Here is a 144,179-nt window from a genome sequence, read left to right on the forward strand (position 1 = left end):
CTGGACTTCACCACTTTTATGGCCGCCTGCGCCTCGGCCTGGCCATTCGAGGCGGGGTGCAGAAGGCGACTGAATTTGTGCAGGATACAGATCCCCCTGACGAAGGTCTGGAACTCAGCCGAAGTGAAGGCCGCGCCAACATCAGACACCAGGATGACCGGCAGGCCGTAAGAGCTGAAGCTCATTCGCAACCTCTCTATTGCTGTAGCTGATGGTGCTGAAGCGCAGATGTGAACGTTGCACGACTTGGAATATGCATCAACTACAATGAGTAGCTGCCTTCCTTCCACCAGCCAAAGCAATGCACAAGGGCTCTCCGCCATGGTCGCTGAGGGAATACCCATTGCTGCGCGAGTTCTTCTGGCTTCATCCCACAATGGATTTGGCACTGGTGACATGTTCGAACGCAGTCCTCGACCATGGCGTCCAGTCCAGGCAACCAGACGGGTACCGCGCAAGACATTTTATCTGGTTCATACCAGGATGGCCATCGTACAGGGTCGTGATGAGCTGAGCGCGGAGCGGCGGCGAGATCACCACTCGGCAGCCCCACAGAACACAGCCATCCTGCAGGCTCAGCTTCGGCTTTCGGCGGCAGTACAGCACCACTTGTTTTTCTGTCGGAGGCACCTGTGGTCAGCCTCTTTGCAGATGCCTGAGCACCTGGGAGAGGACTGGATCCCGGCTATTGCTGGCATGGATGTGGTCTACATCCACGGCGTGGGACACGTCTTCCAGCATATTTGCGACGCCGCCAGGAACCGGAACACTAGAGGGATAGACTGGCAAAGGCAGACGACTAAGGCAGCCCGCGTTGACGACGCACTGGCCAGCGACGCACTGGAATTGGTACTGATAACCAGCCGGCAACGGTCGCTACCGCAGGGTCCTGAGTGACGCTGCGAGAGGCGTGGCCTCGTCGGCAACCAGCAGACCAAGCAGAGGCTTGTGGTCCCGCCCTGATCAGTAATTGTCTTCCGTACAGGTATTGGTGACATTTTCCAACACCGAACATCACCCCCAGAACCTTTTTATCGGGGTAACCGTAATTCATCATCACTCAGACTTCGGCTGGCGTAGGCGATTGGACGGTCTCCTTTCTCAGCGTCAGGATGGCTGAGGATTGCCCCTAGGCCGTAGGAGCTGACGTCAGCTGTGATAATTAATTGCTTTATTATGGAAACAAAGTAAACACGTAAATCACACACGCACAAACTCTTTCCGCGCTCCGGCTCCCACCGCCTGGTTCGTATTCCCTGCAAACCCTACCGTCGTCGGCGAGCTAGCCGGCGCCAGCCATAGACCGGTATTCAGTGCAGACTCCTGCTGCTGTACACCTGTTTTGGATAATAAGTAAAGCCAGCAGCGTGGAAGCCCAGCCCGTCTCACATGGTGCATCACAAGCACGGGCTCCAATAACAACCATGCTAGCTCAAACGGTTGAAATTCACGACAGATTTCTCTGCCACCAGCTAAGATCCTCGGCCTGACAGGCTCCCATGACGACCGCAAACAGTTCGGGAGCTGGCATCCGTCCAAGAAAAATTGCGCTGCAGCCTGCACCGCCTCGCAGCAGTTACAGCTAACAGCAGTTAGCTGCGCGGTAGCCGCTGGGCCGACTCCTGCCCATTCCCACTACTCCCTACTGCGCTTCTTCAGACTGTTCAGCAGACCGGACAAAAACACGGCACTGGGGTCGGCCGTGGGCGCGGGCGTGGTGGTGATCAGCTGCTGGCGCAGCTCCCGGCGCTGCTCCTCCAGCTGGCCAGCGATGCCGCGCAGCTGCTCGCCGGCGCTCTCCAGCTGTCCACCCAGCGCCCGCTCCGCCGCCGTCGTCAGCTCCTGCGTGCGCTCGGCGCTGGTTTGCAGGTTGGTCAGCGGTAGCGTCAGGCTGCTGACACTCTCCTGACAGGCGGCGCGCGTGCGCTCGTGCTCGTCGGCCCGTCCGGCGGCCATCTGCGTCACGGCCTCCGCCAGGCGGGCCACGTCGGCGCGTAGCGAGCTCAGGTCAGAGTTCACCACGCCCTCCAGCGTCTGCAGGCGCACCTCCAGCGACTCGACGCCGACCTTGGCCGTGTTCAGCTGCTTCACGTGGCCCTCAAGCGTGGTCAGCATGTCGCTCACGGTGAAAAGCTTGTCCGTGAGCACGTCGGATACCGCCCGGCGCGCGCTGGAGCGGACGAACGCCGCCGCCGGTGCGGCCAGGCAGGCGGCCGCGAGCAGCAGCAGCAGCGGGGCTGACATCCTGGAGGCCGGCGGCGACAGGCCCAGCGCGGCGCGGACGACTCGTGCGACTGCGGTGACGGCGCCGGCGCCAGCGCGGCCCCCGGCCAACCGACTGTTTACCGGGCTGCCCCGGGGGTCAGAGCGTGCAGAGTCGCGTCCACGCGCGAGAAGATCCAGACGCCATGGGGAAGGGAAGGCTGAACGAAAACACGGGCGGGGAAGTCCCGCGGAGAGGCGGGAGGTGGGATGTTTGTATAGTCTGCGGCTGGTCACCCACCGGCGCGTCGACGGACCGGGTTTAGTCAGCTCTGGTCCTCAGCCAAATATGCCCCGCCCGCGCAACTGATGAGCGTTCGCTCGGAAATAGCGTATTTTCCACGGACCAGCGTAAGGTGACCAGATGTTATTTCTGACCTCATGTCGTGGTGTCAGCTACTGAGTCAGCCAACGCTTAGGTAATGTCTGGGCTGACCCCAACCGCGAGTCATAGCTGCTAATGTCAAAGCTCAGAATTCCTGCGTCCTGATGTTGTAATCGCGACAAGTTATTCTCAGTAGTCCCGCATCTGCTCAATAAACGGCAACGGACTGCAACAAAACTGAACACATCTGGCAGGAACGGCGTCACTCACCGGACGTTTAGTTCCGTCGAGGTGGGTGTGGTGTGCATTCCGCTGTCCGTTTAAGAATTTGTAGTGCAATCATTTGGTATGAAATCAAGCAGGACAAAGTGCCGCTCGTTCATTCATCACAAGGACATGATGCTTACCATCACTCATTGTCTGAAACGCAGGTTTCCCGTTTGCGACGGTCAATGCATTTGACGCAACGCCCTCCAATCGATCAAAGCAAGCTTGAGCAACAACGAAAACTAACAATAAGCAAATGGACCCAGATCTATCCAAACGCGAACATATATCACACAGCTTTACCGGCGCATCAAAGGTTAAAAGCTTCATGAGGGCACTGGTGTGCTTAAAAGACTGGCATGGAGAGCACGCGTGGCACGTCACCATCACCATCACATCACTGCCAGTCTCCCACTGCAGGTAGATACCAGTCCAGGGCCGATAACCGGGAGAACAGGTGTACTCCAAGAGAGCGCCATAGTCACCACACCGGCAAACAAAGGGCTACACACACATGGTAACAAAAAACAGTTGCCCGACTTCGCGCGATGCTGTGGTCGTCGTCATGACTGTAGAACTCCCACACAACTCGGTAAACAGTCACCTGATACTCCTCTCAGTGGTAAAAGTGGATCAGTGGGTCGTGAATGGTGGACAATGGATCGGTAGAAGTTGCCCTATATGGCTGGGTCCATGATTACATAGCCAGAGCGACTACATTAAGTAAATGTTGCAATCAACTATTCACATCATCTCATATTCAATCCCAAATATCCCAATTCCTTAGGGTGCTGGAACAACTGCACAAGCGCAGCAGCGTAGACACTGTGCAAGTTATAAGCATCGTGGCCAGAAAGGGGCACAGTCAGATTTTCGCCTTCCTCCCGCATGGCCCAGGTTCCCTGACCTTGACTTCAGACCTCCCTGAGCAGTTGTAACTGCGACGCTGCCGAGCGGGGGCTGAGGGGAGCTCAAGCCGCGTCCCACCACAAGCGTCCCCAGCGCCGCGCCACCGCTGGGCGTGTCCACCCCACCGCACCCCTGCAAAGTCCGGTGTTGTCGAGGCCCAGGCCAACGCCCACGTCACCCCGCGTCACGTCTGACCTAGGTCCAGACCCACGTCTACGTCGATCCACGTCACGTCTGGCCGAGGTCCAGACCCACGTCTACGTCGATCCACGTCACGTCTGACCGAGGTCCAGGCCCACGTCCACGTCGCCGCTGTAGCCGTTGTCCGGCAGGGCGGCCAGGAAGCGCAGGTAGGCGTCAGGCAGCGCGTTCTCAGTGGCTCCGAGTAGGATGACCCGCTTGTAGACGGCCGACGGGCGCCCGTCGCCCCCGGGCGGAGCTGCCAGCTGGTAGCTACGGCAGGCGAGGCGCCGACCGTCGGGCGTCTCGGCCATCACCGAGAGCGGCCGGTAGATGCCTTGATGCACGCCCTCCTGACTGCGGCCAGGGGGGGGGGGGAAGTCAGATGGTAGGCCGGCCAGGAGCAGACAGCGCTGGTGGGAAAGGATGGCTGGCATTCAGTCAGTGCATGGAACAGCAGATCAGAAAGGTGTGAAATGTGCCAGGATTTCATGAATGTGGCTAGATGCAAATTTGACATAGAGCTGAAGGCAGTGAACTTATGTCTGGTCCAACATTGCATTTTGAAATCCTTCACTGGCATGCAATGTTTAAAAATAGTGTTACATAATTGCACAAAGATGTCAAAGAATTACAGAAAACCATGGCACTCTATGCACCATGACTCAAAGAATGTGGTGTGAATAAGTCAAGTAAATGTCAAATAGATGGCAACAATGCTGACATCTATATCAATCAGCTTAACCACTTACTTGTCAAGTGTTTCTCTATGCTGCTCATCAAGCTCCCATATCACTCCCCACACATGTTGTTCAGCATCTTCTACAATAGTTGCCACAGCCCCTTGCCAGCGTTTGCTAAAGTGGCTAAAATCCAGCCGAAAGCCCTGTAGGCACATGGTAATATAAGTCTTAACCACCTAAATATACACAAGTATGGTTATACTATTTGGTCATAAGCTGCACAGTTAACCTGAAAATGACAAGTGAAGAGATAGCATTGTTTTGTAAATGAGAAATCAGTGCTGCTATCCCAAGTCATATTTGATGCCACAGACCCATTTGAATGATAATGGGTGACAGGTTAGTATTGTTTTTGTATGATATGATTCAAAATTGGACATACTGCTGAATACATTCAGACTTGCTTAGCTAAGAACTATTCCACAGCTTGCAATATCCTTCTACAATTAACCATTGAATGATCATTACTGTATACATCCATGCAAAGGCTAAGGTATTCTTGTGAGCCAACAATGCTCTAAATACCCACACATGGTACAATTACTCTTAGCAAATATAAAAAGCTGCCTGTCCAATGAATTTCCTACCTATCCTTACCTCAACTTTTCCAACGGAAATGCTTGATTGCAGATGGATTATTCAGATGGATCCTCTTTTTTAGAAGGTTGCTTCCAAATGCAAAATATAAAAACTTCCCCATACTTTCTCCATACACAAATATTGACTGCTTGAACAAATCTGGAAACACATTGCATGTCTCAACAAAAATCATGGCATGCAGGAAAACATAATAACATAGGTACACTAGATAGCAAGCATGCACTATGATAGTGATATTCATAAAGTATGCATAATGGAGAATAACTTGGAATAATGCAAATGAAATCAGACAATTTACTCAAAAAATCATACTTTCAAGATACATAATTAGCTGCAACAAGTTCTGAGAGGAGATAAGATTTAAGAAAACTAAGCTGATAATGCTTGTGCAATTAAACATGCCAGAAAAATAATTTGCCCATAGTGAGGGTTCCTGTGTCATCAAAATGCACTATGCCCAAATATTTGATTTCCTTTTCATTTGCAGGAATAGGCCTCTTTGTCCTAAAATTGTTCCTGTGGCACACATCCCCACAAGTCTTGAAAAACTGTTAGATAGATATACAATGGCAATTTGGAGTCAATTCCTGATGAGAATCAAAGCTTTTATATTGACGATCACATCATCACGGCATTGCCAAATGAGTGCAACTGCTTGGGTGGCATGAGACACACAATACGACGTCAGGGATGGGGATGTTACATCCCACAATATCCTGTCGAGCCAGGCATATCACCATCGAACACATCAACATTATAACCACTACAACTCTATCACAACACTCACATGAACCAACGGTTATACTTTAAATTGGCCCTTAAGGCGTAAAACCGTACTTAATCAATATGGGTAAATGTAAATTGAAATTGGAAATTCCCATGGGAAATTAACACAAAAGGAGCAGCAGAAAAGATACAAATGCCTCAAGAGCTTCATTTCCGTACCAGGGCCACAGAAAAACGTTAGAACTTGGTAGACCACATATTTTTTGGATCGCAGTCGCTAGAGACTTTTCGTAAAAAGATATCTCAAAATAGACCTGGGAGTTCTAGCTCACCGGGATTCACGAGCTGCCAAAAAGCTACCAATTCAGGTGGTAAATTGCTACGCAATGCAAATATGTGTTATGTTCATGAAAAGAGCACCTAAGTCTAAAGTTTTACTTCTCCGAAAAACAAATTGTCTGAAATGATTCGTTTTGGAAAAATGATGAGATGGAGTGTAATGTACTAAAGTAATGCTAAACATGAATGCACTTTTCGATGTAGGGGTAGGAAGGCAAGAAGTTCTCTTGTTTTCTTGCAGCCAATCCCCGCATGGCAAACATTCGAAATGCAAGAAGTACGTAGGCTTACGTTCAGCTTCTCCACCACCACCAATGCTTTCCGCTAGGCGCCCTACCATTTGCTCAGTGGATCCGTATTCTGAAGTCCCCTCTCAATTAGCCCCAAGGCGGTGAGGGGTAGCCACATAGCTCGTGTCATATCAATATCGCATTAAACGTGTTGTTTAGAGATCGACATCTAGCGCTGGGACAGGTCGGAAGGAGAAGAACGGCACACTCCTCGTCAATATGATATTCGAAAAATATGATTTCGTTCTGCAGAAGCGCTGGGAAGTGATAAACGACTCGTCAAACCTTGCTGGTGCGCGCGCGTGCTCGAAGTCATCCAAGATTTGGCCTTATGTGCCGCAATGAAATAGTCTCTAGCATCCCGCACCACGTACGATGAATTTAGCGCCTCTCCATTTCGTCTTCCACTGCCCACATTCACGTTCTGTTTCTCTCACATATCTTTTTTCAGTGATGCCAACCTGGCCTCCATACATTCCGCAACGATTATGACAAAAACATCAGGAAACAAAACCGTAGTAGGCGTTCGCCACTGAGGGAGAGACCACCGTGTGGCTGTGTCACTGCACATCGTCCTGTGGTCCAAGGGCACGATCTGCAGTGCCACTGCCTCAGCCATACGTGTGGTGCAGCCGCTCGATGGCCATCTGCTGTACTTGAACCATGCTCCGCAGTCTTGGCCCTTTTGGCCGACCGACCAGCGCTTGCGTGGGCCCGGCCACGAAGGTTGACCGAGCGGCGGTGCGAGGTTGCCGGACCACAACACTATCATGTTGACGTTCCAGGAAATGGAACCGCAGCATTGTCATGTTGACGTTGCGTAAGTGGGGCCGCAACATTGCCATGCAACTTGTCTAAAACCAGCACAACATACTGATTCACAAAAACACAGCAGCAAGTAATTCCGAAGACCTGGAACATTGCGATTATTGTTCTTTTCCTACGTCAGCAACGTCGTGGACAAGGGCATAATGCCAGAAAGAAACTATTGGCAGACGAGTTATACGAATTACGCCAGAAGGGCACGCAGCAGCTTGCGCATACCTAACAATGCACGTAAAGATCCTGTCACTGGGCTCAGATCCTTCACGAAGGGAGTGGAAGCCCAAGGATCCAAAGATCGTTCATGGGAAACGACAATATGAAAATGAAAGCATCAGCATGATAGTCAATGGTAGCCTCAGTGAGACTGTTGCGGGGAGAGGTGAGTACGTGGAGGGGACCGAGAGTGAGAAAGGCCAAGTACGAGCAGCGAATATCAAGCGTAAAGGAGCGACTGAGACAGCGCGGGAGGTCCGTATTCTTAGGATTGCCCGGTGCCGATGCTGGACCGCTGGCCAGAACTGACGCCGGCCTCGCTCGTCTGAAGTGCAAACATCAGCTGAATCCCACACCGACGTGGCAGAATTCAGTTTTGCTCCGTGAAAGTCTTTCTTTCTGACGTACGCGGACTGGAAATGATGGTGGCGCAAAGAGTCGCACACGACCAGACCGAAAGCCAACGTTGTACCATTTTCTTCGCATGTTTTCAGTGATACCATCAGCAAGGTGTGGTGGTACTACATGGATGCTTGAACATCGCTTAGCCCTGGACGCCCGCACATGGGCCGAGTAGCATTTGAAATTTCTGACCGACCAGGTAGTTAGATCGGTTTTAATGCATTGAGAGCGGATGCTTTCTCCGACATCCGAACAAGAATTGCACAATTCACCACATTCACGCAATTACGAGGCATCGCCACACATGCGCTTGCTTCTGGAATCGAATCATGTGTATGTGTGACGGCGAGAGAGATGACAACACCGTTTAACTTGATAACGCGCTACGTCACTTGGCCTGGACAGTGCGTCGACATTTGACCAGTTACAGTCGGGGGTGCGGTGCGATATTTTTAACGTGTTGATATGTCGACACTTTTCATGCTTTCACACTGCTCAGATTGGACATTACTGCCTGCTGAGTGCTGGTCCTCCTCTCGTGCAACATTGGTTAATGAGAATTAAACCGTCAGACGGTAAAGCCAGCATGGAGGCATCTCGGGCTGTCACATCGGCTGGGCAGGTCAGATGTCAGGGTTTGGGATCATAGGGCAACATGCTCTCCAGCAACAAAATGTGTGTGCAGAAGCCTCCAGAGAACCAGGGTTCTGGTAGAGTAAATCTTAATTTTAAATTTAGAATTACATTTTGCGCGTCAACCCGTATTAGTTTTGGAATGAAGCCTCAACAAAATCAGGAAAACCCGCAAAGCAGCAGCACGCCACCAAATACCCGCGGACTGAGTACATTGCGAGCACGCGGTTGTAGCACGAGGCGATATCATCACCGTTGACAGTTGACACACTACTTATCCAGACTCAACATGATAGATTCAGCTGGTACTCGTTATGTTGGCTTTCTGCGGTGTTTCCGCGTGTTTATGCGCATGTCATGTTTCCCCCAGCAGACACATGATAAGGTGCTTAAGGTATCTTTACGGGAAACTTATAATGTGAATGTCAAGCGAAGGATACTTCTAAATGAATCGTGGTGTGTTAGATACGTGCGCAAGTCACTACACTACCATTTACAAAGGCAATTCACCTGTTTAGCTGTGATTTGGTTCGCATGCATGCACCACACAATGGCTTCACCCACCACAACCTTGAGTTTGCCATCAAGACAAAGACATTGGCACCACAGTACCTTCCAAGACATTGACACCACAGTACGTTCGTTCCATGCCATTGGCACCACGCCGAGGGCTCAACAAAACTAGGGATATCTGCAAAGCAGCGGCATGCCACCGAATGCCTGTAGAAGTCTCTAGTCAAGAACCCCGAGGCGTCTTGGGTACAAATATACGTCGGTAGACCGTCCGGTGATTCTCACTTTATTTTAGACTAACGTCACTGGAGCCAAGACTCCATTGCGCGGCGGGCCGCTAGCCGTAGTGCTGAGGGGCAGTCGGAGCCATCGAAACATTCACACATACCATTGGGAAGCAGTAAGCGGAAGGCGCGCAGGACCAATGAGACGATGACGTAAAAGTTGATCGCGAATATGATGATGTACTGCGCCCGGGTGGCCGGTTGGATACTCTTCGCCTGGGTGGGGAGGTCAATTTGATCCCCCATGAGATCCCAGGAGCTGGGAGAGCTAGAGAAACCAAATTCGCAGAGTTTATTGGTCTGTACAAGAACTCAGCTTAGGTCAAATTTTGAGGTTCCTAGGCTATGAGATTCGGGTCAGATAAGGTTAAACAAAGTCAAACTCCAGGTTGGTCTTCAAAGTGCCCCCAGAACCAAAGGCATGTTCTAAGCAATAGGTTACACGCTCATTTGAGGTCATAAGCCCTGTTTGACTTTTTGAAGGTCATGATGACCAAAATCATACGAGATTGCTTTGAGTTTTGCATTTGAATAAACGACAGACATTACGCTAGGCAGATTTTGTTTTGCAGATTTTTGCGGTTTTGTTTTCACTAAATTCGAAATGGGCACCAGAAACCACCCTGTACAGCAAGCCCAGGAGTAACAAAATAGGCTGCTTTTGCCCTTGGTCCGACCCTATTATATGACCCTAGGTCAGAGGGACTGGTTAATCCAATTGTTGTGTTGCCTAAGCAAGTGTCTCAGAGTTGTGGGACTTCGTTTAACACTCCGTTGTTGTATCAGATTAAGCGATTCCATAGAACTTGACCTCGTTAAAGCCGTGACCCGACTTTGACTTGCCGTAGGCCAGCGACCGTATAAGGTGCATCACATCGAATGATACGCTATTCAGTTGTTTATGGCGATGCAAAATTGGGCGCGGCTGCGCCTTCCGGAAGGCCTTGGGAGGGAGGAGTTAATTTTATCCCCACCTGAGGGCGTTTTAACACGGACAGTGGAGGGTCTATGAAAATTACACACAGTGAAGGGAGGCGCCGATCTGCCACCTCCCCCCCCCCCCCCTACCATCTCAAGAACCGCAAGAGGTGGAGTAACGAAGCTCCAAGGGGAGTAAAGCTCCAGTGCTACAGGGAACTACGTTATGTGACGAAATTATGACACTAGGCCATTATCTGCAGGGTCGAGTGAGGCGAATTATGCAAAATTTTAATAGTTGGCGTGGCTTGGCTTGTAAATCACTGTGGTTTTGTGCAAATGTACTGAAAGGAGCCTGGGCTATGCTGTTAACATGCTATACGAAACAATAAAATTGCAGCATGCCCTATTTCTATGCCTAAAAATAGACCACCTTAATTTCCAGGCAACAAAACCGATTTAACAGCCTCGGTGGCTCATAAATTTTCTTTCGTCATACCTCATGCGTTGCCATCTCCAGTATGACCACTTGTCTACACAATAAGCTAGCTGGGATATCCGACAATTCCTGGGTAAACAAAGAGGATAACTTGCAAAGGAGTGTTTTAAGCTAGTTGCATTTAGCTTATCTTCCAAACGACAATCGGCCTGTCATTGCAACGATGATCGCCATTGCGCAGGTTCAGGGTTCAGGTTTCCTAGGAGCATCATGAGCTCGCCTTGCCTGAAAGCAAGTTGTGTGATAGCAGACCTGATGCGTCCAGCCTGCTGAGAATGGGTGGTCCAGAGCCTCATCTGAGACTGAGGGCAACGTCCGTCCGCTGACTTACAGGCCCTCGGCTCTCCACGCTGGTTCTAGAGAAGTTTTGAGCCAATCTTAACACAAAAGCCCCCTGACCATGCCTGGGGCCTTTACAGCTCATGCGCTGGACATCTGCCACGGTCTGAGAGATCGCTGCGTAGCTCGCACTCACAGATCGTCGCGTGAATGACACGCATAGATCGCTGCGTAAATCGCACGCATAAAGTGCTGCGTTCACTCAGTATTTTCTTCTGACGGTACTTGTCTAAAATCAGTCCTCCCAAAATCATGGGGGATAAGTGACAGAGCTCGGCAGGATTTCAAATCAGGGGGAGATAATAGATGGAGCTTGGCAGGATTTCAAGTCAGTTCTTGGTACTCAGCACACAAAGGTCCCACATAAAGTCAGATAATTTACGGAAGGCTGTGACTTTATACAAACCCACAAGATTTCAATCGCATGGTATGCAGGAAGTTCCAAACATGACTGCGATCGAAGAACAGCCAGGGTAATTGGTCTATGCCGATCTATGCTGCTTGCCACGATATCTGACCTGGTCTGGAGGTTTAAAAAAGACAAATAACATGTATTTCATGACAGCCCAACTATATAACTGGAGTCCATTGCAGTTCTACGGACGATATCTTTAATTTATGAAGCGTACACGTTAACATTGACTCGGCGAGCATCCTTGTACATCGGACGCGCAGGCACGGGCACAACAGTACACGCCTAGGACACCAACATACACGGCTCATAATACTGCGGTGCCAGCTTGACATACACAGCGGCAGTCGGGTCCGTCAAGCGTCGAATGCGACACGCGCCGACCCCGCTAAAGATCGGGTCACATCGTGTCTGCTGTTCACCGGCAGTCTCTACGGCCGTCTGCCTGCCTAGACGGCCGACCAGGACAACGCCACATTAACGCTTCACGACGCTAGCCACCTGGGCTCTATGATCTGTGGCGTGCATGTGCATGCCCTGCGCTAGCCGGAGTGGTCCGCAGCCCATTGAGGCCCGGCTCGTGACCGGTTCACCGCCGGCCGGAGCGGGGCACCGGCCGACGCGGGAGGGCGCTGCATCCGCGCTGTCTGGAGTTCGGCCACGTAGGCTAGCCGGCGCCGTCGCCCGCGCTGGACGGCGACGTTGGACGGCGATGACACGTCGCGGGCCGATCCCGGAGCACCCCGAGACGGACGGACGTCAGCGCCAGCACCTGCACCAGCGCCAGCGCCAGCGCCAGAGCCACGAGAGCCGCTACAGACCAGGCTCCCCGCAGCCGGCCCCGGCGGCAGCGCTACCAGCGATTCCGTGCTGGAGGGGACCGAGAGCGAACGGCTGGTGCCCGGCCAATGTCCCGCGATGGAGGGAGAAGCTGAGCCCACTCAGCGGCGGGGAGCGGCGCGTTGCCCGTTTCCAGGGCAGAAACCCGTACAGAGCACACCAGGCGGGACGGCGGCGCGGCTCCGGCGGCGCCGCCTCTCACTGCACGGCCGCCGCCAGCTGCCGCGGACCGTCTGGCAGCAGACACTCGGTCATGTACCGGTCAAGCGTCTTGTACAGGTGGCCGAGCACGCCGCCCAGGTCGTGGGGCTGGTCCGGGTACAGCTGAGGAAGAGTGGCAGACGTCGGCGGCGCCCGGCGCACATATAGACAAATAGCAGTAGCACGTGTCGGCAAGGCAACCTGCGACAGCTCTCGAACGAACGCAGTCACATTCAGCTGACCGCTGGCGCGTCGAGTCTTCGCCAATTGAGAGTTGGTAACGCTTTGTAAGGCCACCGTGTGCTACATCGATAGCGGCGATCTATTGTCGATTTTCCTTTTAATCAATAAAATAAGGAGAGAAAACTGTTCAGAAAGCACCAACAAGAGAGTGATAGCGTATATAAGAGCTATAAAAAATGCACAGATGTGCATCTTACTGACCACTTGTCGGAATAACATGCCCGCTTTCTCCAGCCATCGAGCCAGCAGGAAAGTTTGCTGAACGCTGACGGTGACGTCAGCCGTGCCGTGAACCAATAGCAGACGCTTCCCAGAGAGGCCTGGTGCCCACTGGCTCATATCCGCACGTGAGTAGCCGCGCTCGTTGTCAACTGGCAGCCCCAGATGCCTTTCGCTAAACGCTGACGCTGAAGAGGAATCGATAATTAGTCCGCCATACAATGAACATCCATCCGGGAAATGTTATGCTAGACATTCTTTCCCTGACCATGCCCGAGGTCGCGTGTATTATCAAGAACCGCTGGTTTTAATCATATGGAATGACGCATTCACACCAAAATTCCACGCGTCGCGGGCCGGTGAGTTCGTGACGGTTGACTAAAAGCAATCGGGATGCGACACTGGTCATCAACAGACCGGAACACGCTCGGCCACACAGCACCGCAGACCCACCGTAGCTCTCCCAGGACGTGACGGGCGCGATGGCGACGGCGCAGTTGGCCGGCTTCTCCGGGCCAGCGAGCAGCCTCAGCGCCAGGTGCGCGCCGAAGCCACGACCCACCAGCACCACCTGGCGCGGGGTCAGGTAGTCCAGCGTCGCCGTCAGGTTGGAGATGACCCTCCGCAGGTCGGCCACCTCGGCGTCGGCCGACCAGGGCGCGGCGGCGGCGGCGGCGGCGGCCGGCAGCGCCACGTCCGCCACTACCATCTGTCGGCGCGAGGCCAGGTAGGCACCCCAGTCGACGGCCCACCGACGGCCGCGCGCCGCACGCGCCTCCAACCGCACGAGTAGCGGGTAGGCGACCACATCGTTAGGCCGGTGCTGCGGCGGCACCTGCAGACGCACGGACGCCGCGCGGCCCGCCGTCAGCGGCACGCGCAGTGCCTCCACGCGCGGTAGCGACGTGTTGGCAGCGGCGGCGCGCAGCCGGCTGTTGTTGCGCAGAAGCGTCATCTGTGGAGCGTCGGCCGCACTGACAGTTACGTGGGGCACCATAGGGCCCAGGCAGTGGAGTGCGTAGTGGCGGCCGTCGACGTTGAAGATGGCGTCGTGGTACAGGCAGAGCTGGGCGTGGGGGTGCTGCCGACCCAGCACCTGGCTGCAGGTCATGCAGTGGGCGCCAGCCGGAGCGGCAGAGCCAGGCACCGCCACCCGGTGCAGATGCCGCTGGCCGGGCTGGTCCGCCACCGGCGCGGTGTAGTATCTGGAACATGCCAGCGCTGCAGAAGCGACAAGGCGGGCACGGCATGGCCACTGAGGAGCTTATTTTGGCATCGAAATTGGAGCTCGCCGGACTCGGCTGTCAGCTGAAGTCATGGGAGGTACGCGACGGTCGTTTGTGAGATGGATTGGATCGTCAACGATCCAGCGGCGATCAACAACAGCAGCGATCATTGGCGACGGGGTCAATGGATAGCTGAGCTTAAACCGCCATGGAATGTTTAAAGGTTGAACTAAAAATCTTTGCCGAAGAATATAAAAACGCCAATCAGATGCTGCATTCTCAGCCCACTAACCCGTTCCATGAGCGGAAGCATACGGTAATGATGCGGGGGGGGGGGGGGGACTTACATGAAGTCATGACTACATGCCAGTATTTTGATAACTCCCGTCTTCTCTCGCGTTAGCTGCACCACGCTTCTGTTATTGGTGTCCACCTACAGACGCCGCGACAGAGCGGCGTGGGTGACAATAATCACAAACATTGGCTGGCACAACAGTCCCGGCTTTGATTTGACAGTGGTGATGGCTATCCTCATTTCAGATTGTTCCTATAATGACAATATTTACAATGATGAAGAAGTTAAATACTCAAAAGAGGCACGAATTATACAACAGACCGTACCAACGGGTTTAATCATGTAATTAATGGAGACATGTGCAGCCACCCAAGACCGGTCTAACTACCTCACCAAAAGTTTATGCATTCACAGGGCGAACGAAATTAAGCAAAGGTTAATATTTCCCTATCACGAACATCTGAATCGTCATTATTGCACAGCCAGCAGCCGAGCCCGACAGCACGGCATGCGCCGTACGCCACACACGTCGCCCGACCCCGCCGCGCCGGCCGAGACACTGATCAGGTGCCGCTGCGCCGGCGGCGCTGCCCGGGCCACGGTCCGGAGGTTCGGCCGGCCCTGCAGTCAGGCCGGCTCCGACAGCAGCCGTACCCAGACCACCTGGTGGTTGCGACGTCCGTGGCCGTTCGGGACCCGGTCCAGCAGCGCCAGCGAGCGGCCCTCGTGGCAGGGCAGCGGCGCCGGCCGCACCGGCAGCCAGCCCACCGCCGTCTGCGACTGGTACACCTGTAGCGGCGGCCACCCATCAGCGGACGTGGCGACGCCTTGAAGTCAGCATGCAGGTGCAGCGCGGCTCTGATGGGAGCTGACAGGTACCGGTCTGGTGCCGGCCGGCAGGTACCGGTCTGGTGCCGGCCGACAGGTACCGGTCTGATGCCGGCCGGCAGGTACCGGTCTGATGCCGGCCGGCAGGTACCGGTCTGGTGCCGGCCGGCAGGTACCGGTCTGGTGCCGGCCGGCAGGTACCGGTCTGGTGCCGGCCGGCAGGTACCGGTCTGGTGCCGGCCGGCAGGCGCCGGTCTGATGCCGGCCGGCAGGTACCGGTCTGATGCCGGCCGGCAGGTACCGGTCTGGTGCCGACCGACAGGTACCGGTCTGGTGCCGGCCGGCAGGTACCGGTCTGATGCCGGCCGGCAGGTACCGGTCTGGTGCCGGCCGGCAGGCTCCGGTCTGGTGCCGGCAGGCAGGTACCGGTCTGGTGCCGGTCGACAGGTACCGGTCTGGTGCCGGCCGGCAGGTACCGGTCTGATGCCGGCCGGCAGGTACCGGTCTGGTGCCGGCCGACAGGTACCGGTTTGGTGCCGGCCGGCAGGTACCGGTCTGGTGCCGGCCGGCAGGTACCGGTCTAGTGCCGGCAGGCAGGTACCGGTCTGATGCCGGCCGGCAGGTACCGGTCTGGTGCCGGCCGGCAGGTACCGGTCTGGTGCCGGCCGACGGATGTCACAAGTTTACTGAAACAGCGCACCCGCGCCGATCTGAGGTACACGGAAGGACACCGATCTGAGGCCCTGACGGCTGTCAGCAGACATGTACCACCGTCACTCCAGCTGCTCTGTGACAGACTGGCGCGGGGCAGGCAGGTACCGTTTCCGCGCTCGGGTCCCCAGCTATGCGATAGCCGGGGTCGGTCGCGGAGGTGGGGCGTTACCGTTCGGCAGGACCAGTCGGGCGCAGAGCAGACAGTGACGTGGCTGGCGTTCTGACGTCGGTTGTACCACGTGATCGTCAGCTGATGCTCGCCGAGCCAGCTGACGCCGGCCGCGTACAGCTCCCTGCCGCCCGCGCAGTGCCAGCCTCAGCTCGTTGCTAACCGGGCTGTGCTATTACCAGGCGGGGGCTAAAGTTGAGGTCGTTTGAGCAGCGCAGCGAAAAGTGGGGTCATCAAGCTTTAATTGCACTAATGTCATAGCTTTAGTTAAAGTGCGAAATTCAAACAGAGCTGCTAGATTCCCCGCTAGCCAAGAGCCAGAATGCAACGAACACCATACACAGGTTCGGGTCACCATTCGCCAGATCGGTGGCGCCCAACGCTGTGCCAGCACCAGCAACAGCCGACAACAGTCGTTCCCCGGTGACGCACAACCGAGCCGCCACGCTCGGCCGGGGCAGCGAGGGGGGGGGGGGGGGGCAGCACGGGGTGTACTCACTGCTGAGCGAGCACGGCCGGCGGCTGCACGGTGCGGTACTCCATCCGACGGGGCTCGGTGATGTTCACCACCGTCACCGTCAGCTCCGGGTTCACACCGCCAGCCTGCACGCACCGCGCACGCGTGCGGCAGCAGTAACGGTACGTGAGCATGCTGTCGCTAATGACACCACCGCACGTAGGGAACGCAACCTCAGGTCTCGCAGGGACGTGGCGGACATGAGGCCTAAGTCTAGGCACAGATCCGAGCCCGAGCTTCGCGAGTAGAGTCCATGCTGTCCACAGTTTAGAACACCAAGTCTAAGTCTCAAGTCCTAGGGCCCTGAGGCTGAGTCCTAGTCCTTGTTTGTCCATTTCAATTCATGTGAGTGCGGGATCGATCCCTAGTACCCCTCGTTTGCGTCAAGCCCATTAGTTTCGACATCTTATTTAATCTTCGGAGCATGCATCTCGACCTTAAATGTAACATAAGAATGCCAAGCCAGGCTATGGCAATCTTTCTAGCATATTTATTTTGTTGAAATACTCATGTAAGGGTTGTGAATTATGCTCCGAGGCAAAATCAGTAGACTTCAAACTTACATTGAGCAGGAAGTCGTTGCTCAGAGGTTTGGAATGCGTCGTAGGGTCCCCTTCAAAGTTCAGGTGCTGTTTTGCCTCGCCCTTCTCCCTCCCCATATCCCTGATGCTCTAGTCCACGTACACCCAAATTTAATAGAGAATATTCAATAGGCCTTCGACAGGAAGCGATTACAGCAAACATACAGCATATTGGTATTGTTATCCCTTCTAAATATTCTGCTGGGCCCCTAAAATCATTCTAGTCATCATATCAGTTTTTCCCAAAACAAGCAGTCACCACCATCATTGCTTCCTGCGGTTTTTCCTTGCTAGTCGGCTGGTACCAGACCTTTAAGACCCCTCCCCATTGGTATGCATGGTGCCTCGCGTTACAAGCTTCAGAGCTTAGCGAGAGAGATCACCACTGGCACGTGATGCAAGAGCAAATTGATGGCTTCGTATACAACTTGAAACGAGACATTCAAGGACAAATTCAACTTAATCGGGCTGATTCATAGAACGGGCGAGAAATGCAGTCAGTCCATGCCGATTTAATAGGTCTTAAAGTTGGCCTTAACGTGAAGCACAGGCAAAAGACCACTTGGCCCCTTATGTCAGCCAGCTACAAAAGGCAGCAATCGCTTATCTTGGACGGCATTGAACGAGAAAAGGTAACAAATGGACACGGATTCCACGTATTGAAAAAAATATGTTTTTGACCCATGAAGGCTAGAGTGCAGAAAACCTTACGCTGCCCGATGACGCACTGGCGCTGGTACGCCCAAAAATTGGGGCGAAACGGAAAGAGCCTCGACGCAGCAGCTTTTCCTGACCAGAGGTTTATTTCTGTCTCTCAGTATCAGACTTCCATGAGCTTAATAATGCCCGTCTCACATTAAGAAAGCGAGAACGCGCTTCGACTGGCCCCGAGGGTGCGCTTCTCTACTGGAGGGTCAAATGTCCCGTTTCCAGCACCCTGGGGCACGCGGCACGCTGGGGTTTGTGCCATATAAAGTATGTGCTCCAACCTGTGGATTCAGGGAGTGGATTGTGTCTCGTAAACTCATACCAGTGTACTCACTGTTAGACCTGTGTAGGTTTTGGCCTAAATTGAGTCCTTACTCATTAAAGTCAAGGCCTGCGTACAAGTCCAAGGTTTCCGGAAACTTTTAATCTGAGGCCCATTCACGTTTAATTAAGGCTGCATCTGTGTCCAAGTCCGAGTTTATTACCTTTTCATTCCTCTATCGTCTATGTCGTGTTGAACGTGAACTAGTCTATCTCTAATCTACTTGCATCATTTGTTATTTCATTTCAGTCCGTGTCTTTAGTGGTCATGCGTCCTACTGAAATTTTGGATCTGGTCAGGACGGAACCCCAGGATCAATCCCGGATCTAGACGGAGCAGAATCCACAATCGATCCCGGATCCGGACGGTACCGAACCTAGAACCGATCCCGGATCTGAACGGGACTGGATTCGCATCCGCATGAAGATGATAGCAGCATCTGACACAAACACGAAACTGAACCTTCATGTTGTAATGGGTCATGAGGAGCCACATGCATGGGTCAAGTCATTCAGGTGGGCACATCGCAGTCTGGTCTGAGGTGTGACTGGCGCGTGGTGTGCTGGGTGTGAAGTGCGGTTGGTGCGGGTGGCGTGAGGTGTGACTGGCACGTGGTTTGATTGGTGTGAGATGTGATTGGCGTGAGGTGTGATTGGTATAAGGTGTGATCGATACGATGTAAGATCGGTGTGAGGTGTGGTCGGTGTGAGGTTTGATCGGTGTGCTATGCGATCAGTATGAGGTGTGATCTGTGTGAGGTGTGATCAATGTGACGTGTGGTCCGTGTGAAGTGTGATTGGTGTGAGGTGTGCTTAGTGTGAGGTAGGATTGGTGTGAGGTGTGATCGGTGTGAGGTGTGGTTGGTGTGAGCTGTGATCGGTATTTGACTGGTGTGGGGTGTGACTGACAGCCGTCTCGATATCACACCAAATCTAGTCCAAATGCTGACCGGGCACCCGCCACCAAAGGGTCCGGACAGCGCCCCTCACGAGGCCAGCCCCCCTCAGCCAGCACAATGTTGATCGGAGGCTGGGCCACCCGTCTTATCATCACGGCGGCATCATCCACTGGAGGGCCCTCGACTAAAGACAACAGGCCTCTGTACTCGGACCCAACGCTGAGTGGACCCATGATACCGCTGCGCGATGACACAGCACAACACTTCCCAGCAAGCCCAACACTGCCTAATGCGTGCGGCACAAGGTCCAGGCAGCACAGGGCCTGTGGGCTGGGCCGTACCCTGGAGTACTTGACGGAGCGTACGGTCGGGTACGCTGGGCTGCGTCCGGTACCGTACAGCGTGTACTGCAGGTCGGGCACGGCCGTTGCGTTGAGGGTGAAGTACAGCAGACCGGTGCCGGCCGGGGACGGCCAGACAGCCCGCGACGAACCAAGCACATGTTCTGCGGCACAGCGGAGCGCAGGCGGCGCGGCGCCGGTCAGGGCGTCGAAAGACGGTCAGAACACGGCGGCGCGGCCGGCCGGGGTCACGATCACAGAACGGTGCCTGGACACAGCGCCTGCGTGGCGTGGAGATCATTCGAGAATAAGGGGGCTGCAGATGACCTGTCCAGCGACTCCTGGCGCCGAGTTGAAGGAAACACGTGACCTGTTCAGGAGTACGATACCCGTTCACAAGAGGGAAGGAGACGACGCGTGCATGCGTCGTGCTTGACACTCGGTGGCCAAAAAGTTGGTCGACTATGCATCGCCACATCAGCATACAATCGAACAGCGTACGCGATCGTTGGTGATCACTTCGGCGACCAGCCGGCCGGGCTAGCGGTACACGGACGATACTGAATGTCTTCACAACACTGGCCCCCATGCGTATTACGACGAGGGCGTTGAACCCCGTCGTGGTGCATCATGCGATTTGGTACACAGTGCAGCGAGTCAGAAAACGGCGTGGTATCACGTACGTACCGCGGTACAGCGGGTCGGTGACGCCGTGGTACACGAGGCCGGGCCGGCCGTCGCGTGTGACAGGGTACGAGTCGGCGCTGTCAGCGCGCGCCTTGTAGTACAGATTGTTGCGGTGCACCAGTAGCAGGGCGGCGGAGGGCGCGCCGGCACCGGAAGGCAGCCAGGCGGCCAGCTGGAGCCGCGGGTGGCTGCGGCCCGGCCGGCCTGGCTCCACGCGCAGCGCCGCCGTGTACCTGACAGACAGACGGCACGGTGTAGAGGGCTTGAAGTGACAGCACACGCAGCCAAAATGCTTTTATCAGTATGAGTCAAAGTATACGACACAATTCCTCTCTTACTCTGAGTGCGGTGAGTTGAGGAAGGTGCCACTTATTAGCGATGCAAAGAGGCAGCCTTCTATACTCACCCAGCATCACTCAGATGGGCTGCGTGCTCTTGAAGGCAGCAAACACATTTTTTGGAGACATTCAAAAACTCCAAAACACTCACCGGCTGTCAAAGCTATTTTCTCTCTTATTCTGTTTAATTTGCTGAGCAGACAACGGCATTTAATTTTTTTAGATCAGCACTTCTATTCAGCCAAGTCAGTCCAAAGATTCATAATGAAATTGGGGCGGCAGATAAATGGCCAGTTCAGCAAAAAAACAACAAAGCGTCGAATCTCAGCAGCTTCTGACAAAGCCGCCGCCTGGTTCCTTGCTGCGGGCAGCAATTACTCGAGGGAAATCAATATTCGACGCCAGCCGCTTAGCTTCCCATTCTTCCAACTCGAAACCCAGAGATATGCCGGCGGCAGGAAGAGCGAGAGAAAGAGCGAGCGCGAGACGGAGAGAGCGAGGGGGGGGGGGGAGAAAGCGTGCAGACCAACGGATATGCAACTAATGTATAACTTGAGGTGCACTTGCTTATAAAATTCACGTAATCCATAACATGAGAAGCAAACTAAAACGATAGGCATGGTGATTTCTAAATATAACGTTGGGATGTCTACCCGATATACGGGCTACTGGTGCTGGTTTGTGCACCTTGACATGATATGGACAGGTCATGGTCTTGGATGTTACTTATGACATAATTAAACCCAGGGAAAAAAACATATCGATCCGATGCAAGTCCGCTGGATGGGATGGAGAAGGACCCTCAAATATGTTCAGGTAAAGAACCTGATTGCATTCAGTACCGTTAGCCTGGTGAAAACTATTACATTACCGAAGGGCCTACCAGTCCAAGCACAATGACAAAACAAGCTTGTATCTATCCCAAGATGCGTTCAATCACTGAGTGACTGAGAGTGACCCAGAATGTGTCGCTACTCCTGTAATCTGAGCCCAAACGATCTGCTTCATCATGCGATTGGCGATCTTTGAAATAACGACTTGCTCCCACGACACTGCCTGAACTTACCCCGTGTCCACGGGCCAGATCCAGTACCGGGACTCATAGCGATGGTCCGTGTGCTGCAAAGTCCCCAGGTCCAGTCATTTTCACGGCTGGCAGAGAAAATTTGTCCATCCATAGCAACAGAGGCGAGGCAGATGGTAGCAAAATCATCGCTTATTCAATTTAAAGCGGATTGTGCATGCTAATGGCATGACATGATGGTCGTTGGAGTGTGCCGTTACAAAATGTTGCAAAGGCTTATTTATTTGTTGACGTAGCGATCAATTCGAAAATTTTTCGGACGAAACGCAACGTTGCGCTTTTATTACACAGTAGCACGCAATATGCGTAACGCATCGATCAGCGGGCAACGACTCTGGATTGCAAACCGCAGATGATGCCACTGGAACTCCAGTAAGATGACCAAGACGAGCACTGTTTTCCACAGAGAAGCTAAGAGTTTTATCGTTTCTATAGCTATACTAAAAAGTACATGAAATAATGCCGGTCTAAGCAGTTTCAGGTGCTTCTGTTACATTGGGCATGAGTGAGTTGGGCTATTTATTCTGTGTCGTTCAGTAACGTCAAGAAGCAAGCGCCATTTTCCCACATGATCTGAGTTACATGTGCATAAAATACTGCATTTTGTTCGCAGTCTGCGTGCTTGCCCATCTGTTCCGCGAGGTCGTTGAACTGAGTGGACTGAGCGGTTCACGGTTCCCGGGTACCTCCTTTTGAGGAGATCTGTGGAAGTCAAGCCGACTAATGCTATGAATGCCCGGCGGACCGAAAGCTTTGACCAACTGGCCTAGTGCTGGGTCCCAGCGGGCTGAGAACCTTTTACCGCACACTTGCACTGATGTTCAAACAGACTACGCTTGGTAAAAGTTAAGTTTTCTTCAGATTCCTGCCACACTTGCGATTGAGACATTTGCAAATTCCATGGCCCGATTCGCGCCTCATGTCTGTCCAGCTGAACGTGATTTTGTTTTTGGCACAAGTTAAACGGAGACAGAGACGACTGTTTATCAGATAGTTCACGCATGCTATGAGACATGCCGGAGCTTGTAAGAAATCACTGGCACGCAACCGCTTTTTGCCACATAACTTTGCGTCCGGAATGTGTTGCACGGTGGTGTACCGTTGGATTCGAGTTCGACAGTTTGGTACAGCCATGCACACCCTCACGTATATTCATGCACGTTCATTCATGCACGTAGCGGCACGCTTTTGTGTTTTTGCATCACATTTCGGCTTACGTCACTGCGTTTGCTCGCCAGAAGAACGTATTTCAGATCGGGTGAAACCTGGAACTGCTCGGCGCTGGTTTGCCTCTGAAACAGGACAACGGCCGGGGCGTGAGCTCGCGAGTGAGACGGCAGCGAGACGGCACCGGCAGGGACCAACAGACGACCCCGTCAGGACAGGGGACCACCCCTGACGGGAGCTCGCGAGTGAGACGGCAGCGAGACGGCACCGGCAGGGACCAACAGACGACCCCGTCAGGACAGGGGACCACCCCTGACGGGAGCTCGCGAGTGAGACGGCAGCGAGACGGCACCGGCAGGGACCAACAGACGACCCCGTCAGGACAGGGGATCACCCCTGACGGGATGTCGCGAGTGAAACCGCAGCGAGACGGCACCGGCAGGGACCAACAGACGACCCCGTCAGGACAGGGTATCACCTCTGACGGGGGCCCGCGAGTGAGACCGCAGCGAGACGGCACGGCAGGGACCAACAGACGACCCCGTCAGGACAGGGTATCACCTCTGACGGGGGCCCGCGAGTGAGACCGCAGCGAGACGGCACGGCAGGGACCAACAGACGACGCCGCCAGGACAGGGGATCACCTCTGACGGGAGCTCGCGGGTGAGACCGCAGCGAGGCGACACGGGCAGGGACCAACAGACGACCCCGTCAGGACAGGGGATCACCCCTGAAGGGAGCTCGCCCTGCACTCCAGAACCCCTATCCAACATCTGGTCACAATACATCGCACACCGCATCCGCTCTTCCCACCCCGCTGAGAGAAAGGACTTCAGCGAGCTCGGCATGCGCTTCACTGCCGTCCCACAGGCTCATTGTCGGATATTATCCGAGTGGTGGGCGCCTGCCGCCGTAGCAGGGTCACCGCCGCTGCACCAGAACACGTCCAGCCGGCTAGTGACGGGTCACCGCCGCCGTGCCGGGGCACGCCCAGCCGGCTGGCAACGGATCACCGCCGCCGCACCGGAGCACGCCCAGCCGGCTGGTGACGGATCATCACCGCCGCACCGGAGCACGCCCAGCCGGCTGGTGACGGATCACCGCCGCCGCGCCGGAGCACGCCCAGCCGGCTGGCAACGGATCGCCGCCGCCGCACCAGAGCCCGCCCAGCCGGCTGGTGACGGATCATCACCGCCGCACCAGAGCACGCCCAGCCGGCTAGTGACGGGTCACTGCCGCCGCACCGGAGCACGCCCAACCGGCTGGTGACGGGTCGTCACCGCTGCCGTACCAGAACATGCCCAGCCGGCTGGTGACGGGCCGTCTCCCGGGGAACGGCGGTCGCCGACTGCTCACCGCCGCCGCACCGGAGCCCGCCCGACCGGCTGGTGACGGATCACCACTGCCGCACCAGAGCACGCTCGGCCCGCTGGTGACGGGCCGTCTCCCGGGGAACGGCGGTCGCTGGCTGCTCACCGCCGCCCACCAAACGCCATTAAGGCGGCTGTTAACAGCCCTCGGCGCCGGACGGCAACTTTTGCTGACGGCGGTCGTCATATTAGGCTGAGCTGGCAGAGTGCTGAGCGACAGCGCTCCACCGACAGTCTAGTAGAGTGCTGAGCGACAGTGCTGCACCGACGGCCTTCGGCTTCCACTCTATAGAGCCGTGCCCCGAACTTCAACATTCTCGCGCTCTTTCCCAAAGTCCGTGGAATCGCCGCCGATAGCGCGACGTGGACACGTTACAAGACGAGTAAATTAGGGTCCATTCAAAACGTTCATCTTTGCTCTTAATTATTCAGTAGTACCGAAAGTACGAACTCTAAAAGTGGGCTATGGTATGATTCGTAAGGGTGGTGGCAAAGTGATTGCCTGACCAGGTCGCTGAAGCTGCACTTCTTCTCGGGGTTATGTCAAGACTCTTCACACGTGTGTGTACATATATGGAACTTGATATGGGTGCGCGCATGAAATGAAAGACGAATAAATGAGACAAAATCTTTGCAGAATTATGCATCGGATGAAACTGCAGTCTTTCGTAGGATTAGTTTCTATGTCGTCGGGAGCATGGCTTTGGAACAAACGTCGAAATATCGACGGCGACACACTTGTAGCGTTGTGTAGCTGCGCCGAACACAATAGTGACAGGCTACGGAAATAATACCCAGAGACGACGCGCAGGACCTGTGCATGATTCTTCAACCCCCCCCCCCCCCCCCTCCCCCCCATTGGATCGTGAAACTCCCTGGTCAACAGCAGCAGTTTACGGCAAAGGCTTAACGTGCCGCAGTATTCGACATGACCTCTCTCTGACGTCACCTGACCTGCAGCGCGGTCGCTGCAACCGGTTGCAGGCCATCGTGGTCAAGGGCAAATAGCGAGCGTCTTAAAAGAAATTTTTCGAGCTTGAAGATTTTTAAGTAAGCATCAGATACGATGAACAAGCTCGCTTATAACTTTTGGTACACCTTTAAACAGAAAAGACTGCTCTAGACACGGCAGTTTCTCTGCTTAGTAAACATGCTCCTCGAAACGTTATTGTTTGATTACGTTATCGTACCTTGCATAACATTGATTAAGAGCCAATTGACGCTCGTTATATCTGCAAAATTGTGCTTACGAACGTCAGGTGTGAACGATTTGACCATTTTTTTTCTCGACCTTAACACGCGCTCGGGTGGTGGATCAACTTGACCCCCGAAGGTTTTTCAGGAATGGTTTCCGAACGGCGCGGCATAGCCGCGCCAAATTTTGCATAGCTCTAGGTAATTAAACATTGCATCGTTTGGTTTCAAAATTCGGGTTTACCTTATAAGATCGCTAACCTATGACAGGTCAAAGTCAGGCCATAGTTTAAGCGAAGGCAATTTCTAAGGAATCACTCAATGTGATGCAACAACGGAGTGTTAGACGAAGCCATACATCCTTGATATGCTTTCTTCAGCAACGCAACAATTCAGTGACCAAACAACATTGATCTATGATTTGACGCATTATTATTTTTTTAAATTCAGTGACGAATGAAGGTCCGACCAAGATCAAAGCCAATCTGTTTCATCACACTAGGACTTGCTGTATGGAGTTGATTCTGGCACTCATTTAGAATTTATTGATAGAAAGAACCGCATTCTTCATCTTCCATGAACTTCTTAGAGGTCAGGATAGGTCATTGATCTAAAGCAACCCAGGTCAACATTTTGTTTTTGGGAACATACTGCCCAGCGTCATCTTTGTTGCTTATTCAAATGCAAATTCAGAGCAGTATTGGATGACTTTGGTCACCAAAGGACAAACAAAGCCGCTAACCTTGAATGAGCATGTTTCTTTTTGCTTAGAAACATTCATCTAGGGTCTAGGGGCACTTTGGACACCAGCCTGGAATTTGACCTTGTTTGACCTCATATGACCCAAAGATCCTGATCTATGAACATCAAAATTTGACCTAAGTGAGTTCACGTACAGGTCAACACACCCAGTGGCTTTGTTGTCTCCAGCTCTCCTAGGTCCCAAGATCTCAGGGGGTTAAATTAACCCCCACCCGAGCGAAGGATATCCAGCCGGCCACCCGGCTGGCTGGATACCGTTCGGTGTTAATGATCGTTGTCAATCGTTACATGGCTAAAAATGGCAGGCTTTGAAGGACGTTATTATGATGTCAATAAATAGCAAGGTGACCTTAAAATAACTCTCCCTGAAATACTCTCCCCATTTTCGCGGGCGTCGGGCCCCTGAAACCGTTCTGGTCCCTCTGAAATTGGGCGTTGTAAAGGACCTAGTGGTATCAAGACCATTCAGTGCAACGTAGTGCGAGTGCGGTCTGATTTGATCAAATAAATGTTTCCTAAAAAAACAACAACAGCGAAGCGAGGCCCGTGTCATGCGAGGATGTCCGACATTCACAGTGCGTGATCTGAGTGTCCAGACAGAGCGCGAGCGCGAGCTCTGACGAGACCACGTCTCAGTCGCAGCAACGCGTTGGGAGTCTCCGCTGTTGTCATCGATTGGGACCGCCTGTTGCGCCGAGCAGCAGGGGGGGGGGAGGGGGGGAGGCTGACCGTGAATTCTCTAGCGGGGCACGACAGCACCCGGCCGGCTCGGCTTTGTCAGCCAGCGTGTCAAGGACAGGCTGACCAGCTGATGGAAACAGCTACACATAGCTGATGCAGACGGCGACACATAGCTGATGCAAACGACTACACATAATTGATGCACACGGCTACACAAAGCTGATACACGCGGCTATACCTAGCCGATGCACAGCTAAACATAGCCGATACACACGGCTACACAAAGCTGAAGCACACCTTTCAGGGGGGGGGGGGGGGGGCATGAAGAATGACAACCGCAATGGCATGGCTGTGGCTAGTGACGAAGTCGTAATCAAGGATATCATAAGGATAGAAAGGCTCTTGCTCAAAGTGTGCGGGCTTTGGAAGTGCCCAGATCGGCAAGGTTTTCAATGCTGAAAAATGACCTGTTACCGTAATTGTAACCTGGCACCTAGTCATATCGCTCATCACAGCAAATGCAGTGGGCCATTCTGTACCCAATGTAGACGGTTCGAATGCAAATGGAAATTCGTGTAAGGAAATGCATTATCTGCTACATCTCTGGAATTATCTGGAAATTGACACAGCTTGTCTCACTAGCCAAAATGTTACCACTACATAACGACTTCCGGGGGAGCCAGCGTCCCAGCTGTTGCCAACGCGTTCATCACGGTCTGTAGCCTCAGCATCTGATCCAGGAGAGCGTCCAGCTGCTGGTAATCTGATTGCTCCGGCGATGGCTGATATCCGACCAATGTAGGTGGGAGGGGATCCGATTACTCTCGGCCAGCTCATTCCGCAAAACAATTGGGCCAATCGGTCGGTTACCAAGACTACGGACAAACGATTTAATTAGAAAGCAAGGAAAAAACGCAGGAAATCGCTTGATAAAAAATACTGGCCGCGCAGGGTTCCAAAATGAGCGGAGGAGGATATTAGAGAGAGAGAAAGAGAGAGAGAGAGAGAGAGAGAGAGAGAGAGAGAGAGAGAGAGAGAGAGAGAGAGAGAGAGAGAGAGAGAGAGAGAGAGAGAGAGAGAGAGAGAGAGAGAGAGAGAGAGAGAGAGAGAGAGAGAGAGAGAGAGAGAGAGAGAGAGAGAGAGAGAGGAGAGAGAGAGAGAGAGAGAGAGAGAGAGAGAGAGAGAGAGAGAGAGAGAGAGAGAGAGAGAGAGAGAGAGAGAAGAGAGAGAGAGAGAGAGAGAGAGAGAGAGAGAGAGAGAGAGAGAGAGAGAGAGAGAGAGAGAGAGGAGAGAGAGAGAGAGAGAGAGGAGAGAGAGAGAGAGAGAGAGAGAGAGAAGAGAGAAAGAGAGAGAGAGAGAGAGAGAGAGAGAGAGAGAGAGCGTTGTCCGAGGCAGAGGACGGCCATGCTTCTTGAAGTTATCTCAGAGGGTCCTCAATGTCAACAATCTACCACCTTTTCCCCTTTCGAATGAGTCATTCAATTTGTTGCATGCGGCATTCCGTAAGTTACGCCATGCACTTTTAATCGTTTTCGATCGCCCTTACCCTGGTTGCGCGCTAGCTACACTGGCCAAATCCTGTTGTTTGCGTGACGTAATTGCACAAATGTGCTATAATTGCACCTTTCACAAATTGTTGCGTGCGATTAGCTTGAAGGCCGTTTTTGATTCCATCCATTGAACGGTTTTCAAACAAGTGAAATCCCAGTATCTAAAGACCTGTTGCTCTCGCTACCGAAGTCAAAAAGTTATCACAGCTGGTTACGGGAATCTAAAATTAGTGGGTTCTGTCAGCGACCAGCTGCGGTGCTTGATAAGCAATGCAGTACCAGTCACGTAACCTGGAACAGCTGTGCGGGGAACGGCGGTGGAATGAAGCACACTAACAAACGGTCCGACGGTTAACAGTGTCTTATCTATGCAACGAATTTTGTCGCTGTGCTTTATTAAGTGAACACAGACCCTCCTGCCAAGGCGGTCTGAAGCATGGAATCATTTGGCCACCGTTCTTGCTTGCCAAATGGAATGGAATCGCCGTGATTTGTATCGCGCCATGCCGTGCCAATACACAGCATATCCTACATGCTATTCCTGCCGAACAGTGCCCCGACCCCAGTGGGCATTAGGCTCCTGTTTTCAAAATCAGTCGACAGGGACTATAGCTCATAAAGCACGTACGCGGAGCCCCTCTCCGTATAGAAATTACGCGCATCATTCCAATGCAGTCAACGTTGCAACAATGTAGTGACGTCCGATCACCTCGGGAATAATCCAGACCCCATATCGCTTTAAAAGATGCTGCCATATCACAACGCTCGAAAGTTTTCAGCCGAGCTGATATGTCTGTGACCTAGAGTATTTGATGAAAAATAACATCCAATAATCGTGAAGGGAGTGGCCAGCGGAGACTGAACATTAAGCAATGCAATTTCAGCCTCAGTTATTAAAAAACTGCTCGGTGATTGAGGCGGGCCTTGTATAAAATCAGACACAAGTCTTTTGACGTTTCCTGAGAAAGGAGCACAAAAATGAACGTGTAGCAAATGCACATTTCTGAATGGGATGCCTTGAATCTTCATGCACACCAGCCCCCGCGCCGCGGACCCGTGATGCGCCGCGAGCGTTCCACTAATACTTTGATCGATTGTCCTACGCCTCATGCAAGTGCTAGGGGACGCGCGTCACAACATCTCACGCGGATTGCTGCGGGGAACCGAAAAACAGCGGGCAGGAAGTCTTGAACCCGCTACCCCCGCCGTATTCCCCTTCACTCCGCGCCGCAGCCGCGAGGCCCTGCCGCGCGCGGCGTCTTACTGACGCGTGGTGCGCGCAACGTACCAGCGTGCGGTTGGTGACGAGCGTGCGCGTCGTCTGAGTGCGGGCATCGAACACTGACACGCCGCCGTCGTCATCGCGGAAGGCCAGCTCGTCACCTGCAGGTCAGTGGAACAGGCTGCTGGGACTGGCGCACCATCGGCGTCAACACGGAGCGCCGGATCGCAACCAGTATGCCACAGCAGGGGAGGCCATCACAACTGAAACACCACCCCTGTCCTCAGGGAAACCCAACTGGCCATTTGTAGGTCAATGGGGGAGGTCACAGTGACTGACACACCATCACCGTCCTCAGGGAACGCCAGCTTGTCGCCCAGAATTTAGAGAAACGGGTCACGAAGGCTGATGAGCGAAACCGCTGTTTGCGAACCGACAGCTAGTCAGTCAGATGGACTACCATTAGAGCAGCTCACAAACGAGGAGCACTTGAGGATCGGCGAACGCGGTCCGTTGGCGACACAGTAGAATTCAGGCCCTTCATACGGGAACACGGCATTGGCTCGAGGAATGTGCGCCATCGAGTAGGCACTTACCGTTGATCCACTCTCCGTCGAACGGCCGCACATGGTAGATGGATTTCACTACATCGTCCAGAGTTATCAGATGACCTCGGATCCTGCAAAATCAGGATATTCCAGGCGCGAAGTAGTCCATCCAGTACACACACTTGCTCACAAGGTAAATCAAAATCTGTTTTGAGTATGATTTAGTGAACACTGAAATTTACTGAGGTGTCTCCACTCATCGGGCACATAACATGAACTTTCGAATCACACACATACGCACGCACGCACGCATGCACGTACGCACGCACAGACACACGCACCACCACAGTATGCTGTGAACTAAAGGAAACGCAATGGCAGCACACCTGAAGGCACTCGTGGGATGCCATGGCATAGTCGGTGCATGCAAGTAGACGGCTCCGGCTCCAGATGTCGCGCAATGTGCTGCTACACCGCCGGGTACGGCGACCACGGCTTAGTGGGATGCTACTTCCTACATACTACGCAGCTCAGACTGCCATGCCGATACCTGGCGGCTCCCCATGAACGTAGCAATAATCCCATACGACGTCATTCCGATGTGTGAATGTATCATAAGCGTGATTACGCAGACACATGATCGGGTGACGAAGGATAGGACAGTTGAATGTTCTGTGCCTTTTGTACGATGACGTCAGTAAAGTGACGACGCAGGCGGCTGACATGGATAACCGACTCGACGTCGTAAGCCGAGGCCGCGGAAGGGTAACCTACCTGGGGCCCTGGTCCGGTGGCGTCAGGAGAATAACGCAGGTGACGATCAGGGAGCTGATGAGGCCGATGACGATCAGGGAGATGAGGATGCCGCCCCAGTTCCGCTGGGTCGGGGTCGCTGCCACTAGTTCCTGTAGCACATCCGGAGTTCGAGTCAGGGCAGTGCCATGACCAGACCCAACTGTTGGCACAAACGCGTGCTTTGGCACACCACACTGGTGAACGTTCAGTGTTCTTGCTGGTTAAGGATTGTAACAATGCGGACTGAAAGATAAGCAAGTGTCACCAGCGTCGTTGCATAATCATGGCGAGAGAAGCTAGCTCGCCTCTGAACTGTGCATGATACTGCAAATAGAAAAGACAGTGGGCATTCGCTTATGCTCTTCATTCAAAAGTATACTCTTCACTACTCTTCAGCATCAGCTTCATACAGGTCATACTCTTCAGCATCTTTGCCAAACGTCACATAATATACGGCCAGCAGATGAGGTTTACGGAGTTGCTCCTTCTGTGGAGCAGGTTCTTCTCCTCCGCCCTTCTGTCGAGCTTTCCGACATATGCGCTGTGTATTCTGCCACTTTGCTGCTGTGACATGATCGCTGAGACAGGACGAAGGCAAAGTGTCTGTGGAGACCGAGAGCACCTCAAGCAGGACTGCCGTCGTATCGTCAGCCGAATGGGGGAGGTGCTCCTCGGAACCCATTTGCCAATACTTTTCGACACCATACTCCTATTTCTCACATAACTCAGTGCAAAACGCATGACTGGCTGTTTTTTGGATCACAGGTCGGTATACTCCAAAGAGTCTCACATCTAGCTTGTGTCGTTTTTATCCTCGAGCCGTTTTACTCAACGCCGTCACCAAAATGCCCTGGATGCCGTACGTCCATGCGTGTGTTTGTGTGTCAGGGCGCAGCGTATTTTCCGTCAGCCGGACGGGTGCCTGCGCTGGCACGTCCGGCAGCTGGGCACCCGTCGGTCGCGTCAGCTCGCCCAGCGCGGGTCAGCTGCGCCAGCTCGCCCAGCGCCGGTCAGCCGCGTCAGCTCGCCCAGCGCCGGTCAGTTGCATCAGCTCGCCCACCGCCGGTCAGTGGTGTCAGCTCGCCCAACGCCGGTCAGCCACGTCAGCTCTCGCCCAGCGCCGGTCAGTTGCGTCAGCTCGCCCATCGCCGATCAGTCGCATCACCTCGCCCAGGGCTGGTCAGCCGCGTCAGCTCGCCCAGCACCGGCCAGTTGCGTCAGCTCGCCCAACGCCGGTCAGTGGCGTCAGCTCGCCCAACGCCGGTCAGCCGCGTCAGCTCGCCGAGCGCGGGTCAGTCCCGCCCCTCCCCGTCGCTCGCCCGCCCGCCCTCCCCGTCACCCGTCCTACCCGCCCTTCCCGCCACTAGTCCGGCCGGTCCTCCCGCCTGGCTGCCAACTGTTCCTGATCAGTACATGGCCCGTCGCCGAGGGGGCTGCCGAGGCCGGCGGGGGCCGGCCAGCGGCACACCAGTGGGGCTCGACGGCTGCTGCCAACGGCGACCAACCGACTACAGATCCGTTAATCAGACGTCAGCGGCCTGCAGGGGAACAACAACGGCAAGCCGTGCTGAAGCGCCCGTGGTGTCGCACGCAGGTGCGTCGTAATCCACAGCTGCTCAGCAGCGGACACACTGTCGCATAGTGGGTGCCCGCGACAGACGCGCTGAGCCGGGCATGGCGTCGGCGGTGCATCCACACTACTTCTGACTGCAAATATACGATAGAACTAATGCAAGAGCTTCTAACGCATTCACTTTTAACACGCGCTCGGGTGGGGGTCAAATTGACCTTACGAGGGTTTTTCCCAAATGGTTTCTGAACGGCCCGATGCAGCCGCGCCAAATTGTGCATAACTGTATACAATTGAATGGTGAATCGTTTGGCATAACAAATTGGATGTACCATGTAAGGTCACTGCCCTATGGCAGGTCAAATTCAGGCCATGCTTTCAGCGAAGTCAATCTCTAGGGAATCGTTTAATCTGATGCAGCAACGGAGTGTTAAACGAAGCCATACATGTCTAAGATGCTTTCTTAGGCAACACAAATATTGAATGAGCAAATTACGTTTCCCTAAGGTCAGGCATAAAAGGTCAGACCAAGGTCAAAGCCAGCCTGTTTTACTACTTTAGAGCTTGCTGCATGGGATAGATTTTGGTGCTCATTTCGAATTTGTTGATAGCAGGAACCGCATTATACATCTTGCATGGACTTCTTAGAGGTCATAATAGGTCATTAACCTGAAATGACCCAGATTAACATTTTGTTTTTAGTAACACACTGCCCAGTGTAATCTTGGTCCCTTATTTAAATGCAAAACTCAGAGCAGCCCGGTATGCTTTTGGTCACCATAACCTTCAATAGGTCAAACAAGTTCACTGGCCTTAACTGAGAATGTGACCTCTTGCTTAGAAACGGTTATTTAGGTTGTGGGGCGCTTTGGAGACCAGCTTATAATTCGACGTTGTTTGACATTATTTGACCGGAAGGTCATGACCTAGGAACATCAAACTTTGATCTGAGTGATTTCACGTAAAGATCAACACATCCTGTAAACTTAGTGCCTCTAACTTTCTTAGTTCCGGAGATCTCAGAGGGTCAAATTGACCCCCCCCCCCCCCCACCCACCCAAACGAAGGATGTCTAGCCGGCCACCCGGACGCGTATTAAAAGATACAACCTTGATACAAAAGCTTCTTCGAATATTACTTCTTCGCGGCAGAACTCCTGACGCCAACCTTTTAAAAAAGTTATTTCTGCCCAACAAGACTTCCACTTTGTTTTTTTTAACTATGAACAAATCTGCGATCGCAGAACAGCGGGACGTGCAGGACAAATGCATTCGTGGAGGCGCCGGTAGCTTCTCAGACACCATTGGGCTTGATTTAACTGTGCAGCTGAGTCGATTTGCAAACCAAACACTTTCTGCCTGGAGAATTTCGGAATGATGACTTTTCCTAACTGAACGTTTAGTTTGCTTCCTTTCACCTCACCCCGTTTCAATGCATGACCGTGAGATTGCATTTCACTTCATGGCATTCCGACTTGTAATGTGATTTGACCTGACCTAACATGCGTAGTTGACCAGAAGTGATATTTAGGGGCAGAAGTACATTTGTAAGGGGAATCGAAGTAATAAGATTGCATGGTACCTGACAAGACTTGGTGGAAGCTTCTCTGATTATTTACGGCTGGAAAATCTCTTTGGCGGGTTTCCTTTGCGACATGGAAGTCGACAGCTGAAATGATCGGGATTCGAGTTGCCGGCCTCTTGTCCTGTAGACGACGTGCTATCTCAAACAGACCACGGTTTCTGAATATCGCTCGAAAGTTCTTAAATTAGAAGTGCCGTAGCCCAAAAAGTTATGCATCTCAAAGCTCGCAAAGTTGGCATGTGGTGCTTAATATTTTTATCATAAATTGTGTCGCGTACACTTTTTGTAGTGCAGGTTTTATCGTGGAGAAATCTATGCACTAGCTAGTTCTTGCGCTACGAGCAATGCGTCGAAATACTTTTTGTTGTTCGATGTTTTAACCTGTGGAAATGTTGCCACGTAGAAGTTTTTTCTATTGAAAGGTTTGTGCCGCGAAAGTGTATTAATTACAATTTTTGGCATCGGAAGTAATGTCGCGTAGGAGTGATTCCGTTAGAATCTTTGCCACGTGAAAATAATGCAAAAGGTACTGGGTTAGAAGGATTCTAGCTTATAAACTTACGCACTGGCAAATCACGCACAATGTGTGATATGTTTTAAAAGCCTGGCGTTGGTAGCTTTCTCGCGTAGAAGTGATGGTCTGCTTTAAAAGTCTTGTCCTGTAAGCTGAACCGTTAAGACAAATTTCTTACGAAAATCTGTCGTAGAGCCGGCGTCGGTGTATTGAGCCAGAAATAATGTCGGTAGCGCAGACACCGCGAAAGAAAAGTGCCCACCAAGGGCACCTGAACAGCAGACACTGTATCCGTAAGAGAAGCAGACTATAGAAGAAACGGTGCATCAGCGGGCATGAGTTTAGTTGAGGTATGGTGTCGGCAGCAGGAATTTCCTGCTAAACCTGACGACAGCACCCTTAAACAAGGCATCGCGTGCACAGTACTGACACATGCACTCCGTGCCGCCCTGGGTCAGGCAAGGGTGTTCAGGTCAGATGCCTCAGATGGGAAAATGTGGTTCATCGCCCTGCAATCGATGACAATGGGATGTTTAACAGTGTTCCGCACACGTGTTTCGCGACCAGTGTTCGATTGCTGCAAAGAAACTGAGCCACGTGATCAAAAAATTCAGTCCGAGACCCTGAGGCTGTACTTCGGTGAGACAAGCAAGCATGAACTATCACGAATGTCACAATTTTGAAGGTGTTACTTATGAGCTTGTCAGCTGGGTGGTGTCCCACAATGAAATAAGGCGAACAATGGAGCTGTCCCATCGCTCTGTTCAAATCGAGATGACGGTTTTGTCCGGACACTGAGTGATCCCATGGGTTTGAAACACAACACTATTTTGATTGAAATCAGAAATAGATCGTCAACGCTTTTCGGACAAGAGCAAAGCCTTGAATGCCATCTGATTTAAATTTGGCAGTATTGATGTCATATTAGATTTCCCGCAGCTTTACCGCAAGCTGGTCTTCCGGCGAAGTTATTCAATATACAGGAGTGGCAGCTGGGTGGCGGCATTGCGTGAACAACGACGCACTCGGCTTCACCCGGCTCTCCACTTCAAACTTAAGGCATCAAAGAGAAAAACTGAGATACAAACCTTATATTCTTCTCGTTTTACGTACCAAAAAGCAAACAAGTTCGAAGTGAGTTTGAACGATGGCCAATGATCCACAGAAAGCTACGTGCGGTCAAAGTGTTTTAGAGGTTGACCTTCTTGAGCTGACCAGGGTCAAAACTTCGGTGGAATGTTATATATATATATATATATATATATATATATATATATATATAACATTAATAAGGGGAGAAAGCAATGCGTGGATTACATATATATATATATATATATATATATATATATATATATATATACCGCCTTACCTCGGGACACTTTCCGAGATAAGCGGCTGAATCTTTAAAAAATTAACATCATACAGGTGCAGCCGCCGTGCTGTGAAACGCGTTGCGAGCTAATGTAGAAGCATCAACAATGGTCTCTGATCAGGACTACATTCATGTATATGTATGGAACATAGCGTCTGATCCTGATCATGTATGGAACATAGCGCCGATGCATACATATCATATATGGTATATATGTACATATCATATATAAATAGACACACAATATTTATAATCTATGCATGTTATTCATAGTTATATATATATATATATATATATATACATATGTATAAACATATATACATAAGAACATTCATACATGTATGCGTATATATACACACATACATAAACACACACACACACACACACACACACACACACACACACACATATATATATATATATATATATATATATATATATATATATATATATATATATAATTTAGGCTATTATGTTTGTGTAAGCATGGAAATAAAGCCATTGAAGGGGACAAATACCTCATTCATTGTGTGCTTATCCATGCCAGTCCTTCATCAACTTGATGCATGTGTGCACCTTCGTCAGCACTGTTCACCAAGTTGCACCATAGCTTGCCACATGCAATTGAGAGTCACGCAGTGAATCAAACCTCGTCATTAACCTTAATCAGCCGCCCACGTTTCTGCGTGACTGCTGCGTGAGGTCGCAAAAGTCAGCTGTCCACAGAAATGTCAGCGCTGGAACATAGCACCGATGCATGCATAGCACCAGACCGTCTTCTGCGGGAGCCAGACGATGGTCGTGCGCACGTGTTCAGCTCGTGCGGACCCTCGGTGGGCGGCGCGCGCGGCAGTCGCCAGACCGGCACGCGGCCCGTGCCGGCCACACACGCACCACCAGCCTGCACACGCCGCGGCTGCGGCGCCGACGCCGGGCCGGCTGCGGCGGCGGCGCGGCCGTGCGCGCCGCCCGGCACCGCGCGCCACGGCCGACTACAGCGTCCACGGTGGCGGCGGCCGCCGGAGCGCGCGCCCAGAGATCGATTTGTCGGCGCGAGCCCGGCGGACACCCTCGAGACGGCAGCGGCAGCTGGTACCGTTCGGCCTCAAAAGCGCCACTCCCGCTGCCTTCAGGCGCGCCCAGCTCAGCGTTTCTGGCCGAGCCGAGGCCGCTGGGAGGCCGTTCCGAACAGCCCGAGCAGCGTCCCGAAAAAAGCGCCCCTCGCGGACGGCCGTGAGGGCCGGAGTTCTGCGGTCCTCAGGAGAATCCAGACACCACCTGTAGGGTTCAGAGGCGCGCAGAGAAGCGCCGAGCCGCGCTGACTGAGCCATTCCACAATGCAGCTGGGACTTGATGGCACGCCAGTGACACAAAGTTCTCACTTATCAAGAAGTTGTTAGCGAGAGCAGCTGCCGCGAGCCGATGTTCGTGGCGATTGTAGTGCTGGAGGAAACGTCACTGGCCGAGGGTGTCTCGGTCAGTCACCATGCCACAAGCCTTCGTTGCGAGACTCGGTGGTGTTACACCATGCCGCATACCTTACGCATATTTTTTTCCTTTCGGTGAAGTGCTTTGGAGAACTAGAATTTGGTTGTGTTTTGCTCGAAGACAGTCTTATTTTGGGCAATAATTTTCCACCCTAGTTTGCTATCATGGATCAAGGTTTGAGGCATTTCATGCTTCCTCGTATGTTTGTTTGGCTTCCAAATATTAAGCTGAATCGCCAGAAATCCGTCAAAACCATAATCCTTGCAGGAACTGCACGTTTGGCGACAACCTATTGACAGCCAACATGAATCTAAGGAGCACCATCCATGTTTGTAATACAGCCGTTCCTAAGTACCGTCCCATGAATATTTCACAGGTGAAAGTTAAAGGTGAGCTCGCATCATGTTAGCGGTTTATAAGCTACCCTTCTCTGGAGTCACTGCTATCCCGCAACTTATTCAATATGTCCGATTGGTAAGCAGATCAACACATCATAGCAGCTTGAATAGCCGTAGAAACCGGACGTTCATCTATTTGGCACGTGACCGTGCTGCCCGACCTCGCCTCCCTTCGCAGTCCTCTGACCGTGTTAGACCAAAAAGGGCGCACAGTTCCTTTGGCTACATTCCTGACTCTCAAATAAACTTTCTAAATGGTGTGGGGGCAACGAAACGCTCATTTCGAGTCCACATCATCTTTACTTTCAAGAGGCACCAAATTTCAGCAGCATCACAAATGGCCCCCAAATCTTCAAATCTGAGAGCAACCAAAGTCCGAAGGCACCACAAAGAGCCACAGACCTTCATTTTCCGAAGGCCACAAATTCCATGGGTACAGGAATGCTTCGTCTCCCACCCTGACAAGATCCTGGATCGGCCCCTTACAGTATGAGGCCTCAAGACTTCAATTTGGGACATCATAACTCTTACTTTCAAGAGGCACCAAACCAATGTGGGCCATTTAAAGCGCCCAACAGCATGATTTCAACAGGGACCAAAATTCAGGGGCACTACAATCTCTGTGCCTTTCACTCTGTTGATCTTCTTGATCAGCCTGTGCGGCGAAGGAGCCACAAAAGCCTTCATTTCATGGAGTCACAGTTTTTCTAGAGGCTCTCAGTACCAGTGGGCATCACAAAGGGCAACAAACACTCATTTTCAAGACACAACAATTTTCATAAGACACCACAATGTTCTGCCTCTCTATTGACGAAATATTTTATCGGATTCGGCAAGGGGGCACCGAAACCCTTTGTTTTGGGGCATCATAGTCTTTATTTTGCAAGAGGCACCCAATTACGGCGTGGGACACGACAAAAAGCTCCGTAACCTTCATTTTGAAATGACGACGAATCTCACGGACACTGAAGATTTTCCTAAAATTATTATGTTCACGAAGAACCAAAATGCAAGGGCACCAACCAAAGGGGCACATGTAAGGGGGTGAAGCGGCACATAACCTTCCCCGGCCTTGGGCCCCACGGATTTCGAGGGGGGGTTTCGAGATGTCCTTCGGGCCTCTTGGGGCCGACGATCAAGGGCTCAATTGGAGGATTCGAAAGCCGGCCGGACACCATATAAAGGAACCGCAACCCGAAGAACGAACCCTCAAATGGTAGAGTATCTCTCGCACTGATCGGAGACCCCTTGGGACAGTGAGGGCTTCTTTTTCAGTTAGCGGGCTGAGATCACCTAATACCGAACAGGCAGCGGGTTGAGATCACCAACACCGAACAGTCAGAGGACTGAGATCACTAATACCGAACAGTCAGCGGATTGAGATCACCAATACCGAACAGGCAGCGGATTGAGATCACCAATACCGAACAGGCAGCGGATTGAGATCACCAATGCCGAACAGTCGGACCCGTACCGGTCTGGTCCTTAGCGTGCCCTTTTCCCAAGCAGGGTCATGGCCGGAGCCTGCAATGCATTGCTCGGGACCCCTGGAAGAGTAAACGACCCCACAGTTTCTAACGGGGCACTCTGTGTCAGCAATAAGCCCTAGATCAGTCAGGGGCGCATTTGCTGAATAGGGACAGTGATGGAACCCCAAGTGTCAAAAGACCTCTTGAATACTTATATATATATAGATATATATATATATATATATATATATATATATATATATATATATATATATATATATATAGGTGTAGGACCAGGAGGCCAGGGGGGTCATGGCTCCTCACTGTTAAAGGTGATATGCCAGCAGTGTTAAGTGGCCCCCACTTTTCAGATTAAGATTGTTTTATGGCTTAAGTTTGCACTACATTTAACATGCATGCCCAATTAACTAGTTCACTAGCCATCTTCCTCAAGATGCGTCATCTTTTTCGTTCGTTCATTGGCCATCGCTTAGAATCACAGCCACAGGGCCGACGCCGCGCGGCCTATGGAGACTGCAACGCCGATTGTCGAGGCTGTTCTTGCTAAGACTGGGAGCGTGCGTGTTCAAAACCACATTACTCAATTTTTTATCAGTAACTCAGTCTGACTGAAGCTCAAACATTTTAAGGCAAATATGGATTAGCCATGTTCATACAAATGTGAGACCCGCTTCATCTTCAATCTTCGTTCCGGAAGTCCTCAATATCTCTGAAGAATACAACACAAATATGTAACTGGAGTCTATGCAACAATTATTGGAACACCTTGCGGTGATCAGGGATGTTGTTGCGTCAATGAGGGTTCCTTGCTGATCCGATGCCAATTCGCGCGGGTCAGAAGGCCTCCCGTGTCAGGGAAGGGAACAGTGTAATATAATACAAATTTGTAATTGCCTCCGGATCGACCAGGAGATCCCGCCTCATGTCGCCAGAGTGACAGCTAGAAGACAAGCCATGGAATGGCCCTTCAGCCCTTAACCGGCAACGGCTATGTGCCCTGGTATTCTACTCAAGGGGCTCTTTGCTTGGAAGGAAACAAGGGTCTCATTATTATTGAGCAGAGTAGGGGTCGAATTATTGTTGAATAGAGTGGGTCGAAATGAGTTGAAAAACAACAAACGGGCAAGTATTTCCCATGCTTGCCTGAGAGCGCTCATTTTTTTTCTTCAGAATGGATAAGTCCAACAAATTACAGTCAAAAGTTTTGAACATGCCCGCCCGCAACCTCGAGAGCAAGGACAGCGACTGCCTAGGTTGCAGCTTCCGTAAAACCGAACGGCGTCGGCCACCGAAAGGGCCACCAGACAGCGGGTGCCGTGGTCTTCTGAACAGATTAATGGCTACAAAAACACGAAAAATAAAGACTCTACCTTTACTCTTCCACTACCACCACCACATTCCACCACCACTTCGCGGTGCTTTAATGGCCAATCCGGTCCTATCATCAGTAAAAAAATCGCACACGTGAAATATGCGCCCAGACTGCCCTCTAAATGTAAGATTTAATGTCCTGAAGCGTTCAAAGAAACTTCTTTCAAAGCGCTATCACTTTTGTCAACCTTTTGGCCGCTACTCAGTATTAGCTGCTGAACAAACGCTGCAAGGCCTACGGAGACTGCAACGCCTAAGCGTCTAGGTTGTTGTGTCTAAGATTTGTGAATGCGAATGCTCAAAATTTCGTCACATGATTTGTATCACTAATCGATTAAAGCCGTTTAAAGGTAATAAGTTCAAAATCACCATCACTTTCGTCCAACGGTGGGCCATTGTTAAGAGTTAGTCACTGAGCTAACGACCCGAGGACCATGAAGACTGCGAGGCCTGGCTGTTGAGGTTTTTGTCGCCAAGATTTGCGAGCGTGCACGTTAAAAATACGCTACATGAATTGCATCACTACTCGAGTCTGAATAATATTGAACATTTCCAGACAAACATAGCTTGATCATGTTAATACACATTGTCGACCACTCGATCTACAATCAAATTTTCATCTTCAAATTTTGATCAAACATATCGATTTACAACTTACCTTCGCGATGCCCTCAATGCCTGCAGAACCCAGATAAGAGTTCTGACAAAGCTTCTGAATTTCATCGGTCTAGAAACCAAACCATTGTAAATTAAGGGCGCCGGTGATTTGTTCCACGCGGTTGTTCGACGCCTGATTTCTGCAGTTCATTGACTTCAAAATACACACGGAATTGATATCACGGTATCTTCTGGTTTCTGTTCTGGTTACAGGGTAAAAATAACAATACAAAGAAGAAACCGTGTCCCCTGTTAACAAGTAAGCTATATCTGTGATTTTGTTTGGGGGGAGAGTCACAATAAAAAAGGCTTTTGTTAACTTTGTTTTCCCCCCTTCTCAAGGCTCTGACTACGTCCCTGCTTTCATACAAAAGCAGATCAAGTCGTCTACCTGGGATGGTGGGCAATAAATGTCCGTTGGACCATTTCATATCTAGCGCAGGCAACTTCCCAGAGTTTTTTGCGGTGGTGTGGGATAAGGAAAGATAATTCGGAAAGACACTGTTGCAGGTGTCCAACATATGTTTTACATACAAATAAGTAAGTGGTGCTGCTCCAGAAATATGCAACAAAGCAGCCATACGATCAGTTAGCAATCATTCATGCAGGAGACAGCCGGGCCGGGGCAGTGTCCCCTGACAGCGGACGGGAGCAGAGCTCAGATAAGGAAAATATGACAGAACATCCTTCATTCCGTGGCTTGGCTTTTAAAGCAGAATCTCCAGTTTTGTGGCCTTTGTTTACATCGTGTTTGGCAGTTGCAAGCTTCCGAATTTGTTTCCGCCTAAAATAATGCGACAAGTCTTATCTCTTAAAGAGCAGCCAGCAAAGTGAAGGCGCATGGAAAATTTGTCGCGCTATGAGCCATCGAATTCACTTTCAAAACGCTCAACAGCATACGTCCAGGCATAGTTTTGGCATCCGCCCTGTGTAGGCAGGATACTTCATCAGCTGACTCAAAATGCCTACTGGCTGGTGGAATTTCGCTTTCCCAGGAAAGACAAGGTTGAAATGGGTGAACAATCTTGGGAAGCTGGATAGCCTTAGTAGTCGTATGACATTGATGAGTCGAAAAGGCAAGATTGCCCGCCAGTGAGAAACAGCTCTGGATACATGTCTAGCGTAGCAGCAATGACATTTCAAAAAAGAGCGATAACAGCCTCCATCTCTACGCCCTCTCCCCTACCCTGGTCATCGGGCTTCGGGCATTCGGGCATATATATATATATATATATATATATATATATATATATATATATATATATATGTATATATATATAATGATCTAAAAACAAAAAACAAAACAATAAAAGCCTTTGAGGAATGCTGCATAACACTGAGCAATGATCGCAGATGCCGGATAAATTTAAAACCCGCCTTGAGAAACGAACGATTGGTGCTGCCACCTATAGATGGCGGTTGATACTTGTAGTTCATCAGTTTTGGACGACACTCGGACGCCATACTGGCGAGGCTGCTTTCTACTAGCAGCGAAACAAGGGCGTTGTTTCCTATTCAGTTGGGAGTGGGGTGGAGAGAAGTCCTCTTACTTTAGGCTCAAGCCTCCACCAGCTTTGAGAAAAAAAGTGCGTGCGATTCCAGGGAGAAACCCGCTTGTTGGCACATTTTTGGGTAGACTGAGGCGTCTCACTGTTCAGCCCGCTCCGCCTAACTTGACTTGCAACACTTCACCCTTTCAGCGAAATGTTCCTGTCATGAGAGTGAGCAAGGCTATGGTTCGATGACGCCAGATGACACTGATGACGATTATGATGACATAACAAGGACAGTCATCAGCACAATTAAACCTGCCTGGGGTGATCAATATCTTAACCCCGCTGTGATACGGAGAAGTAGATGCGGCCCCACCCCCTAAGGTGTCTAAGGTAGACCTTAGAGGCCTTTTTTTCTTTCTAACTTTCTCCCACAATCATGTAATGACACCCATATTTTCAGGAGCATTTCCTGTGTGTAATTCATCAAAAGCGTGTCCCCTCCCACTTCTAATTTCAGGAGAAGTGACAGTTTTTCGGAATACTACGCGTCGGTCCAGGGGCGTAGTTTTGCAAAATGAATTGGGCTGGGGGTTTGGTAAAAGTTACTTAAAGTACCCCGAAATACACCAGAAACGACAATTTTCCTGGATTTGACACATTTTGTCTCATAATTACGGGGAGCCAAAGTAACAGCAAGTTGGGACTGGAACCCAAATTTGGGGAGGGGGAGGCTGACCCGCCCCCATTGGATGGGTAACACCACTAGTGCGTCGATCTACGGCCGGTTCGGGCAGCGGCCGCCACGCAAGGAATTTGCCGAACGTGCGCAATGCCAACAGTTACATAAAGGAGCCTTTATATCGTAACTATACGTATACTCAAAGCACACAAAACTTCATCACAATGCGCCAATGAAATATCAAACCATTCCTTTCCGCATCTCTTAACATGGAATTCTTAAATTAAACAAAGAACTAGTGTGTGTAAGTTTCACGTTTTGACACGGCACAGTTCCGTAGTTTTTAGTCGGAGCTAACTGCTGTTTTAACAACTCATACATAACAAGTTGCAACACGTAACGGGGAACATGCAACACATAACAAGTTGCAACAACATAACAAGTTGCATATCACGTAACGGGGAAAGTTGTGCTTATGCTTTTTCACAGGGTAAGTTGCATCGCAAGCAAGCGATGCAACTTACTATACGACATGAAACCAAATGCGGTTGTCTGTGCTATCTCGTAATTCGTGGTGATTACAAGGTGACAATTTTTGGCCTTTTAATCAGTCAGTGTTTGTTTTACAACTACTGTCACTTCGGTTTCGGTCGCTCAGGTGGAAAGTCAGTCAATAGTGTGCTGTCGTTACAGTGCATCCATGATGCAGCATGCACCATGCACGGCTGTTATAATAGGTACTACCCGACATTTTGTAAGAAAGTTCGCGCCACCCCGAACCCCTTGGCTAGCAGATGCGTTGCAGGATGCACGAGGCATGCGTTCCCCCACCACTGAATATAACAATGAGATTGTTTTAGTTATGCCGTAAGCCTTAAAGGAAGTGTTTCACATTTATGTGGTGCTTTAAACTGAAATAGCCATCTTGAAGACCTTGTCGGTGCTGCTCACAATCTTACCCTTCTTAAGGTCTAAGCCCCTCTAGTTGCTGAGCTTAACGCCCTCCCCCCTACCAACAAGGAGAAAGGTTTATCAGGAAGAGTATTTCAAAGTCACCTTAGGATTTGACGTCATTACAACGTCATTCAAATTCTGCTATTCCATCAGCCATGCGGCGATGAAGACCAAGGCAAAAATAATTGTCGATGCGTTCATATCTGGTGTTCGTGAGCGCGATTTCCAGAATAAGGGCATTCAGTTGGCCCTCAATCCATGCTATGTTATGTACGAATACGTAATCAAACCATGACGTTTTGAAGATCATAGTCACTCAACTGAAAATTACGCTGTCTAGAGCAGTCTTTTCCACTTAAAAAGTATACCAAAAGCTACAAGTGAGCTTATTTCATCATATGTGATGTCTCCTTCATTATCTTCAAATGTGAAACATTCCCACCAAGCACACATTCACACCGATCACTATGTTCGATGGTATGTAAAAAAAACAGCTTTGCCGCACTGACCCCAAGACGCGGGCACCTATGCAGCTGGAAGTGCGCTAAAAGATAGAGTGTGGTGCTATGCGTCAGCTGAGTGACTCAAGATTGCCATACGCCACAAATATTTGGAATATATCACCCTGCCGCTACTTGGACATGGTATAACTCACCACACTCTCCCCTACTTGTCGGCTTGTTAAACGGAAGTCTGATTTTGAGGGAAAATTCACATTCGACCTGGCCTAGTGGGATAATTTATCAACCGTGCATCCGTTCAAAGGAATCCACTGGTTTCTCGGGGAAGCCACATTATTGCTAATTTGAAAACGGCGGGGGGGGGGGAGAGGACGATGTCCCCCTCACATTCGTTCGAGTAATGAAACAACGACGAGTCAGGAAGATGCTTGACGCAGTTCCATCCCATCACACGTCTGGCAAATTTTCCAACCAAGTCCAGTCTAATCGTTAATCGGCAAACCGAGAAAACATTTAACCCATGTTGAGTTAAATGTAAAGCACAGCACCGGAGAAGCCATGCTATTCAGGTTAATGCGACCATAACTTGTATAATAATTGTTGGCACAGCCTGGAGATATTTGGTAACAAATGATAAGTCTACTGCCTGTACCTATAATATCATTATACCAGTCATCTTACATTCGCCTGTCGAGCAGACCTTTGGTGACAGCACCAGCCCCGAAAATGTCAATGCAACCGTAGTACTATGACAAAGTTCAGCAAGCGGAGATAGCGATGTTTTTTCGTGACGGGGAAGTTCCTTATTTAAAATGCTACACAGGCATAGGGCAAAAAAATACACGCCAAGCCGGTCGTTGACATCAGCTCTCGCTGGGAGGACCCATATACTACGCCAATGTTTTCCACTTTGTTCTTGTGCATATTTACCTTTCGATCACTTTCTTCGTCACACTGCATCGCCATCCAATCATCCTGTGTGCGATACTTCCGCTAAAACATAGGGCTGTGGTTTTCTACATCCAAGGTGTTGATATCCAATCCCAAAAATTACTTTAGAACCAGGCTGCATTGCAGTCGCTTGCGTATGCTTACACGTGAAATTACGGGCAAATAGGCTTTCAGAAATGTACAATATGAGCCGTCGAATAACTACGTGATCAACATTAGAGCCCCGAACGTTTGCTTGTTCTGGCGCTACATAAAAAAAAAATGTTTCCGTGTGCAACTGGTCATCGCGAACATTTGCTCCTAATACCATTTGCCCGTGGAAACATTTCCGAACGCAAATTTGCCAACGCGCAGCTGCACGCCGACGACATGCGGTGTCGGCCTCCATGCCATCACGGCTCGGCCCGATAATGGGCGGTGGGGTGAGCGTGGCGCGTGCTGGCCGGATGGCACCGGCTGCCTGGCAGACACCAGCCCTGTATTGGGGCGTAGCATTCCGGGACGTAATTGTGCCTGCTTGCGGCCGATATGGCTGCGGCGCGCCGCGATCGGTGGAGCTGAAATAACAGCCCGGGCAGAGGGCGGAGACGGAGGAGGCCGGGGAGGGAGCTCGGCCACCGCCCACGGCAGGGACGCAGGGAGACTTTGGTCCACAGCAAGGCGGACTGAGACAGCCGAGCCCACAGCAGTGAGGACTGAGGGGCCTTGGTCCACAGAGGGGAGATCCAGAGAGCTAGGGCCACAGAGAGGAAGACTGAGATAACTGAGCACATAGCGGGGAGACCGAGGAGCTACCCACGGCGTGGGGGGGAGGGGGGGGGGGGGCTGAAGAAGCTGTGCCGGCAGCGGGATGACGGGTAGAGCTGGGGACACTGCGAGAATACTGAGAATGCTCCACAGCGGAGAGAGCTGAGAGAGCTGGGGACACTGCGGGGGAGACTGAAAGTGCCACAGGGCGGGGAGAGGCGGGAGAGCTGGGGACACTGCGCGAAGACTGGGAACGCTCTACGGCTGGGAGAGCTGAGAGAGTTGGGGGCACTGCGGGGAAGACTGAGAGTGCTCCACGGGGGAAGAGCCGAGAGAGTTGGGGGCACTGCGGGGAAGACTGAAAGTGCTCCACGGGGGAAGAGCCGAGAGAGCTGGGGACACTGAGGGAAGATTGAGAGTGCTCCACGGGGGAAGAGCTGAGAGGGCTGGGGACACTGCGGGAAAGACTGAGAGTGCTCCACGGAGGAAGAGCTGAGAGGGCTGGGGACACTGCGGGGAAGACTGAGAGTGCTCCACGGTGGGGTAGCTGAGAGAGCTGGGGACACTACGGGAAGACTGGGAGTGCTCCACGTGGGGAAAACCGAGATAGTTGGGTCACTGCGGGGAAGACTGAGACAGTTCAGCCTGCTGCGGGGAACGCTGGGATGTCTGGGGCCACGGCGGTAAGTCTAAGAGGATTGGGGTTGTCACAGCGAGAAATGCTTGAGTTGGGACACAGCAGAAATAATCAAAAGAGCTGAAGTCACAGCCAGCGGGACTAAGACAGCTGAGCCGCAGAGGGAGGACTACGAAAGTCGGGCCCACCACATAAAAAACACGAGTTAAGAACATCAGGACATGGGGCTTTGGAGCTCGGAAGCTCATAAGACCAGTTTTGAGCTAATAACCTAGCGGGGCAGTACTACACTACCTATTTTAGTGTTGATAATGGATCATTGCCAGGCTGCATGGTTAACGAAATGTGCTCTTTTTAGGTAGACTGCTACACAGCCATTATAAACTTATGAAAGTGTTTAAAACGGTTATTTAGGTGTTCAGCACTATTTTTGAAAACAAAGCTGAGGAAACTACAGCGTCCTTTTTGTCCTGGTTTCTCGCGCATATGCCGCATTTGCTATCAAATATGAGTTGAGGGGATCGCAGCGTTGAAGCTGAAGACAAAGTTCAAGAACTCAATAACTTTTTCAGACCTATGCAACCTAAAAGGAGTCTAAGATGGGAAGGAGTGCGAGGGCAGACATCTGGGTGAATAGACTCATCCACTACCAGCTCCCCCCCCCCCCTCCCCACCTGGTCCTGTCGCGGGCTGCCGCCGAGGAGAAGCTGGACCAGCTGGTCGGCGAAGGCGCCGGCGATGGAGCACGATCGCCGCTGCTGGCTACGACGCTGCCGCACCGCCTCCAGAACATCATGTAGGACAGCGTCACTCTCGCCAAGATCAGGAAGATCTCCACCCGCATATTCGGTAGAGAAGAGCTTCGTTCTCCATCAGGATACTGGAAATTGGTGCTGAAGCTTACCTACCCTAAGGTTGGCGTACACAATACCAAATTCGACATATTTAGTGTTTGGCGTTTTAGTGCTATTTGATGCGTGCTGTATTATCTATTGCTTCGATGTCATCACAAGGTCCAACGTCTTCACCTGATACCCTCTCTTCTGCTAACACAAACATGCATTTTGGGATGCTGTTGATGGTACCCTAGGTTTGGCCGCTGAGGCATACCTCCGTCCGTTTTAGCGTGTAGGCTCCGTACCGTGGCCGTGTGGGATTTGGGCTAATGTTCCACGCAGCGTCACCTTCCGATGACCCGACTGGCAGCTGGAGAAGCTGCCGGTCAACCTGGTCTCGCTATCTCTTCCCGTTGAATCGGCATTGCGCTGTTCAATAGCCGGGTTCAAACAAAACCAACAAGCTATGCTCAGATCATACCCGGATCACAAAAAAAACCATCAGCGCAAAAAGTTTGGGTAGGCAATGTGCATTTGATATCACGAACTTGTTTCTGCTGAACAGGCGTCCGAGATGCCAGGGAACGTATCATACTCGCACTAACCTAATGAGCCTTAGTCTATAACTTGACAGATATGGAGAGAAACCTACGGGGGCGCTGGTACAGGAGGTGTACATGGGCTCCTTCCATACCGTCTTGGGGAAGGTCATGCCTACTATGTTACGCACACGAGATGAGAGCGAAAACCAACTGTGTTAGACAACAGTGTCTTTGCGGTCAAAAAAATATCCCAGATATGTACGGCTTCGTCTAGCACTCTGTTGTTGCATCACATTGAACGATTCCCTGGAAATACCATTCACTGACAGCCATGGCCGGACTTTGGCTTGCCATAGGTCGGCGCGACCCGACAAGGTGTGTCTGATTTTTCAACCCAACAGATTGTCTTTAAATTCTCTACAGCTGCGCAAAGTTACGCCACGCCGTTCGGAAATCATTCTGAAAAACCTTCGAGGAGGGAGGGAGGGGGCGGGGGGGGGGCACTTTGACACCCTGCCAGAGCGCGTGTTAAAAAACAAAAAGCAAACATTAAATTTCGCCTCCTTTCACCTGCAGGGACTTCAAAACAATGAGTTCGCCATAAAACTTGCTTTCATTTCCTGTGAAAAAGAAGCAAGAACACTTGACCCATCTTCACCACATTCTTGATCCCTGTGGGTGATTCGCCAAAGGTTTTGACTGTGCGCCTGCCAGTGACAGTAACACTACACAACATGTCACAATATCCACAGGAGTCGTGCTGGGTCAAGTTATAGATATCGAACCAAAGGAAAATGTGCCGCCCAATTGCGTTCAACATCAAAGGAACTGAAACATTTTCAAATCACTAACTTTCAATAGACCATACAAAATGGAATGTCCTGCACCTGGCTGATCTAAGTGGTCCCTATTTTATTTTTGTTGTGACCTGAACTTAATCCTCACTTTTTGTTAACAACTGGGTATTTTGGCGAGCAAGTAAACATTTTTGGTTTGGGTCCAGTAAGCCCTTTGCACGCTAGTAGTATCTCACAGGGACCTAATTTACCACCAACTATGAGATGCACCAAGACAGGGATAAAAAGCCATTGTTTGTCGTCTGGTCGATCAAAATATCCAAAAATCATTAAAAAAACGTGCCTATATTGTCGTCCCGAACTTTTCCACATTTTGCACTCACGCATTTGGTCCCATTTTGAGGTTAAGCCATGAAATTCCCCACGCGCGAAATTAGTTCTAAGCAAAAAATGATAACAGAAAAACGCTTCAACATGGATAAAAAAATCCATAAAAAATCTTAGGGCAAAATTTACGTAGGCGTAGGAATGTTTCAAAAAGTGGTGGGTCAAGGTCAGGAATGGAGGTTATCGCTCTTAATTCAAATTTAATGACTGCTTTGCTAGACATGCATATAGATCTGTTTCTCACTGGTGCACACTCTTGCCTATCCGACTCAGCCACGTTATTCGGGAAATAAGGCTATCCAGCTTCCGAAGATAATGCGTCCGTTTCAACGTTGTCTGTGCTGGGAAGCCGAAATCCACGAGCGGGTAGGCATTTTGGGTCATTGAGGAGGTGTCTGTCACCACAGGGTAGATGCCAAAATATGGCCTGAGCTTAGGCTGATGAGAATTTAGAAAGTGAATCGATGGCTTACAGTACAACAAATTTTGCATGCGCTCTCATTTCGCTGGCTGCTTTTCAAGAGATAAGACTTGCCGCGGCATTTTAGGCGGAAACAAATTCGGAAGCTTGAAACTGCTAAAAACCATGTGACAACAGCCATAAAACTAGAGATTCGTCTTTGAAAACAAGGCCACAGAATGAAGACCACTCTGTCATATATTCATGGTCTGAGCCCTGCTCCCGTCCGCCGTCGGTGGTCACTGTCCTGGCCCGGTTTTCTCCGAATGACTGACCGGGAACTGATGGCATGGCCGCTTTGTTGCACATTCTGGATCACCATTGCTGCTTATTGTGATGTAAAGCATGTGCTGGACACGTGCAACAACATCTTTTTCCGAATTATCTTCCCTTGCACCAGACCACCCCAGAAAAAATGACGCCGGGAATCTGCCTTCCTGAGGTATGAATTGGCCCAGCGGACATTTAATTGGTCATTCGACGTAGATGACTTGATCTGCTTTTGTGTGTAGGCAGGGGGTAGCCAGAGCCTTACTAAGAGTAACACAGGGTTGACAAAAGCCCCCTTTATGGCGACCCCCCCCCCCACCCACAAAAAAATATCCCGGGATATAGTTTACTTGCTAAAAAGGGATACGGTTTTCTTCGTTTCATTGCTATTTTTACGTTGTAACCAGAACAGAAGCCAGCAGCCACCATGAAATCAATTCTGTTTACACTTTTAACACGCGCCCGGGTGGCCGGCTAGATACCCTTTGCTCGGGTGGGAGGTCAATTTGACCCCCCTGAGATCTCTGAAACTAAGAGAGCTATATACACCAAATTCACAGGGTGTGTTGACCTGTACGCAAATTCACTTAAATTAAAGTTTGCTGTTCCTAGGTCATGACCTTCGGGTCAAATAAGTTCAACCAAGTTCAAATTCCAGGTTGGTGTCTAAAGTGCCCCCAGAACTTAGATAACTGTTTCTAAGCAAAAGGTAACATGTTCATTCAAGGTCAGTGACCATGTTTGACCTTAAGAATGGCATGGTGACCAAAGTCACACAAGACTGCTCTGAGCTTTGCAGTTGAATAAGCGAGACACATTACGCTAGGCAGTATGTTTCTAAAAATAGAATGTTGACCTAGGCCATTTTAGGTCAGTGACCTATTCTGACATCTAAGAACTCCATGGAAGATTTATAATGCGGCTCCTGCTGTCAATAAATTCGAAACAAGCGCCAGAAGCTATCCCATGCAGCAAGTCCTCGAGTAATAAAACGGGTTGGTTTTGACCTTGGTCTGACCTCTATATCTGACCTTAGATCAACGTAATTTGCTCATGCAATGTTTGCGTTGCCTAAGAAAGCATTTCAGAGAAGCATGCCTTCATCTAACATTCAGTTGTGACGAAAGATTGAATGAATCCCAAGAAGTTGACTTCGTTGGAAGCATGGCCTGTCTTTGACCTGCCATAGGTCAGCGACCTTACAAAGCATATCTAAAGTTTTATGCCAAACGATCTGCTATTCAATTTTCGAAAGCTATCAGCACAAGGCGCGGCTGCGCCGCGCCGTTTGGAAACCATTCTGGAAAAAACCTTCGGGGGCGAGTCATTTTGACCCCCACTCGAGGGCGTGTTAAAGTCAACAAACTGCAGAAATCAGGCGTTTAACGACCGCAGGAATAAACCACCGGCGTCCTTAATTTGTCATCGCTTAGTGAACCCTTTCTAAGCCGATAGAACTCAGAAGCTTTTTCATAATGCTTTATCTGCGTTCTACAAACATTGAGGACATCGCGAAGGGAGATTGTAGATCGACATGTTTGATCGAAATTTAAGGGGGATAATTTTTATTGTAGATCGAGTGGCCAACAATATGTATTAACACCGCCAAGCCATGTTGGTCTAGAAATGTTTAGCATTCAGTCAAAATTGATTAGTTATGCAGTTTATATAACGTGGTTTTTAACATGCGCGCTTGCAAATCTTAGCAACAAAAACCTCGACATCAGGCGCTGCAGTCTCCATAGTCTCAGTGGTTAACTTTTCGTCATGGCCCATCGGTGAACGAAAAAGATAACGGTTCTGAAATAGTTACATTTCAACACTTGGATCGGTCAGTAATAAAAACTATGTGACATAATTTTGAGCATGCACACTCGCAAATCTTAGTTTAAAAACCTCAACACCAGGCGTTGCAGTCTCCGTAGGCCGCGCAGTGTCGGCTCAACAGCTATTCATTCTGAGCCGTGACTGGCGGGGGAACGAAAATGGTGACGCTTCTGAAAGAAGTACTTTTGAACGCTTCAGGACATCAAATGTTACATCTACAAGGCAGTCTGGGTGCATATTTCACGTGTGCGATTTTTCGACTGATGTTAAAAACAGATTGGCCATTAAAGCACTGCGAAGCGGTGCTGGAATCTGGTGGTGGGAACTGGAAAAGTAAAGGAACATTTTCTGTTTTTCGTGTGTCTGTAACTTTAATCTGTCCAGAAGACAGATTAACATGGTGCTTGCCGTCTGATGGCACTTACAGTGGCCGACGCCATTCGCTTTTACGGAAGCTGCGACCCGGACCATCGCTCTCCTTGCTCTCGAGGTTGCGGCCGGGCATGTTCAAACCTTTTGAGGTACTTTTTTCACTAACCCATTCTGAAACATGAACGTTCTTAGGCAATCATGGAATGGCCTTGTTTGTTTTTAGAAAGTTATTTTGACGCGCCCTATTCAACAATAAGGAGACGTCCACTCTACTCAACAATAATGAGGCCCCTTATTTCCTTCTGGGCAAGAGGCCCCTTGAGTAGAACACCAAGGACACATTACCGGTTCCGGTCATGAGCTGAAGAGCCACTCCGTTCCATCGCGAAGCGTCTTTTGGCTGTCATTCTAGCGACACGGGGCGGGATCTCCTGGTCGATCCAGAGGCCATTGGAAGGATATATAATATCACAATGTTCCCATCTCTGACCCGGGAGGTCTTCTGACCCACGCAGTTGGCCCCGGATCGGCACAGGACCCCCCATTGATGCAACAACATTCCTGACCGCCAAAGGTGGTCCAATAATTGTCACACAGGCTCCAGTTCCGTGCTTTTCTGTTTCCTTCAGAAATGTTGAGGAATCCCTGAGCGTAGATTGTAGGCAAAATGGGGTCCTAAGCTTGTATTAACATGGCTAATTCATGTCCCTCTTAAGATGTTCAAGATTCAATCAGAATTCATTACTGATGAAAGACTATGCAATATGGTTTTGAACATACGCGCTCGAAAATCAAAGCTACAACAGCCTGAGCGCCCGGCGTTGCAGTCTCCATTGGCTGCCCGGCTTCGGCCTACTGTGACACCAGGCGATGGGCAATAACCAAACGAAAAAGATAACGCTTCTTGAGGAAGATGGCTGGTGAACTAGGTAAGTCGGCATGTTTATCTAAATTTCGTGCCAAAGTAAGCTAAAAATAGCCTTAATCTGAAAAGTGGGGGTGGGGGTGGGGGGGGGGGGCAGCTAAGACTGCTGGCCCCCAACCTTGAAAAGTAGGGGGAGAGGGGACATGGCCCACCTGGTCCCCTCTTCCCCTGCTCCTACGGCCATGAAGATTTACTGGCTGAACATTCACCACATACTCCGGTTGGGGGATTTGAAAGGCCAGTCAATGCGAGGTCCCTCTGACAAAAAACGTACATACTAAAAAGCGGAAAACAGCAATGAACAAAAACGACCGGCAAGTTGTTTGTTAGTGCCACCATGCGTCACTGCGCTCTCCGACGCCGCTGCGCTCTTCTCTTCAATAATGGTTGCATGGAAAGAATTGAGTGCAACATATCTGCTGCCGATTTATGTTCTACGATTTACGATCTTAGGAACATCTCTCCAGTGATGGTTAATGTGTCGCATGGCGGTTGTTGGGCAAGAATGTTTGCTTAGCAATGCCATTCAACTAGTATTTTCTTTTACGCTGAACGTTGGATAGCTGTCAGCATAATCCAAACAGTCATAATGCAGACTCTGAACTCATAACACCTCACGACCAGGGGTCAGGGCCTTTCCCTGCCTGTATCCACCATAAAATGCGTGCAACACAATTTTTTCTTATTACTAAGGCTCCTCTGCAGAAACAGAACATCAGTTATGATATTGAATGCAACTATGAAAAAACCCTCAATGTATACATCCAGTGCTTACATACACTTATACCAGGAGTACTCGCGAAGATGATTTGCGTGATAAATGAATATGAAGATCAACCATGTAGTTACTGAAAATTACATTACGAGGAGTTACACAGTCGCTCTCGGCTTATGTTTGGGCACTAGAGTTTTCCCATCATATAGAGACAAGATAACACCAAGCCCATTCGCTATTTAATGATATAAAATAGTTATCCTTAACGACCTACACACGTCAAATACCTACGGAAACACGCTTGTAAATGATTTACAAAGGGACCTAGAGAGTCAAGCTGACGGAAATATGATACGTGTGTAAGTTAACGACAACAAATTAAACTTCTCTGCCGTCAAAATTTCAGTTTGCCAGAAAGGAAAGGCGCCATAATAAACACAAAACGTCAATGTTATCTGTGCCATCCGAAGAATGAGGCCGTCAAACAAAGGGAGTCTCAATTCTCCGATTTTTCAACTCGACTGATTGCTCTGCTAGTTCCAAGAACCATGTTTCCCCGAAACCTTCCGATAGCAGTTGATTAATGAAATCACATTTCCGTTGGCGCTGACGAGGAATGACAGAGGGGAAGCCATCGAGCTATCTCGTCGGCAATCAAAGCCATTAAAGCGCTTACATGCTGCTCTAGCAATCCATACCAGGACCGGGTAATTGGTTTTCACCACGACCTGAGCTGACTCATACTCGGTAGCAAATACGCACTAATTACAATGTGTGTATATGTGACGCCATTGTTATAAACAGCGAAATTCTATGCATGAGCTCGCCTCACCAGCAGACATGACACCGCAAACCCAACAACTGTTTACATATAAAAATGCAAAAAGACACCGCTTTTGAGCAACGAAAGATCTTCTAGTTATCACAGCCAAACCAACATCTGGGCTGAGATAGGTGAAAATGCGAATTGCAACCACCCAGCGACTGACTTCATTTGAATGACGAACCACCAGTAAATTATATGACAGTGTTAACACGCGCTCGGGTGGGGAGGTCAAAGTGCCCCCCCCCCCGAAGCTTTTTCCAGAATAGTTTCCGAACCGCGCGGCGTAGCTGCGCCAAAATTTGCATAGCTGTAGAAAATTGAATACCGGACCGTTTGATAAAAAATTAGATGTAACTTGTGTAAGGAGTAAGACCTAAAGTCAAGTACGAAGGTCAGACCAAGGTCGAAACCAACCTGTTTTATTTCTCTAGAGCTTGCTGTATGGGCTAGTTTCTCGTGCTCATTTCAAGTTTATTGATAGCAGGAGCCGCATTCTTCCTCTTCCATGGACTTCTTAGAGGTCATGATAGGTCATTGACCTAAAGGGACTCGGGTCAACATTTGGTTTTTAGGAGTGTATGACCTAGCGCAAACTTTGTCGCTTATTCAAATGCAAAACTCAGAGCAGTCTTCGGCCTTTTCTCAGTCAGAGCGGATTTTGTCACTATGACCTTCAAAAGGTCAAACACGGTCGCTGACCTTAAATGAGCACGTGACCGTTTGCTTAGAAACAGTTGTCTAGGTTCCGGGGGCACTTTGGAGGCCAAACTGGAGTTTAACCTTGTTTGACCTTATTTTACCCAAAGGCCATGACCTAGAAATATCAAAATTTGACTTAAGTGAGTTCACATACAGGTTATGTAAATTTGGTGTCTCTAGCTTTCATAGTTCTTGAGATCTCAGGGGGGTCAAATTGACCCCCGCCCGAGCGAAGGGTATCCAGCAGGCCACCCGGGCGCGTGTTGAATGATGTGCTGAAATGTTACGCGTATGTCGAATAATGCTGCCGCCAGCATTGTGCGGCGAGTGAAATCCTTCGTCCATGCGGTTGATATCAACCACACCACTAGAACTAATGACCAACATATTGAGGGGCCATATCCATCCCGCACTACCTCAATCGGAATGCGTCTCATAAAAGCCGCTGGTGTTATGCACGATACCCGCCGTTCCCGCTCCATTGTCGGTGGAGCACCCAGCAGCGTTGGCATGACCGTATAGCTGGCCGGAGGGGGGGGGGGGAGGAGGGGAGGGGGGAGCGGCTTGGCAACCCTGCCCGCACAGCATTTCTGAATGTAGGTTGGGAGACAGTGCGTCAGGAACAAGTGCGCTAAATTTGCTGCATCTAGTCTTTCGTTGTTGCTGGGATGTCCATCCTTTTTTCATCAGGCCCGAAAGTTGTTAGACAGTTGTTTGCGTAAGGAAAATCTCGCTCTCAAATTTTGTTAAGGTTTTTCAGCAACAGGGAGGAAGGAATAAATGGGGTCAAATTTGAAGAACAGCACCAGCAACTTGAAGCTATGAGGCCTTATACAGAATCAAAAGAAAAAAAAACATGTTTCTGATGTAGGCACATTTAGCTTTTGAAAAAAAAATAGGTGGCCTGTCACCCTAGGACAACTGAAAATACTGCATGCAACGAAAAACACTGAAAAGCCAAAAACTCCGCTGGGGAAGCTGGGCACCAAAAATCCAGCTCGATCCTACACTTAACTTGTGTTAACTGTGGGTTAAGATGTTGTTGAGGAAGGTTTGATGTGCTTAATACTTTGCCAACGAGATTAAGGCCATGACACTAAACGAGCCTCTTTATTGACATGCTTTTCTTCAGCCAATTCATTTAGTTCACACATATTCCAGGAGGAGACCAGATCGGGCAACGGTGTTGATCGGTCGGGTGCGTTGGATGCTGCGCCTTTGCCATCATTGTCCACTCCGGCGTCGTGTAAAGCAATGCGGCTTCGATGATCATTTAATTCTAGTATCATTCATCGTGAACTATATTCAAGTAAGCAACGTCTGTACCGAATATCTATCAACAAGGACGCAACCAGGATATGGGAATCTGCTTTTGTCACGTCTGCGTCAGACATGCCACCGAACTTTTTAAGAAGGTTGGAACAGTTTGGTTAAGTCATCTGCATTACAAATGTCCTAAAAGAAGTTTAGTTAGGCCCTTGCATTGCAACTGTCCGCACAAAGACGATTTTGTTTCTAATGAACACAGCGCAATCTTATAAACATATATCTTCATGAACACATCTTGAAACATCAGCAACTCATTTCTAACCGAAATCCGCACAGAGGACTGTGTCGTTAGGAAATGAGCAACTAAAGTTTTTCAAGCACTTTGAAAAGCTTCGCACCATAATCACTCGTGAAAACAGCTATTATCTACATGGAGCCAATGCCTTTAATACCTTACAGACACAGATAAGCAATTTTAATCCATGAAGCCCGCTATTAGTGCTCATTCGCGAGTACAGTGGTGTAAGAACGGGGGGGGGGGGGGATAGCGCATTTGACAGTATAGGAAGAGAAGGCGGGGATAGCGCATTCCGGTGGTATAGGGACGGGAGGCGGGGATAGCGCATCCGGTGGTATAGGGACGGGAGGCGGGGATAGCGCATCCGGTGGTATAGGAAGAGGAGGCGGGGATTGCGCATGCGGTGGTATGGAGACGGGAGGCGGGGATAGCGCATCCGGTGGCGTGGGAAGAGGAGGCGGGGATAGCGCATCCGGTGGTATGGGGACGGGAGGCGGGGATAGCGCATTCGATGGTATAGGGACGGGAGGCGGGGATAGCGCATTCGGTGGTATAGGGACGGGAGGCGGGGATAGCGCATTCGGTGGTGTAGGAAGAGGAGGCGGGAATAGCGCATCCGGTGGCAAAGGGACGCGAGGCGGGGATAGCGCATTCGGTGGTATTGGAACAGGAAGCAGGGATAACGTCGTTCCTCCGCTTCGCCGTGTTGGTCTACGCTGGTCACCTGGTGCTGCATGCGACCCATGCAAGAACAAGTGGTACCTTCTTAAGCTGTCAGCCGCTTCTAACATGACTAAAAACGCACCCTGAAATTGTGTAGCATCCCGGAGGCTTTAAAAGACTCGTTAGATAGAGGTTGAACTATTCCAGTTTCTATGGAACTCGCAAGCATGCATCGTGGACTCAAAAGGACCGCTGAACAAAAGATGTTCACAACCTTTCAGAAAGCTACTCACTGCTCCTAAAGAAACCAAGTAATGCAGGAAGACATTTTATGTGACGAGAATATATCACCGAAAGAAGGTCCGGCGGCGGATGGGGTCTTCCGTGTGCATGTAATTACTTCGCAGACGCACAACGGTGACGACCTACGAGTTCTCATCAATGGCGTCTTTCACGCTAGTTAACGAGGGATGATGACATTCCATGTACTAAAAAATTCACAGCCTCACAGTTTTCAAGCAAGGCCATATCTGCGCTGCTGATACCGAGGGCTCTCGAGGCTGAGGTCCGATGGCTGTTGACTCGCTACTTAGCGTACCCCAGGGCGAGCCGCTGCTTAGGGTGCAATGGATGCACTTGCCGGCAAATAGAGCCGAATCATCACTTCATATTTTTGGTGTTGTGGCTTCTTGTCGTGGAGACTCACTTGATGGAACCTATTGGCTTGTGTTTCGGTTTCGTCGTAGACTGAAACAGGCGTGATTCCCCGCGAAGGCAAAACAAATCCGTTTTTTCTTGCGTCACACGTCTAGGATATACAAAATGCTAACATGGCTTGCACCTGTACTTCTGTATACTGCAATTGCGGCTTGTGTGGAGTATGTGCAAGCATTTCATTGCATTTGTGCCGGCTGAATTATCCTTGGAAGCTTGCATACGTCCTCTCACGCATACCATTGAAATGACGTCTAGTGAAATGTGACACTCTTGATTCTCATGCTGAGGGGAACAACGCACATGAATGGGACTGCACCTTCAGACAGTTGCTGAAGCATCTGTTTCAAAATACACACACAAACATATGGTGTTAAACGCAGTCGACAGCGTTCAGGTGGGCTTTCCGAACGCCAGGTACACATGGGGAGTTCATTTGAGGTTTAGCAGTGAGACAATCCAGGACTTACTAGCTAGCCCTGATCCGGAGTCGGTCCGTCCGGAGCACACATCACCCACCAATTTCGTCCTTTTCACCACGTTATCCATTACCCTCGTCAAACGTGCCATACATTTGACGCCTTTGGAAATGCTTATAGGTTGGGTGATACATACTCATGATGCCAATTCTATAGCTCAGGTACCGACGACATGGTCTCCAACATGGTCTCCACGCATGACACAGTGACTGTCTTCACACATAACTGACCAAATTTCAACACTGAAGTTTCAAGCTTTAGCTCCTTAATGATGCTCTAATTGTGTATTACTTTTGAGTAACAAAACATGAGGCAAAAAAAGATTCAAGTATATTTCTCATGGCTATCTGGCAACACTCACTAGGAATCAAGTCTTGTGTTGTGGGTAAATGCGGGATTTTCGTCACTTAGCCAATGTTGAATAATACCTTAGACAGCACAGCCTCTTTCGGTGCAGACACCTATAATGTCTTTTCTGTCATCGACAAAATTTGGAAGAGTCTAAATTGTCACCTGGAGCTAAGCCCATCAGTCTCATCAGCTTCCTATCAGTCAGTCTTCCCTATCCTTACCTATTCTCCCCTGTTCGTGTCCGACCTTGTTTTGCTGTTTTGTGTCAATCGCCTATGCGGTTCAGTTACGGTTTACGTAAGTAGCACGTGGTGTTTCCTCAATTATTTTTAGCAAAGCAGAAAAGTCGGAGGAGTTGTATATTTCAGCACTGTGATGTAATTGCTGGTCATCGACCTGCTTCACAATTGCTAGATACTATTGAAGTGAATGGGATGCTGCGCTTACCTGCTTGCTCTTGGAGACATGTAGGGTGGGGGATGAATGAATGCCAGAAGAAGAGGTGGGCACGAAGTTTCTGTGTTTTTAGTCATCATCAGGTCGGCAGAGAGTTGGTACGGAGCGGCAAACGTTAAGCGTTCTTCCAAATCCTGAGAATTTGGACTAAATTCCCACGAAAACACCCATTATCCAGTGTGTAGCTCTTGGCTCAGGGCGGGGGAAAGGGCACGGCTCCCTCGACCCTCCCTTGGCCACGTGCCTGGTAGAGAGGGAATGCAAAGGAAGGAGCAGGGACACCTTCCCTATTCCTGCCACAGCCGCCGCTCGACACACCTGTTTGCTTTGTGGTAATCACGTCTGTTGGACATTTCCAGTTTATGTGGGCAACACACGCATAGCTCTTGTTTCATTCTTAGCAATGCACAAGATTCGAAAAAAAGATTATTTCCAGCCTTGCAGTGTAGTGATTTTCCCGTTCCCAACGCCGCGCAGTGGAAGGGGTAGGTTAGGTGTGCTGTCTCTTTCTTCCTCGTTTCTCTTTACCCTCTCCACCCATCTAATCCTAATACCAAACGCCAAAAATCCATGCCCAAACTCTTTTGATCTTGCTCGTCCACCAGCCTTAAACTGTCCACCACCAAACATATAAGTGTTATTGGGTCTTGTGATTTATGTACTAGACAAAATTTCAAAGCAAGCAAGCATGCATGCAAAATTATAAAGCTTTAACAAAAAAGTGTTTTAACAAGGCTTTACCAGAGGCCAGATATCCCAGAAGACTCTTTGAAAAATCGGAAATGGATCTGTACCGCAGAAGACCATTCGGCAAAATTCGAAACCGGATCAGCGATCCCACACGATAGGGGATCCGAGATTCAGAGATCTGATCCCGAGATGGGCTTTGGGGTTGGGGCGCGTGTCTGAAAAGTAATTGCGTCAATCATTAAGCGTTTTTTCTGCCTCTAAAGCAGCCCGAATTGAGCTTTATTTCCAACAACCAACTCGATGCATCATAGAGCGTCCTTTGATCCTTAATTCCTTCGCATAGAAGATGTCCCTGAAGGTCACGTTTTTAACGATATAAAACAATTCTGAATGTGCAAAGGATACTGAATGTGCACTCACTCAACATCACTCGACAGGTGAGAGGTAACTGCGGCTAAGCGCACTTAGTATTTCAATTTTTTTAACAGTCAAGCTGGGGTGTTAATCCTTCCACATGGACCATTGCATCTTATTTATTCCGTTTAAGGTATTTCTGTTTGCATGAAAACTGTTGATGGAGGTCTGAATATATTTACTTCCCTGCAAAACCCGGCATGCTTTCGTCACGTAACTACACATAACATGCAGTTAAAGGCGATGTTTGGAGCAGTTTTCAACATTGTCGGGTTCCGATAATGTTTTAGCAAACCAGAATCATAACTAAACTTAACGGCCAAAATTGGGTCCTTCCATGTAACCAAGCCAGCTATTTGCTGCTCCAATTGGAAATAGAAAACCTTCTTTATGACACATGTGCTTCATTGAACTCCCGCATACTTGACGTGTCAAAATTAATGCTGAGAAGAAAAGGTCAACATGCCGGGCGTCACAATGATCACTGACGTGCTCAAGATGAGTTCCGTTGCCCCAGCGTATCGGAACAGAACTGTGCAGAAGCATTACAAAAACGAAGATGGGATGGTCTAGCGTTGTGATGCCATGACATAGGTACGTCTTCCTATGACAGAAAGGTCAGTCAATGTAAGGGAAGGTCTAAGAAAAAACAACCGAACATCTATGATGGAGCTGTGGTATGCAACATTACAAGAATATGGTTTATGAAACTACATTAGTGGAGCTAAAATACATCTACCATTCACAACAATTTTGTTATTCACGCAGATATTGATAATACATCATTGCCTCTGGTCGCAGCTTTGTTGTAACCGGCCATCCATCTAAACCTATAGAAATCGGCGAACGCAACACAATTGCCGACAGAACCGCGCCTAAATCAGCGCGCTCAGAGAAAATCGACAGCGGACAAGCTTTCCAGAAAGCCTGACGATGGCATTGAGAGCTGTCTTGAACCCAGCTTAGATGACAATTTTCCCGGCAGCTAAGCCGGACTTGGAACAGACTCTCGCCACCGACAATATAACCGACGCGCCTGAACACTGTTTCCCAATTTCTGACCAGTGCTATCTGTTGGCACAGTTGTGGCTATGAAAACTGTCACTTAGTTTGGATTATGTTTGGCACGTTATACGAACCGATAGCCAATTAAGCAACACGCACCGTTTGTTCTTTTTCTTTGGATATCTTCTCTGGAGGTTGCTTAATACAGCTTGAGCAGTTACGTCAGCCGTTTAGTGCATTAGCGAGGAACATTATTTGCATTGATAAGACAGCAGTAATGGCCTTATTCCTCGCACTTAAACACCTCTGCCATTGTTTCGATAAAAGCATGTTGCCAAAATATCAACCCATCTATATCTCCATTCTCCTGGTTTCGCACCGAGGAATAAGGCTATTACTTCTGTCTTAGCTTGAGAAGTTGAGCAAGTACGAATTCTAGTACGAGATACCTCTATTGCAGGGACATCGACAACAAACATAACACAACACATGACACCAAGACGTGTTTCAATAAACCAGGTAATACAGGCGAGTTGACTGAATGCGACAGTGGCTGGCTAAAAGCGATCTACACAGGTAAAACTTGTATATGAATGACCTTAAAACACCAGGAGATGATTTCCGTATTTTTGTTTTGTTGTGCATTTTTGGTAAGGCGACAGAAACACTGTAGAAATCCACACGTGGTATACACATAGATAGAGAGCGAACTGCAAATAAATCTGTGTGAGTTATGCTCGCATAACTGACACAGAAGCGCCAAGCATCCCATTCCATCTGTACCAATACCACCCGCCTACCTGCCTACATCAATCAACTTTGGGCGTCGGCGGGCGCGCGTGCACCCTTCGCAGTCAACCCAAATAGGCGCACTTCCAAGGATGTTAGGCCAGCACCAGCACGCAACCTTCGCATTGGGCCTTCGGGGGCTCATGGCTGGGATCCCACCGGCCGGTCATCGTCCGTCAGAGATCGGACCAGGAATTGGGAAACAGGACGATCGGAGTGGCGCTGACCGCGATTATGACGTCACTGGTCCCGTGTCGACCCGTTGCTCTGTGATCTAGTATATATATATATATATATATATATATACTAGATCTTTTTGGATATGTATATATATCCAAAAAGCCAAAAATTGTTGCGTAGTCGTTGGTTTTTCATGAGCACTTCTTTCCTTTTGTATCTTTCTCGGCTTTTTAAAACATGACGTAGACCAAAGTCAAAGGACAGAAAATACGTAGAAGTATTTTCTGTTATACGCAACATCGTCATGTTGCGAAACTGCAATTTTTTCGTGGTTCGTGGTTTCGATAGGTATCGTAGCATGCTGCTGACTGCTATAGCCGGCAGCCAAAATCAGTCTGTCAATCCGTCGCAATATGTCACAATTGAAGCAGAGTGAAGCGCACACTTGAAGTGCAGCATATTGACTCAGGCGACTCAGTGCTGCTGTGCGGGGGCTCGCACTAACTCTGCTGTACTTCACTTCTGCATGCTACATGACAAACTGTAAGGAATTCTCACTAGGCTTGCAAATTCACTAAAGAACCACGTGGTTCAGTATACAACCCCGTGGAGAGCAATCCATTGTCCCATCCAGATACCTGTGATAAGACTGCTTAATTTTCAGCCACGGTGTACAAGCATGTCGAGCTTTCACATTGACGTATCGTTTTTGGACGCTTATTCTCTGGCGTACATTGCTATTACTTCACATTGTATTGCACCATTACATTACATCATTCGCACACTCGCATGACCAGGATAACAGCGCGTCATTCGTGCTCCAGATTGATAAACGGGACCGTTCTCATGCAAAATGCTGCATGAATCACATTCCGCTTATCTCTGAAAGTGGCTGTTTGTTTTTGCGGACTTCTCCAATGTCCGAGCCCGTCTGCTCTGTCAGATGAGTTGATGGGGAAGCCAGGTCGGCATCGACCTCAGACAGCGCGGCTCAGTCGCCACCCATCGCAATCGCCGACGACCCGACACTGAGTCGGCCATGACTCCGCTGACTCCAGACGAGTCCCTCCGACTCACGTGTGACATAGACAACTCGGGAGAGGCCCCTCCGACCCTGCTGTGACTCCTCCGCCTTCGGTGTGACCCCTCTGACTCCGGTGTGACCTCTGGCTGCGGAGTGACTGCTGACTGGCGTGATCCGTCTGACAGGAGTTAACGTGTGTACGAGCGTGACGAGTGTGACACCTGCACTGTGGCGTGACTCCCGACTTGAGAGTCAGTCACTATCCCGGGTACGACTCCACTGACTCAGATGTGACCCTAGTGACTCGGGTATGGCCTTTCGTGCCGATGCAGGGGCCGGCCGCGGTCAGAGTACATCAGCGCGAGCACTCAGCGGCGGCCCATCCGGCGACGGACGGACCAACCATCAACAGGGGTGAGGCGCCACCCAGACACGCTCCGCCAGATCCAGACCCGCCGTCGCCGCCATGCCGCGGCTCAGCACGGCCAGCAGTGTCGTCCTCCGGACCGCTGGACCAGCACGGCCAGCAGTGCTGTCCTCTGGACCGCTGGGCCAGCACGGCCAGCGGTGCCATCCTCCGGACCGCCGGGCCAGCGCGGCCAGCACTGATGAACGAAGCAGCCGGCCGCAGCGCGGAGCACGGTCGAAAGCCCAGTTATTTCGCTACCAATTCTGACGGCCTGTCTAGGAACTTCTCGACGCACGCGGCGTGAAGAGATCGCGGACGGTAGTGACATCTGCTGGCAGGAGCGGCAGGGTAAGTGATGATCTTTAAGGCTGAATCTTGCAGGAGGACGGGTGGGCTTCAAATGCCACGCTAACTCTTTCAAAATCAAGCATAGGAAGCTAAGATATGCTTCGTCGCCTTGCAGGGTATGACCCCGTCTGCCCCATGGCTCCATCAGCGTACCACGGTGAGCGAGGCCGGATTAGGCTGGCTCTCCGCAGGTGAAAGCGGCGGTGGCGTGCATCCGACCAACGTAGTCCCCTCGGTGTCACAGGGTCTGACGACATAATATTCTTAGTGTCTAGTCAGCGTTCCGCATGTCACGAAGTATACGACGGTATGAAGTCTTCTTAATGACTTCAGCGACGACCTTTGGTCGGGGCAACATGGGCATGAGTCACAGAGGTCCTTATCTTAGACCGTTAACCGCAGTATCCGCCTTAGAGGCATGTATTAGCGCTTGACCTACCCTCCGTGAAGCCTGACCTTGTGGTGCCCATGCCCTGACCTTGGCAGGCTGACGGGATCTGTCAGCGCGCACGTCACCGCCGCTGCCACGGGTCCACGTCACTGCTCGCCGCAAGGCCATCCCTCGATCCCGGCCCCGGTGGCGCCAGCTTCGTCGCATCTCCGGTGGCCAGACTGGCGCACGGCGCTCGTAAAATGGCCGGCCTGTGTGGGCCGCAGCGCCACCGCCCTATTAATTGTGGTCCTAAATTCCGGCGATGCTGTCGTCGCATGATATATCTTTCACTGGCGTCGTGGGGGGCGGGGACGGCCGAGCTGACCCTCAGACGCCTGTTTCAATTTCTGGAGCGGCGGCCGCGCCCAATGGACCGGCTGATTCAGACGGCCAGGGGCCGGCCGCCTCGGTCATCTGCGTGACGACGGCCCGTCGCTCCACAGCTGGCGGAGCTTTGCCGGCGTTTTTAAGGCGCTCTGCCGCAGGTATGAAAAAGGCGCAGCTATTTTGAACCCTGACGATCTGGAGCCTTGTTTGTTTGTTTGCTTCTCTGGCGAGATGCTTTCAAACACACGCTGCTGCAAGCGCAGCGATCGAAACGCCTGAAGGCAGGCCGGGATTGGGCCTCCCCCAAAGTCGATTACAAACCCCGGCAACTCCGCAGCCCCGCTGGCTCTGGGAGCAAGCTTCCAAAAGCTGGAAGCCGTTGATGCGCCCTGTGAGAGCTTCGCGGAAACGCTGCGCCGGGCACAGGCTACGCCGCCGGGCGCCGTTGTCCCATCGAATTCTCCCACCCGCGTCAGACTCTATGTCTGCAAACTTCCGTCGCTGGTGAAAATCGAATGAGCGACGCAGCCTCTGGCGGCGGCCGCCCCGGAGCCGAAGGCACCCTCCGGACGGCCTGATACGGCCACGGCGGGGCCCGACCACTCTCGCGCGCTAGCGCGGTGACTGGCGGCAGACACTGTGAGCAGACGTTTGAGATTTTCTGGGGATTTAAGCGCTGAGTCCCCGCTGATTGGTTTCGCACCACAAACTCCCACATGCGGCTACCAAGTCGATCAAAACAGACCTGACAGAATCGTCCGTGCCAGGGTTACAAGAGTGCACTTCTGCGCTTGTTGTTTCTACTACTGCACGGGATGGCCATGAGCGCGTGGAACCGGACAGCTAAGTCGGCCGGAACCGACGCTGTACCGCGAGTCGCCCCGGCGTGCACCGCCAGAGACGGGACGTCACGCTGTCCCGTGGTACCGAGCTGTAATGCGGTGCAGTCTAACCGAAGCCCATCGATGGCCGAATAGGTGGCAGCCTCTGGTGTCCACTGGAGCACTTCAAGGGTTCGATAAAGCCGCGAACAGCATATGTATCCATAATCGAATTAGACTGGGTAAGCCGATTTCATGTAAACGCGGAAAAGAACAGGACTGGAATTCACAATTGCCCATCCCACACTGATTAAACAGACCAAAGCCATCAACAACTACGCATTTGTTTATTGGTCCTTCCAATGCCAACTTGAGAACTCACTCAGATGAATGCTAAGTTCGCAAAATATATTAGTTCCAGTGCTAACCAATGCAATCACTGATCACTTAGCTCAGGCACTCATTTCCTTGTAGGTCTACAGAAAAACAGATTGGTACGAAACTTGCGTCGCAGACTTGCAAACTGCTTAGGAAAATCACAGCTTTACTTCCCAACTAGGTCACTAAGATGCGTAATGATTAGGAAAGATGCCTGTAAGCATACGAATTCTGACAATTCTGACATTTTCATTTAACCTAAGTGGGCGGCATTGCAACTGCCTATTTGAAATGAGCCACTGCCTGCATTATGCAAAAGCTTAAACTTTTAACGAGTACTTCATAACAATATCAGTTTTCATACCGACAGCTTTCGGGCCTCATTATAGCAGGAGGTACTGAAGACTGGTTAAAGAGAACGTACCACATTTATTTGGGTCTTAAACTGAAATAGCCATCTTAAAGATCATTGCACTTCACATCTCTGCCCAGCTAAGCCTCACTGATTGCTGAGCTATAAGCCCGCAAAGACGCGCAGAAAAATCGGGGAACCATTTTAAGGACGTCCAGACATCCATAACGTCATAATAACATAATTCAAATCCCTCCATTCCATTAGCTATGTGACGATCACGGCCGAGAATAAAATAATTATCGAGTCGTTAATATCTGGTGTTCGTGTGCACAGGTTCCAAATGCAACAACCGTCAGTTGGCTTTCAATCTTTGCTGTGCAAGTTACAATTGTGTAATCAAAGAATGACGCTTTGAGGAGCATATTTACTAACCAGAGATACTGTGTTTTCTAGGGCGGAATTTTCCACTTACGAGCACATAAATAGTTATAAGTGAGCTTATTTTATCTTATTTGATGCACCCTTCAATATTTTTGGATGTGGAATATTCCTTTAACCAATACCTCCCAGCATATTAAAAGTCGATAACCGTCAGGATAAGAGCTTTTAACTCACAAGACTGAAAAACCGTAAAAAATGAGATGTGAAGATGCACCAAACTTTGTTCTGGCAAAAAAACTGGAAATGAAACAGCATACTTAAATTGCATCTGGTGTATAGCTCATAAATTTGGCTGGCCGACTAAGTGAAAGCAAGCTATGGTGCGCCATATTTTTGGTATTTTCTCAGACAGAAACCTTCAGTTCAAAACTCTGTGGCGTGCTTTTTACCAACTAAATATGCTACGGCCCAGGTATTTAAAAATGAAGCGCCATGATATCCACTGGGATCAAATGAGATTGCTGGCAAGATTAGGATAACTCATATATATGTTGTGACATGTTGTCATAAGATAGGTTAGTAGAGCATTGGACCTTTTAGTTACCTTAGAAGGGATTAGGGCTCTGGTTTTCCAAAGCGACATATATGAGTGTCACTCTTTCATAAGAATTTGCCGCTGAGACCTGTTCACCAAGGACTTTGTATGTGGAAGTTATGTCTGAGTTACGAACCACGTAGCCTGCTTGTGCATTGATTGGAATAAAGCTACCGTAAATGTATTGGTTCAAGGGTTCTTCTCTGAGTTGATACCTAACTCGAGCATTTCAGGGATCATTTATCAATGAGTTCCATTTGTTTGGTTTTCGATCCGCTCAATCCGGGTGAGCTGGCAAATTTGACGATCCGGTCCTGTCCTTATCCCTGTTTTTGGTGGAATCCATGTTTCTGATCTGATTCAATCCGGCCCACGGATGGATCCACCATCTGCAGATCAATCCAACCCCTAAAGTGCTCATGTACGGCAGCCGGTATATGTATATCGTATCTATTAGTCTTAGATTACATTCGTATGGATCTACACAACTATGCAGTGCACTGCTAGCGGTGAAAGAATAAGTTATTTTTTACTTGAGGCGTGGAGAAAAGCCAAACAAAGGAATCCGTTAGTGCCTGACATTCTAGCAGCGCAGTTATACAATACCGCAACTGTTTCGTCCTTTCGAGTTTCAAATATTATCGGACAACAGCAATTCACTGGTCGCTAGCGTGCATTACAACACAGTATTTTGAGACAGAAATCTGGCCGAGGATATGGGCTCAGTCGGCAGCGCAGGTAAGGAAGGTGGGGTCTCTAATCCTCATGAGGCTTTCATTCTCCCTGTTGCTGCCTAAGGCTTAAATCCTCCACTGTCAACATCGAGCAAAGTTTCTCGCCATACAACTATCTAATGCTGTCCTGCAATCTGGTGGTCTTGCTTTTACACCTCGTGGACCACCATGGATATTAACAGATTGCAACAGCTTCGTTTAAGCAATTTTGATTCAGTTTTTAAAAATTTAATCACTGACAATTTGGGAAAGTGGACTGGTGAACGAGTTGCATTCCAACCTAGATATACCAAAGGAAGCCGCATCCCACAAAATTAAATGAGCGAGGGGTCGCGGTAGCTACATTAATCAAGTCGGACAATTTGCAATCATATGCCTGCTCCTATCGTCCTGAAGCTCATAGTTTCAGAAACAATCGACTGAGAAGTCACGGAGCCGCAGTTTACGATGCCTATATATGCAATTGGCTACTACGCTTACAGCTAGTTACCAAGGTGTGCAAAGTAGAAATCTATACCGCGAAGACATCCATTCACTGAAGTGTCCGTATAAGCCGAGTCTGTGTCGTGTCGCACCAAACAACCAGCCGACCTACACAACACGCGATGGGAGCTGGCACTCGGACAACTCAGTCTAGTGGAAGGAACGCAGCAACTAACGAACGTTTTCACCCGTCGCAGTGCCGGTGATAAAGCCGCTCCATGTTTGGGACAGCCGCGGAGGTCGGGATATGGTGCCACGGCGGCAAACATTGCTTAGAGGAGAAGGATTTCTTGACGATTCATGTTCACAACTTGAGCCACAACGTCTCCATGATGAATTTGTTCATTTACGGCGATGGCCCCGAGACTGTTAGAAATGCATTTGAGGAGCCTCCTCGGAACGGATATTTCAGTCGATGCGCATCAGTCATGGTCATTACGATTGCCGCTTGTCACGCCGAATGGTCCGTTGGAGCTGGAAAATAATCCAGCTCGAGCGGCTTGGTTTGGGCCTGGATCCCTTTGTTTCGTCCACCACGCGCAAGGCAGGCTGGATCCCCCTAAGCCGGCACGCCAGCAACAACTGGGACCAAAGTGGGAAGACCAATTACAATTATAGCACTCGATGCCGGCGGGCTGTCGCGTTTCCTGGCGTAAGCCCTGTGCCAAATGCGACGAGGCGCCCTGCGTTGGAATGAGAACGTCCAGATGGCTTCAGGAAAGCTGACTTGTCTGCATTGCAGACTGATGTGAAAGGCCTCGAGGCGGACGGGGGCATTTGCATCAACACTAGCCTGAATTTTTCCGGGGTTGCCGGCAAGGCCAGCTGCGATATGCACCATGATTAATCATGTCATGAAAGCAACACCAAGTGTTTCAAGCAAGAAGCATCCGTATCTGTCCTGGGAAGAAGCCGACGAATAAGGATAGATGCTATCAACGGACGCACGTGGATAGGAACCACCAAACGGAAAACGAATACAAAATGGTTGCTCCTTTGTTTTATGGGGATGCTACACAATTGTATATAGGGGGGGGGGGGGGGGGGGGGTTCGGAACTGAAAAACCGTCTTGAAGATCATTTGATGCTGTTCACAGCCCTGCCCTTCTTAAGACCTATATCCTTCGAGCTGCTGATCTAAACGCCCACGAAGATGTGCAGACTATTTCGTGGAACTATTTTAAGGTCGCCCAGGCATTCATGACACCATAAAAACGCCATTCAAATCCTGCCGTTTGATTAGCCACGCGGCGATTACGGCCAAGACACAAATAGAATGGTCAAGTCGTTCATATGTGGCGTTCGTGAGCACGACTTCCAGATATAACGGCCAGCAATGGGCTGTCAATCAATCTTGTGTTAAGTACGGTGATGTGGTCAAACAATGAGGTACTGAGAAGCATATTTACTGCATAAATCGTATTTTCTAGAGCAGCATCTTCCCTTGAAAGTGTGCCAATAGTTAAAGTAAGCTTATTTCATCATATCTGATGCTTGCTCCAATACCTTCAAATGTGAAGCATTCCCTTTAATAACTTTATTCAGATTCGTTTGCATGGGCGACTTTCTATTCGGAGTACCTGCTAAGCAAAGCTTGTCGCGTGTACTCCGAACCCATCACACAATTGGCCAGAGAGTAACGTGACGGTTTGACGTGCCGCATGGTGCTGCGCCGCGGCCTCAGCGGGCCTGGGCTAGGCCCCGGTGACCCGTTGCCAGCTGACCCCTCTCATGTCCGTCGGCCCAAACAAGGCACCCGTGCTAGGATCTGCATCCAGTAATGCTGATAACGGGTCCAGCATATACCACCAACACCACGGAGGCTGTGAATTATCTGCAAAAGCCGTGAAAACAACAGCTATGGATGGACGGTATAATTCCTCCATTTCTGGCATTTAAGCACACTTGATAGGATCAACCAGCATACTGATCTGAGGCACACTCACGTTACAACATGGGGCAGGCATACTTCGCCAGTTTGGCGTCCCCCCTCCCACCCCCCCATCAGCCCCACTCAGCCTTTGCAATGAGGCGAATATTTGCAATGTTACGGTGTATAAACATGGGCGGTAAAAAACAGTATAACATTCACGTGGCCAATGTTCTGCCAGCGCATTACGCCAAACAAAACAAATATCCCATTGGTCACGCTGTTTCGAACAGTGCGGTACGATTCGTTGCAAAATTTGGGTGATCTTTATCTGGGTTACTGGGCTAATAACAATGCGTGAGCTATAAAATCCTTCCTGCTCAGAATGGTTTGCTGGTCGCGGTCGTCATGTAAGACAGTGCTGAAGAGAAGATAAACTTCCTCTCTTGCTTTCTCTGGTCCTCCTTCACGCCTCCCTGCCTCCCCTCCCCCGCATTCCTCAGTGACGAGGAGGCAGCGTCAGAGCATAAGGCCACCCCTGAGTCCCTTCGGCCCGCACAGCAGCGCCGGGCGGAGCGCGAGTCCACCCCGAATCCCTTCAGTCCACACAGAGCGTCAGACAGAGTGCAGGGCCACCCCAAGTTCGGTCACCTGACACAACAGCGTCAGGCGGAGCGTGAGGTCACCCTGCGTCTGTTCAGCCCACGCAGCAGCGTCAGGCAGAGCGTGAGGTCACCCTGCGTCTGTTCAGCCCACACAGCAGCGTCAGGCAGAGCGTGAGGTCACCCTGCGTCTGTTCAGCCCACACAGCAGCGTCGGGCAGAGCGCAAGGTTACCCCTCGTCTGTTCAGCCCACACAACAGCGTCAGGCAGAGTGCGGGGCCATCCTGAGCCCCTTCAGCCCACACAGCAGCGTCAGGCAGAGCGCGAGGTCACACTGCGTCTGTTCAGCCCACACAGCAGCGTCAGGCAGAGCGTGAGGTCACACTGCGTCTGTTCAGCCCACACAGCAGCGTTAGGCAGAGCGCGAGGATGCCACGAGTCCCATCAGCCCACACAGCAGCGTCAGGCAGAGCGCGAGGTCACCCTGCGTCTGTTCAGCCCACACAGCAGCGCGGACGTATCTGCCGACCGCCGGGACACGAGGAGCCAGTCGGCCGACGGCCGCCTGTTGACCTGGCTCCAGCCCATCGCCGCCTCTCCTCGGCCCATTTCCGCAGGAGCACCATGCTCTTTGAGCGCGGTGATTGCCTTATCAAGGTTTGTATGAAAACATTTTTCGCATGATAGGCGCGCCAGGACTTGTTTATGATATGCCTCCTCGGATAAAGTAGCGACGTTTGGACATGACGTCATATAATGAGAACGTTTCCTCATGACAAATCGCCACACAAGAACTATGCGACACGTAAATCAGCTGGGATATCGCTGCCAACACAACGTATCGGCAATAGATTAAACCGATCCCATAAAACACACGGGATGGGACCGACGATATCACTAAAGACCACCGAGCGCTGGCCTTTTTGGCACGTACCTCGGCAGATACAAACAATTGTTGCCGACAACATACCGAATTCACCTCCCATTTTTGATAGTTACTTACACCGTCGGCTAAGCTCAGGTAAATAATTTGAGTCCCGCACGAACGCGTGCAAATTCAAAATAAAAGGCGAACAAAGAGCGATACTTGCCGCAGTCTCGAGATGGTACCACTAGTGCTTCTGTGTGCCTTGTGTGTCTTCGTCTACGTTTTCCACGGCACCATTGAGTTTTAGAGAAACATCTCTTTCACGTGAGTCGCTAGATTGTCCTGACATGAAAACGCGTGCAGGTGTCTAGTGTCTCGGCGGAACAAACCGGCTAAGTGAGCGGCGTGCCGTGGACTTAAGAGTTCATAAGCTGCGCCACATTAACCGGCGAGAGAACACGCCTGTCTGCGGCTTTCACCATCAGCTGAACGTTGACGTCATGGAAGCGGGCAGTGATTGCTGGCCGCTGTTGTTTTCAGATACTCAAGAACATTTAAAAGGCTGTGGAAGCCGAGCCCGGGCGCGAAGAGTTGGTATCGTTGATGGAAAGTATATTCAAGAGGGTCTTTGATAGACACTGCGTACCTGCTTGCCCTTGGATGATTTTTGAGTTACCACCTATTTGTCAAGTCTCGGTAAATAAAAATCGGTAAATGAGGTAAATTACATGCTGTTCTCTATTTGGGTGCTCTGAAAACACTTGTGTCAAGAGCTTGATGAAATATGTCGATGACTCTTTCGTGCCATTGTCTCAATTGAGAGAATGCGATAAAGCGTTTCACGATATAGCGTGGTTATTGGCCATGGAGGTTGTCTTTTAAGTGCGATGGTCACACAAGTCGTGAATGCCAGAAGTACTTTGCGCTACGAAATTGCTGAGCACACACCGCAAATCGTCAACGTGTTAAAATCTACCAGTTTTAATGCCCATTGGCATGGTTGCTGCCACACTCCATCCTACATTGGACAATGAGTGGGCATGAAAGCATGCACACTCGTTCTAAAACTTGCATGTGAAGTATTAAAAACTACAATGTAGGTAGGTGCACCTGGCACGAGACGGCCCAAGCACGGTCCAATCCCAGGCATGTACAGAGCGTGTCCGAGACCTGGGTCGGAAGCTTGAGGCTGCGTGGCGATGTAGCTGGCACATTCAACCACAAACCTTCCGTAGAAACGCTTAAGCTCGAGGTCAGTAACCTCCAGCCGCGGGGCACCTGCAACCCCTAGGGTATGTATAACCCGCTTAAGTCCAAAACCTTTCAACAGAGCAGTTAACTTCCTGCGAGCAAAGTTGACCGAGGAGACTTGAGCCCATGCCCGATGCCTGTCGGTGCGCGTGACCACGAGCCTGGCGCGGACGGCCTCCCTCTGCGGTAAGCCAGATATCACAGCCCCTCACACCGCGCTCGAAGACTCCCCTCGACTGCGGCGGCCGCCGGGCCGGCAGCATACTCACATGTGCGTCATCGGCGTAGTTCTTGCACGCCTTGCCCACGGCGCCACCGCTGGAAGTTTGCATGGAGTTCATTGTACCGCTGGCTACCTTTGTGGGCGGACCGCGGTAGGAACTTGCCGCAGAAGCGAGGCAAACTTGCAGTAGAACCGATTTTAACTTGCAGAGGAAGCGGAAAATCCCCTTTCAAACGTTGTTTGCTTTCCACGTTTGCTCCTTTCAAGCGCTGGCTAACGCTTTCTGGGGAGAGCGGCGGTGTGTAATGGCAATGCCTTGGCGTTCTTTCCATGCACAATCGCTGCAGCAGCAAGTTGTATCGTTTTGCCAACCGGGAACGACGTTATTCCCAGGTACGGTTATTTCAAAATGCATACCTGTTCATACTGTACCGCCACCAATTCATCTCAAGACTGTGCTATTTATTTTGAGCACTTTTATCAGCACATCTGCACTATTTAAGTACTGATACTCGTATAAACAGACTTTGAGACCTCTGTGCTAACGACAAATTTTATTAACATATTGTGTAGGTATCGAGCAAAATTTGTGCCCAAAACGTCAAGACAAAGCGTTGCAACATACTTGACCATTAATGCAGTTGTTGTGATGCTAACCTGTGCTATTTTCGCATTGATTCCAGACCATTGTCAACATGATTGCATAGCGTTGTTTGTCCGCTAAGAGTGTCATCGCAATCTTTGACAACCGCAACACACCACATGCAAAACGAAAGGTGTACGGACATCAGCTGTAACATTAAAAGCTACATGATTGGCGAATACTTCTGCATGAATATGAACTACAGATAGTTACAAACTTACATTTTCAGCTGATAATATGTAACTGAAGTATTCAACGTGACACCATCTTTAAATAACTAGAAACCTTTTATTTGCCTCACATTTGACTAATCATGTACGATGAAAGGAGAATGTCGCTCGTATTAATTGCTTAGCGAAATTTTGGCAGACATTCTTGCAGTCCAAAGTACAAGAAAGGGGGCCAAATGATGCATCCGAATGATAAATCCATTACGGTAGGAGGACTGAGCAGAACGCATTTTCATTTTCAAATGACACTAGGTCGTAAAATTTAGCAAAGTGTATGTTACTCCAACAGCCAGCTTGCTTTCAACGACAGTTAAACGCATCGGCAGCGTGATAACAGCTGAGCAGATTTTAAATTGTGTCCTCCGTTCTGGTATCCAGTCGCTTATTACCCATTAGTCTAGGATAGTGTTTGTCCAAATAGCGGTGTCTCGTAAGCTATGCTGCAGCACAAGACGTTTGACAGAACGGTACGAATGAAATGTGATCGAATCCCATTTTTCAGTCATATTTTGGGAGTGTAAGCATTCAGGTTTAAGTCATGTCGCTTTTATAACCGTTACCAGGAAAATCCCGCTGCGTGCACAAGCCGAGGCCATTGGCTGCGCGAGTCCCGGTGTCGACCCGCGGAGTCTCAGTTCACGTCACTGCCACCAGGGGTCCGAGTCAGCGGCGCGCTGCCGTCCTGACGCGTCCGGCTGGCGTCGCCGGCGTCACGCGCCTCACTGGCCAGGCCCCGCCGTCGAGACGGGCCGGGCCGGCGCCGGGGCGGCCGGGCACGGCGCCGGCCGCGCGCGCTCCCGACGACGCTGATGCCGGCAGCCGCCCGGCCGTAGCAGCCCCACACCCGCCGCTGACCAGGGCCGCTGCACTGTGGCAGCGCTCGTGTGTGGGGTCGAAGGCAGCGGAACGGTCCTTTGTGATATCCGGTGCTGGGTTTGAGCTTTACTGGTGTGGCAAACACTGGCCTGCACCCAAAAGTGTCATTTTCTGTCATCAAGCATGATGAGCAATAATTAAATATGCAAGGCGATCGGTTTGTACATGCATTTCTGTTCGCTAGACTTTCAATTCATGACGCACGAAACTGCTAAGGCGTAAGTGACAGTAATTTTCCTCTCTGTTTTAGAAGCATTGGGCCAGGCAACAGGCAGAGTTTTTTATTTTTGCTCCAAATCCGCGACTTCATAGTCCTGGTACAAGCTCTTCACCACTGTGAGTAACCGTTGCATGGCCGTTGCCGTTGTATCAGCGGACATGGTTACTATCTAGCCTCATCATGCCGGATACTTCTGTCCAGTTCACAGCAAGTCGTGGCCAAGGTAATTCCTCCCTTTGGTGTTAACAGCCCCACTGAATGAATTCCACAGGTCAAAGGCCTTTGACAGAGTCAGAACTTGCACCACGTAGTGTCCGTACAAAGAGTAGTCGGAGCCCAAGTTCGGCCGGACGCGCGAGATTCAGTAGTGCGCTGGTTGCCCTGCTCCGCGCCGCACGCCACACAGTATGGCCCCCACCCCCACCCCCTGACTCTCGCGCGTCTGACGAGACGCTGGGCCGGGCCGGTGCGGCTGACCCTATCAAACGGCCAGTCAGGGCAGATTGTATTGTCTCTGTGGCTGTGCCTTAAATGTAATAGTTTACTACCTCCTGCTATGAAATAAATGCGTTCTACATCCCATAATATTGTCTTTCGTTCACAAGTGTAGACTTTCCGATGAGTTTGGGAGTGAAAAAGGTTACAATGAGGCACTTTTCAGGACTTCAGGTCTGTTCGAAACCACAAAATAATTTCATAGCCAATGCCAAAAAATATCCATGGCGGCAATCAAATCCTGCACTGACTTCCGGTCTTAGCAATGTTGGCTCTCCTATAAGGGTGTATGAAAGATTTCGGAAGAGGGGGGAGGGATCCAACCAAAAATGACTATTGAAGGCCCAGTTCAGCATGCTGCAGGCACGCGAGAAAAAATGCATGACGTAAAACAACAGCGCGTGTTTTCGATATGTTACGTTTTGGGCGTCTCCATTCGAATTTTTAGTTATCAACTGACACAGCTCATGCTTATATCAATGTATGCAATAAAGCTGATAGGGAGAAGTACGGTGTCCCCGGTCGCCACCGCGTGCCCCCCCCCCCCCCCCCCACTGGACTCCAAGTCCAGCCGTCGAACCGATGTGCAACCTGTTGGACATGTTTGTTCTGGCACCATTTCTCAGATTACTACGCACGTGCACTGATGCATGTTGCTCCGCGTAACCGTCGTGTGTGGAAGCGAAATGACCTTAATGTCAACAGACCCGTGTTCGACTCAAATTTGTTGAGCTGACTCAGGACTGGTTCACATATTTTGGGATGCGATTCAGTCCATGAGTTGCAGCAGTTACAATTTTTGATTTAGCTCAGTACAAACTCATCGTATGCGTTTAATCATTTGGGTCATGATTCACGCGGCTTGCAGATCCGATTTAGTTCTGGTTCCTTCGCTCATGACTGATCCATATATATATATATATATATATATATATATATATATATATATATATATATATATATATATATATATATATATGTATGTGTGTGTGTGTGTGTGAATACATGTATATACATTGATTTGTATATCCATATATATATAACTGATATAATAAAAATAGGTCCAAATATCTTAGTAGCAAGTTTCTCGTTTGTACACCGCAGCAAATGATGCCTTTCCTGTAAATTGTCGCCTAACTCCTCTCTCTCTCTCTCTCTCTCTCCTCTCTCTCTCTCTCTCTCTCTTCTCTCTCTCTATTCTCTCTCTCTCTCTCCTCTTCTCTCTCTCTCTCTCCTCTCTTCTCTCTCTCTCTCTCTCTCTCTTCTCTCTCTCCTCTCTCTCTCTCTCTCTCTCTCTCTCTCTCTCCTCTCTCTCTTCTCTCTCTCTCTCTCTCTCTCTCTCTTCTCTCTCTCTCTCTCTCTCTCTCTTCTCGCTCTCTCTCTCTCCTCTCTCTCTCTCTCTCTCTCTCTCTCTCTCTCTCTCTCTCTCTCTCTCTCTTCCTCTCTTCTCTCTCCTCTCTCTCTCTATGTACATATATATCCATGTATATACATTGGTTTGTATATCCATATATATAACTGATATAAAAAAAATCGGTCCAAATATCTTAGTAGCAAGTTTCTCGTTTGTACACTGCAGCAAATGATACCTTTCCTGTTAATTTGTTACCTACCTCCTCTCTCAAGTCTTAGTAGCTTCAGGCTGGCACATTTCACTGCATCTACGAGCCAGACCCATTAGGTAAATAGCATGCAATGTAGACTTGTTGCATCGTCCATATATTCTCAGCAATAGCATCCTTACAGGAGTTCAGGTATAGTGGATAAGGGGTCAGGTACGGATTTATTTATTTTTGTGACAAATGACAATGAAAAATATGATCAGCCCTTGAATTTTATGGGTAGCAGACAATACTTTACTGCTATTAGAATATTAAATAGGAATGTAGGATGGCTGTAGCACACAATGTCCTTTAGTTCCTGGCTAAGATTTGGCAAACTTTAGATCAGGATCACCAATCTTGCATTACTGCTTAGAAATTGCAAAAACAAACTTTGCGCGGATTTTGCCCCCCCAAAGCTGTATAACTTATGTTGCACACCGCTCATTTCAACATTCCAAAACAGTTTGTTAATTTGTCTGGGATGTGCTGTGTCTCCTCATGTTGTCATTTTATCTTGAGCCATATGGCTGCTGACGCGACATCGTTAGGAATGATCAGCTCACAATTCGTTTCTGACCAGCCGACTCAGCTCGCAGCTCCACCCAAACGATCGGCTCGTGAGCCTGTCTACGATTCAGCTCGATTCGGACACAGGTCAATACGCCTTTGGTTCACACAGGCGACCACAACTGAAGTACGGTATGCTATAATTTCTAACAGGCCTGTTGTTTTTAACTCAAGTGATATATTCATGCAGAACGATAGAAGCGTTCCCCTGTACAGGAATACCAATATTCACGTATCCATCCGGTACTGAAGCGCAACATTAAGCTTGTAACACATACAGGAAGCACACTTGTTTGCTTCTTTTATCAAGTCCTGATTCCTTTAAGCATTCGGGAAACTCGGTGCAGAAATGATACCTTATTCTACAACTTCATCGTCCTTACTTTTCTTTTTTTACACAAATCTTTACACAAAATCAAAGCCTTGGGCTGTTAAAAGAGCAATTCAAACGCTCCACTCCAAACCCAACTGCCTGGCGTCATCGAAACGCGATTTGGGCGAGGATTTGAGCGGGGAAGCGAGCGCCTGCTAGATTGGCACCCTTACCAATGTGCTGCCATCTCCCGGACGTTAAGTCAGCCAGAGTTTCGGCTCCACGGAGCACGGTATAGGTGGCGTTACCATCGAACTACAAACGAGGCAGGATGGGCGACGATGTTGCTCTCGGGGATTGGATGCGTGCTAGCTATCCTGCTGGTTGATACATACACCGGTCAATATCCTAGATGTTGGAAATGCATGCTGGTCCAAACAGATGCTGAAACTGCTGAAAAAATATGCTCCCAATCACTTCAAGGGTACGCTGCAATGGCGAAGCGAGCACCTCTTATCTACTTGCATTTTCCCGGTTCAAATGGTTTTCATTGCCGCAAAATACGTTCACTACGCACAGGTTTTGCAGACCAATAACCTGAAGAACCTGCATGATAGCACTGCATTTAAACACCCGTCCATGTGGGAGCTCCACTTGTCTACGTGCCTTCGTAGCATGATCAACCGCTGTTCAGACGCTACAATCGATAACCCAGAAACTTTTGCATATGGTTGCCTTAAGTCAGATCGACGTTCACTTAGCTTGTCTGACCCAATTTTGCTCATTTTCAATCAGTTGCATGCTCTGAACACGTGCTGGGGTCATTTGCCGCGAACTTCTCACCATTTGAAGCACCGTAATCGCATGTGCTGCGCCGACGAGACAATGGGTCATTATACTTCGGAGTGAAAAATGCCTTTCTCCACATCCGAAACCAAGCAAAGCTAGACAGCCTCGGCCTGACAGAGCGTTTTGGTGTGCGCGTGGGTCAAAAGCTTCCAAGTCACCTACGGACCAGAGTGACAGATAGGTCCCGTTTTGCCCTTGGATGGAACAGACTAAGGTGTGTTTGTTCACACATTAGCACCCACCGAGGAGGCCGGTTGAACACCCTTTGCTCGGGCGGGGGTGGGGGTGCGTGGTAATTTAAAATGTGAGGTTCATAGGTCATGATTTTCGGGTCAGATACGGTCAAAAAGGCCAAACTCAAGATTGGTGTCCAAGTGCCCTCGGATCTCTTCATGGAACCGCTTTGTGCCTTAATACCTGTTTTAAGAAAAGGTCACTAGTGTCCACGTTAGTTAAGTGACTTGTGTGACCTTAAGAGGTTCATGGAGAACAAACGCCGCATGCATGTTTTTGTTAAATACGTTTAAAACAGATTGGTTAAGCTTGTGATTTTTTAGTTCAATAAGCGCTAAAGAGTACCCTAGGCGGTACGTTTCTAAAAACAAAGGGTTGATCCGGGTCATTTCTGGTCATGCTCCGACCATTAAGAAGTTCATAGAGGATGTCTGCTGCGGTGGCCCGTTATCAATGAATTCGAACGGAGTGTCAGAGACCTACCATACTAAAGCAGGCTGTGCAATATAAAAACAGGTTGATTTTGACTTCTGTCTGACCTTCACACGTGAACCCAGATCGATGTAATTCGTGTAATCATGCATCTCATTGCCGAAAAACCTACCTCAGAGACGTATGGCTTCGTCTAACCATCCATTGTCGCACCGGACTGAACGATTCCGTAGAATCCTTCTCTGACGGCCAGGACCTGACTGCCGTAGGTCAGCGATCTTGCACAGTACATTTAATTTTGTTATACCAAAATATCTGCTATTTAATTGCCTACAAGTATGCAAAGTTCGGCACCGCACCGTTTAATTTTTGTAAAGGCCTTGGTGGAGAGGAGGTGGGTCAAACTGACCTCCGGTCCGAGCGCGTGTTAAACGTGTTGAACTCATCTCCATCAAAAATGTGTTTTTGGCTATATATTGAAATAATCAATGGACCAACGCACGCAGCGGCAGCATATGCGCATGGGATATATATATATATATATATATATATATATATATATATATATATATATATATATATATATATATATATATATATATATGCATCCATATATATGCATATACGATACATAACCTTGCTTTTTTAGTACTTCATCCATGAGTCATCGACTGACAAATAATTAGAACGTGCTTACGACATGTGCCGGGCTCTCTATAGCACGTTGAGTTGAACTTGTATGAGTGCTGTCGCATGCATAAGCTGTCGCTGGCGACAGACAATATATACTGAAACTCTAATAAGCAGCGCAGGTTGCCGTTTATGTTGTGGAGTGTGTCTCTTGGGATGTCGGCAGTCCTGAACGTGCTGCTTGAACAGGTTACATCAGCTCGTCTCCTGTGCGCTTAAATTTTTTGAACTCATTGACTGGATGGACCGTTAAGTGATTGCCGGCTGTGAAAGGTATAGGTAAGAAGGCTTGAGTGTGTGTGTGTGTGAGCAATAACACGGCATGGGAGTCACGGCTCGATGCGGTTGGAATACTTTCGTGTCGTATGCCTTCACAGGCGGTGCATATGCCTCGAAACACGGACAAAAGCCATGAAATGTCGCACGAGTAGCGCATTAAAATGCGAAGAATTCATCAATAACTTCGCGTTTGGGATGGAAGCACAGAAGTACAACTGGTGTGCGTATTAACGCTGTCCTAGCATAAGGTGAATTCCATATAATGCCACTAAATATGCAGCCTAAAACTTTTGTACATTTATAGAAAATCTTGTGAAAATGCTTTAAGGAGTGTTACATTCTTGGCTCCAGTTGTGCTGCATTTTTCATGACGAGATGATGCATAAGAATCAACTAAAATGCCAACGCGATCCGGCTTGAATGGAGACGACTTAAAAAGACTTAAGCATGATTGGCAGCCATCTTTGGGAGTAACGTTATGTTGTCCTATACCATCGTTACGCTTCGGTTACACTCCAACGTGAAACGCTTTGGCTACGCTCCTTTATGAAACACTTCAGTTACGCTCCAACAGTAAAACAAAATATTATACCTACCCCCAAAATACTTCAACAAACGGGTTTCTCGCCAGAGCTGACCCAGTTTCATCTCAATGCTGGGGAGCTGGAGGAAAGCTGAAATCGATAAGCCACCACTAACCATCTACAGATATGAAGAAAACAAGTCGTTTGCTAGGCATCCAATCATCCGGACCAAATTCCTTGGGCTCTTCCCCTCTAAAAGACTGCAAAGCGTGACAGACGGGAGAATGCAAATCACCTAAGCAGCGGCAATAGCTGTGTAGTGATAACCCGGAAGCACCCATGATGCACTCAGCAATTTCATAATGTCGACAGATGGACGGTCACGGCCTGGGGCTGCTTGTGCGCGTCCGACGCAGTGAAGGTAACGCCTGCGTAAACAGACCCTAAAGGCACTATTTTTATTAAACCTGGCATGCTGTACTGCGCTGATTGGGCAAAATATTTATCACTTAACTACTGGCATGCGTGACTGAGCCTGGGACATAAAAAACAAACCATTGTATGGCCATGGTTCGTGACGGCGCTGGAATACAGCACACAAACGGAAGTCCCATCTCCGAATCATTCAATTCGGAGGACGAAATTTTGCATGTTCTGCAGGTTCCCTCATTCCTCGTGGTCGCCTTTGAGCCTGTAATACCTTGTCTTAAAAGTTTTGTGCATGGTGTCTTGTGTGCTTGGAAACTTGAATGTCCTGAAGGCAGCTCATAGTATTTTAAAGCACCATGGGCCCCAAGGTCAGGTATTTTCAAACATCCTTCACAGCACCAAGGATGGCCAAAGCCCTCATGGGGCCGTTGGGGAGCCCTTTCATTTTCAAGGGCATGTGCATTGCCCTCAGGACGTTTCCAGGCGACAGGAACGTCCTTTAAGCATTTCGATACGTCCTTACAGAACTGGCGCTACCATGCTATTTTTGGGCGTCCTAACCCAAAAGGCAATTCTCAGATGTTATGATAAGATTTCAGGAGTTTGTCCAATAATTTAAACCTTGGGAATATTCCATGACACCAAGAGCTCTCTGTGAGCCCGTGGGTAGGCCCTCAAGATGCTGCACCGTACTTTTGTTCTTTAAGGTGTCCGTCTCTACATCAAGACACATGTCGAAACCTCATAGACGGTTAGATTCCTAAGTATTCCTCTCCCCGGAGATTTGGACGCTCCTATGTCCTTAAAACGTCTTTCCCATCGGAAAATGTGTTCATGCTGTCAACCGCCCTAGGTCTAGGTTCATGGGAGTCCCAGGTTCATAGTTTTTCGGGAGCGGCGCCAGGTTTTGAGACACCCAAATACTTTAGCACGTTCTTCTAACCCTCAAACATGCCCTGAGACCTTAGGAAGATCTTTTGATTTCTCAAGGCCACCTTTCCTGGTTTGGTGCGCGTTGTATTTGTTATGGCATTCTTCTAGACTTCAGTACAAACTAACGGATCACAGGCGCATATACTTAGCATCTGGCACGTACCAACAGTGTTGGGGTACCTCAGTATCTGGCACGTACCAACAGTGTTAGGGTGCCTCAGCTTCTGGCACGTATCAACAGTGTAAGGGTACCTCATCATCTGGCGCGTACCAACAGTATTAGGATACCTCCTTTTGCTTCGAAGCATCTTAGGTTTGGTTCTGCGACCTGCGCTGGGTGTCATGGGGGACTTTGAGCCTTCGGCGTCCTAACCTCGGGGTGTAAGCATCACTCGAGACGTGCCTTCGAAATTCATGAGCGCCCTTTGAGTCATCGGGGCGGTTCCAGCCGCTGGGGCCCCTGTATTATCAAGCGCGTTCTTGTTGTCCTCGGGACAGAGTACGGGGGATCCGAAAGAGAGCGGAGCAAGTTCCAGTCTTAAGAGGGGCGCATGAAGTTTCCAATCGGAGGGGACACGTGCCCCCCCCCCCTTTGGATCCCCCTGCATTGCTACAGTGAGGGGCTCAAATTAAGAATAATTTGATTAATAATACGACAAAAGAAAATAGAAATTGTCATCCTTGAAAATAAATCCGCTCAGAACCAGAAATTTGCGGACCGTTGGTCCCTTGGCTTAGCTATCCCAATCATTGGCAAACATCGCAACCCCTGACTGGCCTTCTTTCTAAGCTCGTTTCCTTTATCATTAATGCAAATGACCACTTTCACATAATCATAATGATAAGCTATTTGCATTCACAAAACACTGCCAAAATGTTTAAGGAACATAGCTAGTCTAATATTAGCCTCTTAATTCTGCAGCAGACTGGTTGCTTTCATAGTAACGACATATCTTTCTAAAACTTGCCCCGGATCTCTCGGTCTCGCTCCTCATTTGCTAATGACGCGCATGACATAAGCAGACGAATAAAAGTGGATGTTACCAGCTCTGTTATCCGCCCACCGAACTATAATGCCAAGCTCACTACAAACACATGGTGCTTGGCTGTCACATTTTTTTAAACAAAAGAACAAGAAGTGATGTGGCCCAACGTACATGCATGGCAAAGGCTCCGAGCCCTCTGGCATGCAACATATTTGGGTCACGGGCATGTTTGATGCACTGCAGTGACTGCCTGCAATAGTGCGTGCCATTAATTATATTTTGCTATTTTAAGTTCAGATCGGCGAAGCCCCGAAAATGAAAAATACATTGCTGCCTCCTGTGTTTCTGTAAGGCTACTAATATCCCATTGCACGTCAGACATAAAATCAACAGCCCACATCGATGCCATTACATCCATTGTCGGGGGACATGTCCGGTCCGGTGACTCAGCGAGATAAAGTCTGCCGTCTGGTTCACCCACCCGTGGTGGAGGGGTTCCAGTCGCTTTAAACGCCCGCAATTTTCCCCTGGCTGAGATGGCCTTCTGCTGATGGCAGCGGCCGCACTAAGGTCAGGTGACGTCATAGGAGAGGATGGGCCGCGGTGAGCATTGCGGCACGTTCAGCTTTTGCCGCCGATTTATGCCGTTGACCTGGAATTTTATGATCGGATGGTGGGTTTGTGACCCACACATCAAGCGCTTCGAGGCATGAGCTCTGATCCCACATTCTCCAAATTGAAATGGTCGAACTAATTATTAAAATGGAGCGTGACGCAGGGAGTAACTCGCTGCAGTCAGATAGAACAAAAGTGACACACGAATTTCCTCTCCGGCACGCTGAAATCGATAGAATGCAGTGTCCAACAGCACCAAACGTTCTGGCGGGGATTCCAAGTGGGTTATACTCATTCCCTCCTCCAAATGTAACATTCATGTATTTAACACTGATCAAAGTAGCTTTCGTATTGAATCAGTATCACGTTTAGGAGCTCATGAACATACTTAGACACTTTTTACACTTTTGCCACAAATAACCCAGTGTATAAGAAATATAAAAGGTCAAAGCGCCCTTTAACGATATCTCGGAATTTGCTGTCAACTAGCAATAACCTTGAGATTCGCTCAAACCCTCTCCATGTGTTCGCAACTTAAACGTTCAGTCAAACTTTACATTTGGGACAATCGAGTAAATCAAATCATAGTACACAGTGTGTTTACCTGACCTCTTCACTCCGGAGTCGACCAATGACAGCCGCCGCTTTCAGAAGATGCTTATGTGACAATAACGGGGGTCGCGTCAAAACGATCGTCAAAACCACAGTTCTCAATCGTCAAAAGCGCAGCTCTAGATCGTCAAAACCACAGCTCCCCATCGTCAAAACCACAGCTCTTGATCGTCAAAAACACAGCTTTTGATCGTCAAAACCGCAGCTCCCGATCAGTCAGCACCACAGCTCTCTATCCGTCAAAAGCACGGCTCTCGATCGTCAAAACTGAAGCTCCCGATCGTCAGCACCACAGCTCTCTATCGTCAAAAGCACGGCTCTCGATCGTCAAAACCGAAGCTCCCGATCGTCAGCACCACAGCTCTCTATCGCCAAAAGCACGGCTCTCGATCGTGAAACACGCACTCATTGATCGTCAAAATCGGCCTGACAGACTTCGGAATCCCCGGAGGACACCAAGTAGCCATCGCGTCTAAGCCCCCTCCCCCTTCGAGCGCTGCCGTTTAGGCCTCTCACACGAGCTCCTACAAATGATTCGGCATGATTCTTCGATGAAATGCTCCTTGCAGATAGTCATAATCTGCTGCTTCAAACACTTGCAAATGTACCGCATTCGGGGCAAACGAGGCGCAGCTGTGGCTTCATCTTTGGCAGGCTGGGCGTGGCAGCGGGGCGAGATCGGGGCTGCCAACGGCACGTGGCCGCTCCTGCCGCCTGGGCCGCCGCCATCAGGAGGCATTCGTCGGGATTCCCGAGAGCGCGAGGTCGATGGAGGATCTACGCCATCGCTTTTCCCTCCCGGACGTGACGCGTGTGCAGGGCGTGATTGGTTGACGGGAGGTGACGCTGACAGCGCACGTGCGTGTCTGCTCTGGGACGTGCTCCGCGGTGCGACCTCCAGCTGCCCTCTAATGCTCGCACGACGATTTTGACGCGTGATGACGGGGCGGTGGCATGTTCAAATCGCATTTTAGCGTTCCTCGAAGGCTGAGCAGTTCGGCTAACAGGCGACTGACGGGCATTTTGCCTCGAAGCTGCCGCGCGCCTTGTTATTTTGATCTGACTGCCTGCTCAATTTGGAAGGCAGTGTGTTACAGGCTGCTCGCGTAGTCTGCAAGTGCTACTCGTTGACGAACTGTGTTCAAATCACTGTCAGCTTGCTCAGAGATAATTTCAGACTCTGCGCCGTTTTCTGACACTTTTTGTTTTCTGACTTCTATGGCACGTCTCTCTCTCCCTCTCTCTCTCTCTCTCTCTCTCTCTCTCTCTCTCTCTCTCTCTCTTCTCTCTCTCTCTCTTCTCTCTCTCTCTCTCTCTCTCTCTCTCTCTCTCTCCTCTCTCTCTCTCTCTCTCTCTCTCTCTCTCTCTCTCTCTCTCTCTCTCCTCTCCTCTCTCTCTCTCTCTCTTCTCTCTCTCTCTCTCTCTCTCTCTCTCTCTCTCTCCTCTCTCTCTCTCTCTCTCTCTCCTCTCTCTCTCTCTCTCTCTCTCTCCTCTCTCCTCTCTCTCTTCTCTCTCTCTTTATTTGCATGTATATATATATAATATATATATATATATATATATGTTGTATACTTTTGGCTATATATATATATGCATTTATATACGCATATACTCTGCATATATTTGACTATATATATATATATATATAAACATTCAAATAGTGCACGTCCTTGAGAAGGTGGTATCACAGGCCTTGCACCCACAGCTAAACACACTCGCGCCATCTCGGCGAGGGGCTGACGGGGCGCCGGTCGTCACCCACAGGTATGGCTTGACGCCGGCCAGTGCCGCCGGGTCGCGGGACGGGAAGCCACCGGAGCGTCAGCCGTGGTCAGGCCAGCGAGGGCCGGCGCCATCGGCACTCTGCGTGTCCCAGCAGCGCCTCAGCCGACGTGTTCGACGCCCGCGGCACTCACCTGCGGAAGCAAGGCGGTGCCGGTCAAGAGCCACGCAGCGTGCGTGGCATACAAAGAATGCCGCTGATTGACGATACTAATTAATGACCTATTTTTTACCGGCCAGCTCGTGTAGCTGACCATTTCCTCGTTATATTCCGCTGCAAGGATCGCTGATGTGGCGCTTCCCGGGCGTTCTTAATACACATGTTCTGGTGATTTAAACTAACTTGAACGCGATGTGAGTCAGCATTAGTCGTAGTTTACGCACCACTGGTGAGAGCAGACTGGGCCCAACAAAAACGCTTGTAATTTTCTTCCTTCAGATTGAGCAATCACAGTTCTCGAAGACATCCTACCACCCCCCCAATAAATAACAGCAGCTGAAACAGGGTTACGATCGCAATTTGTATTCGACCATAGTGCCATAGGTTTGAATACTGGCAGAACTGAATACACCATTGTCACAAATCCGCCAACCGTGCTGCTCATACAGAAGGCAAAGCCGTGCTGAAGCACACATCGCGCAGAGTGAATTTCTGATGAAAAGAAATGCATTAAATGAATGAGAAGAACCAGTCGCTAACGTTATTATTTCAAAGTCGCTAGTGCTTCTTTGCACCCGACCGGCTTTCCGGCTGGCTAAATCCCTTAAAAAGCAAAATGCGAGAAAACCAATTTTCTAAAAATACTAACTTCCCGCTCAGGGCTGTTAAAAAGGGAGCCTTTAAAGTTAAAAAGGGAACCTTTTTGCAAGCCAATTGGTGACAAAATTACGAAAATGAAAGCAAATGACAACAGACCATCCCAGCTAGACGAAACTCAAAACTTAGTATTCGTCTGTACTCGCTAACACTTTCAGCGTGAGCATGTGTTGAGGACAAGTCAAAGCGTTAACGTTTCGCTGCATGTTGAACCACAAGCCACATGTGGCCGAACATAGTAGCTTTAATCAGAAAATCTTTAGCAGGGGATAGGAATATGCCAGAGTTTATCAGTGCTGAGGTCACATAGTAGAGACACAGTGTTTTTCCAGTGCGACTCAGATCAGTGTCTTTCACGGATTTTTCAGCCAAGATTTGCTTCGCATACTTAACAGTATAAAATACCACATAACTCGGCTTATTACTAGTCGTAAGAATCGTGGCTGGCCGCGGCATCTTGCGAAGAACGTATCACTTAGCTGCGCGGCGATTTAAAACATATGGGCTCACATGCTTGCTATGGGTTAATGACTTGAGTTCAGTACGAGGCTGTGCCATTTGAAACATATGGGCTCACATGCTTGCTATGGGTTAATGACTTGAGTTCAGTACGAGGCTGTGGGCTGTTGTTGGTTGTGTTCATGTCGTAACAGCTGATTGGCAAGAAGAACGTCGCTAATGGTCATTTTTTAAGGTGCTATGCGGCTTTTCTAGGGATCTACCTTGGAGGGCGTCCCTAGTAATAGCGTTAAGAAGCCCTGTCGATTTACAAAGATTGTTGTTTGTAGATACCTGAGCTGTAGGTTTGGAGGTAAACGAATAATGCTAGAGCGACACGTGTCACTGATTGTTCTGGGGCTTCCTGCTGGTGAGAGGAACAACTTGCACCAAACCCAAGGCCATCGAACACCGATTACAAAGACGGAACGGTTCACCCGGCCGTGAGAAAGTCTCGTGTAATCATATACATCGAACTAAGAGGCTTTACTAAGAAGTGGTTGAAATCCAAGGAAAATATCTTAAGTAGATATGAGGTAGTAGGCTCCTACATCTGTTTGCCACCTTCCGTCTTTGGAAAAATTGGCGGCACTACCTCACATAATCACATGTGTTTTCACCAGGCCCGTCCCACGCCGAAAAAAAAAACGTCTGCAGCAACAACTGTAAGTTGAAATGAAATGAGTCTGACGCAAGAGCACAAATCTGGAATAAGGGCAGGTTACCTGTCAATTATTTATGCGAGGACATTATTGCATTATCTTATTATGACATTAGTTATGACCTTTTGACAAAAAGAAGCATGACGGCCAAAAATGGTATATTGAGGTGCACGAATGTAGTTCGTCAATTCTCTTGTCTGTACGAAGATGATGAGCTTCGTGGGGTAAACTACATTGGCGTCACAACTACTTTTCTTTCTAGACGACTTAGTATGCACATTCGAGACGGGCCTCCAAAACAACGCATGGCCTAGTGTCACCAAACAACTTTGGCACGCAAGCAACTCGCCGATAACACAGCAATCATGAAGACGAGGCACAACAAAGCATGACTGATGGCGCTAGAAGCCTTACTCATTCACCAACATGTCGCAGCACTCAACAAACAGCTTAATTCTTGCGTTACACTGGGACTTTGGGTAAAGACAGGAGCCTCCGATTTGTGGGCACCTTGAGCATATGTGGAGTATGTGAACGTGTATTACGGGGGTCTGCATGTGTACTGAAACCTACTGAATTGAGCTTGACTGGCTGAGGCGTACTTAACTTATTGTAGGATATATATATATATAGATTATGAGCTGCGCGCAGGCGTACAAAACTATTAGTAGGAGTATATCTAATATAGATGAAGAGAGATACGAGCAGCGCCGACGCTATAATCGCGCGCTCGCGATCTCTCTCTCGCTCGCTCTCTCTCTAGCTCGCTCGCTATCTAGCCTCTCTCTCTCTCTCTCCCTCTATCTCTCATCCTCTCTCTATCTCTCTCTCTATATCGCTCTCCTCTCTCTCTCTCTCTCTCTCTCTCTCTCTCTCTCTCTTCTCTCTCTCTCTCTCTCTCTCTCTCTCTCTCTCTCTCTCTCTCTCTCTCTCTCTCTTGCTAGTTTTTATTAATAGTATGGAGTATCTATGAAGCATTCTTTCGAACGTGTATGACACGTCATATCTGCTTGATAATGGTTTAAGGATCAAACCAAAGCATAGCGTTTTGGAGTGACTCTGAGCGTTGTGAGCGTTGTGACTCTAATGCAGTTTACCCCACGAAGCTTATAATCTTCGTACAGACGAGAGAATTGACGAACTACATTCGTGCACCTCAAAATACCATTTTTGGCCGTCATGCTTCTTTTGTCAAAAGGTCATAACTAATGTCATAATAAGATAATACAATAATGTCCTCTCATAAATAAATCATCCTGAAATTCCTCCTCTCAAAATATCAAAGCGCCCTTCTTGAACAACTACTAAAAGCCTGTACGTTGGAAGTTCCTTTCCGCGGGCCTGATGGCCGAATGTATTGCCAAATTGAGGGTGGTGCGATGGGCTCACCTCTAGGATCTCTATTCGCTAATTTCTTTATGCAACACGTAGAAGCCGACATACTACAAAAGGATGACATGAGACCGGACATTTACTGCCGCTACGTAGACGATATCTTTGTGGAAGGACATTGACCAACTAGGACGTCTCAAAAACACCTTTGAAGAACGGTCTGGCTTAAACCTCACAACAGAGCTCAGTGTGCAAAACGTAATACCCCTTCTTGACGTGGTTGTCCGATGGATAAGGACAACAATTCAAAACGAATGTACACCGAACACAGACTAACAACGAACGGTGCTTAAATCCTGACAGTGAGTGTCCTCGACGCTACAAAATTAGCGTAATAAGTTCCTTCACCAGACGAGCATTTGAACACTGCTCTGATTGGACAGGACTACATTCGAAATTGATCAGAATCGGACAGTTGTTGGTGAACAACGGTTTTTCAAATTCTGATGTTGAAAACGAGACACAACGACATATGGCAAGACACTTTGACGGCAAACCAAGGCAAGACATCCAACCAACCGTCAAACTGTATCATCAAAATCAAATGACATCTGCCCACAAACAAGACGAAAAAGCTTTACGGGAAGTTATCTTACGACATGTTAAAGGCAAAAACGACCACAGGATAGACATCATCATTTACTATCGCAATAGGAAAATATATAACTTTCTTACGAGAAACAGCCCAGACAAACCCGACAAACTAAAATGCACCAATGTGGTGTATCAATTCCAATGCAACATCGAAGGCTGCAAACTTCGTTCCACACACTACACTTCGTTCGCACATACATACACTACACATGCATACACCACATGCATACACACATACATACACTACACAAACTTCGTTCCATACACATACACTACACAACGACACCCTCACGACGCCTGGCAATGCATTTACGTGACAGGGCACCTCTGGACCACATGCGACACGAACACGACATGACATTGACACGACAAAAACTGACAGACAGCACTGACATTTTACGGACGTGCAGTGACAGAAGATGCCTTCACATTTGGGAAAGCATGCTCATTAGCGAACTCTCTCCGGCCTTAAACAGACAGGCAAATTCTTGCAGAACTCTTGAACTACTAGGTGGTGGGCGGTGAGCACTTATGATGTGATTGTGGCAATAGTGTTCCCATGATGTCTTTGAAGTGTTCTCATTATGAGTGTTTCTTACATGTATGAAAATGAAAATAGGATGCTAGCTTAGTTCAATTAGCTATGGCTTCATTTATGTTCTCCGTACCAAAATATGTTTTCCAACAGTAGTGCACAATTTTTCATCCTCTAAAACTCAAAACCTTATTTTTTGTGCCATTTAGTCTTCTCCGATGATGAGATAGGATTTCGAAACGTTGGAATGGAAGGAGCGATGAATATATGAGTAATTTTGTGCTGAACCATCTTTAATCTAAGCTATGATGCCAAGTCAAAGGCCCGGAAACTATAACGATGCATCAAAAAGCTCGCCAATGCTGAGTCAGCAGTCATTTTTAATCAAACATGTATCAAAGAAAGGATTCTGCCAAAATATTCCAACATATATATATATATATATATATATATATATATATATATGCATATTCATTAGTAAGACAGGCGTCCGTGCTGAGTGGCTTGGGATCAGGTTGCTGTGCCGCGCATGAGACGGCTGTGACCGGGAACCAGGACAACCTGCCACCGGTGGACTGGGTGTGATATGAAGTTAACGGGCCACTGCGGCACCCAGTTCACAGAATACCCATAAATGTCAATAGAAATGTCACTGCGATAGCGAGTTTACCATCCAACAGCAATTAGCTATTTATGTTAGACCCGTAATCATCGTAAGCTGCTGGTATGCGTTGACTTTTGACATAGCTGACTGCCCCAACAGAAGGAAAACGATAAACGTACGATATCAGTTTTTGGAGGACTACGCAAATAATTTTTGGAAACATAACGTAGCATGTACATAAAAAACCCGCACCGGCTGTGCTGGAAGGAAGAAAATTAAGGTGTTATGACCTTTGGGGGCCTTTTGCCCGCTGGATCCACCATTGCTCTGGGCTATGCTTCTTAGTTCAATTCATTTGCTGAGCATGCTAATTACGGGTTGTGCCATGACAACACACAACAGTCGGTTTTGAGAACCGCTTGCATAATTCTTCCAAGGTGCAGTACCCTTATGGGCATCAGCTATGCATGTCCAAATATTCATTGCAACTTTGCACAAGATTGCCGGGAATACAAGATCAACACATTTATGCAACGAAGCAATGGGTGCTATTTGACGGTTCAGATCTTGCAACCTCCAAATATGGAATGCAATAAGAAAACGAGATCAAATACAGCCAGTAGCACGACTAAATGTTGTACAATTACAGGCTGATTCAGCCACTCAGCCATAGCCATTCAGTTTCGGAAGGGTGGCATTGGGCCAGACTCCAAACATTCAGGTTACAAGGACCTTTCAGTGGGAAGGCAGGGAGGCAAACCTGGCGATCGTCGGGGGGGGGGGGGGGGGGGAGGGCGGAGGAGGCAGAGGGCTTTGATCATTTGACTACTAAGAGGAAATAAAAAAATATGTTCCGACTTGATATGCGTACGGCGGAGCCTAATGCCGAACAAACACGCACTTTTGGTATCGTTGCATAGCAAGTGCTCAGGAGTTTTGGTTCATGTGCATCAGGATCGCTCGGCACCATGGTGCTACCCAGCACGGAATAAAAGACTAAAGCTGTTAAATTTGCATTGGTTGTCAAGGTCCAACGTCACAAGGTAAGGGCAGTTCAAACTTCAATTCAAAACATATCACACCCCTGTTGAAAAAAGTTTTGCGCCTGCAATAGAAACTTTTGAGAGGCGTGTCTGTCCTGACCCAAACTACAGTACGATGCGGGGGTGTACGGTCAAAAAGGAAGCGGGTGGCACCGGTAACTTCAGAGCCGCCATCATTAAGAACCCATCAAAATAAACCCAAACACTAGCCCAGCAAGTACGCATCGTGATACAGTCGTGCGGCAGATGCTGGAAAATGACCTCAAATTATACCCCTGTAATGTGAATATCCAGCAGAAACTAGCAGAGACCCATGCAGAAGTATCGGATGACGTTTTCCACCTAGCTGAAGGCAAGGTCTGAAGCCGATCCGAGGTTTCTAAGCCGCATTTGGTTCAACGACGAGGCCCACTTCAACCTGAATCGGGCAGTCAACACCCAAGCTGCCGAGTTTGGGCCTCCGAGTTGCCAGACGCCGTGCTGGAGAGGCCGCTGAGCAGCCTAAAGATGACATCGTGGTGCGCCATGAGCTTCAGCGGCTTCAAGCCACCTTTGCTTTGAATTTGTGGATGGGTCCGTAACCACGGCTAACAGAGAGCGGTATACGTCGGCATGCTGGAGCGTTTGTGGAGGTACCTGGAACAAGAATCCCAGGCAAAATGAAGAACACTTGCCAGTGATGATAAAGCATTGCGATCATCAACAGCTGTAGGCGGGGCGAGGTCTTCTTCAGCACGGAATTTCGGGGCGATACGACACGCGTGCCCCTAATCTGGCCTCAGATATGTGGTGCCAAAGGTTGGAAGGTATCGAAAATTGGACAAAAGGTTCGAGCAAAACAAAGTTTATATCACCTCTAGGCAGCCCAAGTGACTATTCCGTTTTTTACACCCAATTGCACCAAATGCAAATGGTTCGGCCGGCATCACCGCCTACTCTCTAGTCGTTCTTCGCAGCGTAGCTACAAAGACACTTGGCGTTCGTCGCAACATCGGTTCAGAGCTCATCGCAGTGCGACCACATCGGTTCAGCGTTCGTCGTAGCACAGTGCCGGCGATTCCGCGTTTATCGCGGCGCGACTGCAACGGTTCATTTGCACAGCTGTGGGCGCGTTGCAAGAGCGGGACTGTCTGCCACCTGCTGTGGCACTGAGAGCGTCCGAGACTGCCCCTTGTTTTGACACTGAAGACGGGACCGTCCCCTGTTGGGGCGCTAAAAGCAGGACCGTATAATGCCGCGGCGATGAGAACGTTCGTCCACGACTGTCCTCTGCCGCGGCGGTGGGAGCGTGCGGGACTGTCCGCTGCTGCAGCGATGAGAACATGCAGGACCGTGCTCTGCGGCGTCGCGGCGCCGCCTGTCGGGCGCCGGCGCCAGGCCGGCCGGGTCATCCTCTGATCAGGATGACATGCCGCCGTGAGCCGGTGAGTGGTCGGTTAACTGGCGCCGATCGATGGAGCGCCGCAGCCCGGTTTGCGGTCCGAGGCGCCTCAAGGTCGGATGCGCCACAACGCACATGCCTAGAGCTTTGCCGAGGGCGAGCGCCGTATCGCGCTCACTGGGGAGCATGGGGCGGCCGTAGAAATGTGTGGGAAACGCGCGCCTAGTCAGATATGTCGCATTGCTGAGACGTGCAGTGCATCACACTATATGTGCGAAAACTGGATGTCGGGGAGCGGAGCTATGGCCCACTCATTTTGTCGAAGCTGTTGAAATGCTCACGCTCCTGCGTTGCGAGAATTGCTGCGTCACAGACTCATGCGTAACTTGGTATAACGCGTCACATGGTCTCATGTGTAACTTGGTCTCATCCGTCACAAGATCTGACGCGCCATATCATGTTATGTTTCGCGGGGTTTGATGTGTCACGTGGTTCAACGCATGTCATGGTCTGATGTGCCCCGTGGCCGGAGCCGGCCCCACTCCGGAGCCGGCTCCGACCACTCCTGCAGAGGAACACAAGTGGGCCGAGTTGATGAAATTGCGTGGTGTGTCAGAGGTGTCATCATCCAGCTGACCGTCCGGGACATCCGTGGTGTTTGAGCTAGCCGTGGTGTTCGTTTGTGCTCAGACCACAGCTCTATCTGCCGTCCCCGACAACGCTATCGACCGCGTCACCGCACCTGCGTCCGTAACGAGCACGCCCTGGCGCGACCCACTGCCGGGGCCGTGCCACGTGTTGCGCCGACGCCGCGGGCGCATCCCGCACGGTCCGCGGCCGACCCCAGCAAAACGCCGCCGGCCGTTCAGGAAATGTCAAGCTGCCGACGCCGCATCGAGGACGCCGGCGTCAGGCCGAGGAGCATCAGGGGTCGGAAACATCGATGGGTTCTTTCGCGACTGAAGATCAGATGTGCCCCACTCTTCTAAATTTTGGGGTCGGCTTATGGTCGCTAGGCATCACTGCGTCAGGAATTCATCCGAAATATTGACTGTTGACGTGCCGTACGCCTATTCCGTTTCGCTTTTCTATGATTTTCAGAAAGTTTCACTTTTGTTCCAAGGACCTGGCTCGTGCGCATGATTCAGTAGTGATGTTTTGTAGGAGGAAGTGGGATCAAAAGTGGAACCAGGGAGTTTTCAGTCGTTTGGTGATGAACACTCCACGTTACTTGGAAGACGCCCAGTCAGCATATAAGTCGAATTGCATATGAGTTCGCACAGGCACATTCGTCATTTCCTCTTCAATAGCCACCATTTAAGGCGCACAGATGAGGCGCCTCAGACGGCAGCCAGGCCGTTTCTCTAATCTCTGTCCGCGGCTGGAGTCATCACGCTATTTTGGACACGCCTCGAATCTGAGCCCCAAATCCCACCTTCAACTGAGCACTGGACAAAAGGCCTCCTCAAGCATGATTGCAGACGTCCTTTTCTGGGATCGGCCACTATTTTTGACGGCGTGACCGGAGGAGCAGATCGACTCGCCTGGTTAGTGGTCGTCTGGATTTGAGCTGGTTTTCATTGGCGATCGACACGGCGCGCCTCCCGAGACATCACCGTTACGACTGGAAGCGCAGAGTTCTGGGCAGTAGACATTGCCATCAGAAAGGTGTAGACTGCAAAGGAAAAGCGTCCAGCACAAGTTTGATGAGCATTAGTGAAAGAATCTCCTGAAGAAGGTCTAACGACGGTGATGAAGCCTGCCCGTGGTGGGACGCAAACATGTTCTGTCTGGTGCTGCACATGAAGGCTTGTATTTCAAGCCGACATATTCCTGTCACCGATGCGCGCGGACCCTCTGCGCCCCTCTCATGAGGGATCAGGAATTTATATTTCCCTGATGTGAGATACAATTACTTATCAATGTGCCATGATTGTGTTTGGGCAATCGAAAGGAGTCCTGATTATCGAACAAGCAGTGTCCGAGCGCTTGATAAGCCACTTTAGACAGTACTGGCTGTGTGACATAGCGCACGTTATCTAAATCTCAAAAGCAGCGACCGCGGCTCCGTGACTCCGCCAAACCATTAGTTGCCCAGCACCAAGCTGGCCTGCACCGCGGCAGGACGCAGCTACTATTGATCTCCGTCTGGTCGTCCTCGTCACATCCGTATACTTCGACTTAGAGGAAGGCCATAATGAAGACGCACAAAGTGTGAGCTAACGCCTTCCAGGAAGAGCAGCCGAGACGCGCCGTAGAGCGAAGTTTCCTGCTCTCGGTCCCGGTCTGAGCGACGGAGCCGGCCTTCAAGGAAAAGCAATGGCCGGAAGACAACCAACACCGAGCGGACGAGACGGTAGCAAGAGAAGGACAAGAACACGACGTAGCTCGTGGTGGTCTTCCACTCAGGTGAGTGACAGAGATCGCGAAAGTCTCCTTGCTGCGCGTCGCCGTCGGTCCCGGGCACACGATTCCGTGTTACATAGGAGGAGTGACGTTACACCGGTCCCCTCCCCCCGGGTATTTATGCTAAATCCACGGGGGGGGGGGGGCGAGGTGATCAAACCTGTACTAGAACTGAGCACGAAAAGGGCTTGATCTATTTCGCATGCAAGAGGTCAAATGGCACCGACCATAGGGGGCTTGAAAAGAGGCTTGAAAAGCGACTTGGCAGGACTGGGAGAGTGGTGGGGGAGGAGGGAGGGGAGGGGAGAGAGCCTACAGGCACCACACTGCCGGCCAAGGACACTGTACTACCGCACTGATCTCTTTAGCACCGTGGACACGACGTTTGGTTGGCCGGCTTTGTCATCAGGTGCAGATACTGTGTGTGCCAATGCGTGTGCGTGTGCGTGTGTCGTGAACACGTGTTTCTTAATAGGGGGGGAAGTGCGGTGCAGCCAATCAAACCACGCATCTGTAGGTGTTCGAGCGACCAGCGCGGATGTAGATTCCTTCTCGGACAATGTGAAACCCGCAACCCGCAGCCCACCGCCCGTGCGTGAGGTCGAGGGCGGCGTGGGGGTGGGCTGGGGAGAGAGAAGACGCGGTCACACCGTGGTCTTCGCCTACAGCTGCATTCACACTACGCTGTACATTTACGTAACACTGCTACGCGGAGTCTGTACCTATTCCGTAAGTCGTTCCGACATGCTGACGTCACGGCCGAGAACGGCAAGTGGCTTCGTCTCGCCTCCACTGTACGCGAGACGCACACGTCTGCCCGGACACGCTGGCGCTCGTCGACGATTCTTAAAATATATGCGCAGATAATGCGCATGCAATTAGTTATATATATATATATATATATATATATATATATATATAAACGTGTGTGTGTGGGTGTGGGTGTGGGTGTGTGTGTGTGTGTGTGTGTGTGTGTGTGTGTGTGTGTGTGTGTGTGTGTGTGTGTGTGTGTGTGTGTGTGTGTGTGTGTGTGTGTGTGTGTGTGTGTGTGTGTGTGTGTGTATGTGTGTGTGTGTGTGTGTGTGTGTGTGTGTGGGCAACGCAAACGACCTCTTATATATCACTCACTATTTAATCACATTGCTTACATAATTTGGATCACCTACCATGCTTAACATGGCATAAGCCTGGTGTTAAATGTCCCTTGCTATACGATCGACCCATTGCGAAAACTTGGAATCATGAAAGCCCTTTTCATTAGAAATTCTGCACAACATATATATATATATATATATATATATATATATATAGTACAATATAATAGCTTTGTGACTCGTTGGTACCTTACAAGAGTATGTGACGCATGACTTAGCTCTTGAATTTGTCAGCTTTGCTCTGGAATCATATGACAGGTTGCGCAGGCGCGTTAAAACATAGTTAAACTATTTTTTAGCTCGACCCGTCATGTTAATCATAAGACAAATACCTAAATGGCCTTAAAGTTTGTAATGACACGCGTTGATTCCCCTGCATGTTTTGGGTATTTTGCTCACGCAAATCTGGTATAGAAAGGGAAGGAGGACGTGTCCTTTCCATTCCTCCCTTACAGTGTGGAAGCCGGTGAGACCAACAGAGGTAATGAAGGCAAGATGGAGTGGTCCATGATAACAGTTCTGCAATATTGCTATGGCTGGAATGAGGAAAACACCCTGAGTCTAGACAGGAGTTTGTTACGCCATGAAATGCAGAGCGACATGAGCCTGGTCTCTTTTGGGCTTGTTGGTTCCGCCCACTGCACGGTGCCTCTTTTGGGCTTGTTGGTTCCGCCCACTGCACGGCAAAGTCTCCTGAGGTTCCATCCCAATGCAGTCAAACGATCTTGGCGTGAAGGTGCCGTGCTGTCCATGTCAAAGGCAAAACTTTGCAAAAAAAAACATCGACAGAAAAGCACACGAGTCAAGAAACACGGTAGTCAAAAGCAAATTAAATGCATTTCCCATAATAAAGATTGAAAAACGTTTGAGCCCAGAAAGATGCGCAAAAACCTGCAAATGTTCAGGTCCTGGGTCACTTTTTGCGTGCGGTTTTACTTTGTATTAGCGCTGGGCCGATTACCCCTTTTTCGCCAATGGGGAAACATCCTCTCACTGCCACCAATCCTCGCACCCTAAGTCCTTCAGTTGCGATTACCAAATAGAAGACAGCCGTCCTTTTTCGTCTCTCAGTCGGTCCCCTTCGAAGACCGACTGAGGTCTCCAAAAATTATGCCGAAAACATTTCGCAAATGGCCACAATCTAAACTCGATAACAACTGTCAAGGTCGGACCCTTTTAAACCGACTGAGACACGGGGTGGGGGGGAGGGCAGGAGGCACGCGGCCCGAGCCGGCCGAGGACCGTACCTTGAGGAAGCGGATAGCGCGCTCGTCCGACTCGCTTTCGCGGCGGAGGTGCAGCCTGGGCTGGTCGCTCATGGTGACGCGCCGCGGCCGACTGCCGCCTCTCGTCGCCTCCGACGCGCCAGTCGGCCGTCGGCGCCGTCGAATTCGATGCGCTCACGATTGGTTCGGCCGTGTTCGGGGCCGGGGCTACGCGGTCGCCGAGGCACCCAGCTCGCGAGCTGGCTCTGGGTCTGCACACTGTCCTGCGCTCTCCGGCAGGGGTTACGGTTGACGCACTGCAGTCGACGATGAGTGGAGGGACTGGCCGGGATGCACACAAGAAATATCTAAGCTACAGCCGAGGAACCATTTGCTTCACACACGTGTGTTGTGGTTGTCAGGGCCTTATTTCGTTCGGAATGACGGATAGGAAGTATTTTCCTTGTGAACCTACTGGCCGTTTAAGAAAGATCGTAAGTCCAAGCACTGATGTGGCTACCTAGGCGAATATCCCCAAAAGAACGGTTCTTTGCTATCGTCTTTGCCAGAAAAGTTAATGTGTATCCTGTAATACCCTGCGCAACAGAAAGTGTATGCCGCAAAAGTTTCGCTATTTAACGTGCGCGATTATCAATCCATATGTCTGGGACTACTTGCGATAATTTTCGTCATGTTGTCACATTATCGTACTTTCCAACAGCTGAAATCGTGAACCTTAAAGAAATTCTCAACCACACAGATTGATAGGTTAAATCGGCAAACTCCATTAACAGGAGATTAACAGGAGATAACATTAACAAGAGCCTTTCGTAGAGGACCTATACAGCATGCAAAGCTCTAAAGCCGAAACTAAATCAAGCACACGACGTTCATTTCCAGCAAAATATGTATGATAAAAATGAGGAGCGCGTCTATTTCGTTGTAAATAAACAACAACCATGCATCCGGTATAGCCATGGTAGAGCGGTATAACCGCTCTGTTCAAAAGCGAATGAACGGCGACAATGGTAACTATGCACACTTGCTCTGTGAGAAAGACCAATTTCAGGTTCCAGTTCTGTATGTTCTGAACAGTTAGTCCATATCAAATCATTTGAGACCCATTCCAACGGAGACCTGAGGTTTTTCAAAACCTTAGAATACACACTGGCCACGTAAAACAATCTGCTCGCCCAGAGCGGCATAGAGAACACACGATCCTCGTGTATGCGCAGTGTTCAAAGAGAGTGTTCCACATCTGAGTGGGGTTTTTAACTGATATAGGTCTTTGAAGATCATTCGGTGCAGTTCGCAGCCCTGCCCTTCTTAAGGCCTAAACCCCTCTAGTTTCTGAGCTACATGACGTGAACATGGTGGGCTATTCCGCGAACGCTATTTCGAGGTCGCCCAGGCGTCCATGAAGATATCATGCAGTCATTCGAATCCTGCCATTTCATTGGTTATGCGGCGATCAAAGTCAAGAAAAATACGATTGTAGAGCCGTTCACATGTGGCGTTCGTGAGCGCGATTTCCGGACATAACAGCCGTCAGTTGGCCCTCAATCAATACTGTGCAAGGTACGATGTCGCAATCAAGCAATGACGTAATGAGAAACATTCTTACCAAATAGAGAAATCGTGTTGTCTAAAGCAGTTTTTTTTCTACTTTAAAGTATATCAAAAGTTATGACTGAGTTTATATCATCACATCTGATGCTTGCTTCAATCCTTTCAAATATGCAACATTCCCTTTAACGTCAAACAAATAGCGCTGACATGTATACGCAACATATCCTGTTATAGCCACCTCCGAAACGTAACAAGCAGCAACTAATTAATCGCGCTAGAAGGATTTTGCGCCGAGGCGCGAAGACTATGGACTGTCCTCGTACGCAGCTGATGATGCCCTTCGCGCAATAGACCAGCCGTTCGATCGCTGCGCTGTGATCATTTATTCCCAGCACTCTACTCGGCTGCATTGCATGCTTTCCAACAATATGGCCTTTCTGTTACAGTCTAGTGCCAATCTGGCTAGCACTAGGCAACCAGTTAATGTAGAACGTGCTGCACTCGATGCCCGAACAATGCTGAACGCGGCATAGTCTGTCCCACAGCGGACCTAATGGACGCGTCCGACGCTGAGCTAATACAGACAGCACGTCACTACGTCACTGAGTCAACATGATGCAGGCTATATACTGCTTCAATCACTGTCCCTGTGCAGAGCATATTCCGACCCGTTACTGAGGTACTGTACTGAGCCAATAAAGCCCATATGTCGGGCTGTCACTGAGCAAATATAGGCCGTACGTCCGGCACGAAACCAACGCAGGCCTCATGACAGTCCGCTGCAGGGCCATGACAGACCATACCTCAGTCCATCGCTGAGGCAGTAAAAATCGTACGAAGCCCAGTTACTGGTCACATAAACCACGTCAGTTAGTTGGCCACTGAACCGATGAAGATGTGCTGCCCTTTTGCCGGATCCGCGCAAACGATCTCTGTGTCACTGAACCAACGAGGCCATGCGTCAGCCCGTTACAGCTGTGCTGAAGACCACGTATAGACTGTCACAAAAGCAGTACAGTCAATGTACCGATCCGCCGACAACGGCCCATACAGACCGTATTTCAGTAGCTCACTTGACCAGCGCGGGCCGTTTGTGGGCTGCCATCGTCACCTGCCCTCGGCGGAATCGATCGACCGCGGCAGAGCTCGGCCATGATACCACGTGACCGGTTGGCAGCCAATCAAGGCTGCAATTTCTGCGGTGTCTTAGTCTCACAGCACCAATAAGTCGGTCTTCTGAGAATCCTGGAGCGCGTGGTCGAGGCCAGTGTTCAGAATCGCAGAACGAAGGCTCGGTGGCTACGTCGCGAACCGATTCGAACCTAGCCACCGCGTATGGACCTGACCACGTTCCCCCCTCGAATTCGGATTCGGATTTGGACTCGGAACCATGATCAAGTTCATTCCAATGGTTCGTAGTGTATATAATCAGTAACTGATTCATTTGGCAGCTGAATTAGATCTGGTTTCGCATTGACCAGTTTGAAAACGTGCGATCCGATCCAATTTAGGCTCAAGACACTAGGTATTGGCTTCAGGCTGGCACTTTATGTGCTCTCATGTTATTTCATCTGTTTTGCCTTGCGAATGTAGTAGGACGTTGCACCCAAAATTATACTGGGTGCTTACCATTGCACTTGAGCCGCAGCTGTGGGCAGTACTTGCGTAGGAAGGCTAGTAAGGTGTTTATAATGCCTACACAACATGTGATGCCTGGTTTAGCCAAACATTGTGCACTATTTGCAGCAGAACAAAATTTGCACCATGCCTTTGAACATCAAGTCAAGAACAAAAATCAGAATTTGGCCAATATGGCTCATTGCACCTCAGTATTTGCTGATATCTGCTTAATATTTTATTGAATGATTTTCGACGCAGCTGAGCTACAGCTGTGAGAAATGGAAGCTTGCTAAAATACGTAGAATGTCCTGTTCAAAATGCGATGGCTGGTCTATCCAAAATATTTCAGACTTATAAAAGCAGAACAAAATCTGCGTGATGCATCTACAAATTACTTCAAAGACGAAAACAATCGGAATCAGTCATTGTGCATATTCATCAATCATTTTTGTTTATTTTCCTTAATTTTTTTTATCGCCAGCAGAACAGTACTCCACGAACAGGCGAAGTCGTTTAACTAAAATGCAATGCAGCCACAACAGTGAAAACAATGCGCTGTTTTTGTACCTTTTAAGTCTCATTTGTGCAATTAAGATGTTAAATACCTACATGTACCGTGTGTTTTTACATACAGAGATGAAAAACTGGAGAGGTTCGGCTAAAATGATTAAAAATAGCAATTAGCGTGGGACACGAGTGTAGAGTGTAGGAATAGGAAACATCACTATTTTGTATCACGGATGTAATATTAGTTCGCACAAACGCTTTCGTTTGGTATATGAGTTACACCGGTGTGTTGATGCTACAACATTTTGCGCTCTTTCCATCATAGAAAACCCAAAAACGATTTCCTGAAATAAATAAGCTACTTGCATACTAACTTTATTCATTTTGCTTTGAGAGAACAGCGGGACAATTTTGCTCATCACGCCACATATCTCTCGGATCAATATCAACTGCACTTGATGCACAAGTGTGGCTCGATACTGCGTAAGAAGCTCACCATGATGTTAACAATGCCCTGCTTAAAATTGTATTCTTGATTTAACCAAAATATTGCATAATTAGAGAGAAACGCAGCCTTCGTTGAAGCATTGTGTCAAACACAACAACCAGAAGTTGTTATTGGAAAGTAGTACAAATCATTGATGGCCTGCAAGCAGTAAAGAACAAATATGCTGTTTTCACGTATTTTTATCATTGGTACCAACTAAATATTCCTTACCTGTTCTTACTTTGTGTTGTGGTATGTTCTGCAAGTGAAATACTAGAACGGCACGGATAGGACGATGAAGAACAGCAAAGCTTGTGATGGACGAGTGTAGGAATTCGAAACATCATTATGTTGCGTGCTGCCACCAGGGCGAAACCAAAAAATGGCATGCCGAATTGGGCTTGAAACTATGTGCACTTGGCTTATTACTTTTTCATTTTGTCGTGCAAGTAGCGTGTGCCAATATGCTCATTGCATCAAAAATAGTACAGGATGATTATCAACGCCCCTAAGCTATAGGTGCGGGGACTGGGAGACGCGTAGGACATTTACCAAGATGCCTGCAATGTTCCACTCAAGATGTGAGTGCTGACTTCCCAAAATATTGCATAGTAATTACGAAACTACAACATATGCACCGCGCGTTGACACAACTAGCCAGAAACCCAGATGCATCAACATGTTTTCAACATACACTTTTCATAGTATCCAAGTAGTCAAGGAATATTATGTTTCTGTGTATGCCTTTTGTGTTATTGATACCAACACAACATTCACAACCTACGTTTGTGTTGTTTTTCTTCAACTCTGGAAGTTAAAAGATGCTCAAGTTGAGCTGTTGTCATGGAGAACAACAATAATTGTGAAAAATGAGTGCAGTGCTCACAACAATTACTGTGCTGTGCCCTACTTAAGGAATTTAGTATTCACACTACTCTATCTAAGTACTTAAGCCAGGGACTGAGAACTGGAACTGGGATTCCATTAGTTTGCACTCAAATGAAGCAGCTTTAAAAACAAACACAATCAAATGCATCCTTCTACGTAACTTGTTGATTCGTCGATGTTTCCCGTGTTTTTACCTATTTCATTGCAGCCATTTTATCTTTTTTTCAATCGTTTCACATTCTGCAGCATTTTTGAACTATAGCAGAATCCCGTTTGAGTTTCCGGAATAATTTTCCAGACGTTTTGGCACTGGTTACAGCCATTTTGTTTTATATAATCGAAAACGTTTCCTGAAATTGCATCCTTCTGCCTAGTTTTTATATTCCACTTATTCTCACGGCTGCCATGGTTATTGCAATTAATTGTGGGGTGTGGGGGGGGGGGGGGATGCAGGTAAAACATGTCCTCGATGTGGCTGGTGGGCTCACCGCCCCCTCATATTGCCCTCAGAGTTACACTTTTTACCATCGTACCGTGCAAAATTGCCTGTTTTAGATCCTTCTTCCGCAACCTACATCAGATCACAGTCCCACTTCTGCGTTGGCCCGCAAATTTCAGGCATAGCTCAAGATCGCTGCTATCATTTACTGAGGTCAATATGACATGCTCAGTATGGGACTATTTCGTAGCGGAGTGAAGCCACATACGTTTATCGCGTTGTATGGTTCTTCCACCAACACGATGGCGGAGGTGAGCACACCTTACATTCGCGCATTGGATGGGTAAGAATTACATCAATAGAAATGAATAGAAATGAACGCTTTTGATTGGCACAGCGAGCGGCGTAAGCATGTAGCGAGAAGTGCATTTGTGAAACATGTGTGTCGCCGATACTGTGTCCTAACCACGCGCTGTGTCGCTGGTATATACTTGTTTTGTAACCACCACCTTGCAGCGAAATGAGTATCCAAGTAGACATGCTTACCAAAGCCAAAGCACCCTTCGAAAGAGTCACTGTCCTAAATGTCATTATGGATAAATCAAAGCCATGGTGCGCGTGCCAATAAATTTGCATGATAATGACCCCAAATTTGTAGATATTTACCCTGAACAAAGGGTTGCAGGCTTTCGCAACATCTATTGTACAAGCATTGTGGTCAGTTGGTGCAGTGATGACTTAACATAGCACACACGTTGGGAGAAGTCAAACAAAATTAACCTATGACTGGCGTGACGATGCGAATTGAGTCCGAAGAAATTGCTTCCGGCGGAGCGGCTAATTCAAAGCAAAATTGACAGCTATTCAGGGGAATCTCGAGGAAACTAGCGCAGCCGACCAAATCGGAAACGTCTGATCTAACTGTAAGGAAAAAGTAAAAAGGAGAGGGACTCCCTTTAATGAACCTTTTGGGATTCAGGAAATTCGTGCGCTTTTATGAGATCTATCGACCCGGAGCCCCTTCTGATACTGTGTCGAGTGATATTTTGGTATCCGGATCCATCATCAAGGTCCACGAGCATATCAAGTGCCACCCTCCCCGGCAATCGTTCATGCCTAATCCACGCGTGTAGGCTGGTTCGGCGCTTACCACGCATGGAAACAGCAATGAATCCGACGAACAGCGGGCGCCGTGGAGGAGGGAGGGGGCGAGGGACCGCGATTCACCGAATGAACGTCTAGGTCCACCGCACGCGGCTGAAGTCGGGAGCGTGGGCCGCCTGAGTGGGCGGGTGCGGGCGGGGCAGCGGGCAAGACAAGAGACCAGAGCTCTTGCGAGGCGCGAGACGGAATCCAGCGACACGAGCCGAGGGCTTAGCGAGATGTAAGCCACGGTTTTAGCGAGACGCCAGCCGAGGCTCTAGCGAGACGCAATGCGGGAGAGTCTGGGGAGACTCAAGCCTCGGGGTTAAAGGCAGTGTTTGACATTTACATGTGGTTTTGAACTGAAATAGCCATCTTGAAGACCTTTCGGTGCTGTTCACAGTCCTAATCTTCTTAATACCTTAACCCTCTAATTTCTCATCTATACGCGCGAGGAGATGTGCCAACTATTTTGGGGAGGCCATTTTAAAAACACTCAGGCATCCATGACACCGTAATAGCGTCAATGGAATCCTGCCATTCTATAGGCCATGCGGCCATCAAGGCCAAGAGAAATATTACGTTGATACGTTCATATCTGGTGTTTGTGGACGCGACTTCTAGCTATACCGGCCGTCAACTGGCTCTCAATTATTGTCGCGCAAGATTCTGTGGCGTAATCAAGCCATGACGCATTGAGGAATACCAATTTTATGAGTAAGCCTGTTTCATCATATCTGATGCTTGCTTCAATATGTTCAAATGTGAAGCATTCCCTTTAGCGATGGACGCAAGGCGAAGGTCTGGCGAAGCTCAGAGTCTGGCGGGGCGTGAGACGTGGGAGTTGACTCGTGGTATAATCAGGCGCGTAATGTGAGGACGGGGTATGGGGCGACTGGGCTTTGCACCGTCACCGATGAAGAGGCGTGTCACTCGAGCCACCGGGGATGCGCTGTTCATGCGCGGTTTGTCCCGGCCATGCTGCCTAGGCCCAGATCGGGAGAAATTGGGTCACGAGATAATATTGATGCTTGCCAACGCCTGGCAGGATAAAATTTATCGGTACCAGGTGTTTGCCGAAAAGCATTAAAGTTATTCTCTAATCTGCTTTACCACCCGTTGCATGCAAGTTAAGTTACTGAATCTTTAACACGAGCTCGGGCGGGGTCAAATTGACCCGCCCAAAGGTTTTTTCCAGGATTATTATAGAACGGCGCGGCGTAGCCGTGCTCAACCTTGCTTGACTGACGAAAATTGAATAGCAGATATTGTCATGCATAAAAGTTGGATGTACCTTGTAAGGTCGCTGACCTATGGCAGGTCAAAGTCAGGCCATGGCTGTCGGCGAATGTCATTTAATGGGAATCGTTCACTGTGATGCAACAGCAGAGCGTTAGACGAAGCCATGCATATCTGAGATAGGTTTTGAGCAATAAGCAAATTGCACTTAGAATTGCAACCAAAACCACTGACCTCAGGTCATGTATAAAGGTCAGACTGAGGTCAAAACTACTTTGTTTTTTATGCTCGGGGCTTGGTTAACTCTTGTGCTCGTTTCGTTTATATTAAAGGCAGGGACCGCAACAGACGTGTTCCATTAATTTTGTTCATGGTCAGAGTAAGCCACTGGCCTAAAATGAACAAGGTCAATATTTGTTTTAAAAAACATACCACCTAGCGTAATCTCTGGCGCTTATCCGAATAGCAAAATAGGAACAGCGTCGTGGGTATCTGGTCCCCTTTGGCCTAACAAAGGTCAAACAAGGTCACTGACCTTAATTGGACATCAACGCCCCCTTGCTCAGAACAGGTATCTAGCTTTACGTTGACTGCATGTGGGGATTTGGTGCCACTTGAAACACCAGTCTAGAGTTTGACTATATTTGACCCTTTCGACTCCAAGGTCATGACTAAGGAACGTCAGTTTTTGACTCAAGTGAGTTCACGAACGGGTCAACCCACCCAATCAATTTGGTGTCTCTAGCTATCTCACTTTATGAGATCTTAGAGGTATCAAATTGACCCCTGCCAGAACGACGGGCATTCGAACGGCCATGCGAGCGCGCGTTAAAACAAAAATTTTGGGGATTTAGACACGCCTCATCCGAGCTAGTTTCGACCCAGGTGCTTTTACCAACTAATTCTATGTGATGGCCCTTTGCCGGCCATTGGCTCTGACGTTTAACTCGTCCTGCACTAAGTGCAGGTTTGATACTTGTTGTGTTGGACTAAACGATTTGTGCCTTGTTATACTCGCAGTCCTGAATTTCCTTCCTGATACCAGTAAATTGCTGTCATCAACTACAAATGGTTAGGCGATACTTACTGGCCAACATACACGTCACTACGGCGGCGTGGGCCCAATTCTTACCGGTCCGTTCGCTGCGCCAGGGCCACCCGCACCCGGCCAACGATATTTTGATCAACGGCGACGTACCGGCCCCTTGACGTCGCCCGACGTGAATAACCAATCACGTGTCCCCCTGGGGAGCTGCGATTCGGTAACAAGGTACCAGCCAACGAATCGCTTTACGGGGACCCCGGCGCAGCTCGCTCACGCGGAGAGAACGCCTGACCTGCTCGTACTGGGCCAGCGCCACGGAGCTAGTACACCGCATTATCAGCAAGTGCCGCAGGCCCATAGCTGGCCAGCCTTCGAAGGACCAGTGGCTGGTCGGCCTTCGAAGGCCCAGTGGCCGGCCGTTTGGACGACATTACACTGTACGTCGACCCTTTGCGATCGCAGCATTGCTGCTTCTCTCGCCGGGCGATGGTTGCAAGCCCGCTCGAAACACACGACTCAAAAATTCAGATCGGTTTGCGCTTATCTAACTGACGCGTGGCGGCAAAAAAAGAATCGAGGAAACTGCCGTGAGTTTCTTAAACAGCCAGTCAACGTGTTTGCATGTATAGAAGCGCACTGTTAGAAAATACTGGCCTTAAAAGTTCATGTTTTTTGCAATACCCTCTAAGAAAGTTGCTTTTTAAGACATCCCATCGTGCGTAATAATTCTCGGAAAAGGCAGAGAAAACAGAGTTACATTCTGGCAACCAATCGCCGCACAAAACCAATTTTCTTTGCTCAGCTCCAAAGACCGATATTTCACACTCCAAATCTCACGTGCCCCGCGGAACCCATTTGGACTATGCATTGCGTTGCCACGACGACCAAATGTAACAGTCTGTTGGCCGCACGTCGCGTCCACAAACGTGCGACGTTAACAAATCCAAGCAAATCAAGACCCGCGCGGCGAGTGTGTTCGGCCAGCCCCTCCCACTCGGCAACACTAGGCGGCGCGCGCGACGCAGGCCTCCGTGTACCTCCCGGGGGGCGGTGAGGCGCGTCCGCCGCGGGCGTCACGCCGTCCAGACACGGATCGCCTCGGACGGAGCACGGACCGGCCGGCGGCCCCACACTGCTGCTGTGCCAGCCGCGGGCGTGACCGCGGCAGGCGCGCGCCGACCTAGCCACAGGTGGCGGCCGCCCGGTGGCCAGACGCCGAACTACAGCCGACCGGCGATGGCTTCGATGGCTGAGTCTTTAGTTCCGTGCAGAATTTGCGTGCTCGGGGCAGTCGATCTGTCATCTGGCAATGGAATCGACGAGAGCTGCTGGCAGGTGGCCCGAGGCCTGCGTCCAGGCCATTGATTAGCTCTGGGCCTTTACATGACTGTGAAGCGAGCAATGCCCACCTTATAGGCATCGAAACCTGCTGTGAATGATCAAACGAGCTCACTAGACCAAAACAAATAGCATTCGTATTAGAAACTTGTGCCTACATGCTTTGCCAAGTGTTAAAGACAATAAGACACACCCTGTGACGAGAAAAAAGACACGTCAGAAAGCTCTGACGCCCGAAAGTAAGTAAATCCTTGCAATTCATGTTTTTTTGCATGCTTACATAGGCTTGAAAGTCGGCCTTCCCCCAAATGCATGCCGTCATAGACAAATGGTGTCAGGAACCCAGCCACACTGACAGCTGCTGTCCCGGCCATTCAGTTGCCCAGGTGTACGCCTGGCTCTAGCCTCTTTCAGCAGGGTCCTTAATTAATCCACTGCCCGAAGCTAGCAGACGTGTGTGTGCGGAGCACGGAACGGACACGCCTCTCATTGGCGGCAGGCGTCATTTGGCACCGTTTGTAAAGACCTTCGTGCGCATGTCATCGGCACAGGCCTCTGAGAACACTCTCACACGATGCACACCGTATCCATGGTAACGAGGATCTTCCAGACTGCACGGGCTGTCGATAATCCGCGTATCTTGCGCTGCAGCATGCATGACAAATCAGACAGAAGTTCGGCGGATAATGCAGCATTATCCCCCGTGCGTCTTTGTGCGACGAGCCATCACAATCACGAGCCATGTGTCAACCACATCAAACGCGAATCGTGTGCCGAATACATCACCGTGAGGGTAATGTTGGACACCGTATTGTGTTTCAGCTTGAGCAAGATTAAAAGCCTACCCATGGATCAAACTTTCCTAAGCCGCGAAAATGTTTTTGTGTCATAAGATGAGTCACATCTTGACTTCCAAAACCAACACGCAAGACTTGGTTGGCTATCACTCATATGTAAGGCAGAAGGCCTTGCATAAGGCTTGTAAGGCCTCTCAAATTGTAATTCAACTGTCTCTTCATCGGCCCCATAACATCACACCATAAAAGTTGGTGTTGCATTATAATTGAATGCTGGAGGCTCCGTTTCTCGCATTCCGAATGCGGCTCCATCCAGCGCTATTTGGTAACGATCACCGCGGCGTCGCTATCGGTTACGATCGGTCAGTTGAGCCAGAGCCGTTTTGTGACGAAAACACCACTGGCCTGACCTACCATGCACAGTCAAGCGATCTCCTGCTGGGCCAATAGCATGATTGCGGGCTTTGAGCGCGAATCCAGTTTCTCACAACATAATGCAGGAATTTGGGCAGGGGTTCAGGTTATGACGAAAGTTTAACTGCAAATAGAATACCCTAAGAACTGCACCAGAGCTCAGCATGTGAATGCATTTAAAACATATAAAGCCACAAAAATTACAAGAAAACCAAGACAAAAGGTCAAAACATGAGCACATAAGAATATTCTGGTCCAGCAAACACGGCCGCCTCTCGCCAAGTTGAAGGGCCACGTGCGAGTCAGCTCGTCCGCTACGGTAGCCATTCAGCCAAGACCAATCTGGTAGCAACTCTGACTTCATAAAGATGTACCATGACGTAATTAAACGATGACGCATTGACGGACACATTTATCAGATTGAGAAATTTTGTTGTCCATTTTTTTGGTGTCCAGGTTTTTACCCTCAAAAGCAAACCGGTACTTACAAGTGAGCTTATTTCACTATATCTGACGCTTGCCTAGGCATCTTTGAATATGGGGCATGTCCTTTAAATGTGACACACACAGCTTACTGGAGTTGCTCCGTCTGGTCCTTAGGTTAATATGTAGAAATGAGTGGCAACGAATACACTTGGCTGGGCATTACCATCAGATCTCATAACAACAACTGATTGCTGAACAAAACTGAACACATTGCCCAGTATTTGATCCTAGCAGTCCGCTAATAATAATCGGAAAGTGCCGTCCATGGCTGCCATGACCAGATCAAATAGTAGATCCTGATTCGATCCGGATGCGGCAAAATCGGCGTGCATGAGGGGGTAGACACAGTTCAGTGTCGTCACTGAGCCTGCAGCGGGCATGGTCGGATGACTCCAGTCCGTGCGCAGTCGTCCAGGTAAAACCACGCGCCGCGCTCGGTGACGTTGCTGTTCCGGCGGCACCCCGGAACGCGCTGCGACCCCCAGGCCGGCTGCGCCGACGGCGGCCGGCCGGCGCTGATTACAGGCAGGCTGCCATGTCGCCGGTGGTCACGCAGCAGCCGTCGGTGGCGCCCTCGGCCCGCCACGCCGCGGCTAATCTGGCTAACGGCCGGCGGCGGCGGTGACGCCCCAGGGCGAGGGGCTCTGACAGACAGCACGAGAGGGGCGGGGGGGGGGGGGGGCACCGCGTGACAGTGGCAGCCAGTGGAGGACGGGGAAAGGGAGGAGCGGGGACACCACCTGGCGAGGAGCACATCGGCAGGAGCTGGGGAAGGAGGAGCCGAATACAGCGTTCCGAAGCGTGTCAAGGACCTGGGAAGTGAGGCATCTTCCTGCGCCAGGGGAAAGAGGCGGGCCGGTTCTCATGTATTATGGAAAGGATGGGCCCACTGGGATGTCCACTTCCCCGGTCATGCCAGCTAAGAGCGGCTGGTAGTCGACTGGACGGCAGAGCTCGGAGCCAGACTGAAGGCTACGGTAGGGAACAGGGAGTGGCTGAGCCGGCGGCCACACACGCCACCTGTCAGCTCCAGTCGTGGACGGCTGGCCGGGCTCACGCTGCAGCGATGCCTCTGCCGGCCACACCGCGCTCCATTAGCCACGGGGCCATCAAAGCCGAGTCGTGCCTCTCGGCAGGGCAGGTAGGGCGAGCTCGTCTGTCAGTGTCCCGCGGCTGTGACCGATGCGTCAGCCGGCGCTGCAGGGCGCCCCTGCAGGCCCCTCTGTGCCGGGGTGCGTGCGGCGCAGGCGTCACTGTCGGAGGGTGACGCACTGCAGCGGAGTGGCGCACTCCCAGTGCACGTGTCACGCCAGTACCGGCGGACGCGGCCCCCCGCGAAGGAAATCTGACGAGGTTTGTTGAGAAGAATGAAGCTGAAGCTTGTATGTACGCGACCGCGCGCAATGTTGCGCTGCACGGGCAGTCGCCCGGCACATCCAATATGAATTGTTTCGGGAGGAGCGACGCTCGTGTCATCCCTTGTCCATAAAGCCTCAGTTTACCGTGAGTGACCAGTTGGAAGAGTATACGGCGCGTAATCAGCCCGCAATGTTGCCGTCTTTTTCATCTGGCAAGATTTTGAAAACCATTCGAGAGAACGATCCCGGCCATTCTCTCCCAAACGCTTGAAGAAAACGGCCAGCATTTGAACTCCTCTCATTGCAAATGACAGGTTCAAATGTGTTTTTTAAAGGCGCGCTCAGAGAAGAAATATTGAGATAACAACCAATTTTATAGCGTCGCGTGCATATTTAGTTGACAAAGTGATGTGTGGTATATCTTTCCAGTAAACAGCCGTGGGGCCATTGCCATATTCTCAGAAAGTTTGGGCTTAATCCTCTGCCTACCTAGTTTCCGTGCCTCTGTAAGACGAGCAATCCGATAGCAATGAGCACATCATCCCAGCAGATACTGAGCTAGACGTAAAACTTGGTATAGCTGCCATCCATTATGCCTGATACCGTCCCGTTCATATCCATACACGTCTTGTAAATCCATTCGCCTGGCGTCAACTGCATGCAGTTCTGCTACTTTTGTATACGGTATCCGTTGCCCCACATGCATTTCACTGTTGAAAGTGTAGTTTTAAAAATCCGGCATGATCCGAGAAACGTGGGCATCACATTCGCTCAACAGCCCGGGGCCCGCAATGACATGCCTTCCAAAAACCTTTCCTGTAGTCGCCTCATAGTGATGAAGGGAACTCAAATGCTGACGGGCCATGATGAATAGATTTTTAGGGAAAGTCACAAGGCTTCGAAACACTAGCTCTGAAAGTTTGGAATGCATTTGCAAAAAAACATGTCGGAGGGGAATCAAATGACGACTGCATGAAGGAGTCGCGAGTGACAACCGGCCACAGCCTGGTTGTAACCAGTTCAAACTACGCCGTGGCTCAAACCATCACTTTTTGCCAGCATGCAGTTCCGACTGCACAGCTTACAAAGGTCAGTTACTTGACGGCTCAAAAGGTCAGCCTTGCATTATATAGCCGGGACGGCGGGAGCGGGCGGGCTGTTACAAGACACGACCAAACGGAGTCATGCAGGTAGCGCTCCCTCTGGGCCTGCTCGGCCTGCTGGCGGTGCTGGCTGCCAGCGCCGGCGTTCCGCCTCCTCCGCCACCTCTGCTGCAGCCTGACTCGAGTAGGTACTGGGTGTACAATCCTCGGCACCGGGTATGCCAGGTACTGTCTCCGACATTGGGAACGCAGCGTGCCGCCTCAGGCGCTGGACAAGCCGCATATCACCCCTGGCTTTGGGCAAGTAACGTTTCGCCTTAGGCGCCGTGTAAGAAAGTTTCATAGTTCGAGCCAGACTTATTCGGCGTGCGGCCTCACTCGTTATGACAGAGGCAAGCTAAAACAATATTTGTTTACTTTTGTGATTGTAAAATTCTCAAGGAACATGCGTTTCAATTTCAAACTGCTGTAAGCCTTAATGAATGCATAAACGTCTAAATACGTGGCCCAGGGGGAACAGCCCTGTCGACCTGTCCTCGATTTATGCCGAAATGGTATAACGAAATGAGTAGTCATCACAGTGTAAACAATCAAAGTATCTGCTCTTGCATTCTGTAACCAGCATCCATTTCTGCCAACATTTTTGTGATGATTATTTGGAGTTTTAGGGCGCACCGACGGTAAATGGTCATGCAGTGCCATCTCGCAACATTTTAAAAATTTATGTTCTATAGAGATGTAGTGCATCGACGCGAACTCACCAAGTGCATTTTCGTAAAATCATGCCACTTTTGCTCGCGATATCAAGAGAGGAAGAACGAGAAAAACACCAGCATACGGGAATGCTCTTTGTGTTATAGGTACGTGAAACATGAAAGTGGTACCTGAAATTAGACGTCATCATCTTCGCAAATACGATTAGGAGGTGGTTAGACGGGTCGCACCCGTTAACTAGCCTTTCCGATGTTCGCAATGTAGATCTTTGACCTTGGATGACTTCAGATGGTCTTGTATGTCCCCATATGCTCTACTGTGACCTTAATATGCATAACATGATATCACAGCTTATTCGCATTGAAGTATTCTAATTATGCGACCAAAATTACCTCATCAAAGTGCCTTTTGAGCTCAGAATGTGTTTTGCAGCAGTACCCATAGAGATAGGTCTTGACCTGGCCCAAGGTTATGTGTTTTGTGGTCATATAATGGTTGCATATGTATGTCAGCGCTCTTATTACATATTCAGACACCAAATATACAGATATGCGTAGAAATTTGCATTAGTAACGAAGAATAACAAATATTGACCTACGTTCAGGTCACCGATCTCGCATTTTCCAAAAAATATAGGATACAAATTGTAGACACTATGATGTTGTATTCCTATTACAGGTTTGAACTATGGCAAATTACCCACAGAACAGTTATGTGTGATAAAAAAATATTTTACGGGTTCACCTCTTTGACATCACCCAGGTCACTGTTCTTAGTAGATTAAAGCGTCAGGTTTGCTAAAAGAATGCCAAAGTGAGAGGTAAATAGGTACTGACAATTTCGTGTTGCTGTGATTGTTCGTTTTTAGCCTGCGCTCGAAAAACCGTAAGGGGAACTTCCCCTACTCTCCCTTTTCTCCCCCCCCCCCCCCCCACACAGGTTCACACTCCAGAAAGCTGGTGCAGGAATAGGGATAAATGTTAAATGTGTTGATAAATGACCATTTATTATCGGAAATGAAGTGACAAGAAATTTACAATGTGCGTGGACAGTCTGCTCGCCATTCTCAGATTCTGGATCACTTACAAGGGTAAAATGTCATCCAATCCGACTTTCGCATCCCCCTCAACCACTGGCGTTCTTCCAGTGCCGGGTCACAAGCCGGGGCGCTGTCCGGAAACTGGACGTTGGCGTGGTCGGGGAAAGCCCTGCACACAGAAGACAGACAAATGCCAGCAGGATCTGGACTGCAGGGGCCCCAGGAAGTGTTGCCCGCGCACCTGTGGGCTTCGCTGCACCCGGCCCCGCCCCGTCTGTACGCCCAGCTGCCCGAAGGGGCTGAGGTGCAGATGGAGGGGGGCCAAGTGCGGGGCACTGGGCTGTCCTCGCGTGCCCACCTGTGTCAAGCGCAGGCCCCGGCCCGTCTGTGTGCCCAGCTGCCCGAAGGGGCTGAGGTGCAGATGGAGGAGGGCTAAGTGCGGCGCATCGGTCTGTCCGCGCGTGCCCACCTGCGTCAAGCGCAGAAAACGGCCGAGGGCCCGGCCCGTCTGTGCGCCCAGCTGCCCGAAGGGGCTGAGGTGCAGATGGAGGAGGGCCAAGTGCGGGGCACTGGGCTGTCCTCGCGTGCCCACCTGTGTCAAGCGCAGGCCGAGGACCCGGCCCGTCTGTGTGCCCAGCTGTGAGAAGGGGCTAAGGTGCAGATGGAGGAGGGCCAAGTGCGGGGCACTGGTCTGTCCTCGCGTGCCCACCTGTGTCAAGCGCAGGCCGAGGCCCCGGCCCGTCTGTGCGCCCAGCTGTGAGAAGGGGCTAAGGTGCAGGTGGAGGAGGGCCAAGTGCGGGGCACTGGTCTGTCCGCGCGTGCCCACCTGTGTCAAGCGCAGGCTGAGGGGCCGGCCCGTCTGTGTGCCCAGTTGCCCGAAGGGGCTAAGGTGCAGATGGAGGAGGGCCAAGTGCGGAGCACTGATCTGCCCTCGCGTGCCCACCTGTGTCAAGCGCAGGCCCCGGCCCGTCTGTGCGCCCAGCTGCGAGAAGGGGCTAAGGTGCAGATGGAGGAGGGCCAAGTGCGGGGCACTGGTCTGTCCGCGCGTGCCCACCTGTGTCAAGCGCAGGCTGAGGGCCCGGCCCGTCTGTGTGCCCAGCTGCCCAAAGGGGCTGAGGTGCAGATGGAGGAGGGCCAAGTGCGGGGCACTGGTCTGTCCGCGCGTGCCCACCTGTGTCAAGCACAGGCTGAGGGGCCGGCCCGTCTGTGTGCCCAGTTGCCCGAAGGGACTGAGGTGCAGATGGAGGAGGGCCAAGTGTGGCGCGGCCAAATGCCCCCGTGCCCCCACTTGCGTCAAGAGCAGGGGCAGATGGCGCAGGCCCACGTGTACCCCCAGCTGCGCGCAGGGTGAAAGATGCCGCTGGAGGAAGGCCAAGTGTGGCGCGGCCAAATGCCGTCGTGCCCCCACCTGTGTCAAGCGGCGACGCGATTGGAAGCACTAGCTCCAGCTGGCAGCAGAGGAAGGAGCAACAGCAGGGGACCACGGTAACAGGGTTCCGCGCTCGTGCCAACCCACTTACATGTGCGGCTTGCTCCAGTCCAGACCACCAACGCGATGCAGGCGATTCGAAATGCGCATCTTCCCTGGCGACACACCGCTAAGTAACATGCCGGAAGCCTTTGGAAAACAGCGGGGCGGTAAACCCGTGCTGTCACGCAGCAATTCGCCATGTATCAATTCGCCATGCATCTGCCGCAACAACCATCATTTGCATGGTCGCTGCAGTTGTCCGGCATGTGGGATGCTATGTTTGGCGGTATATTCGGTGTGCACCCTGAGGTCACGAAGGCGGCTGGGTCTGCGCCGTTCAACCTAATGCTTAGCTAGATCGGATGACAGCCAGCTGACGGGACATCTCGACGCACGTGCCATGCTTAAATGTCGTTTTGTTAGCCTTAACGTCCGTGTCTATTTTGTTAGACTCTTGTATGTGATGGTCGGCTGCGATGAGCAGAGTGAAAAAATGGAGATGACATTTAGTAGTCTTTGCTCATAACACGGTGGGCAAAAAGCAGACGAGAAGGATTCAAACAGTGGTTATGTATTCCGCTTGCGCCTTTATCAGAACCTGAACAGAAATGGTACAGAAACGCGACCTTGCTTCGCCCGACGTTTACTTGATCCAGCTGGTTTGTGAGGAATAAAGGGTCGTTGATGAAAATGTTTGCGTGGCAAGGGGTCATGCTTTCAGAAACGTTAGGCACTCAGCGAAACGAAACAGCTTACATAACACAACCCGCGATCGAAATGACGCATCTGACACGCATTGCATGTCATCAGAGCATCAGCCTACCCAAGCGCGTCAGTGTGCATAATGGGCCAGTGTAATGGTCCTGAGTATGGGTGATGAGACAGCGGGTGGACGGCGCTGCAACGCCCTATTGCAACCGCCATCACATATACCAACACGGTGCGCTGTACTGCACACTGGCTCAAGCCCAACGACGGTGACATCGTTTTAACAAAATTAACACCCAGTTGAAAATAAGTGCTCTAAATGTATGCAGAGCAAACTGAGGAAGTGGGTATCAGCGTGCAAATCAGGTCATCCGTTGATTGACAAGCTACTGCCCCTCCCTCCGTCCGCCCCGCCCCCGTCCGCCGGTTCAGAACGGCTGATCGCCGAACTGACTGACATGAAGGCCATTCGTTGACGTGCATTGTCATGCTGCCGATGCAAGAGCTCCAGAGCTCTCAGCCCCAAGGTTTTGACCCTAGGAGGGTCAGTGAAATAATGGACCTGTGTGATTCGTCAGCCAGGATCCAGCGGGCCAAGAGAAGTAACCACAGGCATGCAGCTAAGGCCCCGGTGACAGCGCGTACTGTAAGATCCGGTGGACGAGGCAAATGGGCAGCAGTGCAGGGTCGGCAGCGATGAGGAGGGAGGATACAACAGCTTAATAACACTGATAGCTCACAGCGGCTGGAGCAGGGACATCAGGGACATCAGGGACATCAGGGGCATCAGGGGCATCAGGGACATCGACGGGGGAGGGAGGCATGCATTCGCCTCACCCCAGTCGCAGTCGGATTCGAGATCAGCCTCACTGGCCTGGAGTGACTCGATCGACTCCTTTGCAATCGATTCAGGAATTTATTTATATCTCCTCGGCTCGGAATGCAGCCGGTTGAAACCTGTCCCACGCTTCTCGGGGTCGGAGAAAGATTTAGCACCACATGGTGTGCATCAGAGTCAAAGAATGCTTCACTATCACAGGATCGAGAACAAGTTAGGTTAGGAGAAGAAGAAAGATGAGGAGGAGGATCATGAGCATGGGCAGTGAGGCACGCCGCTGCAACAGGGGTGACGTCAGGAGACCGCCCGACCTATCCGCCGCCGTCGATGACTGAAGATCCGGATTGGATCGGGACCGACTCGGCCCTGACCAGAGCGGCAAACGACCCGGGTCAGCGGTCACGGCTCGGCCAGGTATCTCATCTGACCAGGTCCACGCGAGAGCTTCACTAGTTGCCGACAGACCTCGACAGCCGACAGGTGAGAGAGACGTGGGGCCGCGGAACCGCTGTGATGACCTTTATAAGCCCCTCCCGACGAGTCCGGCCAAAAATGGCTGCCGTAACGCGAGGAGTTTGAGGCTAGTTTCACCGAAACGAGTGAGTGACAAGTTAACTTTTCGCATTCACTGCATACTTGTGCACTTCGTGAGGTGCAAAAATGATTCATTGAAACTGGATGGATGGATTGTGCAGCTTTCACAGCTCATTTTCGGCTGCTGAGCGCATCTGATTATCAGTCATCGCTGTTCAGGCTGGTGCGTTGTGTCGCTTTTCCGCGGAGACATTTATGCATGTTTACATTTTGTCATCTTCCACTCTTTCTACCTCATCCTCAATTCAAGCTGTATGAAAATCGCCATGGACAGCGTAAAAGTAAGGGTTTAGTTGCTGTACGCCCCCTTGTACGTTCTTGCAGCAGCTCCGTGCTCAGCTGCGGGTGGCGCTGTGACGCTGCGGTTGAGGCCAAGGTCACGCCCTCAGCGGTGATACCCTGGCTCGGGCCCCGGGGGTTGTGTCGGCGCAGCTGTGGTGTAGAATATAGTGTCTCCTCATGAGATATCGTTATCGATACCAACCAGTCCGACAAAGCCCTCACATAAATAGCATGTAAGAAACCCAACACAGGCGCCGTGAGCCACCAGTCCAGTATCGTGCGTAGCATTTCGCACATCCGAGCCCCATGTTCTCGGGCTGGTACACGGCGCTCGTCATGAAAGGCTACGGTCGATTCGTAACTAGCAACCGAAGGAAACCGTGAAATGGGTGGAGATACACCGTGCACTGCCAGCTACGGCCGTCTCGTGGAATAGTGCTGTCAGAAATGGTTGCCAGATGGCAGTGCCGGCAAGGACACGCAAACCGATAAATTGTATTCAGTGCAGTTCAATTGACACAGTTGCCTGTGTGCGGTAAAGATTAAGTCACCAAAGAATGCAGATGGCGGTCGAGTGGTTTCACTGAGCAATATACCACCATTACTGGAAAATCATGTCAATTCACGTCCTGGTGCAGACCTAAGAGATGCTGTCAATGGTGTTACCAGCGCGGTCTGCACACGTGGGCAGGCCAACCGGATCGTCGGAGCCGATGTAACGAAAACCGTCCGTGTGGAGAGCTGCAGCCTCCCAGTCCTAATGAGGCTGCTGAGTTACAGGCCTGAAACGACAGGCCACCACCAGCCTCGTTGGATACGCTGACGCTGCCGCGCCGCTGCGCCGAGGAGGGCCTGACGTACCGCCGCTCCGAACTCCATGCTATGCATCCTGTCCAGACCTCCACAGATGCTGCGATGAGATGGTCTCCAAGGGTGATTCTGTAATCGCCACGTCCCAGGTGTGTGCTTGAGCCCGTCAGCTGTCCCTGCTTCATCACAGAAGCAGCGACTGCTGGCCCGGGACCGATAAACCAGACCCCCGCCACCCCTTCCGCAATATTTCGGTTGTCGGCTTTTATCTCTCCACGGTTTATGGGGCGCCAGACGCAACCAATGGCAAAGATCATGACTGAAATCGTGTGCACATGTCAATGTGCAATGCTTGGTTAAGGTGGTCGTTGCTTTATTCCGGCATACCGACTGCACCCATTTCCTTGCTGTGTCGCGCAATGCAAGGACAGTGGAAAGGCCAGGGAAGGGAGGGGCAGGCTGTGGAGGCTGCAGCCCATTGTCTATGGAAAGTCCAACGTCATCGCAATGACAGCGCGGAAATTGCTAGACAAGGGTCGCGTTGATTGTCCCTACCCAGCACCCAAACAGTATCGGTCATCACAGGCTCCACGGGCTTCTTTTGGCGATCATGTTGTACACAACAAATCCCCGTCTATTAAATACCCGTTCCATGATGACGGAGGCTCTCATGCCTCACAAGGCGGCAGGCGCTGCTCCATCTGAACAGATGCCACGACCCTTCATAAGCAGTCTGCATACCAACAACCGCAGAACGGAAAACTTGAGATGACCGTGATCGATGCTCGCCCGCCGCAGCTCTGCGCCCCGTGGCGCCGAACCACAGACGCTGCCGGAGTGGCACCCGGCGTCACCTCACGTCCTCGCGTTTCAGGAGACTGCAGAGGCGGTCGCCGGCATCCCGTGCCCCTCGCTGGCGGACCTGAACTCGTCGTGACGTCATTCGGGGCACGGATCCCGTCGTGACGTCATGCCGACGTCATCATGCCGAGAGCGCTGGCATACGCCGCCGAGAACGGCTGAAATTGGCCGGCCGGCCGCGCGGACAGGGACGGGCATGTGACCCGGCCAAAAAATGGTTTGGACAATGAGGTTATGGTGCCGAGCGGACATACAGCGCCCGACCTACAGACCATCTTACACTACACAGAGACGCGTGGACTGACTTACAGACTATCTTACACTGCGCATAGACGCGTCGCCCGACTTACAGACCATCTTACGCCATACAGACATGGATCGCCAGACTTACAGACCATCCTACACCGCACAGAGATGCGTCACCCGACTTACAGACCATCTTACACCGCGCGGAGACGCAACGCCCGACGTACAGACCATCTTACACTACACAGAGACGCGTCGACTGACTTGCATACCATCCTACACTGCACAGGGACACTTCGGCTGATTTACAGACTATCCTATACTGCACAGAGACGTGCTGCCTGATTTACAAACCATCCTACACCGCACAGAGACGTGCTGCCCGACTTACAGACCATCTTACACCCCACAGAGGCGTATCACCCGACTAACAGACCATCTTACGCCATACAGACATGGTTCGCCAGACTTGCAGACCATCCTACACCGCACAGAGATACGTTGCCCGACTTACAGACCAGCTCGCACCGTACCGGGACTTACCGCTCGACCTTCAGGACATCCCGCGTCGCACAGACACACAGAGGGCACTACTTGCGAGACCACCTATGGTCACTCAACAGTGTGACGTACCAAAGCGTATCAGCAGGTTAAACAACTACGAGAATGGCTGGATCGAAGGTTTTAGGGGCACTTACTTTCAATCGAGGATCTCGAATACCAGTTCTCGAACGGTGTATTAGGACGACTTACCTGGAAAGAAACACAAGTGAGTTAATCAAACCTATTTTGCGATGGAAACACATGACGGTAGTGCTTCTGAGACAGTGGTTCGTATACAGTCGCGTTAGACAAGTAGACCGGTGCAATGCAGCGAGTGATGTTTTACATTCTTGCGGTACACTGTGTGTTGGGCGGCTGAATATCACCTTGGGAGACATTCTTTTGTAGCGTGCATAAGCGTCTGATACACTCACAGCAGATTTCTACCTGCCTAGCGTGATAGAATGATGACGACCTCGCACATGACAGTTGTTCCGCCAGTTGACCAAATATTAATATTCTACGACCATAGCCTCTATTCACCGGCATCTTACGCAGCACTTCCACCAACATCCACTCCTCGTAACATCATCCATACGCACAACCGACCGCAGCAGAAGTATGTCCTTGAGCGGGGCTTGGAACCTTCTGAGCCTACTCAGCAGCCAGTGAGTGACCTTAGGTTGTGCCCTCGAACAAAAGCGATCGCTATCACAGGGTACCGAAACATGGTGCCCATGGTACACCCGGTACCAAAATAATGTGATGTGATGTGATAGTCAAGCAATGAAAAGCATGCACGACATCGCACGACGGGCGAAAATTGTAGGCAAAATCATGGAGAGAGCGAGAGAGAGAGAGAGAGAGAGAGAGAGAGAGAGAGAGAGAGAGAGAGAGAGAGAGAGAGAGAGAGAGAGAGAGAGAGAGAGAGAGAGAGAGAGAGAGAGAGAGAGAGAGAGAGAGAGAGAGAGAGAGAGAGAGAGAGAGAGAGAGAGAGAGAGAGAGAGAGAGAGAGAGAGAGAGAGAGAGAGAGAGAGAGCTCCAGGTTTTTGTGATCCTCAGAACTAGCTGGTACAACGGGTGCATGGCTAGACGCTGAGAATGACTTTCCACGGGAAGTATCCAATGCATTATTCATAGAGTTATGTGAATGAAGCTAAATCGTCTTGTGCTTACACCGGCGACGCCGAAGGCGCGTTTAGTCCCAAGGGTGTCAGATTCTCCAGACGCTTGTGCTTTACCGATGATTCCACGAGTCTTTGACTAACTGCTTGGCTGCCACTGCCATGCTGGCCTGCGGCGAACATGGGACTGTTGGCATAGTTTAGCCCGTTATCGCCGCTTCTGCAGGCAGTTCTGTTGTCGCCAGGGGCGGTGGTGGCTAATGTGACGCTCTGAGCATTGGGACCTGTCCTTAGGAAAAATGGGACGTAAATTGGCAAGCCCGGCTAACTGTCGTGTCCAAAACCTCTGTTCGCTAATATCTCATTTAAAGCCATTGTGGCTGGATTGACACCGGCACGCCGCGTATATTTTTTTCTGGTCGCTGTCATCACTCTTTGGTTGTGATGCTTATTCCCTGAGAAGCTTTGCTTTGAGTTTTTGAATGTTCTTCTTCGCCTGGGCTGGTGTCTTTGATGGTTTGGGGATGGTCGTCATCCGGTTTATTGGGGGCATTTCTATGTATTTCCCGTTAAAATCATAGCTTCCAGCATAACAAATTTAGTTAGGTTATTGTAACAGTTTTATACTTCCATTTGTTGCTCGATTACATTAGATGTGCATGTGTGTGTCATGTATGATCAGGCTGTTTACACTTCTCGCAAAGATTTTCAGACATCCGCTGGCAGCGCCATCTATGGAGCGGGAGAGTAACCGAAGCACCGGGTGCGGTCTAGCGGATGCTGAGGGCAGCCGGTTAGTTCTAAAAGCGCTTAAACGGAACATTGCTCTATCAGTTGTGTGGACAACCAGTTCAAAGCGGTCTGGGGAAGGGTCCGTGTCACCCAGATCTCACAGCACCGGCTTAATCTGGCCCTCCTGCAAATGTTACTTACCGAATGCCTTCTGCCTGGCAGACGCCCTCAAAAGGGAAACTATTTGCACAAAGCTACCTGGCTTGAGGAACACAGGTGAATAAAAAGGACCTAGTGGGGAAAAACACATGTGAGCTTGGTCTGCTTCTTTAGGACATTCACACTTAGGATAAAGGTCAAAACTAATCGATTGAACAAGACAACATTGGTATCGTCTATGAGGACAAACGGCAGTAGTTGCACGTGCCTCAAAACGGTATCACATTAATTAAAGTTGAAGTCCTACTTTCACACAAGCATGACTATGTCCTGCCGGCGACGTACTCTTTGCGCATATGCACCCATAGTGTGGGCCTTGTCCCAACACGGCCTCCTGCGTGAAGAGCTACAGGCTTCCCTATGCGGGCTGATTGCATTGGAGCATGTACATTGGCGATGTACATTGGGGCATGTACATTGGCGATGTACATTGGGGCATGAACATTGGGATGTGCATTGGGGATGTACATTGGCGATGTACATTGGGATGTACGTTGGAGGTGTACATTGGGTACGTACATTGGGGGTTACGTTGGGGGATGCGCAGTGGGGATGTACATTGGGGATGTACATACGCATGGAGAATGTTGTGCAGTGGCAGGCGATAAGACCGGTGGAGGGAAATGCTGACAAATACAAGCTTTGGAATTTGAAGGTTTGCCCGTAAATGACTTGTGAACCGGACTGGCACCAGCGGGATCGTCACTAGCTTGTCACGCTAAACAGAAATTCGTTTCACCCCAACATAGCGCTGTGCATTGGACGTTAGGTTATGGGAGCTTCATTGATTGGCAAGTTTTCAATATGTTTATTGACATTATAACCTGTAAAGGTCCTGAACATATCCTGTCTTTCACGCATCGTGGGCTTTGATTTTTGTGTTTTGTTCATTTTTTACCACGAACATCATCATTTTTTAGGGGACCACAACTCCGTAATTTGTTTCGTATGCTCCAATTAATAATATTTTCTGTTATATTGAACGTTGGTGGTTCGCATTATGCCACTTATGTTCGTTTCTTGCTTTTCCCCGAAAGGTGACGGAAAACGTCTAAAACAAGTGTTGATACGAATGCAGTACATTTTTACTCGGCGGAAGCTGGATGAAAACAACGTCCCTTAGTGAAGCTTTCACGATTTCTTTACCTCTGCTACAAATGTACATATATCCGCGAAATCCGGACATTCTGCAAAAGTGTAGGTTGACACATAAGCACTGAGAGAGGAAACTATACGCTGTTTCCAGCGGCGCACTTGAAGACCTCGGAATCTCGGCAGATTTGGAGGTCGCAACCAGCAATAAAAAACGACTTTAAATCGAGCCTAACATGTGGAAGACTATGAAGGAATGACTTCAAATATATTCCCACTCAACGCCCTTTTGTCATTAGACTTTAGTCTCAGCTGCTCTTGACTTGCCATATCTGACACGACCAGTTTGGGACGAGCTGCATCACCCATCATACTGCCAGCCGGCAGCCTGAGGCCAACAGATATGAGGTATAGCCATGGCGCATGACAAAAGAAGCTTGATAAATTGTCTCATTCTCTCAAGGTCATCAAACCACTTATTGACAAGTGAAAATGGTCCTATCGAGCAAGCAGGTTCGAAAAGGTCACTGTTTACCCACTACGGCCACTACGCGCAAACGCTACTCATTCCTTTTGCGAACTTGGCTAGGATACGCTACAGTGTGAGAGGTGTGTGGAATGTTTCACTGTTGAGCATGCTATCATCATGTGCCGTCGCTACGATGCCGGTGGTCGGCGTTACTTTCCTGCATCACCTCTTCCTCGGGCTTTTTGGTCGGGACCCATGTTGGGGCATACTCCACGCATAGCCTTTTGCACATATTGACTTAAATATTATTCGTCGATGTCTGACCGTATAGATTAAGGCATTCGCAGGCGTTTAAAAATAGGTAGGTAGTAATATCGACCAAGTATGATTAAGGTGACCGCATTCGAAAGGCTCCGACATGGACACGCAGCCGATGAACTCCTAGACACCAATCAACAGCCTGTCTAAAGAAAATGCATGCCGGCCTTTTCACTGTATTGGCGAGAATGAACCCATGATCATCCGTTTCACACTCGTGGTTGATAGATATGCCTTGTGTCACAAATATTACCCGATTTTGGCCAATGAAAGCGGAGACGTAAATAAGCGGAACGGTATTATGACTACGTCACTTTTAGTTGCAGTGGTAATAATTCGTTGCAACATAGCTTTGATTAAGCAACTCTTCGTTGGTCCTGTTGCTTTGTCCCACCTGAAATCGTAGATACTCGTATTCTTAACCCTCGCCTTATCGGGGAGCCCAGAAGCACCTCGCAAGGTTTTTTTCTGAGAAACCTTTTAAACAGCTTTGAGCACCATATTAAAATGTTGGGTCCTGAGTTAAAACTTGTGTTAACTTGTCTGTTGGAAGTTTGATGCTTCTCAACTTGACGGCTCATCCGTCTATAATTTATTTCTCGAGATTATGTCAGTGACATTTCGTTTAAATGCGACAAATAGCGCTTATATTCGCAGGAATCTTCCTAAAAGGATGTTTCCTGAGCTTCCCCTACCTGCATCAATCTGAAAAACTTTGTTATCATTTTGGTATTTCTTTGCAGTCAGGTTATCCAAGGTCAGTCCATGTCAAACCTTAACTTTTGTGACACGATCTGGCTGTCTGAAGGTCATACGATTTAAATATTAATTACACATATATTAAATCTTGAGGAAACCTGTCTAACCTTGCTTTCCTCATTTATGCGATTTATTCAGCTCTTGATATGGTCGTGCATTGCTCGCCTCCTTTGACTCGACATGATATATCGCAGGTCACACGTGATTATACCCATCAGGGTCAGCCTGATGCCTCCAGATCGCCTCGAGCCTGCTGTTTCCTTAAATTCGGTATTGTATGTGGTTTCCAACCCCCCCCCCCCCCCCCGTTGGGCGAAGGTGAATGAAACTATCGAAAAACGAGGGTTAAGCCGTTGATTGGCTGCTTTGCTTTTTATGGGACTGGCTGTAATGAACTCAATAAATTTGCAGCAGACTCGCTGTTTCGCTCAATACAGAGCTTTATGAAACTAGCCCCAGGATGCATCACGCTGCTTCTTGCGAATCCCTCCCTCCTAGAGCGTTTCCGACGGCTCTTAACTTCACTTAAACCCGAAGAGCAGGTTTGTAGCCACACTAGAGAAGTATTTCACTGAGCACTTGACCCGCGTTCGCTAATCAGGGCCATCCATCGTTCGCTAATCAGGGCCATCAGGGCCGTCCACATGCAGGGCCATCCCCGGCATGTGGACCGCCGCCGGCCAGACCACTGAGCTGCAGCTGCTGCAGACCCTTCATGAGCTGGCGGGATCACTTACTCCAGCTGCCTCAGGACCTCCCATCAGCTGGCGGGATCGCTTACCCCAGCTGCCTCCGACGACCTTCAGACGCTCCAGTAGCAGCAGGAGGGACCAATGACCAGCAGCTGCTGCAGACCTCCCATCAGCTGGCGGGATCACTTACCACAGCTTCCTCAGACGTCCCAGCAACTGGCGATATTACTGACCTGCAGTTGCTGCAGTCGTCCCAGCAGCAGGGCATCCATCTCGGCGCCGTCGGACTTGGCCGCCTCCTTGGAGCCGGGCCGCGGCTGGCGCTGACTCATGGCGGGCAGCTGAGACGCGCAGCCGCTCGTCACACGAGCACCTTCTCTCTGTCTTAGAGCGTGCCGCCGCCCACCGCACGGGCGCCCCCTCTTGGTCTTATGGCGTGTCGCCGCCCGCCGCACGAGCGGCCCCTCTCGGTCTTAGGACGCGCCGCCGCCCGCCGCACGAGCGCCCCCTCTCGGTCTTAGGCGCGCCGCCGGCAGCCACACGAGCACCTTTTCTCGGTCTTAGGGCGCGCTGCCGCCCGACACACAAACGCCCCTCCCTGTCTTGCGGCGCGCCTCCGCCCGCCGCACGAGCAACCCCCTCTGGGGCTGCAGGCGGCGGCGCGACGCCTCGCAGCGTGGCGGCGCGGCAGCTGGTCAACTTCTCAGGCACGGAGAGCGTGCGGGTCGCCGGGCGCACGCGAGGGTGACAGGGTCGCTCCTCAAGTTGTCGACGCACGGTTCAGCAGCAGGCCATCAGCACGGCTTGTCGGAATAAACGTCCTCGGGGCGCGATGCTCCCGCAGCGTGCAAAAGGGGAGGGGGGGGGGGGGAGTGGCAGAGAAGCTCCTCTCAAGTCACAGCGGATGCGGGCTGGCGCTCGGGTGACAACGGAAGCAGGACCAGTGCGGGGGAGTTTGGCGTGTCAAACCCGGGGCGGAGTGGTCAGGGGCAGGGTAAGGGAGGGGTGAGGAAGGGGTGACTACATGAAGGGTCACACAAAGGAGGGTGTCGTCAAACCAGATTAGACGAAGGTAGTTGTCCATGGATATCCCTACGTGTGCTTGAATGCACACGATTAGACAAGATCCCGCTGCCGCTGGTCTGGGCAGGTGACTTTGGCGGCATCCCTGTCTTCATTCCCAGCTGATCCTCGCCGTAAGACTACTGAGACGGCGAGGCAAGCTGTTCCGCACAGTGTTGCGAGCAGGCAGTTACAGCCGCCGCGTGTTGAGCGGCGCAGCACCCTCCCTCCTCAGTTTCCACGGAGTCGGGGTAGTAGCACTACGGAACCGCCCCCAGGGAGGCAACGGCGGTCAGTAACGTGCACCACCTCAACCTCGGGTGTCTTCGCTGCCTCTCCAGATCACGCCGAGTTGCTTGGCAGAGGTCGCCGGGATGTCATCGAACTCTCGCGCGGTTTGTGGGACGCGCGATGGCTGAGATCTCTGGATAGCTAGCGTCGACACAGTCGCAGCCCCGTACGGAAGCTGTGGAACCAGATGAGCTACAGAACCAGCACGTTCAGTTCGCTGTATGCTGAATTCGGTCACCAGGCCTTCACACCGTCTGGTTCAGAAACCTTATCTGCATCCCGAAGGAGGAAATAAGTGATATATAAGGATTCTGGAACTGGCACGAAGTTCTAAGAGCTTCCAAAAGGAGGGCTTGGATTCTACAGGGATGTATGTGTAGGGATGTTTTAAAAAGTTTAATATCCGAGAAAAGGCTCGAATAAAGTTATAGGATGGTCTTAGATTTCAGACGACCTTTCGAAAGCGCACAAGGGGACCAAGAGCCCAAAACAGTGTCGATCTTAGGTGCTCCTAATCTTTCCTTCCCCTATTGGTTGGCATTCATCACCCTTATTTGGCGCATTGAAAACTTCCCTCTGCTTGATATCAGGCTGAAGGAAATGATGCAGGATCCATAAGATCAGGATCAGCAACGGCATTTTTAACAGTCATCTGCATCTTAAGGACAAGCAGTTGTCTCTTCAAAAACCACCAGGACCCTTTTCACCAGAAGAGGATCCATGTCGACTTGTAAAGGTACCCCACTGGAGTGAAACAGGCTGGCAAACATACGTCTACAAGAATCCTTACTAATACAGGAGTCCTCTTTTCTTACTGCAGGTGCCCTCTAAAGACAACAAAGGCTTCAAACGGGATGTCAAATCATTTAGATGTAGTAGGGTGTGTAAGCGTGCATGTATGAGGTCCCTGATGGCCGATAAATGTTAAAAGTGCCCCTACCGACCTGTAAAAGGCATCCGTCGGCCTATAAGTAAAGGGCCCAAGGGGCGTAGTTTCGCAAAATGAGATGAAGGGGATAGATGCTGAGCAGTGAAAATTGACGCGACCTACCCTCCAAAATACGCCGACAAACTTTCTCTTGAAAGTTCGGGGTTGGAATCCAAGCTGCGGAGATTTTCTCCCCCTAGGACTGAATAGGAAACTGCACCCCTGGTGGTCCCCATTGACGTGAAACCCTTTCGCATCTGGACATGATATCAGCAAGAAATGTCTTTGGTGCCTGATTTTTTTCCGCATTATTAATTCTCATGTTGATTAAGTAAATGACCGTTAAATATCGCGGGGAATTGTTTAAGACATCATGCCATAATTGAGCATAGATCCGTTTCGCTTGAATTCCCGTTCATTCTTGTTCAAAAGCAACTTCACCGGCTTGCCAGTGTGGACACCAAATAAAAAAACACATGCCATTTTATTTGCTCCTGCCAAAAGCGCGCATAGCAACGCGGCGATCTGTTTGGTGTCATGTTCAAACGTCACGCATCGATTTTAGGCAAAAGATACCTTTCAATCAGCTACAAACTTGACAAAATGGCGCAGATCTCAGCGACGGTCACGGTTCAGTGGTGGCTTACCATTTTCAAAATGTTCCGCTATAATCTCGATGATTTATCGACCTTTAGCGTCGTAAGTAATCCCCTCACATAATTATGTGGTCGTGGTAAGGCGTGTGGTAGCTGACCATCCAGCCGAATTCAATAGCTGAGCGAGCTGTACCGTGGTGGCGGTTGCAGTTGAGCATTTTTTTTTTGTGCGTGCTTCAAACAAGGTGCTTTGATTTAAGCTCTTACTTTGGCGCGTTTCTGATTTACGTTCGCATTCTATTACATGTCTTGTAAATAAACATGATGATGATGATGATGATGATGGTGATGGTGATGTTGATAGCGATCACTGGTGAACACTATGTGAAAGACTTCAAGGCAGTGCTTATGTTCACGAGTAAACTAGGCTAGGTAAAAGTCTAAAGTAAACGACCTGAAGTGCATAGCATTCTTCATCAGGCCAAGCTCGCTTAGAAATAGTTAATCAGTCAGTATATAGGACATTTTTGTCTTGTAGCATGTTAGTTAGTACCACAAAGTACCACGCAGTGCCCTATGGCAAACTGATTATAGCCTTATATTCAGTGCGGGTCATCGAAACCTTCCTTTCTAGCCACCCTTGTTTTTGACAGTTTTATGTACGACGCCGGGTATCAAGTGATGGGATGTGAGGCTTTAATGGTTGATTATATTGGTAATATGTATTGACAGAATCTGCACAGGACTAGAACATTATTGGTCTCACGTGCGCCAAATTTTGCATTGCTGTAGGAAATTGAAAAACAGACTGTTTCCTACAAAAAATTAGATTACCTTGTAAGGTCACTGACCTATGCCCGGTGAAACTCGTGTCATGGATTCAGCGAAGACGTTGTCTTAGGAATCGTTCAATTCGATGCAACAACGGAGTGTTAGACGAAGTCATGTATTTCTGAGATAGTTTCTTAGGCAACGCAACAGCCGAATTAACAAGCTCCATTGACCTAGGTTCAGGTATAAAGGTGATATCAAGTTGAAATCAACTTTTTTTTCTCTAGTCTGCTGTATGGGATAGTTTCCGGTGCTTATTTTAAATCTATTGATAACGGGAACCACATTATACATTTTCCATGAACTTCTTAACGGTCAAAATAGGCCACTGACCTAAAATGACCCAGGTAAACATTTTTCGTTTAGGAACATACTGCCTAGCGCAATCCTTGACACTTAAAATGCAAAAGTCAGTGCAGTCTTGTATGATTTTGGTCACCATGACCTTCGGAAGGTAAAACAAGGCCACTGGCCCTAAATGAGCACCAGTCACCCCTTGCTTAGAACAGGTAGCTATGTGTACGGTGATTGCATGAGAAGGTCTAGGGACACTTTAAACACCAATCTGGGGTTTAACCTTGTTTGGCCGAATTTGACCCGAAGGTTATGACTCAGGAATCTTAAAATTTGACACAGGGAAATTCACTTACAGGCCAACATACCCTGTGAGCTTGGGTCTCAAGCTCTCTTAGTCTCGGAGATTTCAGCAGGGTTAAGTTGGCATCATCCAAGCGGAATGCATTACAATAAGCATTGCTTGATCATGCCGTTTTACCAGCACCATTGAAAGCTGGTAACTTTGCAAAAATAAGAACTCTGTGCTGGAGAACATGTTCTCGACAAAGATCCCTTCCGGACTGTCAAGTTTGGAGAACAGTTCTAGCCATCTGAAAAACGTTTTCTGGCTATCTGAATGTGAAGTGTCCTATAACAGGGTTTTTGGAATCCCTGAATGGTCCAGAAACAACAAGACCAGGATGCGAGCCAGTTTAGTGGCTTTCGTCGCTCAGAGAGATTTTGTATATTTTCTTCACATTCACAGGGTATGGCGGTATCTGGCCGTCCGCCTGGCCACACACCTAACTAATGTTGGCATCCCGTCTGTCAGAAACTTAGGAAAGGTCTGTCATTGCAAACGCGGTCTAAGCGCAGTCATATAACTGATATGCCGCGTTCCTGTCACACATGTTTTTCTACTTTACTCTGTTAGACTCACTGAAACTTTGATGACAATAGATTTTCTTACTGAATGTCTCGTAAAACCGCAAATAAGATCTGTGTCGTAAATGTGAAAGTTTGTTTTTGCTTGACCTCGGATGACCTGACCTCGCAAAAGCCACCGAAGCCAATTGTGCACTTAAGAGTGATAAAGATATGAAGGAGAGTCAATAAAATATCATTGCAGGACATTTCTTCCAGCAGGTGTGCATAATTCGACGTTTTTTTAGCAAAATTTTACTGACGTTCATCCAGATATGATGTCGGTGCAACGCCCAGCTAATGAAAGCGGTCCACTTTCATGAAGGTTGTCGTTTGCCTCTCGGCCTGCCACCTGGTACACTCGGACCAGATCCTTCGAGTCCACTCGAGACTGAGTGATAAACATAAAACATAAACATTGACCACAAACAAATTTGCTCTCGTGCGCCAGCCGTTGCTATCTTATTGCCACAAACGATTGTCAAGTACATTTGCGAGGAAGATTATGCTTATAGATAAGACAGTGTTAACGGCCTCATTCCTCATGGAATACTCAGCAAAAATGGAGAGGGGGATGAAATTGATATTTCGGCTACAAACCTTTATCCAAACCAATGTTTATCACCACGGATATTCGTTTTGATATTGGCATGAAGCCGGAATATCAATCCATCTATCTTTCAATTCTTCTGAATATTCTACGAGGAGTAACGATGCCAAAATATCAGTCCATTTCCTCTCCATTCTTCTGATCATACTACAAGCAATGGCGCTATCAATACTGTCTTACCTCACAATATGGAGGTAATATCGAGTGTCCGATGTCATTATGCACCGTGATAGCCGACTGTACAAAGAGATGAGATGTGGCACACCTTTCACTGCATCTGTCGTTTTACGCCATAATATACTTTATGCGCATGAACCCTCGTTGGTTTCAAATGATCACTAATTCCACTTCAACTTTCGAGGCAAATCCTGGGTCTAGCTAATCCTGCGACAAAATCCCTAAATCTGTCTTAGATACTTAGATACTAAAAGATCTGGTATCCAGCAAGCAACATCCAGATCCCGGCATGCACTTCTGGGATCCGCGTTCACGTCCGGTTGTCACTCGTAATCCAGTCGATGCGGACACGGTGGCACCACTCGCACGGCTCGACCACGGCGGATCACGCGAGAAGGCCCAGTAAAGTATTCTAGGTCAGGAAAATGCGGGTCCAGTAGTCCACCGCAATCAACTTTGACGGTGCGCCATGGGCCTGCGCGTGGTATGCTGCATAAGGTTCGGGTAATTTATTGACGAGAGGGCCGGCATATGACCACCCTGTTATCTCAGGAGTTAGGCATGCTACGACAGCGCAGAAAATGGAAATCGGCGTCCAACAGCTCTTCGAAAGCTTAGAGCTGGTATGGAGAAAACTGTATCAGATGACCACCGGTGAATACCGACAGATGTGCCCTGTGATATGGGCATGTCGAGTCATAGGTGCTTTCATTGGCCATGCCAAGGGCCTATGCCTCTAGCGGTCCGTCGGACAAAACAAGGTATTAAGCGAGCGAACTCGGAATGTCTTTTTCCCAAAAGATTTTCCCAAAAACGTTCACAAATCTCAAAACGTGGCAGCTCTGGCAGGGGCAAATGCAAGCTGCTATTTCTTTTAGTACTTATCACACTCAATTTATTTATGGGGTATTTCTTACTAAATACCTTCAGAACTAATGAATCGCTATGGCTAGTTGAAGTGGTAACAGATGCTGCTGGATCATACGGCCTCAGCGCGTGTTATTTTGTTGACGCTGTGGTACTAACTCGTCATGAATGAACATGAAAAAGTCCCGAAAGCTTAGAGCTGGTTTAAGGTTGAGATTATGTGACGCGCTGTGTGTGGTGGCCTGAAGCCTAAGATCACTTGATTTAAGTTCAGTTTGAAGCATGCAAGGTAAGCTGTAAATCATCACTAAGATGAGGTTATCAAATACAACGTGCAAGAGAGCGATAAAGCTAAGGGACCGAACAAGGCAATTTTGTGGCTTTATTCTGTCGCAACCTGAAATGAGAAAACTTTGAAATAGAGCCATCATAATCTCATGACAAACCCTAGAACACCGAAGCCAGCTACACTGGTGAGAAACCTGCATAGGTGCGAGACAGGTTGGGAACCCACACTTGATGAAGGAAGCTGTATCTGGACCTGCGATTATCCGAAATCCCTTTTTCCGACGCGAAGAGTGTGAAGTGAGGGCGTTAGTCACTGTACATTGTGGATTAGGAGTCGGCAGAGTTGTAGCTGAGACGGCAGGGACATGATAACCTTTGTTATGGGGGACTGTCTTTGGAACTGCGAGACTGGGCAGGGTTATGATGCAGTGAGAAAGACAAGACACGCCGCCGGGGCGTAAGGACCGTCCCAAGTATTCCAGTATGTAGAAACGACAGAATCCACATCTGCGGAATATTTTATCATGCAAGTCAAGTGCCAAGCTCTCACTGAGCGCTCACGCCAAGTCTTATTAAACAGTGGGGTCCAGAGCCACCTCCCTTCGCATACCAAACTGACTCCGCCACCCTTCTCCACGTCCCGCTGCGCGGCGGAAGTTTTAAAATGAAAGTGAGCCTCTGTGTGTCGGGCCGCCACAAAGCCCATTGTCAAGGCGCTGTGGCCGCGGCACGGCGGCGTGGCTGGCAGGGACTCCACGCGGGAAGCAGTGCATTAAGGCGATGGCTGCGGCCGATGCAGCCACCTCGCCTCTGCGGGCGTCGGAAATAGCCCCTCCGGCCTAACGACCTGACCTTATCGTCGCTCATCCATTTCGTAATTCAGCGTCACTTCATCCGGCGCATCAGCCGTTCATTTCCATTAAGCCCGCCCCGGCTGCTAATTTCTCAGGTGACGGCTGCCGAGCTGTAAGCGGGTCAGAACACGGCCATACTGCCAGCCATCAGCGCCTCCAGGCCCGTGAGGATATTACAATCGGTGTGCTTTGAGAATATTCGGCTGTTGGTGTGTCATGAGAACATTCGGCTGTTGGCGTGTCATGAGAACATTCGGCTGATGGCGTGCTCCGAGAACATCCGGTATTTGATGTGCTGCAGTTTCTCGGTGTTGTGCTCAGTAGGGTACCTGCGCGACGCAAGACTGTCGCAATTCGGAGGCGCGCATGCTGCAGCAGATGCGCGCTGCACCGGATTCCGGCACGACTGAACACGCTCACGTAGGGCGACGAATGCGACACCTGTTCGCTGCCAGAGCGATGATCTATCTGCAGCTCGCAGACAAGTGCGGCTGGTAAGCGGTACTTTGGAGGCTGAGTTTGAGTATCTTCCTGTCACAGAAGTCTGAGCCCGTCTTCGGCAGCCGCTGTAACCACTTAGGGTTGTCTTGCAGTCAGCGTGGACTAACACAAGGAAAATGTCCTAGACGTTTCGTCGCCAGCAGAAACCGGGCTCAGGTACTGCACAATGCCTCACGTGTGACACTCACTATCGTCTTACATAAGAACTAAAAGCTGCTTATACGTGCTAGTTTTAAGTTCAGCGTGCTACGCCCTCGTGTTCAATACAGACGGTTTGCTCCAGATTATAGCGCGCCGCCGTGATGTTCGGACAGGTTCATTCCTGACCGTCCACCAGACAGAGCGCTGTCCTCAGCACGGACGCTCGCGACCGACGACTGACAGGCTGTGGTGCAAGCGGCTCATTTGGAGCCGGCCATGTTCGGAGAATTCGCGTGACACCCAAACTGGCACCTCCTGCATAATTATGTCAGGTGCTGCGGCGGCCAGCAGCGGCTGATGGGATGCGACATGACGATGGGCGCTCTAACGGCCCAGGGACGGACTGCCGGCCGCGCGTCCAAACCCTAGTCCTCAGCTTGACCAGGACGGGGTTAATCTAGTAAAGCCAGGGACGAACTATTAGCGGCAGCATGCAGAAGAACATGCACTGGACACCAGTATGATTTGTCTTTGACTTCATATGCTTGACTATTGGCGCGGCAGCCATTGCGAACGTCAGTCGCGCAGTCCCCCGGCACGAGAACACGCCAGGCGACGGTCTCGGGCAGGCGCCTGGTCACGACCTTACCGAGGTGTGGCACCAGAGCTATGAGGCGGCCGCCGGAGCCCCTGCACTGGCGGGTTTACCGAAAATGCGACGTTGATTAAACGGCAAGATAGAGAGCTCGTGAATTCGAGGTCACGTTAGATCGCTCTGGTCCAGCCCCGCCCATTAAATGGGACCCACAAATATCAAGAATTGGAACATAACGGCGAATATGATCTCAGAAGGCTGCTCAACTTATTTCTGAACTCGAAATGTGCTTATATCGCACAGTAAATGGCACATTCGTGACTGGTGTTAGCATTCCAAGTATAGCAGCCCATGGTCTGCAATCTTTTCAATGCAAAGCGGCGTAAAATGTTCCATACCAGGGCGATATGGCGTAAATCTCTTGAAAGATGAGGAGATTAACATAAATGGGTGTGCAGAAAAGAATGTTTTCTTGGTGCTCAACAATGGAAAAAGAATGACCAAATATAAAACGTTTGTAATCATCGTACTATTATTTTTGCCAGTTCGTGAAATACAATAAACAGGTAGCAAAAACATTTAGCCGCACTAGGTCATTTTGTTAAGTGCTCATGTATGTGAGTGTTCATATATGGTGCTAGTGGTGCAATAAGGCGGGGTTTAGTTTCCCATTCAATTGGGCGAGGGGCTGGAGTGCCCCCACCGCGTTGAATTTGAGCTCCCAACATTGAGAAGAAAGTCGCCCAAATGCGGAAAAAGCTTCTTTGTGGGTGTATTTATTGGTAAGTTGCATTATTTTGCACCGCTCAATACCCCCCCCCCCCCCCCCCGCCAACCCAAACTGATTTTTGCAGAACTGCGGTGCCGCAATAAGGTACCCACACAATCGGTGTCGGTACCTTACTGGTATTGCATGCGTCCGCAGGTGGCGCTGACATCGTATGTCAAATCCATCAGTTTAACAAAAAATACGGGCAGTCGTTGGTGCTTCTCTTCAAATCCATTCTGAAATGCCGTTTTAAGCCACGTTTGCTCGCCCTTGTGTGCTGTCTATAAACATGTCATCGAAACTAACGCTACGCTATGCTTACCAACCTAGAGAATTTTGTAACGTTTTGGTGCGTGATATCTTCATATTTGCCTAGACTAACAGAGTCACCATCAAATTAGTTATGCCATTAAATAACTGCAATTAATAACGATAGATGAAAGAAATCAATGCAAGGTTGAAACGTTTACTTACACCTTGAAGCATTTAGTTCGCCAACTCACGAACACCGACAGGCAGTGTTTGCTCTCACCTGAGTTGACTGTAACAGCAGACTAAATGAGCGGGATATTTGATTAAAGCTGTCAGTACCTTCACGATAACGGGATCTCGTGAGCCGGATGGCTTAGTTTCAGTCAGATTTGAATGTTCTAACTTCACGTTAATAATAGACAAAAAGAGTACAAATTTCATTTGTTTATGACCGAGGCATATTCAGGTTATTCGTAATTCCAAGTCGGATAAAGATGTCTGTATAAAAGGACACGTTCTGACAACTTATATATATATATATATATATATATATATATATATATATACCTATATATATATATATATATCTATATCTATATACCTATATATATATATATATATATATATATATATATATATGTACATATATATTATGTGATTGTTTCAATTGCGCTTTTCGAAATCCACCAGTGTGCGGCTGCTAAGCATGCATCGCATCACATAATGAGCCGCAGGGTGCCGGTAGTGTAGTGCTTGATCTGGGCGTCTGGGAAACCAGAAGTACGGGCTTAGATTCCCCGCAGCGCCCGCCTTTCCATCCAAGATGAGAGGCAGGCGGCGCCATATAGCCTCAACGGTTAAGTGTGTCGTAAAGCTCCAATGACGATAACATAATGAGCCAAAAAGCGACCTAATTAAAATTATGACTTGCCTTAGCATTGCCTGAGATACTGCCATCAAGAGCTGGTTTAGTCATTGTTGGGCTCCATGAAACATAGTAGGCCCAAATGTTGGGCTACCAACTACAGCCTAAGTCAGCGCCATGCGTTGATGGGTTACGAAAACAGGTGAGGGCAGAGAACAAAAAAACAAAACAAAACGGTGAGGCATGTCGGTGACAATAAAGGGGTGTCCTCGGTGTCAACACTTTGCAGCGGTGACAGCTGTGCCCCCCGTGGAAGATGTGCCCCCACAAACGGGTGTCACTGACCGACTCCCCTTCCACATGAGCGCTTCAGCCGGCGACCGAGTCACGCACGTGTCACTGGCCGGCTCTCTCCAGCTGGTCCGTTGGTCAGGTGTTGGCCTAACCACGCGCGTGTCACTGGCCGGCTCTCTCCAGCTGGTCCGTTGGTCAGGTGTTGGCCTAACCACGCGCGTGTCACTGATCGCAAGCTTAGACGGCGACCCAGTCGCGCACGTGTCACTGACCGGCCTCACCCCAGCTGAGCGCCAGACAAGCGGTGACCCAGCCGCGCACGTGTCACTGACCGGCCTCGCTCCAACTGAGCGCCAGGTCAGGTGGTGACCCAGGCTGGCCGCCACGCGCAACAAGTCGTCGGTGCCGTCGGGCGGGCGGCGATCGATTCGGCGGCGCAGCGGTCGCTCTCAGACGGCCCCGGCTGCAGGCTGGGGCCGGCTGTCGTCCACCTCCAGCCGGAGCAAGGCTATGTCACGGTACCCTCCCATGCTGGCCACACATGAGAGCGACGGTCAAGGGATCAGCGCAGTGCGAGCGGGCGGTATGCCGCTCGCGGGTGGTATGCCGCTCAAAGCATGTCAAACGGAAACAGGCACCGCCTCATTTGTGACATTAATGAAGCGCCGTCATGTCTCCGGTATGAAAGCTGCATTGTATGTGTTCGTTACGTATGTAATCCCAGGCGGATGTGCCGCGATCGTCCCCGGATGTCCGGGTGAAGGATTCGTTACAGCAGCATCGGAATGGCCACGTACATAGCTTACTGGTGGCGCAAGGGCCATCTGGGATATTGCCCAGCTTCCCGCTCCACGACATCTAGCTTGGTATGCTTACGGCATGGTCACGCCATTGCCTGGGCAATATGTGTTTCGCCATTAAATTGAGGTGGGATGTGTTGCATGCTCAACCTAATCAAACCCACCCTCGTACGTTAATCATTTCATAGAGCTGTCCCAAATTTTAATATTTGTCTTGCAACTTTACCCCAATGAGATGTTGCCAAGATCTGTCACAGTTCGTCGAATGGAACATAGGTAAGCACTCAAGCGAACTTGAACATAATATCTTGTAGCTATGTTTCCAACATCCACTTTTGGCACCGGCAATATAAGCTTTGCTCCAAGGCTGCTTAGTGAAATATCTGTAAACATGAAAATTTCCTGCTCTGCCACAATAACCTCATGTTGACCGAAATCATCGTATTTTTGCTGCTGTTTTGGCAACGCAATGGGCCTGCCGACAATTCTTGTTTCTTACTGTTGACTGCCTCGTTTCCAACCAACGAATTCACCCGCAGCTTCAAGCACAGGTGACCGCAAGCTGTCATAACTAAATCTCGGCAACAGCCCCAGAAATCATTGTACTAAAACGCATAAAGTAATGCCGACATTTCATCCAATTTATTCGTTGCTGACCTATCTCGCTATGTATCTGTTGTGCTCAAGGTGATGGAAAAACATGTGTTTCTCGCAGGTAAGCCGACTCAAACAAAAAACACAACCCCAAATGGATGGCCCGGGCCCACTAGCGTTTCTCGGACAATCAGTCTGAAAATAGCAAGTTTATATACCATAAATCAACGTCAAAAATCTTTCAAACTAGAGCGTATCAACGTGGATAAGTTATGATAATTTGTCAGTTAACCTTCTGTTTGACGGATTGTTCACATTTGTCCCGAGACCGTCTTTATGAGCATTAAACGGAGCACTAATGGTGAGCTGATCCGATTCACACTGGTGACACCACCCTGGCTCCGACATGGTCTCACTTCTGACCAACATCTTATCTCATGGTGAGCGGATCCGATTGACACTGGCGACACCGCCCTGGCTTCGACAGGTTCTCACTTCTGACCAACATCTCATCTCAGTATCTCATTTCTGGCCTTCTTCTCATTTCTATGCGGCTTTGATTTCTGACGCAGTCAGATGACCTTTGGAATACGGACATGGATGTTTTTATTTGATGTTGGTTTGATATTGATTTTACATCAACAGAAAGGGCACCACGTGGTAGGAATTCGCCAGTTTGACGATTAAGGAAGACAGCACAAAAAATAGATTTTCCAGAGTAATTCACTTTTTGTTAACACCGGACGGCAGAGACAAAGGAAGCTCTCCCATTTTGGGGGGCCGGGATCTATTTTTGGTTACTTCTTTAAGCCAAAGCCCAGTCAACCTTGACCCTTCAATCAACATTGGGCTTTTAGTCAATGTTGGACCTATCTTGATGGGGTCAAGGTTCAGTTTTTCCAAGGTTGGGGGTCTCAGCCCCCTGACTCCTCACGTCGCAGCACCTCTGTCAGACGGAAAATAGAAAGCTTTGTTTTACAGAAAATGCTGTCGGCTATATTTTGCCAGTATCTTGGGGAGAGCCCGATGGTTGGAACATCAGCAGTGTTTCTATCGCCTTGAAATCTAGCAGGGGTATTCCAGGTTTCCAACGCGGTTAACTGGTGCATCCCAATGCACCAGAGCAGGGAAGGCAAGCAAACAGAACAAATGTAACAATTTTCATGCGAGCACAGCCCACTCGTCATCCAGAACTAAACTATCTGGAAAAGTCGTTCAGTTCTTTCTTGGAAGGTGTTAAACGTGGAGGTTTGAAGAAAAAAAACCCAAAATCCCATCCCTTATTTGGGGACATTGCTATTTAGATTTCTGTAATGGAGAGAGCTACCAGCTTCTCAGTGCGGCATGTTTCTGTGTGCATATGCTCATGCCTACAAGTGGAATACACTGTACCTAACCTTCTGAATCAATACATGCCTGTAATGGAGAGGTTGTAATCTCACAGTAGATATTGCAATATGAAGTACACACGAATCGTCAGTCTGAGCTCAGGTTTTTAAGATAACATGTTGACATCCAGTAACGGCACCATTCCGTGTGTTGGTTAGAATGGGAGGGCAGATATATATTTAGCACAAACATTGCAAATAGCGTAGATAGCGTATACGTCCAAGACAAATCAAAAGCCATCCGTCCACGTTCTGGAAGAAACCAATGAGAACCAGAAAACAAGGACCAGACCTATTGCCTGCTAAATAACCAATGAAAAGCAGAATACAGAACTTTTTTGGGTCAAATAATGCATTGGGAACCAGAATCCACAGTCCTGCGTTGTAGAAAAAACTGGTGGAAACGAGGATTTAGGGTTATGTTTTATCGAAAGAACCAGTGGTAACCAAGATCCAGAGTTTTGCTTTGTCAAAAAAACAATGGGATTTAGGGTCCAGGGTTTACTTTTATCGAAAGAACCACCAAGATCCAGAGTTCCGGTTTGTGAAAAGAACCAGCATAAACCAGATCCAGGTCTGAGTCCAGGAGCCAGGGTTTGTTAAGGTAAAAGAACCGGCGGAAACCAAGATTCTGCTTTGTTAAAGAAACCAGTGGGGACCAGAAACAAATACTGGAAACTAGGCACTTGTCTGCAGTTGCAGTATTTGTGCGGTTTAATCCGAATTGTAAGGGCGTAATAGTTGAGTGGCTCTAGCGTCGGATTTCCAAGTGGAGGCCCGGGTTCGGTTGTACCATGGCCCTTGAGCGCTTATATATTGATTACAATTGCTGGTACTCCATAAAACATTCGTAACAACGTGATTCACAATCTCTTTTTCTAAAGACGTACCAATCTATGCCAATTAGACTAATCCGTGGTGGTTTGGATCCCGTCCAAAGGAGCCGAGTCAGGCATTAGGGGAAAGGCCAGGAGCAACAATCTTCAGAAGCTTCACTAATGCGAGCTTCACCCGTACGAAACGATGCACTGTTGTGACTGCCTTGCTGAGCCTGTAAACTAAAACCATGTTGCACTACACCCAATCTAATTAAATGTTCTTTTCTGAGGCGTGTCGTGTCGAATCATAGAATAACACGCTTCAGATAGCAACTCAGCACGCAGTAATACCATATAATGACCTCCCTGGTCGTTGGCCCACGTTTGCTGATGGTGGGAATCACAATGCTCGTGAATGCAAACAAAGACCGACTTGCGGTTGGTAGATCACGTCACAAAAGTCGCTCGTGTTTACCGTTGACCAAATATAGCTTACGAACATTCATTTTACAAATCTAACGACACTATTCCCGACACCATACGCACAAGTCCAAATTATAAAACAAACATCCTGGTTTACAAACTTTAAATATTCGTTCTTTGCATCCACCTTACTCTGCATTGTTTCCTCATCTTTCAAAGGACTCTGATTAGCCGGCCAGAGCCAGCGCTGCCCAGAAGGCTCAGAATCTTCGAGACGGTCACTGGACTTCCAAGACAGCCTGTTGGGCTGGGCATGGGTTTCCAAGACAGCCTGTTGAAAAAGTATCCTGGAGTTAATCAGAGAGTGTTGTGGTGGTTGTTTGCCCTTGGCAGCACGTCACTGACTGCAGACGAAGAAGAAAGTGAGAGAAGAAGAGAGAGAGGAGAGAGAGAGAGAGAGAGAAGATCAGAGAGAGAGAGAGAGGAGAGATGAGAGTAGAGAGAGAGAGAGAGATGAGAGAGAAGAGAGAGAGTGAAGAGAGAGAAGACGAGGAGAGAGAGATAGATGAGAGAAGAGAGAGAGAGCAGGAGGAGAGAGCGACCGCAAGAGCCTTAGAGAATAGAGAAGAGCGCGTAAGGAAGGAATCTGAGCGGAGGAACTATCGCGCAAGGGGACTCAGAGCGAAATCGGCTCGTGCGGGTAGTAAGTGCTGGTAATATATATTTATCGAAAGCTTGAAGAACAACGAAATATCTTCCTGAAAGTCAATCAACTGTGGATAGCAACAGTTTTCAGTGCATCAGCATTACAGGCTGCGGGGCAAACTACAAGTGCTCTTCACTATTGGTAGTAAGGCTCAGGTTGTAGTACG

At 49.7% G+C, this 144,179-nt stretch overlaps 3 protein-coding genes across 3 annotated transcripts; 1 reads left to right on the top strand and 2 right to left on the bottom strand.

The window, feature by feature from the left end:
- Positions 1–3,019: 3,019 nt before the first annotated feature.
- On the bottom strand, positions 3,020–4,841 carry LOC119098864 (gamma-glutamylcyclotransferase). The gene is made up of 2 exons (XM_037221909.1): positions 4,696–4,841; positions 3,020–4,300 (listed from the first exon to the last, which is right to left on the bottom strand). The coding sequence occupies exons 1-2, from the start codon at positions 4,839–4,841 to the stop codon at positions 4,036–4,038; spliced, it is 411 nt and encodes a 136-aa protein (XP_037077804.1). The 3' UTR covers positions 3,020–4,035.
- A 6,992-nt stretch (positions 4,842–11,833) lies between these two features.
- Positions 11,834–100,336, bottom strand: LOC119097946 (inactive dipeptidyl peptidase 10). The gene is made up of 19 exons (XM_037220886.1): positions 100,262–100,336; positions 31,159–31,289; positions 30,433–30,515; positions 29,903–29,997; positions 23,108–23,182; positions 21,873–21,925; positions 20,683–20,701; positions 20,469–20,559; positions 19,782–19,945; positions 16,914–17,017; positions 16,415–16,538; positions 15,457–15,492; positions 15,223–15,324; positions 14,756–14,841; positions 14,048–14,387; positions 13,889–14,017; positions 13,636–13,819; positions 13,165–13,370; positions 11,834–12,843 (listed from the first exon to the last, which is right to left on the bottom strand). Exons 1-19 carry the CDS (start codon positions 100,331–100,333, stop codon positions 12,718–12,720), a joined length of 2,220 nt encoding a protein of 739 aa, XP_037076781.1. The 5' UTR covers positions 100,334–100,336; the 3' UTR covers positions 11,834–12,717.
- A 14,384-nt stretch (positions 100,337–114,720) lies between these two features.
- LOC119099128 (prespore protein Dp87) lies at positions 114,721–118,561 on the top strand. The gene is made up of 2 exons (XM_037222214.1): positions 114,721–114,836; positions 116,514–118,561. Exons 1-2 carry the CDS (start codon positions 114,734–114,736, stop codon positions 117,845–117,847), a joined length of 1,437 nt encoding a protein of 478 aa, XP_037078109.1. The 5' UTR covers positions 114,721–114,733; the 3' UTR covers positions 117,848–118,561.
- Positions 118,562–144,179: the final 25,618 nt, after the last annotated feature.

This window comes from Pollicipes pollicipes, unplaced genomic scaffold (genome assembly GCF_011947565.3).
Source record: "Pollicipes pollicipes isolate AB1234 unplaced genomic scaffold, Ppol_2.1 Scaffold_4740;HRSCAF=5597_pilon_pilon_pilon, whole genome shotgun sequence".
Classification (NCBI taxonomy): Eukaryota; Metazoa; Arthropoda; class Thecostraca; order Pollicipedomorpha; family Pollicipedidae; genus Pollicipes; species Pollicipes pollicipes.

Excerpts from the sequence above, each read along its gene's own strand:
- LOC119098864 (XM_037221909.1), bottom strand. The coding sequence starts at position 4,841 with ATGTGCCTACAGGGCTTTCGGCTGGATTTTAGCCACTTTAGCAAACGC. Across the intron at positions 4,301-4,695 it reads CATAGAGAAACACTTGACAA|TCAGGAGGGCGTGCATCAAG; the intron begins GTAAGTGGTTAA and ends CCCTGGCCGCAG.
- LOC119097946 (XM_037220886.1), bottom strand. The coding sequence starts at position 100,333 with ATGAGCGACCAGCCCAGGCTGCACCTCCGCCGCGAAAGCGAGTCGGAC. Across the intron at positions 21,926-23,107 it reads TGGCGAGCAAACGCAGTGAC|CACACGGACCATCGCTATGA; the intron begins GTAAGCCGAAAT and ends GGGACTTTGCAG. Across the intron at positions 13,371-13,635 it reads CACGTCCTGGGAGAGCTACG|CGTCAGCGTTTAGCGAAAGG; the intron begins GTGGGTCTGCGG and ends ATTCCTCTTCAG.
- LOC119099128 (XM_037222214.1), top strand. The coding sequence starts at position 114,734 with ATGCAGGTAGCGCTCCCTCTGGGCCTGCTCGGCCTGCTGGCGGTGCTG. Across the intron at positions 114,837-116,513 it reads TCTGCTGCAGCCTGACTCGA|TGCCGGGTCACAAGCCGGGG; the intron begins GTAGGTACTGGG and ends GCGTTCTTCCAG.